This window comes from Hypanus sabinus, chromosome 15 (assembly GCF_030144855.1).
Source record: "Hypanus sabinus isolate sHypSab1 chromosome 15, sHypSab1.hap1, whole genome shotgun sequence".
NCBI classification, from domain to species: domain Eukaryota; kingdom Metazoa; phylum Chordata; class Chondrichthyes; order Myliobatiformes; family Dasyatidae; genus Hypanus; species Hypanus sabinus.
The window spans coordinates 78087763-78216168 of record NC_082720.1 but is presented as its reverse complement, the minus strand read 5'-3'; the positions used below and the strand labels follow the sequence as shown (position 1 = coordinate 78216168).

General features: G+C 39.9%; 2 protein-coding genes across 3 annotated transcripts; one reads left to right on the top strand and one right to left on the bottom strand.

Annotated features, from left to right (window-relative positions):
* Positions 1-29677: 29677 nt before the first annotated feature.
* rnf14 (ring finger protein 14) lies at positions 29678-58353 on the bottom strand. 2 transcript variants are annotated; one of them, XM_059990571.1, is made up of 8 exons: positions 58247-58353; positions 47622-47794; positions 46956-47104; positions 40904-41410; positions 37046-37274; positions 35369-35541; positions 32828-32958; positions 29678-30566 (listed from the first exon to the last, which is right to left on the bottom strand). In XM_059990571.1, exons 2-8 carry the CDS (start codon positions 47785-47787, stop codon positions 30503-30505), a joined length of 1419 nt encoding a protein of 472 aa, XP_059846554.1. In that variant the 5' UTR covers positions 47788-47794; positions 58247-58353; the 3' UTR covers positions 29678-30502. The 2 variants fall into 2 exon arrangements, with proteins under 2 accessions (XP_059846554.1, XP_059846555.1); XM_059990572.1 differs by having other exon boundaries at positions 29680-30566; positions 47634-47794.
* Positions 58354-58445: 92 nt separating this feature from the next.
* Positions 58446-106160, top strand: LOC132405619 (heat shock 70 kDa protein 4-like). The gene is made up of 19 exons (XM_059990570.1): positions 58446-58717; positions 62654-62711; positions 63577-63717; positions 64125-64247; positions 64365-64464; positions 67835-67968; positions 77295-77539; positions 79246-79322; positions 81120-81271; positions 82428-82534; positions 84566-84699; positions 89562-89758; positions 90706-90807; positions 92604-92759; positions 95107-95232; positions 98124-98231; positions 99693-99812; positions 101517-101678; positions 103880-106160. Exons 1-19 carry the CDS (start codon positions 58611-58613, stop codon positions 104081-104083), a joined length of 2553 nt encoding a protein of 850 aa, XP_059846553.1. The 5' UTR covers positions 58446-58610; the 3' UTR covers positions 104084-106160.
* Positions 106161-128406: the final 22246 nt, after the last annotated feature.

The window sequence follows — 128406 nt, the reverse complement described above, 5'->3', positions numbered from 1 at the left end:
CAAATCAGACGGTTTCTCGATTTACCAAATGGACTGAATTGCCAATTCATGATTGGAGGTGTGTTTCATGATGAGCTCTCAGTGGTGCTCCATTATGGCAGTTTTGTCAAACTCATGTTCCCCCGACCTCAAACACCTAATGGTCAAATGTCATCTGTTCGATTTACCTACAGAGTTCTCCATAATCCTGACTGCAGCTTGCATACCACCAGTGGCCAACTATAATCAAGTGCTTAAAATACTGCATAATGTTATCTCCAAACAAGAAATAATTCATCCCGAAATATTTCAAGTCATGGTCAGGGACTTCAATCAGGCTTGTTCGAAGGAAACCCAGTTCAATTACCGCCAGCATTATAACCTGTAGCACCAGAAATCCCAAGACATTTGACCACAGTTATACTAAGATAAAGAATTCCTACTGTTCCATGCCCAGACTACAATTTGGTAAATCAGATCACTTGGCTGTCCTTTCCCTTACTTCATACAGGTGGAGGCTAAAGAGAAAAGCTCCACAGATTGGAACAAGGAGGTGGTTGTAGCAGGCAGAAGGGCAGCTATGGGATTGCTTAGACAGTGGATTGGGCCGTGTTCAAGGGCCCATCTGTGCATCTGAATGAATACACCTTGGTTGTCACAAACTTTATGAAAATTTGAGGTAATATCAGCCTTTTTTTCTTGGCGCGACGAAGGATGAGGTGACCTGATAGAGGTGTATAAGATGATGAGAGGCATTGATTGTGTGGATAGTCAGAGGCTTTTTCCCAGGGTTGAAACAATTGCCACAAGAGGACACAGGTTTAAGGTACTGGGCAGTAGGTTCAGAGGTGATGTCAGGGGTAAGTTTTTTTACACAGAGAGTGGTGAGTGTGTGGAATGGGCTGCCGGTAACAGTGGTGGAGGTGGATATGATAGGGTCTTTTAAGAGACTTTTGAAAAGGTACATGGAGTTTTGAAAAATAGAGGGCTATAAGTAAGCCTAGTAATTTGTAAGGTAGGGACATGGTCAGCTATGTATTTGGCCCCTTGCTCTACTTGCTTTACACTTATGACTGTGTGACTAAGCACAGCTCCAATATCATTTTCAATTTTGCTAACCTCACCTCCTTCTCAAGGGCAACTAGGGCAGGGCAATAAATGCTGGCTTAGCTGCCGGTAGCCCCATCCAATAAATGAATAACTTTTTTAAAAATTTCTCAAAACCATTAAAAGTGAATTTGGCTGTCCCTATGCAACTTAGTCTTGGACTTACCAGATACAATACCACAATAAATCTATGTAACATTGATAAACTTGAGGCACACTGCCAACTTTTAATATTAGTACTTCAGTCCTCTACGTCTTTGCATGTAGGAAATGAAAACTAAGCAGTACTGCAACTGAACCAGTGGTGGGGACAAACATTTAGTTTACACCTATGTTACAATTATAATAGTAGATCATTTAAATCTTGGGATGAAATCAGTTTTAATCTACTATAAGTAGGTAAAACAAAGGACCAAAGAATCAAACTTCATGATAAAGCCCAATCTTCACATTCTTTTATACAAGGAAATTCTGTTTGAAGCACCTCATGCACTCATTCCATAAGAGAGAAAGATTAGCTCTATTTGTCACGTGTATATCAAACAGTGAACTGCTTTGTGTAAATGGCCAACACAGTCTGACATTTGCTGAGGGCAGCCCATCAATGTGAGCATGCTTCCAGTGCCAACATAGCATTCTCACAACTAACCCTAACTTGTACATCTTTGAAATAAACCAGAGCACCCAAAGGAAAGCCACATGGTCTTGTGGAGAATGTACAAACTCCTCACAAACAACGGCAGGAATTGAACTACCGTTATCTTCTGTAGCCATGTTGGAATATGTCGCAACAGTATTATTTCACAGCTGTTTTTTTCACAAAAGAGATCACTTCATGACAAAAACTTTTCTCCAGAAAATGACTTAGTTTCTTTAAAAAAAATCACCAGTCCTGAAATTATTTACATCTGAATTATCCTAGTTGAAACTACATACATACATCAGGAAACAAAATAGCCAGGGGTCAGCCCATTCAGTTCTCCTGTTATGAAATACAGTATACTCTGTGAAAATGAGTGCTACATGAATATTTTAATAGATGGGAAATAAGGCAAGAGCAATTAAAACACAAGTCAAAAGGTCTGGTGCACTCATAAGTCCTGAGATAAATCAGGCTAGTAATATTTGTACATGGTGCATGAGGATGAACTTTATAAGCACATTGGCAAGATAATTTCTATGTAAATCCAGAAAGAGCTTTAAGTCATTGTAAAGGGATTAAAGGAAAAGTGGATCAAATTAGCACATTGCTCCATCAAGCACAGCCCACATGAATTAGAGCTTTTTGCAAGTTGTGTTTTTCCAAAGGGTATCACATGGACTTTGTAAATAAATTACTCCTACTGTTGAAACTCAAAACTGGTAACAGCAGCAACATTCAGTTGTAAAAACATTCAGTGGTTAACCACAGAGATGGCTGCAGGATTTGATTGACAAGAACAAATCAATAAAGAAAATTAGCACACAGCATTTTACATAGCATTAATAAACAACAAAAATTAACAGATGTAAACACAATCGGTGAAAGGAGAAGTAAAACTAGTCAGTGGTTAACCTTAGGCCAGATCTGGTTCTCTGGTCCAATTCATTACAGATCGTCTACATCATGGAACTCACAGTCCCATGGGAGGATTCATTGGCTGAAGCGTATGAAAGCAATAGACTATGCTGTACAGATCTAGCAGCTGAAACTCAGTGACAGGGCTGGAAAACCAAAGTTTGTCCTGTGGAGTGGGATGTAGGGGATTTATAGCCACATCCACCATCAAATTGCTGAAGGAGCAAGAGATCCATGGTCAGACTCTACAGCAAACCATCAGAGCCACACCAGAGGCTTCGGAAAGAAGCAGTCAATGCTTTGGATCAAGTGAAAAGACGTCTCTTGGGCTCCAACATAGCATCAAGAGAGTGGGAAGACACAACGGGGCAGAGGGTGATTCTGGGGTGCCAAAAGTCATCATAGAGCCCTCCACAGATGTAGTGGTCTAATTGATGAAGCGTCAAGGAAGGAGGGTGCCCACTTGAAAAGCTCTATGTGTCAACCCTGTGCCACTCCCAACATCAAGGCAATGTCAAGCAAGTGTTCACAACCCGCTGGCATGAGGGATATTAACATCTTATCCTATGTTTTTTGATCTTGATTAACTCGACCTGTCCAGTGACTGCTGTGAAAGGGCAGTTGATGAGACGGAAAGACCTTGAGACAGCATGGAAAGACAGTTGATAGGAGGGAATAGACCACAATGAGGCTGTCATGGGCTAGCTACCCATAGCAGCAGTCCTCAACGCTGTTTCGACATGTTGGAGACACCCATTAACAGCTATGAGAAGGCAACAAAGGAAGATGAGCATGAGTGGGAGCACAAGATGGCTCAATGACTGATTTTGCAGCTACAGACCTAAGAGTGGAATCTACCAGGAATAAAGAGAGCACTGCACAAGAGGCTACCAAAACACCAGCAGCAATCATGGGACACAAGCATCGGGTGTGCATCTGTGGGTGGGAGAAAGTAACATCAGAAAAGGGGTTGAAGATCCATCAAGGAAGGAAAGGGTGCTTGGGGAGCAGGGACAGAGGCCCTGCATTGACCAAGTACTTATTGTGGTCAATCAACTAAGTCAAGTGAAGCACAGCAACCGGACACAAAGCCAAAGTTCACAGAGCATCAGCACCCCTGTCACTAAGGAGGTTAGCACAGAAATCCTTGCTGAGGGATTTACCCCACCACCAACACCTCCCAAGGAGAGAAAGATCAAAGGGCACAGATTGCTCCTGAAGTGACCCAAAACTGCTGAGAAGAAAGAGTAGGAAACCATCAACAATGACCTGATGAAAATTTTGAAGCAATTAAAAGGAACAGCAGAAAAGGCATTGGATGCTACAAGGAAGAGTGAAAAAACATCATCACCACCAATAAAGTCCAGGAGGCAACAGGAGATTGAGTGACTGGTTGAAGGAAGGAGACAGCTGAGGTAGCAGTGGAAAAAAGCCCCAGACAGTGAGGGGGAAGGCCTCAACCAACTTCAAGCAGCCGTCAAGAGCCAGCTGACAAAGTTGTGAAGAGCTGAGAATATAAGGAATCTAAGAAAAAACAAACAAGAATGTAGTTCAACAAAGAACCTTTTAAGTTCATTAAAGGTCTCTTCACATCAGGAAAAAAAGTGGAACTTTGAAAACATCAAAATAGGAACCGGAAGAGCACCTGGAAGAGATTCACACAGACCTGAAAAGGCAGGAACATTTGATCATTCTATTCAACATCCCAACAATTCAGCCCCCCACCTACCACCCAGCTTCTGACCCTCCAGAATGGAGAGAAGTAGAGAAGGCAGTTCAAAGGACAAGAGCGGCATTTGCTTCTGGGCCTAATGAGGTACCGTATAGGCTTTATAAGAATGCACTGGATGTCTTGCAGTTTCTCTAGAGACTCATGAGGGTAGTGTGGCAGAATAATACCCAAAGTGTGGCAGTGTCCTGATTCCATAAGAAAAGGATGTAGAAAACATCAGTGAGTTTCGACCAATCAGGCTTCTGAACTTCGAGGGGAAAATCCTCTTCACTGTAATAGCACAGAGGCTGGCCAGCTACCTGGAGAGAAACAAGTACATTGATAAGTCTGTACAGAAAGCAGGAATTCCAGGGTTCTCTGGGTGTTTGGAACATACAAGCATGAAATAGCACCAGATCCAAGCAACAAGGAAGGACAAAAGAAATCTCTATGTGACTTACCTGGACCTAACCAAAGTATTTGGCTCAATTCCCCATACACTCCTCTGGGAAGCATGTGACTTCTTCCAGATACCGGAGTCCATCACAGCACGTGTGAAGCTGTACTTTCAAGATCTGCAATTGTGCTTCACAACAGCAGATTTTACCAAACCATGGCAGAGACTGGAAGCACGTATTATGGCAGGTTGCACGATATCACCCCTGTCCTTCACAGTGGCCATGGAGGTCATTATCAGGGCTTCAAGATCGGTGGTAGGCAGTGAAAGAACAAGTGCTGGACTTCCTCTCCCTCCTATTAGGGCGTACATGGATGATACAACAACACTGACCATTCCTGCAGCATGCACTGAGAGATTACATGGAAAGCCGCAGGAAAACATCAAGTAGGCCAGAATGAAAGTCAAACCCAGCAAGGCACGAAACATATCCATAGTCAAGGGAAGGCTGAAAGAGACAAAGTTCTTCATCTGTAATGATCCAATTCCAATAGTGTCTGAACCGCCTGTCAAAAGATTGGGTAGATGGTACAATGCCAGCGTCACAGACTAAAGCAACACATGCAGGTGCATCAACTAAAGCAACACGTCACCAACAGCGATGACAAGACCGTGCTGCCTGGAAAACTGAAGCTCTGCTGCTTACAGTTTGGACTCCTACCCCGGGTGATGTGGCCACTCATTGTCTATGAAGCTCCACTAATGACCATGAGGGAGATCAAGCAAACCCTCACATTGTGTCCCAAAGTACATCAGTAACATCAGCCTCTGTGCAAAAGGAGTCCTTGAACTACCTTTCACTGGCCTTACAGAGGAACTCAAGTGTTCTAAGGTGTGTCTACAGATGACACTCAAAGACTCTTGTGACAAGAGCATCAGTAACTCAGCACGGACCTTATCAACTGGGCAGAAATGGACCACGGCTGATGTGGTGCAGCAAGCAACTGCAGCCCTTAGGCAAAGAGACATTGTGGGGCAAGTCCAACAATGCTAGGTCTGGCAGCAAGGGAACCCACCTGGTATAAGGCCACAATTCCAGAACAAAGTCAGTGGTTAACCTTAGGCCAGACTTGGTTCTCTGGTCCAATTCATTATAGATAGTCTATAACATGGCACTCACAGTCCCATGTGAGGATTCAGTGGCTGAAGCGTGTTAGCACAACAGACTACACTATGCAGATCTAGTTGCTGAAGCTCAAACTTTGTCCTGTGGAGTGGGTTGTAGGTGATTTATAGCCACATCTACCATCAAATTGCTGAAGGAGCAAGAGATCCATGGTCAGACTCTATAGCAAACCATCAGAGCCATACCAGAGGCAGCAGAAAGAAGCAGTCAATGGCTTTGGATCAAGTGATAGAGCGTCTCCTGGACTCCAAGTTAGCATCCAGAGAGTGGGAAGTTACAACGGGCGGTGACTCTGGCACACCAGAAGTCATCGTCGGGGCCCTACAGATATGTAGTGGGTTAGTCAATTAAGCATTGAGAAGGAGCAGGAGCAGTCCAGAAGGAAAAGGAGTGAGAGAGCTATAGTGATAGGGGATTCGATTGTAAGGGGAATAGACAGGCGTTTCTGCGGCCGCAAACGAGATTCCAGGATGGTATGTTACCTCCCTGATACAAGGGTCACGGATGTCTCTGAGCGGCTGCAGGACATTCTGGAATGGGAGGGTGAACAGCCAGTGGTCGTGGTGCACATAGGTACCAACAATATAGGTAGAAAACAGGATGATGTCCTACAAGGTGAATTTAGGGAGTTAGTAGATAAACTAAAAAGTAGGACCACAAAGGTAATAATCTCTGGATTACTACCAGTGCCACATGCTAGTCAGAGTAGAAATAGGAGAATATTTCAGATGAATACGTGGCTTGAAAAATGGTGCAAGGGAGAGGGATTCAAATTTCTGGGGCATTGGAACCAATTCTGGGGGAGGTGGGACCGGTATAAACAGGACGCTCTGCACCTGGGCTGGACTGGAACCAATGTCCTAGGGGGAGCGTTTGCTACTGCTGTTCAGGAGGCCTTAAACTAATGTGGCAGGGGGATGGGAACAAGTGCAGAGAGACAGAGGGGTGTAAAATGAGGGTAGAAGCAAAAAGTAGTAAGGTGAAAAGTAAAAGTGGCAGGCAGGCAAATCCAGGGCAAAAAGCAAAAAGGGCCACTTTTCAACACAATTGTATGAGGGCTAAGAGTGTTGTAAAAACAAGCCTGAAGGCTTTGTGTGTCAATGCGAGGAGCATTCGTAACAAGGTGGATGAATTGAATGTGCAGATAGTTATTAATGAATATGATATAGTTGGGATCACAGAGACATGGCTCCAGGGTGACCAAGGATGGGAGCTCAATATCCAGGGATATTCAATATTCAGGAGGGATAGACAGGAAAGAAAAGGAGGTGGGGTAGCATTGCTGGTTAGAAAGGAGATTAACACAATAGAAAGGAAGGACATTAGCCTGGAAGATGTGAAATCGATATGGGTAGAGCTGCATAACACTAAGGGGCAGAACATGTTGGTAGGAGTTGTGTACAGGCCACCTAACAGTAGTAGTGAGGTTGGGGATGGCATTAAACAGGAAATTAGAAATGCATGCAATAAAGGAACAGTAATTATAATGGGTAACTTCAATCTACATATAGATTGGGTGAACCAAATTGCTAAGGTTGCTGAGGAAGAGGATTTCTTGGAATGTATGCAGGATGGTTTTCTGAACCAGCATGTCGAGGAACCAACTAGAGAGCAGGCCATTCTAGATTGGGTATTGAGCAATGAGGAAGGGTTAGTTAGCAATCTTGTCGTGCGAGGCCCCTTGGGTAAGAGTGACCGTAATATGGTGGAATTCTTCATTAAGATGGAGAGTGACATTGTTAATTCAGAAACAAAGGTTCTGAACTTAAAGAAGGGTAACTTTGAAGGTATGAGACGTGAATTAGCTAAGTTAGACTGGCAAATGATACTTAAAGGGTTGACGGTGGATATGCAATGGCAAGCATTTAAAGATCGCATGGATGAACTACAATAATTGTTCATCCCAGTTTGGCAAAAGAATAAACCAGGGAAGGTAGTGCACCCGTGGCTGACAAGGGAAATTAGGGATAGTATCAAATCCAAAGAAGAAACATATAAAGTAGCAAAAAAAAGCGGCACACCTGAGGACTGGGAGAAATTCAGAGGCCAGCAGAGGAGGACAAAGGGCTTAATTAGGAAAGGGAAAAAAGATTATGAGAGAAAGCTGGCAGGGAACATAAAAACTGACTGTAAAAGCTTTTATAGATACGTGAAAAGAAAAAGATTGGTCAAGACAAATGTAGGTCCCTTACAGTCAGAAACAGGTGAATTGATCATAGGGAACAAAGACATGGCAGACCAATTGAATAACTACTTTGGTTCTGTTTTCACTAAGGAGGACATAAATAATCTTCCGGAAATAGTAAGGGACCAAGGGTCTAGTGAGATGGAGGAACTGAGGGAAATACATGTTAGTAGGGAAGTGGTGTTAGGTAAATTGAAGGGATTAAAGGCAGATAAATCCCCAGGGCCAGATGGTCTTCATCCTAGCGTGCTTAAGGAAGTAGCCCAAGAAATGGTGGATGCATTAGTGATAATTTTTCAAAACTCCTTAGATTCTGGATTAGTTCCTGAGGATTGGTGGGTGGCTAATGTAACCCCACTTATTAAAAAAGGAGGGAGAGAGAAACCGGGGAATTATAGACCGGTTAGTCTGACATCAGTGGTGAGGAAAATGATAGAGTTCGTTATCAAAGATGTGATTACAGCACATTTGGAAAGAGGTGAAATTATCGGACAAAGTCAGCATGGATTTGTGAAAGGAAAATCATGTCTAACGAATCTTATAGAATTTTTTGAAGATGTAACTAGTAGAGTGGATAGGGGAGAGCCAGTGGATGTGGTATATTTAGATTTTCAAAAGGCTTTTGACAAGGTCCCACACTGGAGATTAGTGTGCAACCTTAAAGCACACGGTATTGAGGGTATGGTATTGATGTGGATAGAGAATTGGTTGGGACAGGAAGCAAAGACAGGATCATTTGGGAGGCAGAGACAGAGATAGATAAGAGTTCTTGGGAGGTAGTCACACCGAAAAGACAGGAGGTAGGCAAATGGGTGACAGTCAAGAGAGGCACGGGGAGCAGACAGAGAGAGCAGAGCACCCCTGTGGCCGTTCCCATCAAAAATAAGTATACCGTTTTGGATACTGTTGGTGGGGATGATCTACCCGGAACAAGTTGCAGTGGTCCTGTCTCTGGCACTGAGGTTGGAACCTCGACTAGGAAGGGGAGGAGGGAGGAGGGAAGAGAAGAGAGTGGTAGTGATAAGGAATTCTATAGTCAGGGGGGCAGATAGGAGATTTTGTGGGGAAGATCGGGCATCTCGGATAGTATGTTGCCTCCCTGGTGCTGGGGTCTGGGATATCTCAGATCGGGTGCAGGTTATTCTTGAGAGGGAGGGCAAGAACCCAGATATTGTGATCCATGTAGGGACCAACGACGTGGGTAAGATGAGTGAGGGGGGTCCTGCGTAGTGAGTTCAGGGAGTTAGGTGCAAAGCTGAAGGGCAGGACCTCCAGGGTAACAATCTCAGGATTGCTACCTGTGCCACGTGCGAGTGAGGCAAGGAACAGAAGGATTATACAGTTTAATACGTGGCCGAGAGGATGGTGCAGGAGGGAGGGCTTCAGGTTTTTAGATAATTGGGCTTTGTTCCAGGGAAGGTGGGATCTGTTCCGAAGGGACGGTTTACACCTGAACTGGAGCGGTACTAACATTCTTGCAGGGAAGTTTGCTAGTGCTTCTTGGGGGGGTTTAAACAAAATTTGCAGGGGGCAGGGATCCAGAATGTGAGAGAGGATAGCGAGATGAAAAATAAAGGACAGGTGGACTACACGGTTCCGGAATATTCAGTGTGTAGTAGAGAAAGGTGAGGCGGAACAAGTGATAAGGAGGACACATGTAAAGAGGGATGGTCTGATGGAACATGGAGTTAAATGTGCAGAAAGAATAAGTAAATTTAGGAACGACAACAAAATTCAAGGGGCGTATAGCCCGATGGGAGTTCAGGGAGCTGGGTTAAGCACAATAGGTACTGATTTAAACAGAGAGAGGAGAAATGGGCTAAAAATTCTATATCTGAATGCACGAAGTGTCAGAAATAAGGCGGATGAGCTTGAAGCTCAAGTGCGAAAGGGTAACTATGATGTTGTTGGGATAACGGAGACATGGCTGCAGGGAGATCAGACCTGGGAAATGAATGTACAAGGGTATACATGCTATTGTAGGGACAGAAATGTGGGCAGAGGGGGTGGGGTGGCCCTGATGGTGAGGAATGAGATTCAGTCCTTTGCAAGGGGGGACATAGGGTCAGGAGAAGTAGAGTCTGTGTGGATAGAACTGAGGAACAGTAAGGGCAAAAAGACCCTAATGGGTGTTGTCTACAGGCCCCCAAACAGTAGCATGGATATTGGGTGCAAGTTGAATAGGGAGTTAACATTGGCATGTGGCAAAGGTAATGTCGCAGTAGTTATGGGGGATTTCAACATGCAGGTGAACTGGGAGAATCAGGTTGGTGCTGGACCCCAGGACAGGGAGTTTGTAGAGTGTCTACAGGATGCATTTTTGGAACAGCTTGTACAAGAGCCGACCAGGGACAAGGCTATTCTGGATTTAGTGTTGTGGAATGAACAGGATTTGATAAGCAATCTTGCAGTAAAGGAGCCATTAGGAGGTAGTGACCATAATATGATAAGTTTTTATCTGCAATTTGAGAAGGATAAGGGCATATCGGAGGTGTCAGTGTTGCAGCTGAACAAAGGAGACTATGGAGCCATGAGGGAGGAGCTGGCCAAAGTTGACTGGACGGATAGCCTAGCAGAAAAGACAGTGGAACATCAATGGCAGGTATTCTTGGGAATAATGCACAAGGTGCAAAATCATTTCATCCCCTGGAGAAGGAAGGATTCAAAGGGGGGAAAGGGGCCACAGTGGTTGACAAAGGAAGTCAGAGATTGCATAGCATTAAAAAAAAGAAGTATGAGCTAAGGTGAGTGGGAAGACAGATGATTGGGAAATTTTTAAGGAACAACAGAACTTAACGAAAAAGGCAATACAGGGAGAAAAAATGAGGTACGAACGCAAGCTAGCCAGGAATATAAAGGAGGATAGCAAAAGCTTTTTTAGGTATGTGAAGAGAAAGAAGATAGTTAAGAACAATGTTGGGCCCTTGAAGAATGAATTGGCTGAAATTGTTATGGGAAACAGAGAAATGGCAGAAGAATTTAACAAGATCTGTCTTCTCTAGGGAAGACACAAGCAATCTCCCAGATGTATGGATGGGCCAAGGACATAGGGTAACAGAGGAAATGAAACAGATTGACATTACGTAGGAAACGGTGATGAGTAGACTGATGAGACTGAAGGCTAACAAATCCCCAGGTCCAGATGGTCTGCATCCTAGGGTACTAAAGGAGGTGGCTCTGGAAATTGCGGATGCATTGGTAATCATTTTCCAATGTTCCTTATATTCAGGATCAGTTCCTGAGGATTGGAGAATGGCTAATGTTATCCCATTTTTTAAGAAAGGAGGGAGGGAGAAAACAGAGAACTATCGTCCTGTCAGCCTAACATCAGTAGTGGGGAAGATGCTGGAGTCCATTATTAAAGATGAAATAGTGGCATATCTAGAGAGCAGTGATAGGATTGGGCCGAGCCAGCATGGATTTACCAAGGGCAAATCATGCTTGACTAATCTATCGGAGTTTTTCGAGGATGCAACCAGGAAGTTAGACAAGGGAGATCCAGTGGATGTAGTGTACCTCGATTTTCAGAAGGCATTTGATAAGGTCCCACATAGGAGATTGGTGGGTAAAATCAGAGTTCATGGCATTGGGGGGAAGATATTGACATGGATAGAAAACTGGTTGGCAGATAGAAAGCAAAGGGTAGCGGTGAATGGGTGTTTCTCGGAATGGCAGGTGGTGACTAGAGGGGTGCCACAGGGCTCGGTATTGGGACCACAGCTGATTACGATTTACAACAACGATTTAGATGAAGGCATTGAGAATAACATCAGCAAGTTTGCTGATGATACTACGCTGGGTGGTGGTGTGACATGTGATGAGGATGTTAGGAGAATTCAGGGTGACTTGGGTAGGCTGGGTGAGTGGGCAGATACTTGGCAGATGACGTTTAATGTGAATAAGTGTGAGGTTATCCACTTTGGGAGTAAGAACAGGAAGGCAAATTATTATCTGAAAGGTGTAGAGTTAGGTAAGGGAGAAATACAAAGAGATCTAGGAGTCCTTGTTCATCAGTCACTGAAGGTGAATGAGCAAGTGCAGCAGGCAGTGAAGAATAATGGAATGTTGGCCTTTATTATAAAGGGAATTGAGTACAAGAGCAAGGAAATCCTTTTGCATTTGTACAGGGCCCTGGTGAGACCATACCTGGAGTATTGTATACAGTTTTGGTCTCCAGGGTTAAGGAAGGTCATCCTGGCTGTAGAGGAAGTGCATCATAGATTCACAAGGTTAATTCCTGGGTTGTCCCAACTGTCTTACGCAGAGAGGTTAGAGAGACTGGGCTTGTACACTCTGGAATTAAGGTGATTGAGAGGGGATCTGATTGCAACATAAAAGATTATTAAGGGATTGGACAAGATAGAGGCAGGAAATATGTTCCAGATGCTGGGAGAGTCCAGTACCAGAAGGCATGGTTTGAGAATAAGGGGTAGGTCATTTAGGACAGAGTTAAGGAAAAACTTCTTCTCCCAGAGAGTTGTGGGGGTATGGAATACACTGCCTCAGAAGGCAGTGGAGGCCAATTCTCTGGATGCTTTCAAGAAGGAGCTAGATAGGTATCTTATGGATAGGGGAATCAAGGGATATGGGGACAAGGCAGGAACTGGGTATTGATAGTAGATGATCAGCCATGATCTCAGAATGGCATTGCAGGCTTGAAGGGCCAAATGGTCTACCTCTGCACCTATTGTCTATTGTCTAAAGAGTGGGAGTATATGGGACCTTTTCAGAATGGCAGGCAGTGACTAGTGGGTACCGCAAGGCTCAGTGCTGGGACCCCAGTTGTTTACAATATATATTAATGATTTAGACAAGGGAATTAAATGCAGCATCTCCAAGTTTGCGGATGACACAAAGCTGGGCGGCGGTGTTAGCTGTGAGGAGGATGCTAAAAAGATGCAGGGTGACTTGGATAGGTTAGGTGAGTGGCCAAATTCATGGGAGATGCAATTTAATGTGGATAAATGTGAGGTTATTCACTTTGGTTGCAAGAACAGGAAAACAGATTGTTATCTGAACAGTGGCCAATTAGGAAAATGGGAGGTGCAACGAGCCCTGGGTGTCATTGTACACCAGTCATTGAAGGTGGGCATGTAGGTACAGCAGGCATTGAAAAAGGCAAATGGTATGTTGGCATTCATAGCAAAAGGATTTGAGTACAGGAGCAGGGAGGTTCTACTGCAGTTGTACAAGGCCTTGGTGAGACCGCACCGAGAATATTGTGTGCAGTTTTGGTCCCCTAATCTGAGGAAAGACATTCTTGCCATAGAGGGAGTACAGAGAAAGTTCACCAGATTGATTCCTGGGATGGCAGGACTTTCATATGAAAAAAGACTGGATCGACTAGGCTTATACTCACTGGAATTTAGAAGATTGAGGGGGATCTTATTGAAACGTATAAAATTCTAAAGGGATTGGACAGGCTAGATGCAGGAAGTTTGTTTCCGATGTTGGGGAAGTCCAGAACGAGGGGTCACAGTTTAAGGATAAAGGGGAAGCCTTTTAGGACCGAGATGAGGAAAAACTTCTTCACACAGAGAGTGGTGAATCTGTGGAATTCTCTGCCACAAGAAACAGTTAAGGCCAGTTCATTGGCTATATTTAAGAAGAAGTTAGATATGGCCCTTGTGGCTAAAGGGATCAGGGGGTATGGAGAGAAAGCAGGTACAGGGTTCCTGAGTTGGATGATCAGCCATGATCATACTGAATGGCGGTGCAGACTCGAAGGGCTGAATGGCCTACTCCTGCACCTATTTTCTATTTTTCTATGAGTGTACCCACTTGAAAACCACTGCATGTCAAGCCTGTGCCACTCCGAAATCAAGGCAGTCTCAAGCAGGTGCTCATGGCCCATTGGCCACAAGGGATATTAACATCTTATCCTGTATTTTTTAAATTTTCTCCTATTGGTGAAACTCAAAACTGATAACAGCAACAATATTGTTTCAAAAATAATTCCTTTAATCAAAGAGGTCATTTGGAATTCAATGGGCATATCCTTTATTAGAAAACACTTAAAGGAAATGCCCACAGAGCTCCAATTTCATTTCATGAGTATTCATTTCATTTCCTTGATATTAACTTATCAAATCAATCAAGAAAATTATTACACAGCCTTTTACATAACATTAATAAACAACAAAAATTAACAAATGTAAATACAATCAGTGAAAGAAGAAGTAAAACTATTGAGTGGTTAATTGAAGTAATAATTGCAGGGTTTGATTGTCAAGAACAAATTAAAATAAGGAGAGGTAAGTGGAGAAGCCATCATTAGAGTGGACAAAGTTAGAGTGGCAATTTTGGGACATTAGCTCTTCAAGGCTTTCAGCAAGGAGAGGCTCGAGTGAGAGAAAGCTGCAGGTAAACAACTTACTTACTGTTTATCCTCCTTTATATTTGCTCAGATAGAACAGTATGAATGCTGGGCAGGACGATTGAATGCTCCTCTTACAGGATGTGGGAATGTAGGTAGACCTCCAATGTCCCTGATGACTTCACCTATGAGAAATGCATCCAGCAGAAGTTTCTAACACTCCACCTTAAGGAGTTGAAGCTGGAAATGGATGAACTCCAGATCACTGGGAGGATGAGGGGGTCATAGATTGGGCATATGGGAGACTGCCTCTGTCTGTCGATAGAGTAGCAGTAATTTTCTGCTGCTCTTAGTTTTCTCTCTCTCCCCCCAGCTTAAATTTTGAATTTAAAATTTTTAATTGCTGATGTCTACGAGAAGTGGAAAGAATCTGCATGAACCTACTGACGAAGGTAATGGAAAAGGAAATATGCCAAAGGAAAGATCTGATGAAATGCCATCATGGGCTGAAGATATCGTTCAGACATTGAATTCAACTCAAGATCAGAACAGGTTCAATTAAAGATCAACTGGAAAAGAATAATAATGAAATGAAGTTATTTCTGGGAAAACTTAAAGATGTGGAAAATCAAGTTACTAAACATGAAGAGGAATTGAAGTCAACTAAGCAAAAATTGTCTGAAACTACAACCCGTTTGAAAACATATCAAAATAAGATTATAGACCTGGAAACCAGATCTCACCGAAACAATATACGTATCATTGGATTGCAAGAAGGAACTGAAAATGGAGACTTAACGGTTTACTTTGATAAGCTCTTTCATACTCTATTTCCGACTATTTTATCACAGCCGCCTGCTATTGAAAGAGCACATAGGCTGTCTACTTCGAAATTTAAAGACTCAACCAGACCAAGATTTCTTTTAGTTTGTTTTCATCACTTTAAAATTAAAGATCAAATAATGCAACAGGCAAGAAAACTAAGAGTTTTCAAATTCAATGAGTCTGAGCTCCGTTTTTATGAAGATTATCTGAAAGAAGTAATGGAACAAAGATCAAGATTTGATTTGGTAATGAAACAAGCATATGATAAGAAACTATTTCCCTCTTTGAGTTACCCGACAAGAATGAAAGTTTTTCCTCCTAATTCTTCTCCACGTATTTTCTTCGACCCAAAAGCCGCACTGGATTTTGTTCAGGCTATACCTGTCACCGTCACTGACGATACTACCAAATGAATTATCTGAAAAGCTGTTTGATTATCTGTACATTATTCACATTTTGGAAAGGTATATGAAGGCTATTTGGATATTTCATTGAGAGATTAATAAAAGAAGTTAAGAAAACCTGCTCATCATTACATCCCGACGAAGGGTCTCAGCCCGAAACATTGACAGTGTTTCTCCTTATAGATGCTGCCTGGCCTGCTGTGTTCCACCAGCATTTTGTGTGTGTTGTCATCATTACATCCTATTGGATTTTTTTTTGGAAAGAAGATCTATGGTTCAAGTTTGACTGTTAAAATGGCTAATTAGATATTTGACTGAGAAAAGAGAATAAAAGGATTTGTTTCTTTTATCTAATATTTGGTTTGATGTTTCTCTTTGTTGTTTCTTTACTCACTAATTGGTAGTTTTTTTCCTACTAATAGGGTTTCTTTTATCCATATATATCTGGGAGGGTATAGTTACTTATGATATTACTAATTAACATTTTTGTAAATTTAGTTTGGTTAAATATACTACTAACCTTTTTTATCTGTTTTATTATAGCGTCCTATAACCAAATTTAAAGTTTTCTTAGAGATTTAAAACTAAACTTAAGATGGTGCTGCTTTTTCCCTCTGAGAGATAATATTATTTTGGTTCTTGTTTTGTTTAATATATGATGGAATGTAAACACTCCTTTGTTGAAACGTTACTGTCTTTCTTGCAAAGGTTATTTTATTTTTTGTGTACTGGCTGGGGGGAGGGAGAGACGAGACCGACAGAGCGGCCCATGGCTTTGTAATCTATCTTAGTTCACTTGCCTTTTTTGGGAGGCTTTTGGGAGGGTGGGTGGGTTTAGAGTTAGGAGTTTTTTCCCATTGGGTGGTTCTGGAGCATGCACGTCTTCTGTATGGTTGTATTCTTCATCACCGCCATCTTTGATAATCCCATATTGGTATGTGTTCTGCGCATGTATAGATTAGAATAAAATTATAGTATGGCAGTTAAACGGATTAATGTAATAAGTTGGAATGTACATGGTTGGAATCATCCTAGTAAATGAAAAAAGACTTTTAAAGTTATTAATCGATTCCAACCTGATATAATTTTTGCTCAGGAGACACATATCAGGGCGGGAGATCAAAATAGTTTTTTTGGATGGTGGAATGGATTATACCTCCATGCTACTTCTCAGAGTAAAACTAAAGGCGTATCTATCTTTATTAAATCTAATATATTGACTCAAGAGGATATTGAATCAGATTCTAATGGTAGATTTTTAATTGTTAAAAGAGTGATTTGTAATAGAAAGGTTTTTTTGGTCTATTTGTATGGTCCTAATTTAGATGATCCTTCTTTTTTTAAAAAAAGTATTTGCTTTATTGCCAGAGTTAAATGAATATATGTTGATAATGGGTGGGGATTTTAACTGTTGTTTAAATCCTATGATTGACAAGTGCTCAACTAATCAGCGACTTCCAAATCGTTCTGCATCAGTTATTAACTCCTTTTTGACCGATTTTGGGTTGATCAAATTATGGAGGCATTTGCACCCTGATAACAGAGAATATTCCTTTTTTTTTGCATGTTTATAAAAAATATTTGAGGATTGATTATATTATAATTGATCCCTGCCTTTTGCCTAATGTTAAAAACTGTGAATATGACGCTATTGCTATATCTGATCACGTGCCTTTGAGTTTGTCCTTTGAATTTGACGATGTCATTTTTGCCCGTCCACCATGGCGCATGCCTCAGACTTTATTGCAAACCTCTGATTTTATTAGTTTTATTGAAAGCCAGATAAAAGATTTTTTTCTTTTTAATGATATAGGAGGTATGTCCAAATTAATATATGGGATACATTCAAAGCATTTTTACGTGGTCAGATTATTTCTTATTCAGTTACACTTAAAAAACAGACTAAAGCAGAATTAGAAAATTTCAAAACAAATTAAAGATTTAGATAATATCTATGCGACTTAGCCTAATATTGACATTTAAGAAAAGGGTGGAACTTCAATCACAATATAAACTATTATTAACTCATCCAATTGAAGGTTATCTACTTAAATTAAGAGCCAATTTTATATGGTTGGAGATAAAAATATTAAACTACTTGCATCTCAATTAAAATCAGCTGGAACCAAAAATTTTGAAAATTCAAAGAAAGGATGATGCTCTGACTCAGGATTATGAAGAAATTAATAACATTTTTCAAGATTTTTATACTGAACTTTATAAATCTCAATGTCCAGTAGATTCTTCTGAAGTGAATGCCTTTTTTACGAAAGATTGCTTTTCCTAAAATTTCTGCTGAGGACCAAAAAACTCTTGATGCCCAAATTACTGAATCCGAAATCCATAAAGCTATTTTTTCAATGCCCCAGGATTTGATGGTTATCCTGTAGAATTTAATAAAAAATTTGGAAAATTGTTTTCTCTATATATGTTAGAGATGTTTAAAGGTTCTTTTGTGAAAAGTGATTTACCCTCTACTTTTTATGAGGCTTCTATTTCTTTAATTCTCAAAAAGGATAAAGATCCTACTGATTGTGGCTCATACAGACCTATTTCATTATTGAATGTTGATGCTAAGATTCTCTCAAAGATAATGGCCAATCGGTTGCAGAGTATTTTGGATAAAAACTATTTTTAAAGATCAAACAGGCTTTATAAAGGGTCATTATTCTTTTTCAAATGTTTGGAGACTCTTTAACATTATATATTCACCCTCTTCTAAAACTCCACAATGCGTTGTATCTTTTGATGCTGAAAAAGCATTTGATCGAGTCGAATGGAAATATTTATTTAATGTTTTAGAAAAATTTGGTTTTGGTATTAATTTTAATAATTGGATTAAAATGGTATATAAAGCTCCTACTGTCACTAACAATTGTAGGTCTCCTTTTTTTCAGCTATCACGGGGGACAAGACAAGGTTGTCCATTAAGCCCTTTGTTATTTAACTTAATATTAGAACCCCTGGCTATTGCTCTTCATGAAGCCAAAAATATTCATGGGATTTTTGTGAATGAGACCATGCACAAGATCTCTCTTTATGCTGATGATTTATTGGTATATATATCTAAGCCTGAAGAATCTATTCCTGCTTTGCTAAAATTATTTGACAAATTTGAGATTTTTCAGGATATAAAATAAATTTTAGTAAAAGTGAATTACTCCCTTTAAATGAATCTATCTCTATATATGATAATACTCCTTTTAAAGTTAAGGATTCTTTTAGATATTTAGGTGTAATAATTACTAAAAAATATACGGATCTTTATAAAGCCAATTTTCCTCTTTTTGTGGACTCTATGAAGTACTCATTGAGTACATGGAGCCCACTTACATTTTCACTTGTTGGTCATATTCACGTAGTTAAAATGATGATTTTACCAAATTTTTTATATTTATTTCAGAATATTCCTGTTTTTTTGACTAATAAGTTTTTTGATCGGATTGATTCTATCATTCTACCTTTTATTGGGGATAATAAAAGAACAAGAATTAGTAAATATCACTTACAAAAGTTAAAAAAGGATGGAGGTCTCGCTTTGCCTAATCTAAGAATGTATTATTGGGCTGTTAATTTGCGATGTATGTCCTTTTGGATATATTGAGGTGATAGGAATGATCCGGCCAATTTGGGTAGACCTGGAACTGAGAGCTGTGAAACAGTTTTATTTAACTTTGTTATTAGGAGTTGCTCTACCTATACAATTAGCTAAAGTTGCTAATTTAAACCTATATCTTCACAAATTTGGCTCCAGTTCCACAATTTTTTTAATCTTAAAAATTTCAAACTTTGTAGTATAATTTATCATAATTACTTTTTTAAACCTTCCTGGAGTGATCAAATTTTTTTACTTTGGAAAAATAAAGGTATAAATTCTTTTTTGGATTTATTTAAAGAAGGCTTTTGAACAATTAGTCAATAAATATTCTCTCTCATATTCACACTTTTTACAGTATCTTCAAGTTAGACATTTTTTACAAAAATATTTAAATGATTTTCCTTACATATTGGAGGCTGACTAGTTAGATACTATTATGAATATGAACCCTTCGATAAAAGGTTCTATTGGAAGAATTTATTACAATGGGATAAGCGTCCTTTACTTAAGATTAAACTGGATTGGGAGAAGGAACTCAATTTGACTTTATATGGGAGGATTGGACGCAGAATCTGAAGCTGGTTAACTCTTCTTCGATCTGTGCTAGTCATTCACTGATTCAATTTAAAACTGTACATCGTTACCATTTGATGAAGGAGAGACTTCCTAAAATATTTCCCAAATAAATTGTCTGTGCTTTTTGGAATAATTCCTCAAAATATCCATGGTATTTCTGTGTCTGACCAACATGTTATTGCATTTGTTACATTGATAGCTAGGAGGGCTATCTTGTTGAAATGGAAGGATATATCAGCTCCTACTTTGTCACAATGGTTCTCTCAAGTGATGCTGAGTCTTAGCTTGGAGAAAATTAGAAGTCAAACCTTTGAACCTTTATTTGATTTTGAGAAGAGATGGGGTTCATTTGCTTGTTACTACCATTTCAGTTAACTGATAGATTTCCTCCACGATCAAAGTGTAATTTTTTTTTCTCGATATATCTTTCTTTCTCATTGGTGGCTTGATGTTTATTTTTAGAAGCTTTCTATATGACGCCTGGCTCCAGGGTTGTACCCTCAATGGGTTTCTTTTCTTTTCTCACTTTTCTTGCTTAGTAGGGATTTTCTTTTATTCACAAAAATTTTCAATCTTAAAGATAATTTCTTTTTTTTTTGAGGCATTGTAAGTGTTGTTACTTCGATGTACCTGTGTTATTTTTGAATAATAATAAGATTTGAAAAGAAAGATTGGACATATGGACAGGACGTTACACCCAAGGGACAGGATACAGATAGCTGGGTGACAGTTAGGAATGGGAAAAAGGTTAAATAGCCAATGCAGAGCACAACTATGACCATCCCCCTCAACAACAGATACATGACTTTGGAAGACAGTTGGGAGATGACCTAGAGGAGGAAAGTCACAGTGGTAAGTTCTCTAGCACCGAGTCTAGCTCTGTGACTTAGAAGGGAAGTGGGGGAAGGGGGAGAAGAGGCAATCTGTGGTGTTAGGGGATTCATTAGTTAGGGGAACAGAAAGGAGGTTTTATGGACGAGAATAAGATTCCCAGATAGTCTATTGCCTTCCAGGTGCCAGGGTCCAGGACATCTCGGATCGCAGCATTCTTAAGTGAGAGGGTGAACAGCTGGAGGTTGTGGTCCACCTAGGTACCAAAGTAGGAAAAGTGATGAAGTTCTGCAAAGTCAATTCAGGGAGTTAGGTGCTAAGTTAAAGGGCAGGGCTCCAGTGTTGTGATCTCTGGATTGCTATCCATACCACATACCAGTGAGGCCAGAAATAAGAAGGTTATACAGTTTAATACAAGGCGAACGAGTTGGTGTAGGAGGGAGGGCATCAGATTTTTGGATCATTGGGCTTGCTTCCAAGGAAGGTGAAACCTGCAAAGAAGGGACAGTTTGCACCCAAACTGGAAGGGGACTAATATCCTGGTTTAAACTAGAGTTGCAGGCGATGGAAACCAGAGTGGCAGACTAATAGTGCAGAGAATATGTACACAATGCTGGAAGAACTCAGCAGGTCAGGCAGCATCCGTGAGAAAAGAGTAGCCGACGTTTCGGGCTGAGACCATTTTCGGCCCGAAACGTTGGCGACTATTTTCTCACGGATGCTGCCTGACCTGCTGAGTTCTTCCAGCGTTGTGTACGTATTCTTTGATCCACAGCATCTGCAGCTGTATTTTTGTGTTTTGATAGTGCAGAGGTTGTGGAGGCAGTTGCAGATGTTGTTAAGATCAAGTCAAAAGATTGAACATGGTGTGACTAATATCCTGAGCTGCATTTATTTCCAGTGCAAGATGTAGATGAGTTTGGGGCATAGATCAACACATGGAATTATGATATTAAAGCCGTTAATGAGACTTGGTTGCAGGAAGGGCAGGATTGGCAGCTCAGTACTCTGGGGTTCCATTGTTTTAGATGTGACAAAGTGGGAGGGATTAAAGGAAGAAGGCTGGCATTACTAATTAGGGAAAAAGTCATGGCAATGCTCAGTCTGGATAGACTGGAGAACTCGACCAGTGAGGCATTATGGGTGAAATTAAGAAATAAGAAATGTATGACCATGTTAATGGGGCTATATTATAGACCACCCAACAGTCCTAGGGATTAGAGGAACAAATTTGTAGGGTGAGATTGCATACTGCTGCAAGAAATATGAGGTTGTTATAGAAGATGATTTTAACTTTCCACATGTTGACTGGAACTCTCATACTGTTAAAAGGATTAGATGGGCTAAAGTTTGTCAAATCTGTTCAGGAAGGCTTCCTTAATCAGTACAGAGAAGTCCCAGTGAGAGGGTGTGCAATAATGTATCTGCTATTAGGGAATGAGACAGGGTAGGTGACAGAAGTGTGTGTAGGGGAACATTTGGCATCTAGTGATCATAATGACATTAGTTTCAAAGTAAATATGCAAAAAAATAGGATTGTTCTGTGGTTGTGATTCTAAATTGGAGGAAGGCTAATTTTGGTGGTATTGTACATAACTGGTTAGTGTGAATTTGGACAGGCTGTATTCTGGCAAAGGTGTGTTTGGTAAGTGGGAGGCCTTCAAAAGTGAAATTTTGAGAGGGCAGAATTTGTACGTTCCTGTCAGAATAAAAGGCAAGGATAACAGGTTTATGGAACATTGGTTTTTAAGAGATATTGAGGCTGTGTTTAACTAAAAGATGGAGATACATAGCAGGTATAGCCAGGTAGGAACAAATGAGGTGTTTATGGAGTGTAAGAAATGCAAGAGAACACTTGAGAAAAAAATCAGGAGGGCTAAAAGAAGGCATAAGGTTTTTTATCAGACATGTTGAATGAGAATCTGGGGGATTCTACAGATATGTTCAGAGCAAAAGGATTGCAAAGGACAAAATTGGTCCTCTGAAAGATCAGGATGGTAATCCATCTGGGGGAGATCTTAAATGATTTTTTTGCATCTGTATTTTCTTAGGAGATTAAACCGGAGTCTATAAAAGTGAGGCAAAGTGGCATCAACTTTATGGGCCTGAAACAGATTACAGAAGAGGTATTGGCGCTCTTGAAGCATATTAGGGTGGATAAATCCCCAGGGCCTGACAAAGTCCCCTTGGACCCTATGGGAGGTAAGTGCAGAAATTGCCAGGGCCCTAGCAGTGATAGATCAGTTGTCATTGAGACTACTAAGGGATCAGGTATATTGGATTGGTTGTTAGACCATAAGACATAGAAGCAGAATTAGGGCATTCTGCCCATCGAGTCTGTTCTGCCATTTCATCATGGCAGATGCCAGATCCCATTCAATCCCATACACCTGCCTCTCACCATATCCATTGATGCATCGACCGAACAGGTTCCGTTTTAAATGTACCCACAGACTTGGCTTCCACTGCAGTCTATGACAGACCAGAGCATTGTACAGATTCACCACTCTTTGGCTAAAGAAATTCCCCCTTACCTCTGTTCTAAAAAGTCTCCCCTCAATTTTGAGGCTGTGCCCTCTAGTATCCCCCCACCATAGGAAATATCCTCTCCATACCAACCTTATCTAGTCCTTTCAACATTTGGTAGGATTCAATGAGATTCTAAACTCCAGTGAGTACTGGCCCAATGCGGCAAAATTCTCATTTGTTAACCCCTTCATTCACAGAATCATCCTCATGAACCTCCTCTGGACGCTCTCCAATGACAATACATCCATTCTGGGTTAAGGGATACAAAACTGTTAACAATACTCCAGGTGCGGCCTGACTAGCATCTTGTAAAACTTCAGCATTAGCTCCTTGTCTTTCTATTCTATTCCCTTTGAAATAAATGCCAACATTACATTTGCCTTCTTTACCACAGACTCAACCTTTCAATTAACCTTCTGGGAGTCTTGCATGAGGACTCCCGAGTTCCTTTGCACCTCTGATGTTTGAATTTTCTCCCCATTTGTTCCTTTTACCAAAATGCATTATCATACATTTCTCAACATTGTATTCCATCTGCCACCTTTTTGCCCATTCTTCCAATTTGTCTAATTCCACATTGCTTCCTCAGCACTACATACCTCTCCACCTATCTTTGTACTGTCTGCAAACTTTGCCACAAAGCCATCAGCTCCACTATCTAAATCATTGACAAGCAATGTGAAAAAATAGCAGTCCCAATACTGACCTCTGGGAACCACCACTAGTCACAGGCAGGCAGCGAGAAAAGGCCCCCTTTATTCCCACTGGCTGCCTCCTGCCTGTCAGCCATTCCTCTTTCCTGTAATGCCATAGGATTTTATCTTGTTAAGCAGCTTCATGTGAGACACCTTATCAAATGCCTTCTGAAAATCTAAGTAAATGACATTCATTGCCTCTCCTTTGTACACCCTGCTTATTACTTCTTTGAAGAACTCTAACAGATTTGTCAAGCAAGATTTCCCTTTGCAGAAACGATGCTGACTTTCACTTACTTTATCATTACTCTCCAAGTAACCTGAAAGCTCATCCTTAATAATAGACTCCAACACTTTCCCAAACACTGAGTTTAGGCTAACTGGCTAATAATCTCCTTTCTTTTGTCTTCATCCCTACTTAACGAGCGGACGAACATTTGCAATTTTACAGTCCTCCGGGACCATGCCAAAATCAAGTGATTCTTGAAAGATCATGACTATTACATCTGTTATCTCTTCTGCAACCTCTCTCAGGACTCTGGTCCATTTGTTCCAGGTGACTTATCTACCGTAAGACCTTTGAGTTTGCCCTGCACTTTTTTTCTTTGTACACCCCTGCTCCCTAACACTCATGGACTTCTGGCATACAGCTGGCGTCTTCCACAGTAAATACTGAAGCAAAGTATTTGTTAAGTTCATCTGCCATTTCTTTTTCCCTATTACTAACAGTATCATTTTCCTGTGGTCCAATGTCAACTCTCACCTCCCTTTTATTCTTTATATAACTGAAAAAATACTGCAGTATCCTGGTTTAAATGATCAGCTAGTTTGCCCTCATATTTCATCTTTTCCTTCTTATTGCTTTTTAGTTGTCTTTTGTTGTATTTTAAAAGCATCGGTGGCAGCAGAAGGCAAGTGGTGCACCATCAAATGTGGTGAGTTCTTTTCTCCTTGAGTGAAGGTTTTTCTTCGAAATGGTAGCCAGTGCACAGGCACAGGAAGCATCGGCGATATTAGCAGCAGTGGAAGACAAGTGAAGCACCACCAAATGTGGTGAGATTTTTCTCCCGGCATGGGGTTTTTCTTATTTTGTTAAACCATAACAGAGAGATTGGGTCAAGCGGAGCAGCTATTGTCAGAGTGTGGGCTAGAGTCAGAGTGGGAACTTAGAGGGTTTGACTCAAGAGGCTTCGACAAGAAGAGGCTGAGGCCAAAGAAACAGGTAAGAAGGGTCGGTTTTCCCTTTCGTTATTGCTGATTTGGTCTTGGTTGCCCATAGTACAGTGCAGGCAGGGTGGCAGATACGGCAGTGTTAGCATGTGGGAATTCATGGAACCTGATGGTCTCCCTGATGACTACAAATGCGGGAAGTGCAGGCATCTCCAGCTCCTGAAAGACTGCATTATGGAGCTGGAGCTGGAGCTGGAGATGGATTAAATAAGGATCATCGGGAGGTAGAGCAGTGGATAGATAAGACTTTTGAGCAGGTGCAGAGTGCAGAACTCAGGGAGTAGATGGGTGAACGCTGAGAGAGGTAAAGGGAGAAAGAAGTCAGTACAGGATTTGTGGCCATTCCCTTCAGCAACAGGTATATCCCTTTGGATATTGCTGAGGGGGAATAACCTACCTGGGCAAGGCCGCAGCAGCCTAACCAATGCACTGCGGTTGGCAGGTGGAGTAATAGTCACAGGGGACTCGATAGTTAGGGGAACAGATAGAAGATTCTGCAGCAGCAAAAGAGATGCCTGGATAGCACGTTGCCTCACGGGTGCTAGGATCCAGTATGTCTCTGAGCGGTTGCAGAATATTCTTGCAGGGGAGGGTGAGCAGCCAGAGGTCCTGGTACATACTGGTACTAATGACGTAGGCAGGAGAGGGGCAGAGGTCCTGGGCAGCAAGTTTAGGGAGTTAGGAAGGAGGCTGAAGAGCAGGACCAAGGTGGGAACCTCCGGATTACTTCAGGTGCCATGAGCTAGGGGAAGTCAGAACAGGAAGATAGTGCAGATGAATGAGTGACTGAAGAGATGGTGCAGGGGGCAGGATTTCAAGTTCTTGGATCATTGGAACATTTTCTGGGGAAGGAATGACCTGTACAAGTGGGACGGGTTGCACCTGAAAAATGTAATTCCATCTCTTACCAATACAGCCACACCTCCACCTATGCCTTCCTGCCTGTCCATTTGATACAAAGTATATCCTTTGATGTTAAACTCCCAACTATGACCTCTTTCAGCCATGACACAGTGATGCCCACAATATCATACCAACCAAGCTCTAGTTGCACCATGAGTTCACCCATCTACTCCCCGAGTTCTGCACTCCGCATTCTGGACTTTATTCTGAATGCTATGGTGCATTTAAATACAGTACCTTCAGTCCTGCATTCTTTGCCCTTGAGAATTTTGCCTCTGTGGTACAACTTAAATCTTTGCTCTGTCTGCAGTTGTACCCAATCATTGGTTTGTCCTTTCTTATATTCATATTGCATCATCTACTTGTAAACCTGCTGGCTCATCTTCAGTATCATACTGGTTCCCATCCTCCTACCATATTAGTTTAAACCACTCCCAACAGCTCCAGCAAAGCTGCCTCAGAAGAGGTCCTGATGATACAGAAATCTGAATCCCTGCCCCCTGCTCAAATTCTTCAGCCAAGCATTTATCCATCACCTCATCCTATTCCTATCCTCATGTGGCCTAGGCAGCAATCCTGAGATTACTACCCTTGAGGGTCTGCTTTTCAGTTTCCTTCCTAATTCCCTATATTCTGTTTTCAAGACCACCTCCCTTTTTCTACCTATGTCATTGGTACCAATATGTACCATGACTTCTGGCTGCTCACCCTTCCACCTCAGGATATTGTTTTAAGTAACCAGGACCCACCTTCGCCCCTTCTCCTGTCAGTAGAAACAGCTCCACTGGGCTTAGAGGCTAAGCCACATGAAAAGGCCAGGAATTGGACTTGGTTGTCAGAAGCTATTTGAGTCGCATGCTGTGAGGAGCACTTTTAGGTAGTGGGAACTTGTCCCCACTACCACTCCTCGGCTTGACAACCTTAGGATCCAAATGAAATACAATGTTGGCAAATATAAGGTCATGCACTTGGTGGAAAAAATAAATGCGCAGACTATTTTCTAAATGGGAAGAAAATCAAAAAATCTGAGATGAAAAAGGGTCTTGGGAATCTTTTTGTGCAGAACACCCTAAAGGTTAACTTGCAGGTTGAGTTGGTGGTAAGGAAAGGAAATGCAATTTTAGCATTTATTTCAAGAGGTCTAGAATACAAGACCAGGGATGTGATGCTGAGGCTTTGTAAGTCACTGGTGGGGCCTCACCTTGAGTATTGTGAAGTTTTGGGCTCCTTATCAAAGAAAAGAGGAGTTGGTCTTGGAGAGGGTTCAGAGGAGGTTTACAAGAATGATTCCAGGAATGAAAAGGTTATCATATGAGGAGCATTCGATGGCTCTGGGCCTGTACTTACTGGAATTTAGGATGAGGAGAGAATCTCATTGAAATCTTTTGAATGTTGAACGGCCTAGTCAGAGTAGATGAGAAAAGGATCTTTTCCATGGTTGGGGAGTCTAGGACAGGAGGGCACAGACTCAGGATAGAGGGGTGTCCATTTAAAACAGAGATGTGGAAACATTTCTTTAGCCAAAGGTTGGTGAATTTGTTACCAAAAATCAACTGTGGAGACTAGGCCATTGGTGTATTTAAGGTGGAGAGTGATAAGATCTTGATTGGCCACAAGCTTCTCAGGTTACAGAGAGAAGGCCAAAGAGTGGGGCCGAGGAAGGGGGGGGGGGGGGAGATCTGCCATGATTGAATTGCAGAGCAGACTCAATGGGCCAATGGGCCAAATTCTGCTCCTCTGTCTTACAGACTTATATTTGAATCATCATTAGGGACAGGTGAGGTACCACAGGATTGGAGGGTTGCCGATGTTGCTCTGCTGTTTAAGAAAGGTTCTGAAACTAAACCAAGAAATTATAGGCCAGTGAGCCTGACCCATTATTGGAAGGTAATCTAAGGGACTGGATATATGAGTGTTTGGACAGACATGACCTGATTAGGAATAATCAGTATGGTTTCATGTGTGCTAAGTCATGTCTAACCAATCTTATAGAGTTTTTCAAGGAAGTTACCAGGAAAGCTGATGAAGGCAATACAGTGGAAGTTGTTTGCATGGATTTTAGTAAGGTATTTGACATGCCTTCGCATAGGTGGTATGTCAAGAAGGTTTAGCCGCTCAACATTCAAGATGAGGTAGTAAGCTGGATTAAACATTGGCTTTGCTGGAGAAGCCAAAGAGTGGCAGGACATGGTTGCCTCTCTGACTGGAGGCCTGTGATTGGTGGTGTGCTGCAGCAACTGGTGCTGGGTCCATTATTGTTTGTCATCTATCTCAACAATCTGGATAAGAATATGATTAACTGGATCAGCAAATTTGCACATGACACCAAGATTAGGGGTGTAGTAGACAGTGAGGAAGACTATCATGGCTTGCAGCAGGTTCTGAAACAGCTGGAAAAATGGGCTGAAAAATGGCAGGTGGAATGTAATGCGGAAAAGTTTGCGAGGTGTTGCACCTCAGTAGAACCAACCAGAGTGGTTTAACACAGTGAACGCATTGGCACTGAGGAGTGCTACAGAACAAAGGGATCTGGGAATACAGGTCCATAATTCCTTGAAAGTAATGTCAGAATTAGATAGGGTCATAATGAAAGCTTCTGGCACCTTGTTCTTCATAAATCAAAGCACGAGTGCAGGAGATGGGACGGTATGTTGAGTTGTACAAGGCACTGGTGAGGCCTAATTTGGAGTTTTGTGTGCAGTTTTAGTCACCCTCCTGCAGGAAAGAGATCAATAGGGTTGAAAGAGTACAGAAAACAAATACATGGATGTTGCCGGGACTGGAAGACCCAAGTTATAAGATTGAATTGGATAGGACTTTATTCCTTGGAACAGAGAAGATTGAGGGGAGATTAGACAGAGGTATACAAAATTACAAGGGGGATAGATAGGGTAAATGCAAGCAGACTTTTCCACTGAATTTGGATGGGATTACAATTAGACATCATGGGTTAAGGATGAAAGGCAAAAGCTTAAGGGGAACATGAGGGGAAACATCTTCACTCAGAGGGTCGTGAGAGTATGGAACTAACTGCAAGTGCATGTAATACATGTGAGCTCAGTTTCAACATTTAAGACGTTTGGATAGGTACATGAATGGTAAGGGTATGGAGGGCTATGGTTCCGGTGCAGGTCAGTAAAAGTAGGCAATTTAAATGGTCCGGCACAGACTAGGTGGGCTGAAGAAGCAGTTTCTGTGCTGTACTTTTCTATGATATAAATACAACATATTAAGCATTGCCCAGAAGACAGGTTTAACAGGTCACCAAAATATGTTATTTCATTATTTCTTGAACTTCAGAGATTTATTTTTCATGATATTTGAATACATGTTACTCAAGCCAATTAGCACTGTTGGTTTCAGTGAAAACTTACAGGATAAAGGAGGAATTTGTTCTATAAATGGTGCTGAGATATTCCAAAAGTGAAATGATTTCTCATACTGAAGGAAGAAAGTTCCAACTTTCTTAATGGGGATTGAAAGGGGAAGGAAAATTAACAAAAATATCAGTTTCTTCTTGTTTAACACAGTTATTTGTGGCTCTGGTCAACTTGTAGAAGAGCAGCTTCTAAATAGCTAAAAATTGAGAGTTGCTATGTTTTGCAACAGGTGATAAATATTGGCTCAGGCATTGAAGGAAATAAAGACCAAAGACAATGTTTATTTTTATTATAACTATCAGGCATTTTATTTCAAGGTATAACTTTTATTCGCTGTTTTTTTCCCTCTCAACTCCCTGCAAACCATCATAATAACCTGCAATAAGTGAGACATAAAAACATCAGGACTAGATTAAAATTCTCTGCTGCTCCAAAATCAAAACTGTGTACATATAAATGAAAGGCCACCACAAAATTTATTCGGTAATTTGAACTCCATTTCAAAACCCAATTTCTTAGCCAAGGTTAGCTCACGAAGCCTCATGATTAAACTTCTCTTCAAGATAGTGCTTTTGCGTCAATGTCCCAGTCATAAAACCTAAAGCCACAAGAGCAAGTCTGCAAAAGCTCTGGGTATTGAGGAAAGATTTATGTTTTTCTTAGATTTTGTTTTGAGGAAGTGGCAGGTGCTGTTGGTGCAGTGGAAACCCCAGCTCTTTTCTATTTCAATTTGAATAGTGAACTTGCTATTTTTCAACAGCAAATCATCCCACTGACAATGGTTATCAACTCCATCAACAATTTTCCACATAATGCTGTTCAATGTTAGGTGAAACATGATTTTTGCCTCAAATTTATGTGCCTTTTTCCTTTGGATTTCTGTTTGATAAATACATGTTTGAAAGTTGAAAATAAATCTATTAATAATTTAAACTGTGACCCAGAAGTTTCACTGTATTCTAAGAGCAAATGTTAATATGAGGGATTTTTTTGACCACAACTGGTTAAGATAGATGAAAAGTTTCTTGCCAGTTACAAATGCTTAACATATCAGCTTTGTGTAAATGCTGAATCCTTGCCAACTGCAGAAAACTAAAAAATGTCATCATCTTCATCACTCAGGAATTCATCTTCCAGCTCAATACCTTGGAAAAGCCTACAAAATTTAAAAAAAGTTATTATGTACAAAATGTCCACTCACGAAAACTAACATACATGCTATTAGATAGTGTTAGATAGTTCAGTACGCAATATTCACTCCTGAAGGCTAAAAGGCTGTGAGTGTCATACCACATCAGGGTGCTAAGCAGAAAGTTTGGAATGACACTCCAGAACAGTACCAAAGTAGCTGGCAGAAGCATCATTTAGAAAGAGTCCACTCTGTGTTCTCAGGTAGCTGTAAAAGTTTCTTTCTTGAGGAGAGAGGGAGTATTCTGCTTATCCTTCAACTACCATAATTAGTACCAGTTACCAGGTCATGATCTCATTGCTGTTGTGGTTGTTGGCTCTGTGCAAACTGCCTACTGCATTTCTTATCTTTCAAAAGTAGTTACTCTGCTAAAGTACTATACTGTGGCAATGTATTTTCAGAATCCATAAGTTGGGAAAGATGCTACATAAATAAGTTTTTATTTTAAATACACTGCAGCTCAAACTAGGAATTCTGTATTGTGGCACTGGTTAATATTTTTAGAACACAGCTGGGAGATGTGCTTTGGTGTCATACAGATTATTGCAAGTTACCTGGAAGCAAACAATTTTTAATAATGTTTCATTGTGAAACAAAGTCAGAGGAGGTAATTGAGAATACAAGGCAAGTTGTCTGGATTGTTTTATTCGTGGAGCAATCTATAGAGGATGTTTTGACTCAGTAGTTGGTACAAACTATGACTTATTTCTGGAAAAATTTATCAGCTCAAAATATATCATTTCCAAATACTGTATGTCTGATGGAAAATTTCCAGTTCTTCAGATCCATCCAGTTATAGATCTTCAATCTAGCTTTAGCTCCTATCATTTCTTAGCCACCTAAATGTTCATTATAATCTAGGACTGGGAAGATTTCCTGGTCAATAACTGCTTCTTGTTCTCATCCATATAATATAGTGTGTTAATCCCTCTCCCCAGTGAACATATAAGGCAGTGTTGCTTTTGTTATTAACATTCAAAGATTGTCACTTCTGCTTTCACAACTAAAGGCTGTTTTCTGTTAAAAATTATGTTGAACTTTGACTTAAACCACAAAAAATATCTGGGAAGTTTTTATTATTTTCGTAGCTTCCCTGATCTATATGGTGTCATTTGTTCTGTCCCTCTTGCTGAATGCTTCTGAGTCCACTTCTTTAAGTTGGAAGGTCATAACATATTATTCTACATATGAACATTGCTAAGTATTATTGCTGTCCTTGTCCTTCATAATACATTTTCAATGATAATAGGTTTTCCACTGTCCTGGTTGGTCTACTTTTAGAAGTATCAGTGTCTACAGTACTGCACAAAAGTCTTAGGCACATATATATGGGTAGGGTGCCTAAGACTTTTACATAGTACTGTATTTGTCAACATGGAGTTTGCAAAACTGGTGGGAGCAAAGGATATTGGGAATGGTGAGAGTGCAGCGCCCTGCAAAGGATGTAGGACGGGGCAGAGGGGGATGGGTACAGACAATGATATTTGATTCCAAACAATTGGTTTATTGATCATTACAGAATGCCTCTCTGATGCTTCCTGCTCCCTGCCCTCTCCCTTCCTGTTTTCCCAACCATGATTCCCTTCTCCCGGTCTCCTTCCCAACCACAGTCCATAAAAGAGACCCATATCAAAATCAGGTTTATCATCACTCACTTCATAAAACTTCTTTTTTGCAGCAGTACAGTGTAATATACGAAACTACAATACCATGGAAAAGTCTTCACACCCTATATTATATATGTACAGCACTGTATTTACCTTTCTCTTTGGATGCTCTTTTTGTACATGACTTCCTAAATACCAATGCTGTCAACCACACTCCAATTTCAGATCATTATCTGTGCTCACATCTTCTCCTCATAAAATATTTCCTTTACCTTAGGATATTTACATCCCCACCTAACCCTTTCCCAAAGTGTATCCATGAATTTCCCTTGCTCAGTGCTATACATGTTCCATAATAGAATATACTAAAATTCTCATGGCAAAATGCTGTTATTGAAACATTAACTATATCCAAAGCCAGAGATTTGCTGATACTTTATCGCTGACATTTCTAAATATTTTCATACCAGCACATCTACAGGAGACTTATAGAAACTGAGGTTTGCAGGATTATGCAATCAATACAAATCTAGAGCTTCCAAACAAATCAGCCAATAGTTAACAATGCAACTTATTGGAATACCATGAAAGTCTTATTTGATTAATAAGAAAGAAACTCACGCATTGAAACATGGTGAGGAGGAATCACGGAAATGTCCATATGGATTTACTCTTGATAATGGGCATTGGCAAAGCCAACAGAAGTAATGTTTACAGCCACTGCAAGTCATTTTATTGCATCCATTCATCTTCTGAAAAGACACACAAACCACATTTTACTGTAACATCCAATGACAACCCAAACAATAAAAATACTATAATGCCAATGATGAGTTCTTGGCTGGAGATTTACATTTTAAGCAGATTCTTTTGTAGTTGGATTGGCACAGAGCACCAGTGTCTAATGTCCTGAAGCTCTAATGACATTTATTAAAGCAGCATGCAAATCTTGAGCAAAAAGTTGCTTTTAGTTAGTATCCTAGGATGTCACAAAACTTTAATGGCATTAAAGTATGGTGGATCCCAGTTAATTGAGAGACATTGGGACCAGTACATTTCCATCCACTTAAGTGGCTGCCAATTAGTTGAAGTTTCATGGAAATAGTTAAAAAGACAAGCTATCATTTAACTGAGTAACAAACTATGTATTCAAATGAAATGTAAAATAAATTAGAACACTGCCAATGCTACTACAGTACTTTCAAACTGTATATTAGTTCCTAACAGTCATCAACGGTGGAATTGATCTGGTGTACTTGGGATGTCCAGCGCCTCTGATGAAGGTACTTGTCATGTCCATTCCAGGTCAGCTCACGTGCCTTTGGTCCCCACGGAACACTCAGCTCTCATCTGTGGCTTCAAGTAGCTGTTTACATGTGATAGTGAACATGCTCAGATACACTGCTTTAACAAGCATGGTTAGCCAGGTGAGGATAGCCAGCAGTAGCAATCTCTGGTGAAATACAGACATGCTTCTTCTAGCATATGAAGTCAGCTCCCACGGACTGAGCAGATGAGACCAACAGTGAGATCTAACTGCCAAGAAGGCGGTTCTGCAATGGTTTGTAGAGAGCAAAGGACATGATAAGGCACTGAAGTCATGGTTATCTAATGCAACACAGAAGACCCCAGTTTGTGATGAATACTCATACCACTGGACCCGGACATTCTGTCAACAGAGTGAAACTGTCCCAGTACAACAGCTTTTCTACTTTAAAAACTCTCCTGCATAGGTTTCACTGTCATTGTCAGATATGACAGACAACCAACACATGGCTGAGTTCTTCTGATTGACTATATATTAATGTAAGGTATAAGGTATAACTTGAAATTCTTCTTCTCTGGGTGTACTTTGATAATAGAATTAACCTTGTGAATAAAACTAATGCAGATAATGGTCTGCCTTCATACAATGTTTTTGACGATTGTATCTTCCAAATCTTCACTTTCATTGTAACATTCAAGACAATTGTCAATACCTTCAAATTCTTCGTAGCTCCTAACTTGTTGAAGTAGTGAAATCTTTTAATTTTCCCTCCCAGCTGTTTCTGGCAGCTCCAAGACAGAATGCTTGAAACTTGCAGTGTGCAAAATAATTCTGAACAGTCTCACTGCTTATTTCTCACCATCAGTGACAAAAAAAACACTGCTTTTTGAACACAAACTCATGAAAATTACAGCATTTAAACCTTTTTGCTCTAAGCACGATGTAGTGCCTAATGGCCACACAAGTTCACGTGACTGACGCTAGTTAGAAACCGTTTAGCAACAATATTCTGTTACATAGGATTTCAAGTAAATGAAGAAAACTCGGATATATTCTCAATTAATTTTTGTTCTTTAAGAGTTGTCCCAAAAAAGAGGCCCCCCCCAAATAACCGATGAACCAATTAAGTGGAATCCACTGTACTTCTAAAATGCTTTAAATATTCTTCTAAGTGAACTACTAATGAGTGATGCAAATCATGCTTCACCATATGGCATGTTTCCAACTTTAACTTTACATCAAACAGTTCAAAGGAATGAAAAAAATTCTTGGGATATTCATCATATTTTTGAATAGCTAATGCAAGAATCTTAAAAGGCTTGGCAAGATAATGTATCTCTGGAAAATTCTAAAAATGTATTCCTAACCATGACCAAAAATTGTTCATCTTAAAATAATGAAAATAACTTGATTTGTCAATTTATTTCAGTATTCACTCATTTAAGTTGAAATTAGATTGTCATATATTTTCTCTTCGAAGCAAAATCTGCAAATGGTGGGAATCTAGAATAAAAACAGAAAATACTAGAAATATTCATCGTCAGGCAACATGTCCAGAGAAGTCAACAAAAGCTAATATGCTTTTACATTATTGACCCTTTATTGAAAAATATTTAAAAATTATAAATAAAAAACTACCTTAATTTAAAACAATGAACTCATGAAATAGAAAGTTAAAATTAACCACTGGGTTTTCAGTTGTAAATATGGTACTATTATCAAAAAGACACTGCAAAAATAACCATTAACACACTAATTCTTCAAAAGACTAAAGGTTTGTTTAAGATGCTGAGAAATGCTTTTACAATATAAAGGAAAAATAAAAATCCAGTAAAGTAACTACCTCTGTATGTAACAAGAAACCCCAATATGAGCATTTAGGCTGATCAACCAACCTGTATGTTTGTACCACAGCAGGGACAGGGCTTAGAGTTTTTATCAAGCCATTCCTGGCTACTCAACTCCTCCATTGCTTTTTCAATCACTCGACGGCCATAAGTCTTTTCTAGTAGCTTCTTCCCAGATTCATCTGATTCCAAATACTCATTCCGTAACTCAGTAAGTTTCTCTGAAAAGAATATACCCAAAAAAAAGACTAAATATGAAGAACAAATAAAATTTCTTTCCTTGCATACCTTGATAATCCAACAAATGTGAATGAGAGTGAGATTCAAATTCTAAATTGTTTTAGTCCAATTTTTATTGATCCTGGTGTTGGGATTTAGATGGTGGCATTCAGTGATCCTGTTGTTGATATGATTTTCCTACCTTGGACTTTACTGCATTAAGAGTAGACAGTAGTTGCAAGAAACAGAGTATTAGAGTTTCTGCTTACATGTCAAAAGGAATTTCAAGAGTAAGTTATGCTCTGATGAAAGCTTGCTGATTTGAAACATGCTACGTCAGTCTAACACAGTTCTGCAGTTCAGATTTTCAGCATAGTTTAAAGTTGGACACTCAGCAATGAACTGGACCTTCTTACTGAAAAGCTAATAAATTTTAACCTTCAAAACCACCAGGGTCCTACTCCTAAGGAGATTCAGGAATATTTTCTAATCAAAAATTCAAAAACATCTCATGGAAAATACCAATTATGTAACTGGGTTTTGGTAGAAATTTTAAAAACTTAGGGAAGTTCCAAGCATTATTTGTGAACTGACTACTCTCAAAACCGAAACAATGTCTAATCATTTATCCTCTTGGTAAATGCTTATGTAGAAATGCAAATATTCTTTTTTTCCCAGTGTCACAAATTAACTACCTGCTTTTGTGGTAAATTCTTGTAACTAGAAAGCACAGCTTTGGAAGCATAAAGTTGTATTGTAGGTACAAACTGCAACTAATTTACTGTCAATGGAATATAGATGTATGCACAAATTTTGAAAGGGTTAATTGTCACACTGAATCTGATGTTCCTTAAAACTTCTGATAACAACTCTTCACTCCCAGCTGTTTTTATCTACCCATTATAGCCAATTCAACAAAATATTTGCAAAATGTATATGTATAGGTTCATATGGATTTTCTTAAAAATAGTAACTCCAAATAAAAAAATACATATGGCTTTCAAGAGACCGCAATTTTCACCGACCATACTGAAGACCAGTAAACCGTACTACTTCTGAAATTCGAATAAACTTTTTTCCATATATACCATTATCCATATTTGGCATAAATTCTTCATGTTATAGTTGCAAAACTGGGTAATTGAAGGATGTTATGTAAAGATCTTACATTTCTAGTACTTTTCAGTTATTTTAATTTTAAGTTTAACTTCATTTTCTTATAAAAGGGTCAAGACTTCGTCTTGTAATCTTTTGCACCTACTACAATTAACCTTCTCTTCTGTGACAGTGAGGCAAAGTACAATGGAAACTGGGGGATAAAGAAATAGTATGCAGGAGTGCAAACTCAGGGGCACTTCCTTCTTCTGGCTGACACCAGCCAGAATACACATCAAACCATAACACTACATGCCTATGAAAACGTTTCAAAATTTGTATCTACCTGCATTGAAACCAAGAGTAAATATAACTATTCTTTTAAAAAGCCAAGTGAAAACTTTTTCTTACCTGCTTTTAACTTACAAGGAGAAATTCCATGGTAAGCCATTTCACATAGTGCACAAAAGGCATAACGACATCCTGGACAGAGACCCATGGTATTCCCAGGTTCAAGCAATACGACTGACCTACAAACGCTACGAGGACAATACACCACATCTGCCATGAGGTCTAATGAAGACTTAAGGAGAAGGTGATCATACCGTGCAAACATCTCCTCATCAACAAGGTCTTTGACCTATAAAGATGCAATTTTTTTTATCTTCTTAACAAACATGGATTGTAAATGTAACATGCCAAAAAATAAAATGTAAATTTTAAGGATTCATTTAATATAACTGCTCTCTCCCCCTCTGCGGCCAAGAATGAGGAGGTAGGGGGGTGGGGGGGGTGAAGGGGTGATGAGAGTGGGGGTGGGCACAGGGTGGAAAGGATGCATGACAGACAGCAAGGGTTTGAGAGAGAAATTACACTTGTGTAAAGTTAATTACAGACGTATGAGGGAGAAGCCTGCCAGAGTTGAATGGAAGGGGAACCTAGCCAGGAAGATGGTAGAGCAGCAATGGCAAAGTTTCTGGGAGTAATTCAGGAGACTCAGTCGAATTTCATCCTAAGGAAGCAGCAGCATACTAGGGGGTCAATGAGATAACCATGGTCTTTCAGCTTCACCAACACCTTCTCCTATGAAGTGGCCACTATTCTCACCTCTCTTGAATTTCTGCCAATTAGTGGCTCTTCTACTGAAAACATTGATGAAAGGTCCTTGCTCAGTTCCTCCATTACTCTTGTTCTCTATTGCTACTTCTTCAGCTTCATTTCCAACTGGTCCAATGTCTATACTTGCCTCTCTTACCCTTGGCGCACCTAAAAAGAATTTTGGATCATTGACTGGTTTTCTCTCATATTTCATTTTCTTCTCCCCCCTTATAGTCAGTTGTTCTTTACTGAAGGGGTTTCCAACCTGGGGTCCACGAACCCCTTGCTTAACAGTACTGGTCCATGGCATAAAAAAGGTTGGGAACCCCTGCTTTATTGGCTTTTAAATGGTTCTCAATCATCTTTGCCATATTGCATGCCTTCTCATTTGCTTTTAGAGTGTCCCCAACTTTCCTCATCAGCCATGGGTTGCCTTATTGTATCCTTAGTATGATTCTTCATCCTTGAGATGAAATTCTGCCATGTTTCCCAAATTACTCCCAGAAACTTCTGACATTGCTGTTTTCCCTGGTAGTGTCCCTTCTAATCAACTCTGGCCACCTCCTCCCTCATGCCTCCGTAGTTAGTTTTACTCAGTTATAATACCATTACAACTAACTTCAGCTTCTCTCTCACATTACAGTCACTAAAGATTCCTGCACCTTAAGGTCCCTGATCAAGTTTGCCTCATTTACACACCACCAAATCCAGAATTGCCTGTTCTCTAGTGGGTTTTCCACAAGTTGCTCCAAAGAACAACCTCATAGACATTTTACAAATTCCTTTTCTTACTGTCCTCCTCGACCAACCTGATTTTCCCAGTCTATCTGCATATTAAAGTTTGAAGTTCAAAGCAAATTTATTATCAAACAACATATATGTCACCATGTACTCAGAGATCCATTTTCTTGTAGCCATTCATTGTAAATAGAAAGAACAACAGAATCAATGAAAAACTACACAACAGACAGACAAGCAATGTGTAAAAGACAACAAACTGTGCAAATACAAAAAGTAATAAATAAGCAATAAACATCAAGAACATGAGTTGGAGAGTCCTTAAAAGTTAGTCCACATGATCATAACATAACCTTTCCCTATATGCCTGTCCTATCTCCTGGAGTATTTTATACTGACATCCTGACTACTACTCAAGAGGCCTGTTCATAACTCTCATCAAGAACTTTTTACATTTTAAGTTCCAACTCTCTACACACAAAGATTCTACATCACTTGATCCTATATCGCTCTTTGCTATTGACTTAATTTCTTTTTTTATCAACAGCCACCCATCTCACTGTTGCCTGTCTTTTCAATAGGGTGCATATCATTCCAGGTTTAGTCCCCAGCTTTTATCCTCTTGTGCCACATCTGTGATGCCTGTAACACTGTACCCAACAATTCTGATCTGGGCGATAAACTCACTTTCTTTGCTGTTATGTATACTGCAAGTGGACCCTTCATCTTTCTGAGAAAGCTTTTAGCCTTCTGGTCTCAGAATTGTGTTTAGCAGTTTATGATTAAAAACCACTGTTTCCATTTGCAACTCACAGCATGCATCTTCTGTTTCTGTTTTCCCATTTGCCACCCGCTTTTTGTTTAATATCTCTTTCCTTCCAGTCTCCCTACGTCTTAAAAGTTACATATAGTGAGTGCTGTGGCTTAATCACTGGCAGACCCAGCTGCAGGTCAGCGGGCTCCATATTTAGGCGTGACACTGTAGTTCTGGATTATGAGATGCACCATCTATTGGCTTTGACTTTAAACCAAGGGTCAGTTTGCTGCCTAAGGTGGACATAAAATGAATTTGTTTTCAGTGTAGGATGGGTTTTCCCAGTATTTCTGGCCAACATGTACCCTCTGCCACATCAATAAAATAGGTTCATCGGTCATTATCATGCGGCTATCAAAAAGAGTGCTCAAACTGGCTGCTCTATAGTATTCCCTATATTACTCCGGTACATATTCAAAAGTGATTTATTGACCACAAAATGTTAAGGATTGTAGTGAAAATAATGTTAAAGCATGCATATAAATGCAAGTCTGTCTCCTCCCCCTTCTCTCTTCTTCTATTCCCCATTTGGTCCCCTCTTACCTCTTTCCTTCTCCTCATCTGCCTATCACCTCCCTCTGGTGCCCCTCCTCCTTCCCTTTCACCCATGGTTCACTCCTTTCTCTTATTAGATCCCTCCTTCTTCAGCCTTTTTACCTTTTCCACCTATCAATGCCCAGCTTCTTAATTCATCCCCACCTTCCCCACCAATCTACCTTTCTCTTTGCCTGGCTTCACCCATCACCTTCTAGTTTGTACTCTTTCACCTCTCCCCACTTTACACTGGCTTCTTCGCCATCCTTTTCAAGTCCTGATAAAGGATCTCGACCCAAAACATAGCCTCTATTCCTTTTGATAACTGGAAAATTGTTTTCAATGCCATGGAAAAATTAAGGAGAAAGTAAGCAAGGACAATGAAAGGCTGCAGGAATTATCCTAGGGAAGACTGATATTGTTATGTTTTTGAAAGAAAGCTGTACTTAAATCATTACTAAAGTAAAAAGTTAGATAGCATAAGAAAGGTTTAAACGAATATAGAGAAAGTCAAGAAAAGGTCAAATTAAAAGAAAAGTGATGAATAAGGGGTAAAAGAACACTTAAAATACGAATAATAAATGAAAATGACAACAGAATTCGATGTCATATGCATGTGAATGTAAGGACTGTTAACAAGATCATAATGTTGTTTATCCAAAAGCAGATGCAGCTGGAATTCACTCTGGGAAATCAAATGAAAACAGTTCTCTCAACAGTCGATGTCGACCACCCTATGAGCTCCAGCAGACCCAAGTTGTTCCACACCCCAGCAAGCACCAAACTGTTGCTCTCATGCTTTTAAAGACAGAATTTGAACCAATTATTTGCAAGTGATACATACAAACTGGAATACTAATAGATATTATGAAAAATAATGATGCCTTAAATAAGAAAAGCTGCGTGCATTTGAGATACATACAGTATGTACATTATGAATTTCCTAATGGACTGAGTCTCATTTGGTTTGTTTCTCACTTACGATAAATTCTTTAAATTAAGGGAGTAACAATCAGATCACTTCCATTCTACCGTTGTTAATATGCAAAATAAATATCAAGATATCAATGATCAAAAGCTCTTACTTGGGCTGGTGTAGCAATTGAAGTACATTTTGGTTCCGGACAGTTAAGGCACTGCACGTTCCCATCATGGATCTGAATCTCAAAGTATTCTTTCAAACAGGCTTTACAATACACATGTTGACACTCCTTAAAGTACATGCAGTCAGTGCCAAGTTTTTCAGAAAAACATACACTGCAGGCGAACACCTTGTTATTGAAAACTTGCTGTTGCTGCTTCTGATCAAAATCCAAAATTTCACATAAAACACTAGCCCATGATGCCACATCCTGAATAGCCCTAGGATCAAGGGGAGACTCTGCCTTGTCCAGCAATCCAAGCTCTTTTTTCTTATCAGTTGAGAAAATGCAATCAGATGTTACTTTAATGTTTCTTTGTATTCGTAAAGGTGACTCAATTTGTAAAAAGGAAAGAGTTTCTTCTTTTAAGAATTGCACCCATGAAAATAGCACAACACAATTGCCATTGTTGTTCCAAATTTTATCCAGGGAAGTACAAAGTGCAGAGAGCTGTGTGGAAACGAGAAACCCAGTTATTAAACAACACATGAACTAAAGTACAGAACTATTAGAATTACAATGAAGTACAGCAACATTTGCACCAATGTTGACCACAAAATGCTACAAGGAGAATGGAAATACTTTTAAAGTATTCTGTGACATGTCAGCCTGCTTATGGAATTCTGCAAATTATCTGAAAGCTGTTTAGCCAATGATTTGTACCACATTCTATCTTGTTGATTGTTAGCTCGCAATACAATAATGCTCCCATATCCACATATTGCCCTTTCTTCCGATAATCCAACTTATTCCAGTGAAAAGGTACAACATCTATGTTCCTTATTGTGACTGTAGTGGCAATTTATCTTAACAACTAACTGTTATTTATGACACAGACTGTTCCGATAAGATGGTGGCACACTCGGAAGCAGCAGCCACTCCAGATCCAATCAAAGGTATAATTGTTCACCCTTTATGTTTTCTTTTCTTAATCGCAAGGTACTGCTGGATACCAAGAACATGAAGTACTGCAGTTCTGTCCATCAATGAGATGGAACTGGATTTACTGCATACATTTGTTGTGTTGTTGCCTAGACTTGGTGTGTACTATTGTTGTGCTGAGGCGATGCACAGTGTGAGTGATTGCCTTGGACATTTTTATTGTGATCTCAAGACCCTATTGAACGGTGGTAATGTAGAATAGGACAAGTCCAGTTTGAGGGCTGGGAATCTGCATTACCAGATTTGTGGTGAGGAGTAGGCTCTCATGCCGTGGAGTTGCCTGTTTCAGCCGCCCAGGGGAGGAGATGCTGGAGGCGCTGTGGGAGAGAGCAGAGGCCTCTCTGGGCATGCTGAAATCTGTACTGGATTGGGGGTTGGCCCAATGGTGCTGCCCTCTGGTCAGTAGAAGAACAAGCTGGATCAGGTCCACTTACCATCAATCTACAGGCCATGCTACTCAGGGACTTGGGCTATATTTTTTTTCTTTCTGACTGTATGTTTTTCTGCTATAGTAACCTTATGTTTTATGAGCAGTGTGTTGTCTGTTGTCTGCTGTTGGTAATGTGTTTTGCACTTGGTCCCACAGGAACATTGTAGTATTTGGCTACATTCTTGTATGGTTGAATGATAATTAACTTTGAACTTGATGTAAAAATATTGTTTCCCACTTATTTCTACAACTTTTTTCTCCTTCTGTGCTATTGATTAATAATTGGACTAAATTGAACAGCATTGCCCACTTGTTCCTAATGGAAACAAGAAATTATTAAAGATTGAAAACAATTCCATAATTACTAATGTCTGACAGAAATCACTAAAGACAGTCAGGAGCAAAAACCAATGTTAATATTTCCCTCCATTTCCAGGGATTAAGGTAACAATTGTAACAGATTGAAAAAAAATCATTAAGTTTTAGAAGGTAAATCTTGATCTCCAGGGCTTTAGTGATTAATTAAGAACATGTCCGTAAGAGAACCATCAATTCCCTTACAGCATTCAAAAATAAAGACAATGAAAGTATATTATTGATTTCCTACCAATGGAGTTTCTACAAAAAACACACAGATTTATAGAAAAAAAATTTGTATTGCATCCACTTGCAATTATATTTTTCAGAGTTGTCATAGATTAATTCTCAAGCTCATAGATTACATCAATTTCATAATCCCACAAAACAGAATACTTCATAGAACACATATGATATAAAACACTAAGGCACAAAAAGGCATTATAAAATTTATAACCCGTAAAACAAAAATAAAAATACTGGAAACATTCATCAGCTCAGGGAGCATCTTTAATGAACCTGAAACTTTAACTCTGTTTTTAACTAGAGACCTTGCCTGACCTACTAAGTATTTTTAAAATTTTCTTTTTAATTTTATGTTAATATGCCAAACGTGCAATCCACTGATGACTTAAGATAAGACCTTAAGACCATTCGGCCCATTGAGTCTGTTTCACCATTCAATCATGGGCTGATCCAATTCTTCCAGTCTTCCCCACTCCCCTGCCTTCTCCCATACCCTTTGATGCCCTGACTAATCAAGAACCTATCTTAAATGCACCTAATGACTTAGCCCCCGCAACCGCTCGTAACAACAAATTCCAGATTTACCACCCCCTGACTAAAGCAATTTCTCCGCATCTCTGTTCTAAATGGACATCCCTCAATCCTGAAGTCGTGCCCTTTTGTCCTAGACTCCCCTACCATGCAAGTTAGTTGTATGTGAAAGTCAAACAAAAAAGTAAAAGTTTGAATGTTCAAAGAATTAGGAGCTCATACCTCCACAATTAACATAAGAATTCAGCGGTGCTTTTGTAAATAAGTTATTAACCAAGATCTCTGACCATGAATTTATCTAACAGATAAAATGGAGTTAAATTACATTTGAGTGCTGGATTGGCAAGACCTCTCTAGCAAAGGAGGTGTAAGACACTCCTTCCCTCCACTATCTTGCAGGTCACCCTTGGGCAAGATGAGGCAATTTCTTAGCCACCTGACCAGGTCACGTGAAGCCATGGGAGCAGGTGGTGAATGGTCATACAAGCAGCTGGTGCACATCACAAGTCCTGATTATGTGACCACTAATCTCCGAAGAGTATTGATAATGGCTGAGGTCACTCGTCTTGTAAAGACACTGCCCAGAAGAAGGCAATGGCAAACCAATTATGTAGAAAAATTTGCCAATAACAAATCATGATCATGGAAGGACCATGACCACCCTTGTCATATGATAGGGGTGGCCAAACTTACTTAATGTAAGAGCCACATACGATTAACTTCAGATGTTTGAGAGCCACAAGACATTAACAAAATTTACACACACGTTTTTATTATTACATACACACTTCGTTACAAAAATTTTATATAAATGTTAAGAAATACATTTGTGCAATAATATTTACTCATGCATGTAGTTTTTTAAACTGTTAATTTGTATTAGTTTCAGTAATCATAATGTACATATATACTAAATGTTTTCAAAATCTTGACTGATGATTGTTTTAACTATATTGAGCGTATTTAATACGGCAATGAACTACGGGAACATCTAAGAAAAATATGCAAATTTGCATTTCAGTAACATAAGATTAGACTGCCAAAAATTAAAATAAAAGTGAAAGAAACTGAGTTATTTTTAATGATATTTATTTGTCTAAGTAAATATTTGGTCAAAACATGGAGGAAAATATGTAAAAAAAAAGAACAAACCCATAGAATTAGAAATATTTTAATCAGATACCACCTTACAAAATTAGTCTTATCATAATATTTAGATAATATTTGGCTACTCAGAGATGATTTCAACATAGTTAATTTGTTTTTCTGTAATTCGGATTTACGTGGATAATCAGCCGAAAAGTTTTTGTGATTTGTTTCATAGTGGTGTTTCAAATTACCGGCTTTGGAATGACCGAGTAACACATAGTAGATAGGACACAAAGGTTTCCCTCTAACTGAGAATGCAAAATCTTCCTCCAACTGTGGCTTAAAATGTCTGTTTTCATCTTCATATTTTTGTTTCTTACAATTTGATGATGCCATCTTCCTTCACAAAATTTTCACAGACACTTGTAAACACAATTCAGCATACTGTGTTACACTGCGTTAATGTATATGATGTGAATGAGGTCGGGCCTAGACTCACTAACACTTTGAGCACCAAACAATGTAGATCTACGTCTGCGCTACTTTTGCCTTCAGCGCCCAATGACGTAGATCTATGTCGTGTATTTTGAAACTTATGCCTGTCTTCAAGCTGTCTTCAGCGCCACATAACGATTCTCACCAACTCTTGAGCGATGGAATTAAGTCTCAAGGGATTTCCTGCCGTTCTATTATCGCCAAAATGCTTTCCCATTCATTTCTACACAATGGCAGCACATGGTAAAGAGGAGGTCAACTAACATATTTCCATGAGCCGCACATTGAATGCCAAAGAGCCACATGTGGCTCGCAAGCCACAGTTTGCCCACCCGTCATATGACATGACAAATAACATACAAATAAAGCGGGGCCTATCTGCGGTGTCAACAGAGCTCTACGAAGAAGAGGTGTTACTTGCAGGTTGGCGGTGATTATTTAAAAAGAGAGATTTGTGGGCATTTGTCCATTGCATGGGGCCCATCAGTGGTGTCAACAGAGCTCTGACTACTAAATAAAAGTACAGAGTATTCACTGATTGGTAGGAGGCAGCGAGTGGGAGTAAAAGGATTCTTTTCTGGTTGGCTGCCGGTGACAAGTGGTGTTCCGCAAGGGTTGGTGTTGGGACCACTTCTTTTTCTGCCAAATATAAATGATTTAGATGATGGAATAGATGCCTTTGTTGCCAAGTTTGCAGCTGATATGAAGATTGCTGGAGGGGCAGGTAGTGTTGAGGAAACAGGTAGGATGCAGAAGGACTTAGACAGATCAGGAGAATGGACAAGAAAATGGCAAATGAAATACAATGTTGAAAAATGCATGGTCATGTACTTTGGTAATAGAAATAGATGTGCAAACTATTTTCTAAATGGAGATAAAATCCAAAAATCTGAGGTGCAAAGGGTCTTGAGAGTCCTTGTGCAGAACACCCTGAAAGTTAAATTGCAGTTGGAGAGGAAAGCAAATGCCATGTTAGCATTCATTTCAAGAGATCTAGAATACAAGAGCGGGGATGTGATGCTGAGGCTTTATAAGGCACTGGTGAGGCCTCACCTTGAGTATTGTAACAGTTTTCAGCCTATCATCTTAAAAAAGATGTGCTGGCATTGGAGAGAGTCTGGAGGAGATTCACAAGGATGTTCAGGAATGAAAGGGATGAAAGGGTTATCATACGAGGAATGTTTGATGGCTCTGGGTCTGTATTCACTGGAATTCAAAAGGATGAGGGGGGAAATCCCATTGAAACCTTTCAAATGTTGAAAGGCATAGACAGAGTAGATGTGGTCAGTGGGTGTATTTAAGGCAGAGATTGATAGGTTCTTGATTAGACATAGCATTAAATATTACAGGGAGAAGGACGGTAACTGGGGTTCAGGAGGAGAGAAAAAAAGGATCACCCATGATTGAATGGCGGAGCAGACTCAGTGGGTCAGATGGCCCAATTCTGTTCCTATGTCTTATGGACTTATGGGCTAAAATTACATTACTTTTCACTGTATGTCTTGGAATATTTATTACTGGCACATAATTAAAAAGTAATTTAACCAATTTTTACGGCTTCATAAATTCGAGGTTCCACATAACCAAATGACATTTCAATTATATACTTTTACAACATGTTCAATAATATAACTTGAACATCACTAGAAAATTTTGCCTGAGAAGCTGGTAGAGGCAAGTACTCATACAATTAAAAGGCATCCAAATTGAATTGCACTTAAGCTGCCAAGCGCTGGAAGTGAGATTAGCTGAAGAACCTGTGTTGCTTGACTCTACTAATATCCAACAAAGCATCGGAATAGACATTTTGAGATTTGTTTACAAAAGTTGCACTTCTAACTGTGTTTCACAAAATTAGTGTGAAATAAAAAATACAACATTTGAAAAGAAGAATGAGACACAAACCTGAACTCGGGAAAGCCACTTGCAACTCAAGGTATATTTAGGAGGTGAACACGATGGATAATCTGGTGGAAATTCAAAATTCAACAGGATAGGGGGCAGAAATGAAACAACATATTCAATCTGATCCTTCTTATTCTGCTTCTCATCACCTGGGTAAAGAAATAAAATGTTAGTGGATGACTGATCTTTTAAGATTGATAATCCATCTTTTAAGAGCATAAGAAATTGCAGGAATGGATCAGTCAGACCTTCATGTCTGCTACCAATTCGATGTTAGCTGATCATTTATCTCAGTGCCACTTTCCTATACAAACCCAAAACCCTTGACTCTGATGAAAACTAAATTTGTATTGATCTGTTGTGAATATATTCAGTGTTTGACCCTCTACTGCCCTCAAGTTTCAAAAGATTCACCATCTAACAGATGATAAAATTCCTTCTCAGCTCTGTCCTGTGTAGCTGCTTCCTAGACATCACAGCAAGGCAAAATACTATACTAAGTATTTGACTAATGTGATCACTCTTCTAAACACAAGGGGAGAAAAGGCTCTGTCTGCTTAGTCTTTCCTCATACAACAAACTTGCCATCCCAGGAATAAAGCTGTTTAGCATTTGTTGCATTTTCTCTACTTGTGCAACATATAGATTTTTAAAACATTAACTTACTGTTCAGCTTACCACAAGAAAGTATTTTGAAGTTTTCTGTTAATTCCAAACAGGTGATTATTTCTCCACCCTGAGAAGATTCTGCACGTAGAAATTCATTCTCGCCATAAATGCTGGTGAGAGCCAGCAGCTCATCCTCTTGCTCTTCCTTATCCCTGGAGGACATTTAGATTCTGGGAAATTGGAAAAGTTAAAAGAATCCACTGATATGAAATAGCAAGTCCTGAGCTGGAAGCAGCAATCTTAAATCTGATTTTCTATCCATTCTCACTTTGATTTCAAATAGATTTTTTATGCCATACAATAAGAAGGTTTTTGCCTGGTGAGTTAAATGGAAGATCCCTGGGTTTACACTTAATACTCACATGAGAAACACTACATGTGAAAAACCTTTAAAGTGAAATGACATCACAATGATAATAATTTTTGCCCCTCCCCCAAAAAATCACTAAGGATCAGTGTGTTTTCTTTAAAATAAATCAATATTGAAGGTATGGTTTATTTTGTTGATTTTACTGCAAGTAAAATACACAAGTAGAGTGCTATAGTAACCAAGGGTATTATTATACTGCACTGTAATAAGTTGAACAATGCCTACCACAGCTTTCATTTGAGGGTAACCAAAACAGAGAAACTGAAAATAACCTTACAACAAGGATGAAGAGTTAACAATCAAATTTAATAATTCTATATAAAAATTATTAAAGCTTTGCCTCAGTGGTTTATGATGAACCACTTTAACAATATCCAACTTTAATAATAAATTTTAAAAGTGACTGACTCACTCGGTTATTTTATATCAGCTCCAACTTTGAAATCCATTGTATTAGAAGTCGGATTTTCAAAATATTTGATATGCTGGACTCTCTTCCTTTGTATGTTGATCAGAAAACATATTTTTCGTTTGAAAGAACATGTCGAGCTTTTACTTTTAATTAAGACTGCAATCTCTTATAAATTAATTTCAAATAAGTATTGCAAATTATGGCTAATTCGCAATTCAAGAGATTTTTTTTAAATAAAATAAAGAGTTAAAGATTTTAATAAGGTCCCCTGAAGGAAAAAAATCCAAACAGATATTCTATTCAATGGTAAGGATGAGAAATTATCAAGAACAGCTTGATCAAACCACTGTTCCTTAAGTGATTTAAAGTAATAAGTATAACAGGCTTTAACAATCTCAACTTGGATTCTGGCAGAATTCTATACACATACTAAGAACAATTTTAATTGTACATTTGACATGCAATGCCTGCTCCTAACAATGATCCAAGTTAGGATCTGCTTATCAAAGAGATTGAAACATCTAGTCCTATCAGCTCAAATATAAATCTGATTCATCAGTGACTGCTGTGAAAGAGCAGCTGACAAAGTCCTAGTGACATCTTGGAAAGACAGATGACAGGAGGGAAACACCCCACTGGGGTTGCAATGGACTAGCTACCCATGGCAGCAGATTCCTTTTGCCAAAATAGCATACAGGCATCAACCACTGATGGCTACAAGAACTACAAAAAGAAAGGTACTCCCAGAGTCAGCAAGAGCAGGAGCACAAGATTACTCAAGGATGGATATTTCAGTAACAGAACATGGCATGACTTCGACCGAGAAACATAGGCAGTATAGTAATTGAGTCAGTGACATCAGCAGGAAGCACACTCCAGTGTACTCCAGAGATGTTTCAATCTCTTTGATAAGCAGATCCGAACTTGGATCATTGTTAGGAGCAGGTATTGCATGTCAAATCCACGACTGGTCTAAAGTAACATCAGCTAGGGGTTTGAAGATGCACCAAAGCCGGATGAAGTGCTTGAAGGAGACAAGACTGGGACCTTGCATCGACCAGTACATCTTGAGGGAAAGGACGAGCAAGTCAAATAAAGTTCAGAGGCAGGATGGAACCCAAAGTCCGCAGAGCATCACTAACCCAGGCTCAGTCTCAGAAGAGTATATCAGCACTGAAGACCACTGGTCACAGGAAAGACAAGGCCAGCTAGTCGACAAGAAGCTGCAGGTAAAAAAGCCACGTGTGAAATGGCCGAAAACCTGCAACAAGAAAGAGTGGGCAATGATCAACAAGGATCTGTGCAGACTCCTCAGTGGTCTGAAGGGCACAATTGAGAAGAGAATTGAGAGGATGGGAGACCTCATATGCAACTACAGAGCAGAAAGATTTGGAATGAGGGAAATAATTAAGTCAAAGCTACCTGTACAGCACAAATCAAGAAGACAAGAAGAGATAGAAGGCCTCATTAAGGAGAGATGGCAACTGAAGAAACGGTGAAAACCAACCATGGAAGAAAGAAGAAATCAACATTTTGCAGGTAGACTGTTGATGCTAAGGAGGGCAGAAAACCTCACGCTTTGAAGAAAGAGGAAAGCAGCACACACTCAGACACAATTCTATTAGGACTACTACAAGTTCGTGAAAGGCATTTTCACAAAGCAGAAGAACAGAAATCCTAAGATGTCAAAGGAAGATTTGGGAGATCATCTGAAGCTGAGATACTTAGACAGCCTGAGAGCTGAACACATCTCAATACCTTCAGATATGCCAGCCATCCACCCTCCACATCAGCAGTTTGACATCAGTCCCCCCAGATATAGTGAGATAATAATAGTAAAGCGAGCGAGGGCTATTTCAGTGCCAGGATCAGATGGAGTTCTGTACAAACTTTACAAAAATGCACCAAGGGTCCTGAACTTCTTATGGAAACAGATGAAAATTGTCTGGAAGAACAAACTCATTCATAGAGCTTGGTGGCAGGCAGAAGGAATTCTAATTCCTAAAGAAAAGGATTCCTCAGAGAGTGGGCAGTTTCAGCAAATAAATCTAATAAATGTTGAAGGGAAAATATTTTTTGGTGTCACAGCACAAAGGTTGTCTGCTGACCTGGAGAAAAACAACTTCATCGACACACATTTGCAGAAGGCAGGGATGCTGGGTTTCACTGGCTGCTTGGAACACACAAGTATAATTTGGCATCAAATACAAACTGCTAAAAGGGAAGGAAGAGACAGCATGTCTTGTTTTTCAACCTAGCTAATGACTTTGGGTCAGTCTCACAGAACCTCCTATGCTCTTCATTTGAATTCTCCATGTACCAGAGTGTGTTATGACCCTGGTCAAAGCCTGCTTTCAAGATCTCCAGGTCTCATTGATAACCGCAGAGTATAACACAGCCTGACAGCCTGTGGAGATAGGCATTTTGGCAGATTGCATCATCTCTCCGCAAGCCTTTACCATGGCAATGGAAGTCATCATTAGAGCTTCTAAATGCGTAGTAGAAGTGAAGTCAGGACTATGCCTACCACCAATCCAAGCATTTACTAATGATTTAAACATTCTGACAACTACTATCCCATATACCAAACAATTGCTTGAGAAACTCCATTCAAGCATCAAATGGGCCCGAATGACAATTAAAACAAAGTCGTCTAGGAGCATTTCTATAGTCAAGGGAAGGCTGGTCGACTACAAATTCCATGTGGATGGGAAAGCAATTCCTACTGTGTCAGAAATGCCAGTTAAAAGCTTGGGGTATTGGTATGATGTAAACCTCAGTGATACAAGTCAAGTGAAACTGCTGAGAGAAGAAATCACCAAAGGGCTCAAAGTCATTAATAAGACCTTGCTGCCAGGAAACCTCAAGCTCTGGTGCATTCAGTTTGGATTGCTCCCTCGGGTGTTGTGGCCACTGACTCTGTATGAAGTCCCCATCACTCATGTTGAAAAGCTGGAGAGGACAGTTAGTTCCTTCGTTAAGAAGTGGATGATCTATGAAGATCACTAAGTAACATCTACCTCTACGGCAAAGGAGCTCTGGAATTGCCTGTCATGGGCTGACTGAAGAGTTCAAGTGTCCAAGGTGAGGCATGAGATGACTCTCTCAGAATCTTGTGACAGTATTGTACAGGATACTGCACCCAGGACCTTAACAGGGAGAAAGTGGTGTCCAGCAGAGTCAATACAACAGGCAAAAGCAACACTCAGGTTTGCAGACATGCTGGGCCAGATGCAATCTGGAAGAAGGGACATTGACACAAGATCAAATAGGTCTATTTGGCAAAAGCTGACAACACAAAAGCAAAGGTGAACTACGGTGGTGGAGGAAGTACAGCAACAGGAGGAGCAGATGAGGTACACAACAGCAGTGTCTAAGGCAGGAAAGGGGCAGTGGACAAGATGAGAAAACAATGAGAAAAGAAAATTCAGCTGGAAAGACTTGTGGTAAAAGGAAGGAAGAAAGATTAGCTTCCTTATACGAGCTGTTCATGATGTTCTCCCAACTCCCAAAAAATCTGAACCAGTGGCTCGGTGAAGACCCATCTTGCCCACTCTGTAGAAGAACAGCAAACCTCAAGCACATCCTCTCATCTTGTCAAGTAAGCCTCACTAAGGAAGATACACATGAAGGCTCAACCAGGTCCTCAAATGCTTGTCACCCAATGTGGAGAAGCAAAGGCTGAATAACAACGCTAAGCCCCATATGACTGGAAGAACCACCATCTCCTTCGTCCAGCAAGGGCAAACCATGCCACCCTCAGTGACACAGTTGGTGTCAGGCATACTGGAGACTGCTCATGACTGGAACATGGCTGTCAATCTTGACAAAAGGCTAATATTTCCCCTGGAGATATAGCACACTCAGACCAGATTTGATCTTGTGGTCCGGCAGCCTGAAGGCTGTAGTAATCTCAGAGCTCACAGGGCCCTGTGAAGATGCAGTCTGCGAGGCGTATGAGTGGAAACGTGTGAGATCCACTGAGCTGGCCACAAATGCTAAGCTGTGTGGATGGAAAGCGCAGATTTTCAGTGTAGAGATTGGCTGCAGAAGATTTGTGGCTACTTCCATGGTCAGATTGCTGAAGTTTGAGGCCAGGGCCAGCGGCAATCTATAAGAAAACTCTTGGAGGTAGCCAAGCGAAGCAGCCACTGGGTGTGGATGAAGAAGAGTGACCTCAGCTGGGCCCTAAAATGACCTTTGGGTGGCCAGTTGTGAAGGGGGGTGCACCTGGGACATTGGGTCACACTGTTGAGCCCTCTGGAGATGTAGTGGGCTTACATTGATGAAACATCTAAGGAGAGGGGTGGGGGTACCCACATGATGACCTCTGGGAAGTATCTGCCACCCACCAAGCCCCACCTTAAGATCTCCTGCACATGGATGACATCAAGCTGTATGCCAGATACGAAACAGACACTGACTCACTAATCCACCTGACAAGGGTGTACAATAGAGACGTGAGGACATCACTTGGACCCGAAAAGTCCAGTTGGATGGTAATGAAAAGAGGCAAACTCATCAACACTGAAGGTGTTGAATTACTTGAAAGCCACATACCAGATGTACAGGACAGCTACAAACACTTGGGGATCCTGCAGGGGCATGGAAGCCACAATGAAACTCAAGGAAGGCTGCAACATCCCAGTACTTCCAAAGAATGAGACTGTTCCTAAAAAGCCAACTGAATGGGAGGAACAAGATCGAGTCATCAACACATTCACCCTATCAGTCATCAGATATCTTGCCACAATAGAGTGTCAGCCAAGGAACAAACTGGAAGCTGCTGACATCAAGACCAGAAACTGCTAACGGTACATGAGGAATTCCACCCAAAGTCCAACGTTGAGTGATTGTACACCTGCCAGAATAAAGGAAGACAGGGATTTGGAAGTGTCAAGGCAATAGTGCTGGAAAAAATGCAAAACATCCATGAGTATGTTAGAAAGATGGCCCCTTTCTGCTAGATCTGCTAAGGATGATCTGCTAGAAGAATATCCCAGACTACAGGCAGGGGACATGGAAATGGAAATGGGTGAAGAAGAGCCAGAGGACCAGAGGTCACGGTAGGACAAGTCACTGATGGGATGTACCATTGCCAGATATCAGAGATGGCTGACATAAAGAAAGTCCTACCAATGGCTGGAAAAAGCATGGCTGAGGGACAGCACAGAGGTGCTGCTCATGGCTGCACAAGAACAGGTGTTTGTTACGGATTCAGCAACAATAAATATATGAGTGAGGCAGGGGTTTTTATAACAAATAGAACATTTATTAAACACTGAAAAACAAACCCCCAAAAGTAAACAAACCACTCACGTAACCGGAAATCAGCTGCTGTGCGGCAACTTAAACAGTTCTTAAAGCAATGAAGCTTAAACAGTTCTTAAAGCGATGTTGCAAATACAGTTCTTCAAAGTAGTATTGCAAAAGTTCAAAATGCTTACAGTCCATTTAAGGGAGAGACTTTTTAAGACGATTTAAATTCTCCTTCACGTCATCTTGCTGCAATTCCCAGTCGAACTACTTTTCCCACGAAGACTTTTATGAAGATGAAATGTAACTGCTTAAAGGCACTGACCTTTCCTTTACAAAACTGTACTCAATCCTTTCTGCTATTCACAGGGATTAACACGAGCACAGTCAACGAATTCCTTCCGAATGAGGATCAAACAAGGTCGAACCCGTTTCACTGTTGAAATCGACTTTCCTCGATCTTTTAACTCCCGAACTCCGATTTTCACTCTCCACTGATTCTCAACTAGCAGTATTATAAAGAAACTGCTGGCAATGACCTTTTAAACTTTAGGCATTAAATAAAACTCCATTTTTCAACTAAACTGCGTCCTAATATTAAATCACGCAGTGGCATGAAGTCAACATGGCAAATTCAGCCACGAACTGCCCCTCCTCACAGGGAGGGGGTCCTCCTTTTATACCCAGTAAAAAAAACTGTCACATGACCTCTACTGGTGGGAAAATGACATCACTCCACCATCACAAGACCATTACCTCAAGTCCAGTATAGCTTCAACACCAGTCACGTGACAAGGGTACCACTGTCACGTGTCACAGGTACGTAACATGTTGAATACAAGAGCAATAGAAGCAGGGGTCTATCACACCAGAGAAGATCCAAGATGCAGACTGTGCAAGGAATCCACTGAAACCATCCAGTAAGTAGTAGCAGGGTGCACAATGCAGGAAGGGACAACGTACTCTGAACGGCACAAACAAATTACACGAATTGTGTACAGGAACATCTGCACTGAATATGGATGGAACACCTCCTAGTCCAAATGGGAAACACCTGAGCATCTAAGAACCTGCGAGACTTCCAATACAGACTGATAAGCAACTATTGGACAATCAACCATAGTAAAACTGGACAAGGAATAGAAGAAAGCAATAGTAATAGATGTGGTAATCCCGAATGACAGTAACATCAGGAAGAAAGAATATGAGAAGCTGGAGAAATAACAGGGCTTAAAAGAGCAGATAGAAAGGATGTGGAAGGTTAAAGCCAGAGTAATCCCAGTGGTGACAGGAGAACTTGGGGCTGTGGCACCTGGATTGGGAGAGTGGCTCCAACAAATCCCGGGAACAACATCTGAGATCTTAGTCCATGAGAGTGCACTGCTAGGAATATCAAGCATACTGTGCCAAGCTCTCTCAAGCTTTAGGCCTCTGGTACAGGACCTGAGATTGAGAGGAAAAAAACATACATATACACCACACATAAGAGGTGGGGGGAAAGATTAGATGTTCCAGAAAAGTTGGGATATTTTCCAAAATGCAATAAAAACAAAAATCTCTGATATGTTAATTCATGTGAACCCTTATTTAACTGACAAAAATACAAAGAAAAGATTTTCAATAGTTTTACTGACCAACTTAATTGTATTTTGTAAATACACACAAATTTAGAATTTGATGGCTGCAACACACTCAAGCTTTCAACTATCAACAGATTGCAAAGATATTTGAAATGTCTTTAGGCATGGGTGAGGTGCCAGAGAACTGGACCATAGCTATTGTTCTGTGGTTTAAGAAAGGCTCTAAGAATAAGCTGGGAAATTATAGGCTGGTTAACATCACATCAGTCGTGGGTAAATTAGTGGAGGATATTCTAAGAAATAGGATAATACATCTTCAGATAGACATGGTTGGAGATAGTCAACTTGGTTTTGAGCATTGTAGGTCATGTCTAACCAATCATATAGAGCTTGAAGAATTTATCTAGAAGGCTGATGAAAGAAAGGCAGTGGACATTATCTATATGAACTTTAAAAAGATCTTTGACAATGTTTATCTGGTCAGGAAGGGTGGAGGGGGTTTTGTTCCAGAAGCTTAAGTTGCTTGGAATTCAGGATGAAGTAGGTCCTGAAGCAGGATCTCATCCTGATATGTTGACTATTTATTCATTTCCATTGATCATGACCTGCTGAATTCCTCCAGAATTTTGTGTGTGTTGAATTGGATTCAATGTTGGCTTAGCAAGAGATTCTAGAAAATTATAGTAGATGGTTGTCTCTCTGACTGGAGACCTGTGATTAATGGTATGCTACAGTGATCACTGGGTCAGTTGTTGTTTATCATCTATATTCATGATTTAGATGACAATATGGTAAACTGAATCACCAAACTTGTGGATGACAGCAAGATTGGGGACACAGTGGACAGTGAGGAAGGCCAAAGTTTACATAATGATCAGGACCAGCCAGAAAAATATAACATAATGCAGAGAATTGTGAAGTGTTGTACTTAGGGAGGACAAACTATGCTAAGATCTACACAGTAAAGGGTAGAGCACTGAGTTGAGTGGCAGAACAAAGGGTCCTAGGAATACAGATCCATAATTCATTGCAAGTAGAATTTTTTTAAATTAATGATTATCACAGGTAGATAAGGTAATAAAGAGAGCTTTTGACCACTGACCTTCATAAATCAGGATAGAGTACAGAAGTTGGAATGTTATGTTGAAGATGTAGGAGATGCTGGTGAGATACTGTGTACAGATTGGGTCATCTACCCACAGGAAAGACATTAATAAGCTTATAAGAGAGCAGAGAAAATTTACAAGGATGTTTGGGACCTGAGGAACTGAGTTAAAGGGAAAGGTTGATAGGTTAAGATATTATGCACTGCAGTGCAGGAAAATGAGAGGAGAGTTTTTAGAGCTATACTAAATTATGAGGGTTATAAATAGGGTGGATGCATGCAAGCTTTCTCCCCTCAGGTTGAGTGAGATGAGAATTAGAGGTCACTGAGGGAAAGATGAAATATTTAAGGGGAATGTGAAGGGGAACTTTGTCACTCAGAGTGTGAAACAAGCTGACAGTGGAAGTGGTAGGTGCAGATTCAATTGCAACGTTTAAGAGAAATTTGGATAGGTACATGGATGAAAGAGACATAGATGGCTATTGTCCTGATACAAGTAGATGGGTCTAGGCAGAAAACAGACTGGCATGAACTAGATAGACCAAAAGGCCTGTTTCTGTGCTGTAGGGCTCTATGACACCATCTGCAAATAGTATAAAATACTAAATAAATAACAAATAAATTATATACAAAATTGAGATCTAGAAACATAGATTGTCATAAGGACTAGAAGCTAGAAATTCACATAATTTTAAGGGTACTTAAAATTAAAATCTAGATATTATTTAAGTACATTTTCATATAGTCCTGTATTTACAAGACATGGACTGATGTTGACAGGTCTGAAAACATGAAATGGAAAATATATAAGTATTACAAACAAGGAGAAACTATGTCAGAATAGTTTATTTTATCCAGTTTACATATCTAAATCATTTGTTCAAACATCTAGATTGCAACTCCAGTGGCTTAAGCATCATGCCACAGTTCACAACAGAAAAGCCCCCAAAATATTAAATGAAGCCTATTTAAAACAAATCTTTCCAAAGCCAGTCTCCGGTTTACTTAAAAGGCTTTTAGAAAAACCAAAGAACCTCAAAGTTTGAGAAGACCAGCAAATCTGTGCTTTAACATTTGTTGAGACAGGCAAAGAATTTGTTTTTTTTTCGCATGCAGACAACAGATTGTGAAACATCTCAAAAGTGTAAACGTTTCCAGTACAAGCCAAAAGATTATGACATGAAGATGTCTTGTTAATAAAACTTTAAATTAAATTCAAAACTAAAGTTAATGGTTTGTTTGGCAATTTACTGTGAATATATCAGAATTGATATTTGATTAAAATAATGCTTTCAGTTACTGAACAATAAATTTAATGAACATTGATGCCATCGATAGTTCAAAATTCTTAAAGATTGTTTACAAGAGTAACTTTCATTCAAGTGTTTACAAAGGTTGCCTAACCACTTATGACATAACGATTTAACCCAATCCCTAACAAGCCAAAAGAGATCTGGGCACCTCGACTGAACGCATAACAGAGTAACTGATAGTAGTGGATTTTTAAAAAAATTTGGAAACAAGGTATCTTTGGGGCGATAGATGCAATCGCACAAGTTCAAGGATGTCACGTATGTATTTAAAAGCGGCAAATGGCTGGTATAAATTTGCCCATAAATAGCACGCCTTCACCCTCGCCATAGCAACGTCACCGGAGAACAACCAAGACAAATTTTGGACGCTGGTTTCCGCTTGCCGCGGGTGCATGGAGATTTGGGTATCCTTGAGGCAACCTTTCCAACCCCAGTGAGGTGTCCAAAGGGATTCAGATAAAGCCAAAGGATGAAGTCCGCACCACTGCCCCAAGTCCCCCCTCCCACATGTCACACACCCTCCAACTCAGACAACCTTCAGCTACAATCTCTCACTTTACATTTAGCAATCACAGTATAGTCTTACCGGTAAATCCTCTCCCCTGGCGACTCACTCCCCCCCCCCCGCCCAGCTGCAAACAACAACAATATCCTGGTTCACCGAACGACGTCGGGCGCCGAAATGCCGAGCGGCGGCGGAGCTTCCCGAAATGCGCCGCTGACGTCTGAGGCCGAAGCGACGACAGGTCGGGAGGCGGGAGTTCTCGCGAGATCGGAGCCGGTGGCTGCTGTGGTGCACGAGTGAGCCGAGAGACCCCGGCGGTTCGTGTTCCTCCGATAAAGCCGGAGCAGCGAGCCGAAAGGGGCAGTGCTGGTGTGGGTTAGGTTGGCTCTGAGCTGCTGCAAGCCGTCCGAGAGCATTGGAAAACAAGCAGTAAGACAGACCGGAGATGTCAGTGGTCGGCTTTGATGTCGGTTTCCAGAACTGTTATGTGGCTGTGGCAAGAGGCGGTGGCATCGAGACGGCCGCTAACGAGTGCAGCGAAAGGAGCACCCCGTAGGTATCCGCCTGGGCTCTTCCACCGGTCTGGCAGGAGGCACGAACAGCGAACGTGTAATGCTGCTGGTTGCATTGGGGCCTAGTCACTCCCACCTTGCCCACCGGGCGTGGAGACATTGACTGACTGCGGCACTAAAATTGAGCATCTTACTCACTGTCCCGTGCATTTCGCTTTCTAGATTTTTCCTTTCAACTTAACAGTGGCCTTTTGCCCACCGGCACGTTCCCGTTTTCGTTTTAACTAACACATTTATGTTTCAAGTCAGCAACATTCGCATTTTTGTTTTAACTGGAAGATAAAATCCAGTGTTAAAAGTTATTGTGCTGTCTCCCCTTCATTGCAAGATTCCAAGGGGTTTTGGGAAGATTGGGTATAATTTTTTCGCATAATTTATTTGTTTTTTTTATTAAAAATAGAAATGTGGATATACTGATTGCGATGTCTGCGAGGTAGAAGGGCAAAACAATGATTAAATATCAACAGGATTTCGGTTATACTGTATTGCAATTCTTCAATCCTTTCAGTGGTGCGAGTTGTGATTTGGCGTATTTCCCGTGCCCAGTTTGCACACGCCCGGTCTGATGTACTTTGTGCACACCCGACCGTTTAATTGCTTTGACCACTCCCTGAAAACGCGTGTTAGAACCTAATGAAAACAGGATTAGTGGATGTGGCCCTACTTTCAATAAAATCATAGTTGGATTGGTACTTCACCCACTTTCCAGTCTGTCCTTCACATCCCTCAATTTTTTCAAAAATATAATTAATTCATTTTTTTCACCCTTGAATGTACTTAGTCATATCATGTGCAAAGCCACTACACGTAGACAACTGCAAAGGTTTGCAATCATCTTAGTTTTTTATTCATCTCTAGACAGCATTTGAGCATCTTCGATTTGCACGGTGATAATATTACTAGATTAATAATTCTGACGCCTAGGCCAATAAGCCAGTGATGTAAATTCCAATCTGGCAATGTCAACGGTCTTTTAAAGTTGGATAATTAATAACTGATTGGGGTGGAAAATAATTGTATGACATTATTGATATTAACTTTAAAAAATGAAAGTAAATCCTAGAACTTCAGGTCAGATTACGTCTGTGTGAGGAGAAACAAGAGTTACTGTTTCAGGTTGGAGAAGAATCACCAGAGTCCTTTTTTAAAACTCTTGTTCCACAGAAATGTAGTTTATTAAATGACTAGAGCATGACGTTTTTCCACTACAGGGCTATAAATGTTGGTCTTGTCATGCCCATGTCCTCTAAATGAATGAATTCCTTTTTGAGATGAACCAGATGTTTTGATTGGATTGGTGTCCAGTGTGCTTTGTTTTTAACCTGCAACACAGTAAATTCTTTCCTTAACTATGGATGATTTGACTTTCATGTCACACCTCAAGTTTTATTACTTTTCATGTTAGTAAGCCAGTCCCCTATACTCTTCCTAATTCAAACCTCACATTTTATTTAAAAAGTTCTTTTTAAAAAAAAAACTTAACAATTACAATAAAAGAAAATGCCATAGATCCTCAGTATCTGGAGTGGAAAAATAAGTGTTAGTATTTTGAGTCTCTTTATTCGTAGATGTTGCATGACCTGAGAATTTACAGCTTTTCTGTAAATACTCGAGTCCTGTTTCGAATATATAGTTCTTGTTTTTCAATCATTCTTGTTTCATATACATCGGTGATGAAGTGAGAGTAGTGTGGTGGTTGTAGTCTACCTGTACTAAAGTAATGTGTTGAAGGTATTCCCATAATGAAGATGATTCCAAAACGTAAGAAGCCAAGGCTAGCTGGATCTGAAACTGGCCTGGTGACTGGAGGCAGAAAGTATTAATGTAGGGTTGTTTTTGTAATTGAAGCCTGCTACCAGTGGTGTACCAGAGTGGGCCTCCAATGTTTTTTTTTGCAGAACAAACAAGGAAGTATTGATATCCATGTTCTAGATGTGGATAGCCCTCACGCATAGTTAACCCATAGGTTTGATGGCCAAGGCTGACAGAAAAGCAGCAATGGATTGTCCTCAGCTGTGAATTCACCTGTAGCCAAACACTGTCATAATGATTGCATTACCAACCATTTGAAGGTTGCTATTTTGTCCCTCAGATGATATTCAAATCATGTGTGTATAATTCTATTCTGATAAATTAGGTGCATTAAGTAAACTACTGTGGTTTTATTAAAACCACAAAGAGATTCTGCAGATACTGGAACGCCAGAGCAGCACTCACAAAATGCTGAAGGAGCTCAGCAGGTCAGGTACCAACTCTTGAAAAGAATAAAGAGTCAATGTTTTGGGCCAAAGCATCGACTCTTTATTCCCCTACATAGATGCTGCCTGGCTTGCTGAGTTCCTCCATTATTTTGTGTGTTGCTGTACTTTTATTAAAAGTTTGAAGAAATCCTCAGTGTGTTTTCTCTGTACCACTGTGTTCTTTTGTATCTAGGATATTATTGATGTATGTATATTCAATTACCAACCTAGATCTTTGCACATTACTGCAATCTTTCTAAGCCATGAGAATTTTCACTCTTATCAGTGTGTTGAATTTGGTACTCAACGTCAATTTTTCCCTAAAGGTTGCCATTAGTATATTTTATTTCACCAGTTTCTGAAAATAATAAAATAAAACGTAATAACCTGGAGTACCTCAAAGCTTAAAATTTAAATGCATTTTTCCAATTTCTCAACATGCATCTTGCTTTTAGCTGCATGAATGGGCAGGATAGACAATGAGTCAGTGGGTGTTTAATTGGATTTCCAGAAGGCCTTTGGCAAGGTGTAGCACATGTGATTGCTAAACAAGAGCCCATGGTATTACAGAAAGGTACTAGCATTGTCGTAAGGTTGTCTGACTGTCGAAAGGTGGAGAGTGGATAGAAAGGGGAACTTTTCTGGTTGGCTGTTGGTGAATTGTGGTGTTCTGCAGGGATGGTGTTAGGTCCACTACTTTTCACATTAAAAGTGAACTATCTAAATGACAGAATTGATAGCTATGTGGCCAGATATACTAGATATGTGGAGTGGCAGGTCGTGTTGGGGAAGTAAGGAGTCTGCAGACGGACTTGGACAGATTAGGAAAATGGCTGATGGAATAGGGTGAAGGATATTGTATGGTCATATTGTTCAAGATGGCATCAAGCTGCAGTGTCTGTCACAATTATGGCTTAATCGTAATGATTCTATGATCTTTTCAGTGGACTTTGTCTGCTCATCACATCTTCCTGTGGTCACAGCAATATTAGATTTGAAGTAAAGTTGCTAAAGTTCCCAAAAGCAGCTGCTACAAAAAAGGCTCTGACAAGGATTGTTTTAAATTGATTGGACTGTATGTTTGGACAACTACCAATGATTTTTGGTCATTTAATGTAATCTGGGAAGCAAATTCAATTCCATTCTCAATTTGTTATCTTTTAATAGGGTGTTTATTGACTGGTTTTAAGGCAAAAACTTATCTTGGTTGGGGTTACTATTGATGCTGGGAACATTAGAAGGTTATCACAGCTCAGATTTATTTACTGATTGAATCTGCATAGTTATTATCTCAGGCTTTTCTAGGACCTGGATACTTAGACCCTGAAGTCTTATATGCAGAACTGCAACTTATTTGACTAGTCTTTAATGCAGCATTCATTATGCTGTTAGAAAATCTCCAACTCTATATATAATGGGCCTGCATATCACCTATTGAGATAACAGTCAGGAAAAATACCAATATCTGGCTTGAGAATGTTATTCAACCTATAATCAACACAAGCAATCTCTTTATTAATATAAAAGCAGTCTCTTAACATTTCTGTGACCATTTTTGATCTGTTTATTATCTGACCACTGAAGCCAAATGTTAGATATTTTAATAGAAAATTTATCATGAAAAAGTATAAAATGGGATCTTGGAGCAATTAAATAAAGTTTTTTAAAACTTTCAGGTCTTTTGTGTCCTTGGGACCCAGAAATCGTGCAGTTGGAGCTGCAGCCAAAAATCAGGTAAGAATTCAGTGCTTCCTCCTTTAAAGAATATTCCAGCAACAGATGTTATGAGATAGTGTTGCCAGCATGCAGGCAGTCAGGCCATAGCATACTATTCAGAGGGCAAATGAAATGAAAGCAGAAAACATTGCAAAAGCCCTGCAGATTAAGCAGAATTTGTGGCAAGAGAAACAGCATTAGTACTCAAGCTTAATAACCATTTTATTTAGTAATTCTGATGAAGAGTTGTCAACCTGAAATGCTAATTCTACTGCTGTGCAATATTTTCAGCAATCAGTTTTGTCTTCTGGCATCCAATTATTTATTTTTTGAGCAAACCGATATTGTGTTTTAAGCAAACTTTATGATGTAATATAAGAATTGGATAAGATTTGCAAATTGTATTTTGTGTAAAATAAATAAATAGATAAATAAAAAAAACAAACTTCAAACTTAGGGGAAAAAAATTGGACCAATAATTTTCCTTGGAACTTCAGTCTGTTATCCTTGTGCTTTTGGTAATTTTGATTGGTGGTAAAACCATTGTTTCACCTTCATGTGTCAAAGGTATTCTCTACAGATTTGAGTGAAGGATTTGTTCTGGCTTTCAAATGACACAATTTTGTCATAATAATGCTTTAGCAAATCCAAGGGCTTGCCAGTTAGGTCAAAGGTATTCTTGACCAGTAAAATCTTCAGGGATACACAAAAAAAAAGTTGACCTTCCTTCTTACAAAAGCTGTTTGATGTGTTGAATTCTTCCAGCAGATTGTTTGTTGCTATAAGTTCAACTGATCTATATCTCGGTGATGGTCTTACTCATCAAAATCCCAACACTTGGTGTTTAGATATTGATAATTAAATTTTAACTTTTGGTTTGTAGGTGCTGTCAAATGTCAAAAATACTCTACAGGGATTTAAAAGGCTCCATGGACGGGCTTTTACAGACCCATATGTAAGAAATGAGCAATCCAAACTTGCATACGATCTTGTTCAGATGTCAAATGGTGCAACAGGTGTTAAGGTTGGTGTCACTATACTCCTTGATCAAAATCTACTTAAAAATGCATGCTTTGTCAATAGGATGGAAGTGAGAAGCTAAAGTTACCTAATACATATACAACTTTATGTTGTGCTCATTATTATTGAAATTTGAGAACGTGGATTGGAATTTTAGTTTTATTCTGCCTTGACTTAACGCCCTGGTATAGAATCAAAATGCTTCCAGGTGTTTACTGGATTATTTTTTAAAAGCATTTAACTGGAGTTGGTATATTCACTGTATGTCCAATGACACTACAGGTGGAAGACCTTGCATCCTTGATGTCACTTATCTTTGTCATTATGAAGTTTTAAATGTCTTTGTGATTGACAAATGCTTTGATTCAGGACGTATCTTAATGCAGTGCCTTTGCATACAATTTTTGAAAGGTTTCATACATGGAAGAAGAACGAAATTTTAGTATAGAACAAGTTACAGGAATGTTGCTAACAAAACTGAAAGAGACGGCTGAAGCTGCGCTAAAGAAACCAGTCATGGATTGTGTGATATCAGTAAGTAATTGAAGTATTGCTGATTTTGTGCATTTATGTGTAATTTTAAATTGAGCCTTTTAATCTTATCCTCATTGGCCATGGGATTTCCATTCATTAGTGTACTGTTTTGTACAGGTCCCATGTTTCTACACAGATGCCGAAAGGCGGTCAGTAATGGATGCTGCACAGATTGCAGGACTTAACTGTTTGCGGCTCATTAACGAAACCACTTCAGGTAATTACTTTTTATTGAATGCAATAGTAATTTTCATTGTATGAGCCTATTGTATTCTAGGAACTGATCTTTGGATTAGTATAAATACATTGTTGCAGTGTGAAAGGAAAACTGAAAGTATACTGTTCTGTTTCAGTGCAGATAAGATTTTAGCCTGGTCAGCACAATGAGTATTAACTCATTGTAACTTGCACACATACTAGTGAATATAGAGTAATAATCTGAATTTTGGTAAAACTTTGTAAATGTAGTATTTTAAGCAGAAATAAAATACTTCATGTTCAATTAGTTGCTTTTTGAAATGTGACTACAGGCAGCCCTGCTCTAATTGTGGAGAGAAAGGGTTATGTTCCTCAATAGATTAGATGTGGAGAGGATATTTCCAATGGTGGGATAATCTAAGAAATGAGGACACACCTCAGAAAAGAGCAGCATCCTTTTAGAATGGAGATGAGGAGGAATTTCTTTAGACAGAGGGTGGTGAATCTATGGAATTCTTTGCCACAGGCAGCTGTGGAGACCAAGTGTTAATGTATATTAAAGGCAGAGGTTGATAGATTCTTGATTGGTCAGGGCATGAAGGGATATGGGAGAAGGCAAGAGATTGGGATAGAAAGGAAAATTGGATCAGCCATGATGAAATGCCAGAGCAGACTCGATGGGCTAAATGGCCTAATTCTGCTTCTATATCTTATGGTCTTAAAATGGTTTGTGTCAGAATTTTCCATAATGCAAAGCCATTTCATCTGCGCATGTGTCAAGAAGCAAAATTGGAATATTATATTTTGGTATTCTTTTCAAAATTCTGAGTAAATTTTATGCCTTGTCTTCAATCTTTGTGTAGAGATTTGACTTCCGTAAGGATGCATTTCTGTTACTGAACAGCTGTATTCCAGGGCAGTAATTACTAAGCAGCAGAATTTCATAAAGAATAAGAAATATTTAATGTTCTTGGTTAAAAGGAATGCTTTTCAGAGCTCTTGTATAGCTCTCTTATGAATAGCAGTTTGGAATATTTAATGTAACACACAAAATTCTAGAAGAGCTCAGCAGGTCAGGCAGCATCTATGAAAATGAATAAACAGCTGACACTTCAGGCTGAGATCCTTCAATAGGATTGGAGAGGAAGGAGGAAGAAGCCAGAAAAAGAATTTGGGGGAGGGGAAGGAGTGCAAGTGAGAAGGTGATAGTTGAAGCCAAGTGGGTGGGACAGGAAGTAAAGAAGCAGGGAGGTGATGTGGAAAAGGCCACATGTTTCTCTTCCTCCAGAGAAGAAGGAATTTGATGTGAGGGGAGAATGGACCCTGGGAGAAAGGGAAGGAGCAGGTGCATCAGTGGGAGGTGAAAGACAGGTGAGGAGGTGAGAGGGCAGCCAGGGTAGGGAATGGAAGAAGAGGGAAATGGGAGGAGGGAAATTACTGGAAGAAATTGTTCACTATTATTTTTGTTGTATCATGGCTGTACTTGCACCTCATTCTTCATTCTACTGTTCTTTCATTTCTGTCCTTGTTCGTCTCTTCCATGTCACTCTGCTTAATTTCACATTCTTCATCCTTTTTTGGCTTAAACCATCTCTAGTAACACTCGCAAACATGACTGATCTGGTCCTGGCTGGGTCTAAGCTACTCTGTCTGTAGAAATTATTTGTTCTCCAGTACCATTCCACCGTGCTGGCAATTTAAATTGCACTCTCTTCCACCACTTCTCAATATTCATTCATCTAGCCCTTTTGTCTTTTACCATTAAGTTAGTGCCACAGCTTCCTGGCTTATCCGATACGTCCGGGTATGTCTAGAGAAGTTAGGCACACAGATTAAAATTCACGACAAAAGTACATTCCCGTGTTCTTAGTCACGATGAATGTCAATGGTCTGATCATAGCTCACGTTCTCGATTACCCTATTTAAAAAAAGCCCTAACCCTAACCCAATTCTGCTTCACATCCCCCGTTGTCACTATCCTGCCGACTAAATTAAGATCCTTAGGAGACCTGTTAGTCCTAAGTGAGAAAGACGATTTGCCCACTACACCGGCAAGTGCCCATAACATTGGCATGACCCGTTCCCTTATAGGGGTAGGGAACAATCCATTCATTCTGTGGACATGACACATAAAACCACAAAACGTGCACGTAGCTGGTTTTTGACATTATATTTGCTCACTTTTTCTCTCCATCCCCTCTCTAAGGCATTATGGTTATCTTCATACCGGCCGCCCTTCCTTCCTTCACGAAGATCAGGTCTGGCTTCCATAATGATCCATTTTCTGTCCAAATATGAGGTTCAACATAAGCCTCCCATCTGTTTCTACATACTTTTTCCTTCAACTTGTCCATCACCTTATTGTGTCTCTTTATCCTACTCCTCTTTACCGCTCCACACCTTCCAGATATGTGTGCCAGTGTCTCATTGGCCACACCACATCTCCTGCAGGTTTTGTCATGTGATACAGCATGTAATCCTGCGATTACTGCCTTTTGAGATGCTATTCAATTTATCTCAACTCAGATTCTTTTCTCATCGCTATTTTAGCTGCATTCTGTGGTGAAAGACTAGGAAGGGAATTTGTCACTTGGATATTACTAGGATGTCATTCTTTTGGATCTTTCTATACCCTGATAATGGCAAAAATGTAATGCTGTCCTCAGAAGTTTGTCCAGTATCACCACATTAGTGAAAATGTTGGCTAGTTTAATACCATTTCATATTTTGCTCTTAGGACATGAGTCTCTAGGAACTTTGATACTTCAAGGGTAGTAGTAAATTATTGAATGTAGGATACTCTTGGGAAAAAGGAATGAGGGTCTTAGTTGATGAGTTCCTGGAAATGCTGAATGTAAATTCAGAAAAGAGTGCACAATGGCAAATTTAATTACTTAAAGAGGATGAACTTTGAGAATAAAAGTCAATGTGAATCAAATTTTACAAGAATGATTCCTTTGAGAGCTGTGGGTTCCTGCTGATATACCCATGGTTTTCCATAGTATCCACCTGTCAGTGCTGTTTCTGGAAAGGCCCAGTAATCCATATATCAGGGATTCCCTTTTCTTCCGTAGTCTGGTATTATGCCTCGGGATTGGTGGTCTAAACCCTGGCATTTGACAAAGGGAGAAAATAACAATATCGAAATAAGCTTTTTGGTTCAAACACGAGGAAATCTGCAGATGTTGGAAATTCAAACAACACACAGAAAATGCTGGTAGAACACAGCAGGCCAGGCAGCATCTATAGGGAGAAGCACTGTCGACATTTCAGGCCGAGACTTTTGTACTTTAATTATTTTGTCCAAATTGTGTTTATCTATTCCTACTGTCAACTTAAAATTAGTGCTTTGGAGCATTTTGTAGTTACACCTATTGATTGATTTGCAGTTGCACTCGCATATGGGATATATAAACAAGATCTACCTGCCCCCGAAGAGAAGCCAAGGAATGTTGTTTTTGTTGATTTGGGACATTCGGCATTTCAGGTTTCTGTTTGTGCATTCAATAAAGGTAAACTAAAGGTAAGGGAAAGCAATGTTCATTCAAGTGTAGTCTGACTTCCTGACTCTTTATAGTGATAAATGCTTATAAACCTGATATGGAATTGAATGTTGGTAATGGAGAAATAAATGCTTATTCCTTTTGTGTTTGGTTTCAGAAATATCAACTTTTAGTGAATAAGGCTGAATGTAGTTGTTGGTTTAGATTGCAAATATGTTAATATATCACATTAAACAATTTTTCTAGCATCTACTGTTGCTTCCTGTTCCACTCATTATACCTTAAATGCATTAAACCCTTTTTCAGTTTTAGTTTTTTTTTAAACTGTTGTGATTGACTGAATTAAGCCACGCAGAAGCTGTAATTGGGAAAGAAGAAAAGACTTTATTCTCATCACAGAGAATCTAAGGAAATCTCATTTCCCTTACACAATACTTTCATTCATTTTAAGCACAATAACAATAAATGCTGAACTACAGTTTCAATAGCTATATTCACCTACTTTAGCATTTTAAGTATGATAAGGTAATTTTGCAGAATTGCATCTTGAGAATGGCCACACATTCCCCCAACTAGCCGAACCCTTTTGACTATATAAAAATTACTGGAAGCTCTTGGACCAGTTACTAGCCACAAACTTCAGACACACAAAATATATTGTTTTTGTTAGTGTTAAAGGATGGCACAATAAAACCTTAAGGCATAGGACTAGAATTAGGCTATTCAGCCCATGAAGTCTTCTCTGTCACTCCATCATGGCTGATTTATTATCTCTCTGAACTCCATTCTCCTGCCTTCTTCCTGTACTCTCAACTTCTGCTTTAATGTATCTAATAACTTGGCCTCCAAAGCCATCTATAGGCAGTAAATTCCATAGATTCATCATCCTCTGGCTAAAGAAATTCCTCCTTACCTTTGTTTTAAAGCAGTGGTTCCCAACCTTTATTATACCACAGACACCTACCATGAACTGAGGGGACTATGAACCCCAGGTTGGGAACCCCTGTTCTAAAGAGACTTCCTTGTATTCTGAGAGTATGGCCTCTAGCCCTAGACTCTTCTACTATAGGAAACGTCCTATGTCCACTCTATCTAGGCCTTTCAATATTCAGTAGGTTTCAGTGAGATCTCCCCTCATTCTTCTAAACTCCAGTGAGTACAGGCTCATTGTCTTCAAACGCTCCTTTCATTCCTAGGATTATTCTCATGAATTTATGAATATATAACTGGCCAGAATATTAAATGACAAAACAGACCTGTCCTGAACTGTACACACGGGAGCCTGCAGATGGAAATCTGGACAATACGGATAAAAATGCTGGGGGAGTTCTGTAGGTTGGGCAACATTTTTGCAGAGATCTCTAGAATATGCCTGATTTGAGTTCCTCCACTGTTTCATGTGTGTTAAGTAACAAGTATACACCTTTAACATAGGAGATATCCACTTAGTACCTTTCCTGGTCTCATCCTGAAGTTTTCACTGAACACCAGTTAACATGGATGTCCCTTGCCCAGTGATTGGTTTAACTAGCCTTGAAAGCCGCACAGTGGCATCAGCGCCAGACTTCGGAGGCGAAGGTTCCCAAGTTCGAACCCAGTCGGCCTCCCCCCGGGCACACCTTCCATTCATGCCAGTTTGAGCACCGAGCTAACCACTCGGCTACATAAAAAAAACAAAGGGTCGAGTCAGGAACATTCATACCATGACACGGTTAATCTGAAAGGAGACCAATCCTGACACTACGTGCCAGACAAGAATGGCTGACTGGTGTGACAAGCTATGAAAATGAACTTGCCTTAAAATATCAGTTGAAGTTAAATTTCATTTAACACTTTTTTTTATTTGAATTAATATCTGCTATTTTCATGTAATTCCATAGTCTCTGAATCTCTATAAAGTACTATGGCTATATTTGTATCTGCCCTTTATTCTCCTGTTCATTTTTTTTTGGTTCTGTGCTTGTTTCTCTTTCCTTGGTCACTCATCTTGGGTTCCTGTTCTCTTGCTATTAAAATTAAAACCTTCTTCAGTAAAACTACAAATTCTGCTTTGTCAACATCTCTTCTGGTTCTGCCCTGGTTGCCCTTGTACAGGTTTCATATTCGCTGTTATCCTTAGAGTCTAAATCTGGGGAATGGAAAAATTGTGTTGTTGAAAAATGGCTTGTTTTGTATCTAATGACGATCTGAAATAAGAAAAGGAAGTATACAGCCAGTTAAATTGAAGTAATATTTGAGTTTGAACACCAACTCCACTTTGGCACTCTCCATATACTTCATTTCCCTTGGTTTCTAAATGTATTTCCACCAATCTGTTTTGAATATATTTGGGAGCAGATAAACCCTTGAGAATAGATTGCTAAAAAGTTTACAACCCTCTGAAAGATGGAATTTCCGTATATTTTGTTCTTATAGTGATCTTTTGACCCAAGATGATGGCAAATTACTTCCAGAATTGCATTCAACATACATATGCTCACTGACTATATGAGTCAAATGCCTTTTGTGGCGCAACAATGAATAACTAGTGCTGGTAAAAAGTGTGCAGTATTTGACATCAATCAATGCGTGATGCAGATTTGCCATGATGCTGCCATTTAGGCCCCAGGCTGCAACTTATGCATTCAATTAAACTTTCTCAGCTAAGCAGTTGTTTAGTGGCAAGGAGGAATCCAGTAACTTTCAGGGCAAATGGAGAATGATTTGACTGGCTGTAGATACGATTCTTAGCACAGTGGTACTACTTGTATTTAATAAAAATATTCAGGGTATTGTGGTAAAACCAGTTACACTCTCAAGTCTGTGTTCATATTTGAAGAAATAAATTGCCCTTGGAAAATGAAGTGCATCATGACTAAAGATGGAAAATAGAATAAGGCAGACCACACTTTTAGAAGAAGGAATAGCTCTCTACAGAAAGTTATGTACCTTTATAGTACTGGGAGGACTTCTGTTGCCTGAACCTCGGCAGAAAAATGAATTTTTTTTTGGGTTAAAAAAAAATTGTAGAAATGCTAGCTCCCCCATTCAACGTGATTATGGCTGATCATCTAAAATCATTAACCTGTTCTTTGTTTTTCTGTGTCCCCTTTTTGTGTCAAACTTTTTGATTATATTTAATAGTTTAGCCTCCGCCACTTTCTGTGGTAGAAAATTGAACTTGTATTTTTGTTTGGCTATAGGCAACTCATCTCAGGTTCTTTAAATAGCTTATCCCTTAGCCTATGGCCTCCTTGAACTGTACACACTCCAACATTGGGAACATTTTCTTGCATCTAGTCTGTATAGATCTGTATAAAATTTTTGTTAGATTATACTGTCATCCTTTTCCAAAATTTCAGAAATACAACCAAGTCTCTCTTTGCGCACTGGTGATTTCATCCCAGAAATTTGTCAGGTGAATTTTCATTGCACTACTTCCACAACAAGAACATATTTCCTTTGTTAAGAAAATAAAAATATCACAAATCGCAAGGGTTTGCCATTATATTTTATGTTCGCAATAAGACATCCTTCTGCACTCAATGCCTCTAGCAGTGAAACCCAGCATACCATTTGCTTGAATTGCCTTTTGTGTATTTTCAATAGCTGGTGCACCAGGGCACCTATACATCACTGTTTCCCCTTTTCCTAAACTTTCACCATTCAGATAATATTCTACCTTTTTTAATGGTGCTTTTTTATTTGTCCACAATATGTTGTACCTGCCCTGCAATGCACTTGGTCAACCTGGTAACATTACTCTATATCCTGTCTGCATTCTTTTGTCCATAAGTTCCGTGTAATTTCTTTTAATTTTCTCCTCTAAGTCATTAATATAAGTTGTAACTAGCTGGATCCAAATAATGAATCCCTCAGAAGTGATCTGTCACTTGTCATTTCAAGTTAGTTTTTTGTCATTCAACCATACATAAATGATACTGCCAAATGAAACAATGTTCCTCCAGACCAAGGTGCACAACACAGTGCATTTAACACACACGTAACAAATAAAATGATATTACCACCAGTAAATTAACAAATGATAAGGTGTTTTTGCATTACAAATTAAAGAGTAAACAGTATAATGTTACTGTTACTTCGTGCCTGATGAAACCTGGGTGATGGCAGTAAGATCAGTAGTCTTATGGCCTGAGGGAAGAAGCTGCTTCCCATCCTAACAGACAGACATACTTTATTGATCCCAAGGGAAATTGGGTTTTGTTACAGTCACACCAACCAAGAATAGTGTAGAAATATAGTAATATAAAACCATAAATAAATAATAAGTTAATCATGCCAAGTGGAAATAAATCCAGGACCAGCCTATTGGCTCAGGTTGTCTGACATTCCAAGGGAGGAGTTGTAAAGTTTGATGGCCACTGGTATGAATGACTTCCTAAGATGTTCAGTGTTGCATCTTGGTGGAATGAGCCTCTGGCTGAATGTACTCCTGTGCCTAACCAGTACATTATGGAGTGGATGGGAGTCATTGTCCAAGATGGCATGCAACTTGGACAGCATGCTCTGTTCGTACACCACCGTCAGAGAGTCCAGTTCCAGCCCCACAACATCACTGGCCTTACGAATGAGTTTGTTGATTCTGTTGGTGTCTGCTACCCTCAGCCTGCTGCCCCAGCACACAACAGCAAACATGATAACACTGGCCACCACAGCCTCGTAGAACATCCTCAGCATCATCTGGCAGATGAACCTTGAAATGAACAGTTCTTGTCTTAATGCTGCTGTACGTCCTATTTGATGGTTAGGGGTCAAAGTGAATGTTGAACAAATGGGTGAGATTATTGACAATGCTAAAGACCCTGAGTACACAGCTCTCCTGATGGAAAAGACCCCAGTGATTTTCTCAACAGTATTCTTAATCCTTTGTAGGGACTTGCAGTTAGATGCCTACAATTTCCGTAGCAGATGGTGATGCAGCTTGTCAGGACATTCTTGATGGTGCTCCTGTAATATTGGTTAGAATCGGGAGGGGGAGGGGCCAGGGCCTCACTGTAGTCTCAGGAAGTGGAGATGCTGCTGTACTTTCTTAACCAAAGAATACTGTTAAAGTACCAGGTGAGATCCCTCAGCTTAGTTAATTTTCTGAAGTTCAAATGACTCTGAAACAATTCCAAGTGGTGGCTAAGTTCCTGGTTTCCTGTCTGCCAACCAATTCTCTGTCCATGTCAGTATTTTAACCTCCAATTCCATGTGCTTTAATTTTGCACACTACTCTTTTATGTCAAACCTTACCAAAAATATCTGGAAGTCCAAAATCCTCTGTCACACACACAAAATATCCACAATTTGTGTCTCCATTATTATGCTAGTTACTTCATCAAAATATGTGATTTCCCTTTCATAAGTCTGTGTTGAATTTGTTCAATCATGGTAGATGTTTTCTGTATGGTTTGCTATTATTTTTTTATAATAGACTAATATTTTCCACACTACCAATATCAGACTAACCAATCTTTAGCTCCCTTGATTCTTCAGCTCTTTAAATCACTGGGTTACATTTAGCCACCATTTAATCTTTTGGAACTGTTTCAGTCATTAGAATTTAGGAAAATGAACAAAGAATCATGATATTTCTAGGACCTCTTTGTTAAGGATGTCTTCAATGAAAACTACTTAAGCTGAGAAACTAAATAAATGCTGTTGTCTTGAAAGAGTACTGTAAATTTAAGCTTCTCAACTCCTGACTCCCTGGGGAAAACTATCTCAGCATATTACTGGACTGCTGGTAGATTTTTGTATGTTTTTTGGACACTTATCAGTGTTAGTATTAACATTGAGCTTTCAACATTAATCATTTGGAATTTAGCACTCTCTTTATTGCCTGGTCCACTTTCCATTGTATTGGCTGTCTTTTAATATTTCTTCTGTGTTGTTCCTCACTCATCTGAGTTTTCTGCAGTATTAAATGCAAACTTAATGTATTGTAAACTAGTGCAACGCTACATATTTGCTGTTGGTACTGATTTGTCCTTGATGTCGATTTCTCTCACCTGTCATTTGTATTCAAAATTGCATACTGTTCTATTTTTATATATAAGTTACCAACATTGTCATGTTTACTGCCCTTAATAATAGTGTTAGCATATGATCTAATAGCCAAGTGTAAAATTGTTTGAAGTTTCTTTATAGTAATACAACAAGTATCAAAATACCATGCATCCATTTGCACTAATTCTTCTCTCTGAGTCATAAAGTAATACAGGATAGAAACAGGTCTTTCATCCTAATGATCCATGCTAACCACAGCATCTGCCCTGCAAATCCTTGTTGCCTAAGTTTGGACAATAACCCTTCAGGCCCCTCCATGCACATACTCATCAAAGTTCAATCTTATCTATACTCCTTATGATTATATAAAGTTCACACCTCATTCTTCTGTATTCCAGGGAATAAAGATTCCGTCCAGTAACTTCCCTACAACTGAAGTCAGGGTCACCGTCCTATAGTTCCCTAGCCTGTCCTTATAACCCTTTAATTATGGAACTACATTAGCCACTCTCCAGTCTTCTGGAACTTTGCCAGTGGCTAAAGATAAAGCAAATACTTCTATAAAAGCTAACACATTTTTTTTCCCTGGCCTCCCATAACGTCTGAGAAAGCACTTAGCCTGACCCTGGGGATTTGTCGATCGTAATGTGCTTCAGAGCTGCAAGTACCTCCTTCCTTATACATATGATCCAAGGCCTTACAACTTATTAGCCTCACTTATTTGGCATCCAGGATATTCATTTTATTAAACACAATTAAAAACATTCAACTCCATACATAGGTGGCCCTGATAACCTAGTTTCTCCCTAGTTAACCTTTTCATTGAAATAATTGAAGAACTTCTTGGGATTATTTTTAATTCTACCTGTCAAATCCATCTCATGCCTTTTTGGCCTCCTGATTTACCTCTTAGACCTGGTCTTAATTCTCCAAATGATTCACAATAAATTGTATCTCTCCATTTTCCTCTATCTGAGAGTTGAGAGATGTTTGTTCTGTTTTTGTTTGCTGCTGCTTGTCTATTTGAAGTTTAAAGCTATCAAAGTAAAAGGCCATTGTATTTGGTAAGATTACTGACAATGTCAGTGTTTAAAGCAAAGATATTTTATGGTGGTGACTGAAATGAGCAGCAGAGGATTAGCTATGAGAGTATTGTATTCAATCATCTCAGCCTCATAGCAGGGTTTGACCTTGACAGTACCAAGTCCTGAGTGTGCACACTCTCTCTTCCTGGCAGTAATGTGATGCAATTGTGCTTGTCCTCTACTGCTTAGCTACAACTTCCTTCATCCCATGTCAACTTGCAGTGAAAAGAAGTATTTTGTATATGGGGGATGTCATAGGTCAGTAGTTAGTAGGAAAAAGCCTGGGCAAGAATCAGGAGAATGGAGAAAAGTTGCTTGTCACTTGACAACTGACAAGATCAAGCAACTTTTCTCCATTCTCCTGATGTACTATGAAGTGATACATCTGGTGGATTATGGCATTTGAAGATATTTGCTGAATTTGCCTGTCTCTAAGGTTTATTAGTTTCTTGTGGCATTGTATCCAATTCTTAGGATTATATTTTGAGGACTGAATGCCGTAGCAGTTTGCTTCCTCTCCCTTTTGAGTGCATGTCTGGATGGCCTCTATTCCTAAAGAATGGATTATTCACCAATTCTCATGAACTTCCATCATCAAAATGGAAGGAAATCAATAAAGGCTTTAGATAGCACTATTGTAAACAATATTTCCCCACAACAGAGGTGATCAGCTACTCAAAATCACAATTTGTGCTGGCTGCGTGCAATGGCCATGTAAATATCAAGTTGCTGAAATTGTAAAGACTCCTGAGTCAGTAAATGATAACCACAAATTATTTATGTACCATGATTGTTTTAGGGCAATCTGATGTAGACTGCATAACTTGACTCTTTTCTCCTTTATCTGCATTTCTGTCATACTGAGTACTTCAAGTACATTTTGGTGATATTACCTCTTCATTCTTCTAAACTCCACAATATAAGATCCATTCACTTCTCTTACCGAAGCATAGCCCAGGATGAGATCCTTGTCCCTCCTGGCAACTGTCCTTTATTGGATAAGGAAGCAAAATAATGGGCAGTCGTGTAGACTTCCTTACTTTTACTCTGCAGTATAAACTAACATGTGTGTTTTTTTCTACTTGCTTGCTGCATCTATAGGTTAACTCTGCGATTTCTATAGAGGATACCAAAATTCCTTTGAATATTAACCTTTATGGGTCTTGAATTCAAAATCTGCTTCTCTGTTGCTGCTAAAGTGGGCAACTTCTGATTTCCACATAGTCGATCCACTGTTTTCTTGCCCACTCAACTTAGCTGCTTATTTATTGCTTTGCAGCTCATCCTCCCCAAATTAGTTTGTATAGTTTGCATGCTTAGAAAAATTGTATGGACCCTGAATGTCATTGAATTAAAAATGTGGAGAGCAAAGATCTCCAATACACTGCAGTCTAATTTACAATTTGAACATTAGACTCAAATGGCAGCTAGAGAAAGAAGCAATTACCCCTGAAATAATGATTCTTTATTAACAAAACATTTACTCAGTATCCAAATTTGCTTGATCTGTATTAGGCTTCTTATATTGAGAAGCCTAAATGAGTTAAATTGTGAGGGCCTATTTCCTTGAGCAGGATAGCAAGAAACTTTTTGGCTTAAGTTAAAATGAATATATTTTTTTCCCTAGAGTGTACATAGGACCTGAAATTCTTTCCTTGATAGAGATTTACTAACCTCCATCACATTTAAATAGCATTTAGGAGTGGCAGTGGGTTCTACCAGTGGATACAAGGTAGAATTAAGTGGTGTAGCTCTTAACATTTGGAACAGATGTAATGGGTGAGATAGCTCCCGTTGATGTTAATTGCAGGAGGGAATACCTTTGAGGTGAGGGGGAGAAGTTAAAAGGAGATTTGTGAGGCAAGTTTTTGTTTCAAATCCATTGAATGGTAAATGCCTGGACCTTGCTGCTAGAGAAACTGGATACCATAGCAACATTTAAGAAGTATTTCAATAGGTAGGAAGTAGAAGTATTAATTTCAATAGGCATCATGGTCGGTACAGAATGGGCAGAAGGACCCTTTAATGGAACAAAAATGGTACACTAAAGAATGGCCACAGAGGTAAGGAACTTCATTTGTAGTTGTAGACAAAATAATATGCAGATCTGTCAGTGATCCAAGCATGTTGCTCTACCACTACAACTCTTAACTTTTTAGAATATTCGTATACTGTTGGTTAGAGAGTGTCTGCAAAAATAATGTGCTTTTATTTTGGAATTTGTAGCTTTTGTTCCCTTGCCTTTTAACTGTAGGTTTGTGTTATCCTAGGTCCTTGCTACTGCTTATGACCCCTACTTGGGTGGAAGAAACTTTGATGAGATTTTAGTAAATCACTTCTGTGAAGAATTCAGTAAAAAATACAAACTAGATGTTAAATCAAAGATTCGAGCTGTAATCCGGCTTTCCCAGGAATGCGAAAAGCTGAAGAAACTAATGAGTGCCAATGCATCGGACATACCATTGAATATTGAGTGTTTCATGAATGACATTGATGTTTCTGGAGTATTAAACAGGTACAAAATAATGTTGGTTTCAGGATTCTCATTCTTTAGAGTTTATAACAGCTCCAGTTACTGGAATGAACACTGCAGTAGAGAACACAGTGGACTACAAATAGCTTTTCTGCAAGTTAAAATGTACTAAAAGCAGTAATGCAGTATGATCTAAATACACACTGCTCAGTGTTTCACTGTTCTGGAATCCAGTAAAATTTGAGTTTTATGTGATAAGCAGGACAGAAAGACAGTAAATTTTTCCCCTTCCAGCATTTAGTAGTGCAGCTGAGGTATAGTAACCTAAAACTGCAAATGTTTTACTGGGGGTGGATGGCCCCAAAGATTCTCATATGATCTGACCCAAACGTGAAAGGATAGCACAGATAACTTCGCATTTTTTTTTTATTTTCTATTTTTTTTTCAAAGAACGCTTGTTGAACAAAAGTCTGTGTAAAGTTTTTGTAAAGCCTGGAATTAAGTAGAGAAGAAACTAGTCAGAAATTTTCTTTTCATTGAGTAAAATGTTCTTCATCTTCATGAGTAGATGGATGAAGTGTTTGATATTTAAAATGTTATTGATCCATGCTAAATATGTCTGCTTTCTCCTGACCTACACTCTTCCAAATTGGAGAGCATCGCAAAACCAATCATTATAACTGAGCAGATCATTTCCTGTTTGACAGTGTAGTTAGCAAATTTAATGTTGCAACAAAATTGCGCTTATGTAAATCAGAGTTTTTGGATGTATGTTTGTAGACAGAACTGTATGCAGTGAATACTGTGCACACTTGGAAAACTATGACAGATAATAGTCATGACATCAGCAGCTGTGAAAAACTCAAAATAGGGAGTGAATCAGCAGCTTGGCTTAGCTGGCAGCTGTCCCATACCGCTCTGCTTTTCAAAAGGTACTGCTTCAAAATGTCAGAGTTTCAGCAGAACCTAATGACTCACTTAAAGGCTTTTGGATAGCCTTATGGCCTGATTTGAAGGGTGAATGATCTCTCGATGGATCAAAGTTTCACCACTTTTTAAAATGTACACATTTGTCTGCTTTCCCAAAACTTGTGAAGCTAATCTCATGATTTTTTTATACCATATGGTTGGTGTAAGAAATAGAAGGTGCTTTATTTTCCCCAAAACTGCTAGTAGATTTTTGTAATTGTTTATTGATCTATATTACCATCATAGAAAGGCAAACAGTGTTCTTCACTATTTGCCATAATACTAATGCCAAATCCCAAGGTTTATATCATTCTAGAAATCTGAGGATTTTTGGCATGGCTAATATTTATTATCTATTGCTGATAGCTTATGAAAAGGTGATAATATATCACAGCAATCCATGTGAAAATATTTCCACAATGTTGTGTCCATGACAAACGATTGGGAATGCATTAGAGTATTTGGCAATTGTGACATTGTTGCTCACTTATCCTTTGAATTGAGTGCAATTTCAGAAGAACAAATTTTACATTGAAGGGTCAAGCTGATTTGATATATAATTGGAGATTTATCAGTTTGATACATTCAATTTTTCTACTCATTGTACATAGAATATTGGGGTGTTTCATTAGAAATTTGAAAAATACAATTTTTATGTCTAAGTTTAAAAATCAAAGTATATTGTTGTCCAGTTTGTCTTTTTAAAAGTTCATGGATAGGCATCTTACATTTGGACCAAGGTTTCAAAACACTTCATTTTTACTTTGAAATGTTTAAAGGAACCAGTTTGAAGAGATGAGCAGTTCGCTTTTTTCCCGGGTGGACTCTCCTCTTCGTAGTCTCATGGAGCAGACTAGTGAGTATTATATTTTAATTGATTTATTTTTGTTTGTTCACATTTTAACTTATTTCAAATTATATGGTCAAAGTATCATGACAAATGAACTAAAGGTTGTCTCCTTATTACAGTATTCAAATTTGATCTGAATATTTATCTAATTTAAATTAACCTCTGATTAAATTCCTTCAATTATTATACTGAGGAAGGTGGATTTTTTTCATCTTTTCCGATTTTGTTTCTTGATCACTTTCTGTGGGATCCTTTCATCTTATTATTAGGTAATGAACTCTGACTTAAATAATACACACAAAATGCTGGTAGAACACAGCAGGCCAGGCAGCATCTATAAGGAGAAGCGCTGTCGACGTTTCAGGCCGAGACCCTTTGTCATGACTAACTGAAAGGAAAGATACTAAGAAATTTGAAAGTAGTGGCGGGAGGGGGAAATGCAAAATGATAGGAGAAGACCAGAGGGGGTGGGATGAAGCTAAGAGCTGGAAAGGTGATTGGCGAAAGTAATACAGAGCTGGAGAAGGGAAAGGGACAGGAGGCCTCGGGAGAAAGAAAGGGGGAGTGGGGAGCACCAGAGGGAGATGGGGATGGTGAAGTGTCGCCTCACCTGGAAGGACTGTCTGGTCTCACCAATATATAAAAGGCCGCACCGGACGCAGTATACAGGTGAAGTGTCACCTCACCTGGAAGGACTGAAGGAAATGAGGCGACATTTCACCTGTGAGCTGGCTGGTGTGGTATACTGCATCTGGTGCTCCCAGTGTGGCCTTTTACATATTGGTGAGATACAACACAGACTGGGAGACCATTGCGCTGAACACCTACGCTCGGCCCGCCAGAGAAAGCAGGATCTCCCAGTGGCCACACATTTTAATTCCATGTCCCATTCCCATTCTGATATGTCTATCCATGGCCTCCTCTACTGTCAAAGATGAAGCCACACTCAGGTTGAAGGAACAACACCTTGTATACCGGCTGGGTAGCCTCCAACCTGATGGCAGGAACATTGACTTCTCTAACTTCCGTTAATGCCCTCTCATCCCTGACAATATTTAGTTGTTTTTTCTCTCTCGCTCTCGCTCTCTCTCTCGCTCTCGCTCTCGCTCCCTCCCTCCCTGTTCTCTATCGCCCTCTGGTGCTGCCCCCTCCCCCTTTCTTTCTCCTGAGGCCTCCCGTCCCATGATCCTTTCCCTTCTCCAGCTCTGTGTCACTTTCGCCAATCACCATTCCAGCTCTTGGCTTCATCCCACCCCCTCTGGTCTTCTCCTATCATTTTGCATTTCCCCTTCCTGCCACTACTTTCAAATCTCTTATTATCTTTCCTTTCAGTTCGTCCTGACAAAGGGTCTCGGCCCAAAACGTTGACAGTACTTCTTATAGATGCTGCCTGGCCTGCTGTGTTCTACCAGCATTTTGTGTGTGTTGCTTGAATTTCCAGCATCTGCAGATTTCCTCATGTTTATTCTGACTTAAATACCGTGCTTTGAAGTTATTCACTGAGAATGTTTGCATAATAAAAATGTTCATTTAAATAAAAGGACACTCAAAGTAATAGAGCGCTCTTTCTTTCATGATATTCACAATAATGTGCCTATAATTTTAGATATTACTCTTGAAATGTGAATTCTGGAATTTCATAGTGCTACTTACAACGGATACATCACTTGAGTTTTAGTATTAAGCGATCTGAAACAAATATATTTCATGATGGAACATGCCTTTGTCTCTCACCTCGTGTATTCAATCAGTATAAAGATGCTACCGTAATCCTTCAGTAACAAATATTTCCCCTTCCTGTAGAGCTGAAACGAGAGGATATTTATGCTGTTGAGATTGTGGGTGGAGCAACTCGTATCCCTGCCATCAAAGAGCGCATTACTAAATTCTTTGGGAAAGCCCTCAGTACAACCTTAAATGCAGATGAAGCTGTAGCTCGTGGTTGTGCTTTGCAGGTAAAAAGTTTATTCTGTATGTGTTCTGAAGTACAGTGTGTGGCTCTCCAGTCTCCCTTGATAAAGGTCATCTCATTATATTGCTATGGAAAAATCATCAATTAAATGGTCATGCTCATGCTCTGTTTTGGACTAGAGGACAATGCACCACCACATGATTTTTTTAGTTATAATTAGTGTTCTTTTGGATGTATTGATTGGAAAGAAGGAATTGGAAAGCAAGATTATTTTCTGTTATGCAATAATAAAATTTCTGTAGATTGTACTTAAATACCAGACTTTGTATTAACTGGCAGTGGGATTATTGCTTAAATCTGTGTTGCTCTTTATTTGGTCCTGATCTGTAACACAGTGAAACTCGAAGTTTTTTCTTAACCCTTTCTTTCACCCCCCTCACCCCCACGGCTCCCTATTGCCTTTTGATTGCAAATTGTTAATGAGCTTGCTTTAGTTAGCAGCAAAAAACAATGGAAGTGATGCCCCATTCCAGTTTCTTTAATGGGGGAAGGGTGGTTTATCTTAACCAAAAAGTTTTTGTTTTTTTGAAATGTTCTTTTCCACTTGTTTGTCACCTTCTCAGCTTGTTGAGTGAGATCAACCAAAGGGGAAATAAATTCATTTGTATGACTTGTGGTTTAGCAGAACTACTCAGCTTTGAACTGATTAAATCTGTAAAATTTAAGAAAATTCAGCAAGTTATAAACTGCATGGCAGAGGTTTGACGTTATAAATTTAGTGCCCCAAAGTATCAGCTTTTACATGGGAGTATGTGCAAGAAACCATTCCTAGACCAATAGAAAAAGTCTACAGAGCAAAAGTAACCTTTAAGTTTACTAGTTGTGATTTTAATATACTCTGCATTTTCATAGGCCTGCCTCAGTTTTCATCTTTGTTTAGCCAAATGCCAGTCATGAAACCCCACTTGAGAAATATTAGTGGAGGTCTATGCTTGCTACTCTCTCAATAACGATCCATCCTGTCCTCTGGATACTATTCACCAAGCCCTGAATTTGAACCTACTCTTGGCTTTTGCACCTCAATAACTTTATCATTCAAACTACTGAATGTATCCACTGCTCTTAAGATGACTGGATTATTTCAGTTATTTATCAACATTATCTGAGGTAACATGCTTCACTTTTTTTTATTTTTCCAGTGTGCTATTCTTTCACCTGCTTTTAAAGTGAGGGAATTTTCTATCACTGATTTGGTTCCATTCCCAATATCCGTGAGATGGAATTCACCTGCTGAAGAAGGTCTTGGGTGAGCATTTATTTAAAATTTTTGAACTATAAACAATTTGTATCAATTGGATCACATGAATCGGAGTAGTTGAAGATGGATTCTATTCAATTTCCCTTTGGAATTTTTAAGAATCATGATATATGGCATTCAGATGTTGGAGTGAGAGTAGGTACACAGCAGAACAAGGATTGAGATTGCTTACTTTGAAATAAATGTGCTAGTAACTTGTGGTCAAATGCTAATGCTGCCTTGATTCTTTTATCACCATCTAGATGAAATGCTGTAAGGCTCACCTGTGAAGGCAGCTGAAGCCAACTGGATCGTATTGTAAAAGCCATCATTGATTTTGGAGTCATAGCTTGGCTTTTTATTTCCAGGAGGCATGTAGAGGATGCAGTTCAAATAGTGGCAGAGCAGGAAAAAAACCTGTAGTTGTGCACTATTCTTTTTAAATGGCAGGCTTTTGCTTTTATGGAGTTAAAAGGATTTCTGCATAAACACCATCTGTCCTTCCTCTTGTGCCAAAACAATTTTGCTTTCTAGGATCATTCCAGAATAGTGCTAACTCCCAGCTGTACCTCCACCTATCCTCAATCCTTATAGGAGCTGGTATCATCAAAATTAGGAAGATTTGATCACATGCTTTTATTTTCTCCTATAATACCAGCTTCTCACCGAATGCACATTATCTAGTTCCTCTTCTACTCGCCTTAAAGATGTCTCATGCAAATTCATCTTGTCAATAAGGGCCATAGTATCCTTTGACAATATTCATGGTGAACAGTTGAGTATCTTTGGCTTTCTGCGAGTGTCTTCCAATTGTTGCTTCTCCTCAGATATTGTGGCACTGCCATTCAAAGTCATTATCACCACCCAAATATGCCAAACATCCCATTAGACTCTAATAAATTATAACCTCTCCAAAAGCCCTGCATGTGTTAGTTTCTCAACCCTGTATTCACCTTTCTTATAATTACATGCTTTGAAAGTATCCAGTCAGATTTCTGTCTGCCACAGCAACAATTGGACCATATTCAGAAGTATTAATTTGATGAAACTGATGTATTTACTATCTTTCCTCCACCTCTCTGAAGCCTTAGACATGATCAATTGCATTTCCTCTGTTAATGGACTACCCTGGGCTTGTTTTGCTTTTCTCTAGCCAGTTAAGTTTTTTTTCCGCTCAGCACCATTTTCTCTGGAGCTGTTTAAGTTTTCCTTGTCCAGTTCATCTGCCTCAATTTTCTATCCTGCTCCAGTGTCATTTGAAAATGTGTCAGGTTCCATATATAGGCTATTTTGCTTGTAATCCAACTCTTGCTGTTGCAGCGTTGCATGTTGTAATGTCAGTCTATTTGCTCACTATCCAATTATAGTTTAAGTTGAAGTTCCTTCCAGTTAAATACCAGCAAGCCAAAGGCTATCATCAGAACTGCAACAATTCCCTTTGCCACAGATGCTAATCCTTTTCCTGGTCACTTTCCGAATGAATGAGATTGTTAACTATACTGAATTGCGCTCAGTTTGATCTTTCTTTACCTAACGTGCAAGGAGTAATGAATGAGACAACTAGATTCTCTAGATTTAGAATGCATTTGTTCATGTTGGTATGGTGGCAGATGGTTCTATTGCGGATTTATGTTGAACACCTGAACTAATCATTTTAAATTGTGCCACGACATTTAAATTCAGTTAACGAATTAAACAGACCTAGTATCAATAATGTGACCTTTAAAGCTTATGGGGTGTGGGTTTTGTGGTATGAGAATCTGTGTCTTTGACCATTGTGATATGATTCCAGACCAATGGAGTCATCTGTTCATTGATATAACCATCCAAGTTTACATAAAAGCATGTAGCAGTTTGAAGTAATTAAAGGACACTTAAAGAAACACATTGTTAATGATAATCACAGAAAGAATTTCATATGTTCCTGTATTAGCTACACACAGCTTGAATCCAGTTATTGATATGTGGAGAATGATTTGTGTGATGTTTAATACATTTACAGTAAGATCGTACAGAGATTTTCTTCTAATTTCTTTTTAGCGATTGTGAAGTGTTTCCCAAGAACCATGCAGCACCATTCTCCAAAGTTCTCACATTCTACAGGAAAGAATGCTTTGACCTTGAAGCAGTTTACAGTTGTCCCAAGGACTTGCCTTATCCAGATCCCAAAATTGGTGAGATGCAGTATTTGCCCTGTCTGCTTTTTTATATTGAAAATAACCTTTGTGCCATTTGAATAGACTACTTTCTGTAGCTAATGGGCATCTTCACTATTGAGGATAAAAGGGTTAGTCTACAAAGACTTTTTCTATTGCATTCTTCCGATGGAATTGATTTAGGAATATCTGTACTTGGCAACTGTTACAGGAAATCAGTGTTTTGTAGCCAATGAGGGTAACTGCAAAATTGATGTCACTGTCAAAATATGGGAGCACTAAACAACATGTGCACCCCTATCAGCAGTATTGTAATACTTTGTTTTGTGATGTTGACTGGGCAATAAATGCCTAGAATTCTCCTCTCTTTCTCCAGAATAATGCCATATACTCATTCTCAGGAACAGGAAGGGAGCAGTTACTCTACTGGGGGTATTCTATAGGCCCCCTGGTAGCAGCAGAGATACTGAAGAGCAGATTGGGAGGCAGATTTTGGAAAGGTGCAAAAATAACAGGGTTGTTATCATGGGTGACTTTAACTTCCCTAATATTGATTGGCACTTGATTAGTTCCAAGGGTTTAGATAGGGCAGAGTTTGTTAAGTGTGTCCAGGATGGATTCCTGTCACAGTATGTTGACAGACCAACTAGGGGGAATGCCATACTAGATCTAGTATTAGGTAACGAACTGGGTCAGGTCACAGATCGGTCAGTGGGTGAGCATCAGGGGGACAGTGATCACTGCTCCCTGACCTTTAGCATTATCATGAAAAAGGATAGAATCAGAGGGGATAGGAAATTTTTTAATTGGGGAAGGGCAAATTATGAGGGTATAAGGCTAGAACTTGCAAGTGTGAATTGGGATGTTTTTGCAGGGAAATGTACTATAGATATGTGGTCGATGTTTAAGGATCTCTTACAGGATGTTAGGGATGAATTTGTCCTGGTGAGAAAGATAAAGAATGGTCGAGTGAAGTGTTACGTACCCCGTAACTGGGTGTCTTACCAGCAAAGATAGAAGTATCCATTGGAGTCTGGTACTATTTTCAAACAGTGTTTATTAGTAAAATATACAAATCAATATCAACAATGCAAATATACAGATAATACAAGTTAGCAATACTAAACCTAAAAGTGTGGGTATAATAATAATAAACAAGCTCTATCGTTGTCTGGGGATAATGAATTATCATGGGAAATTATAAAGTTCAGTTCAGTTTATGTAGGCTGAGGTTGTTGTTGGTTCTTTTGTTGTAACCGTTGGAGGGGGAGAGAGAGAGAAAGGGCGAGCAAACAGTAACAGTCAGTCAAACCTTCCTTTATGTTTTTGATCCGTCAATGTGTTGTTGTGGCCATTCAGATATGACCCCTCTGTCCTTTGGCTAGACCGTTCTTCTATGGTGGACTCGTCACCCAGGCAAGGGTGGACATACACACAAGCCCCCACCGGCCTTGCTATAAACACTGAGAGTTAAAATTGACCAATCCTTCATTTGGTCTCCGATGCCCCACACTTTTCTCGTGGGTTCCAACACTTAAACAGTGCTCACCAGTGTGTCTCTTGGTGCGTCTCAGTGGTGTCTGCCCAGACCTCACTTTTATTCCTACTCACAGGGTCTCAGGTGTCAATCAGTTTTGAATGGCTTAGTCCATCAAACCAGCCCACTCCAGCTGTCCACTGAGGAATTTTAATGAACAGAATGGTACTAAGTAAACAGCCCTCTCAGGAGCCATAAGTCTTTCAGGAGTCATAATATGGTGGAACAACAAGTCTCTCTTTCCCGGTGTTCTCTCTCCCTTGTCTGAAGCAAATGTTCCAGTCCCAGTATGTTTTTGTTCCATCTCTTTCTCTCTCATTAGCAGCATGGCAACAGTAACGGTTTGTAATTCTCCCAGGGGAGGAGACATGGGCAACCCTGCACCCTTCTGTCCATCAGAGCTGTTCATCCTTCGTAACTGAATGAACCATGGGTGACAAGTGAAGTGGAAAATCTAGTTGGGCGGAAGAAGACAGCATACATGAGGTTTAGGAAGCAAGGATCAGATGGGTCTATTGAGGAATATAGGGTAGCAAGAAAGGAGCTTAAGAAGGGGCTGAGAAGAGCAAGAAGGGGGCATGAGACGGCCTTGGTGAGTAGGGTAAAGGAAAACCCCAAGGCATTCTTCAATTAAGTGAAGAACAAAAGGATGACAGGAGTGAAGGTAGGACAGATTAGAGAAAAAAGTGGAAAGATGTGCCTGGAGGCTGTGGAAGTGAGCGAGGTCCTCAATGAATACTTCTCTTCAGTACTCACCACTGAGAGGGAACTTGATGACGGTGAGGACAAAATGAGTGAGGTTGATGTTCTGGAGCATCTTAATATTAAGAGAGAGGAGGTGTTGGAGTTGTTAAGATACATTAGGACGGATAAGTCCCTGGGGCCTGATAGAATATTCCCCAGGCTGCTCCACGGGGCAAGGGAAGAGATTGCTGAACCTCTGGCTCGGATCTTTATGTTCTTGTTGTCCACGGGAATGGTACCAGAGGATTGGAGGGAGGCGAATGTTGTCTCCTTGTTCAAAAAAGTTAGTAGGGATAGTCCAGGTAATTATAGACCAGTGAGCCTTACGTCTGTGGTGGGAAAGCTGTTGGAAAAGATTCTTAGAGATAGGATCTATGGGCATTTAGAGAATCATGGTCTGATCAGGGACAGTCAGCATGGTTTTGTGAAGAGCAGGTCATGCCTAACAAGCCTGATAGAGTTCTTTGAGGAGGTGACCAGGCATATAGATGAGTGTAGTGCAGTGGATGTGAACTACATGGACTTTAGTAAGGCATTTGACAAGGTTCCACAAGGTAGGCTTATTCAGAAAGTCAGAAGGCATGGGATCCAGGGAAGTTTGGCCTGGCGGGTCCAGAATTGGCTTGCCTGTAGAAGGTAGAGGGTCGTACTGGAGGGAGTACATTCAGATTGGAGGGTTGTGACTGGTGGTGTCCCACAAGGATCTGTTCTGGGACCTCTACTTTTTGTGATTTTTATTAACGACCTGGATGTGGGGTTAGAAGGGTGGGTTGGCAAGTTAGCAGTTGACACAAAGGTTAGTGGTGTTATAGATAGCGTAGAGGATTGTCAAAGATTGCAAAGAGACATTGATGGGATACAGAAGTGGGCTGAGAAGTGTCAGGTGGAGTTCAACCTGGAGAAGTGTGAGGTGGTACACTTTAGAAGGACAAACTCCAAGGCAGAGTATAAAGTAAATGGCAGGATACTTGGTAGTGTGGAGGAGCAGAGGGATCTGGGGGTACATGTCCACAGATCCCTGAAAGTTGCCTCACAGGTAAATAGGGTAGTTAAGAAAGCTTAATGGGGTGTTAGCTTTCATAAGTCAAGGGATAGAGTTTAAGAGACGCAATGTAATGATGCAGCTCTATAAAACTCTAGTTAGGCCACATTTGGAGTACTGTGTCCAGTTCTGGTCGCCTCAGTATAGGAAGGATGTGGAAGCATTGGAAAGGGTACAGAGGAGATTTACCAGGATGCTGCCTGGTTTAGAGAGTATGGATTATGATCAGAGATTAAGGGAGCTAGGGCTTTACTCTTTGGAGAGGAGGATGAGAGGAGACATGATAGAGGTGTACAAGATATTAAGAGGAATAGACAGAGTGGACAGCCAGCACCTCTTCCCCAGAGCACCACTGCTCAGTACAAGAGGACATGGCTTTAAGGTAAGGGGAGGGAAGTTCAAGGGGGATATTAGAGGAAGGTTTTTCACTCAGAGAGTGGTTGGTGCGTGGAATGCACTGCCTGAGTCAATGGTGAAGTTTAAGAGACTACTAGACAGGTATATGGAGGAATTTAAGATAGGGGGTTATATGGGAGGCAGGGTTTGAGAGTCGGCACAACATTGTGGGCCGAAGGGCCTGTACTGTGCTGTACTGTTCTGTGTTCTATGTTCTCACCTGAGAGAACTGACCATCTTGGTTTAAACCCACAATGGAGAATCTGCACTGTTTAGCTCTTAAGTAATGCAGTTTATTTTTGAGCTAGAATCTCTGAGATGGGATTTGAATCTTGTCTTCAGACACAGGTGAAATGCTATTAACTGAGCTTATACACTTGGATCAGTGGGTATGTCTCTGCATTGTAGGGGTTGGATGTCCAGAAGAAACTGGAGGGTAGCTAGTTACAGCAGGCCTAATGACTGCTTCACGGGTCAATTCCTCGAGAATAAATCTACTTATTGAATGCGTGGGCCTTAAGAATGATGAGGCACATGACTGAAATTTTTAATGTCTAATGTTTGCTGAAAGACCAGCGAACCTTGAGCCATTGCACCTTTCATCTGTTTTCAAGATCCAGAATAATCTGATTTTGGGAGCTATTCAAAACAATGTTTTATGCTACTATTATTTGTTAGAAGGTTTAGCATTTACATCGACTGAAGTCAGAATTCCTATAACAGTACTGAATTATTTGCCTTTCTCAAAAAATATGGTTTTGGTTTCGACTTGCATAAACTGCTCACCAGTCCATCCTAAAAACTGAATTGCATGCAAAGACAACTGGAAATTGCAGCAACACACACAAAACGCTGGTGGAACACAGCAGGCCAGGCAGCATATATAGGGAGAAGCACTGTCAATGTTTCGGGCCGAGACCCTAGCGTTAGTCCTGACGTTGAAAATGTTGAAAACACCTAAATGTTGAAAATAAACCTGAGTGTGAGGGAGATGCATACTAGAAAATGGTTATTCAAACCAGAGAAAATATTGAATGCTGATCTGAAATTTGTACACCCTGGATTAAAAATCAAGTATCCAGGAAATTTCATATCTGAAGTTTTGAATAATGAATGATGTTCACATTTCTAGAGACCGTTTTCATTTGCTATACTACTTAGGTCGCTTTACAATTCAGAAAGTGGTCCCTCAAACTGATGGGTCCAGTTCTAGAGTGAGGGTGAAGGTGCGAGTTAGCATTCATGGAACCTTCAGTGTATCCAGTGCCGCATTGGTGGAAGTACAGAAGTGTGAAGAAACAGATGACGTACCAATGGAAACAGATCAGCAATCCCAGGCAAATCTAAAAGAGGAAGAGGTATTTTTTTTTTGCGTTGTCTTGCTCTTAATGAGTTTTTATTATGTGATACTTGTGATACTAAAATTAATGACTCGTGCTTCCTTGGGTTCTTGGGTGCCACTGGCAAATAAAGCCAGTTAGCAAACTATTCTCCATTATGGTGTGGCTTTATTATTACCTGTTCTTTATACAGCAAAGATTAAAAGGTATAAGAAAACATTGTTTTTATGATTCTCATCTCTTGAGTGTTGATCTGTTGTTAATTCGAGAGATTTAAATGATGCACTGCAGAGGGGAGGTAGGATATGACTTCGAGTTTTCAATATTAAAATGTGCGTTCACTTCTGCAGTTGTCTCCATTGACCAAGTTTTTATGCCCAAATTACAAGAGGCGATGTTTTGACACAGTTAGCATAGCCCAAGCCTTGCAGCGTCAACAATCCTGACCTGTTGTGCTATGTGAAGCTTGAATGTTACCACTGTGACCTTGTGGGTTTCCTCACATGACCCTAAGATGCGTAGGTTGTAGGTTAATTGGCCACTCAAAAATCTCCACTATGGTAGACAATTCAGAATGGATTACAAGTTTGAAAGCCAGCTGCAGTACACTATCAAAATGGTGTCCTCTGTCATGCAACATGAAAATTCTCTTCTCACAGAACAGATGTGACACAAGAGACTGCATATACTAGAATCTGGAGTAGCAAGCTATCTGCCTGAGGAACTCAGCAGGTTGCGCGCCATCTGTAGGGGTTGGATAAGGGCTGGAGTTGTCAACATTTTAAGTAGAGACCCATTGCAGGGTTTCAACTAAAAACTTCAACAATTCACCTCTTTTCTGCCCCCGCACTATCCCCTAAAAGCTGCTTGACCTGAACTGTTTCTCTGGTGAATTAATTGTTATTCCAAATTTGTGGTTTTTGCATCCAATAAATGGATCAGTGAACAGATGTTGTTCATTTCAGAGTAAAATGCAAGTTGATCAGCAGGAAGAACCATCACATGGAGATGGCAGTTATCCCCAAGGATCAGCAGAAAATCAGAAAAATGAACTAGATGAAATGGAGGTAATTTTTATGATTAAGCTTTAATTTTTTTTTATTAACAAAAGGTTGGATCTGAGGGTCTTCCTAGAGAGCGCCGAAGATATCGAGGCACAAGGTCACCAAGGTACAGTAGCGGTTATTGTGACATCAGTACAGCTCAGGGCATTAGAGTTCAAAGTTCAATATCGGAGTGCTTTGTAAGAAAGTTGGTATATGCTTCCCATGTGCACATGGGTTTCCTCTGAGTGCTCAGGTTTCCTCATGCATTCCAAAGACATTGATTCGTAGGTTTATTGGTCACTGTAAATTATCCTGTGATTAGGCCAGGGTTAAATACATGGATTGCTGAGTGGTGTGGCTCATTGGACCGGAAGGGACTGTTCCATGCTGTATCGCTAAATAAAGAGTCTGCAGGTACTGAAATCTAGAGCAGTACTCTGCTGGAGGAGTTCAGCGGGTTTAGCAGCATTGGCAGTGTGGGGGGCAGGGGGTTAAAGGAAATGTCAGCATTTCATTTGGCTATTTTTTTTTTTGCATTTTCCCATAATTTTCTTTCCAAAAAAAGTCATCCCATAATTTACCATTTTAAAATGCCCACTTTCCAATGGTAATATCTAGTGCTTATTGGTATCCTTAATATAGTAACATGCTCCAAGGTTTTTGATAGATTGTGAAGCAGCACCTTGTTAGGCAGTATACGTAGAATCTGCTTTAAAAAGAATGAGTTGGTGATTGTCTAGAAAGGTTTATGAATTCCATATCTTGGAGAAAAGGCATCTGCACAAGAATCAGTGTATCTGATTTGTGCATGACAAGTGGGGGTGTGCTAACTGTTTGGTTCTGGGGCAAAATTAGAAAATGCAAAGGTTTGGTATTTGAATATGAGGGATTAGATTTTCAGGTATTACTAGTCCAGTGCCTTTTCCTTGTCCTTGCAATACTTCCTGTTCTTGATTAGTAAAATGTCAAAAGTTAGAGGGAAGACAAAATAGGGTTCAGAAGGAAAATTAGGCATGATTGAATAGTGGAGCAGGCTCAGTGGACCAAACGGCCTAATTCTATTCCTGTGTCTTCTAGTGAACAAGCTCTCTACTGGAATATAGTTAATTTGAAAGACTCTTTGTTTCTCTATTTGAATAGAAATAAGGTTGCAATTCGTGGACAATGCTTGCAAATGCTTATACACTCTGAGTTTGAAGGATGTGGATATTTATTGAAGCATCACAGTGGCTGAGCCATTTGCAGAGGTGGTTCACCATCTAGCCTCTGCTGCACAGCATCTCCTTGATAATCAATACCTGTGACAAAATCCAGTTAACTTTGATTTCCATAAAACATTGGGACAGAATTAGGCTATTCGGCTCATTGACTCTGGTCAACCATTTTATCATGACTGATGTATTTTCCCTCCCAACCCCATTCTTCGCTTAACCTTTGATACCCTTACTAATCAAGAACCTATCAACCCCATTGATTTGACCTCCACAGCCGCCTGTGGCAATGAATTCCACAGATCAATCGCCATCTGGCTAAAGAAATTCATGCTCATCTCTATTCTAAAGGGAAAGCCTTGTATTCTGGAGCTGTGTTCTTCTGATCCTAGACTCTACCACTGTTTGAAATATCCTGTCCACATCCACTTATCTAGGCCTGTCAATTACTACCCATATTTGTGCAATTTATTTCATTTGGTTGTTTATATGCACAGTCAGATGACAATAAACATGAATTTGAATTGTTTGTTGATGTGTTGAAAGATTACATTTTTAATCCTTGCATTTCAGTAGGTACTTTAATTGCTTTATTAATGTTTCTAGACTGGTGAACTGGGCTCAAAGGAGGATAAAAATAGAGATCAGCCTCCACAAGCAAAGAAGGCAAAGGTCAAAACAAAGACAGTGGACCTACCTATAGAGAACCATCTGCAATGGCAATTGGGTCAGCAACTAATGAATGTATTCATTGAAACTGAGGTAAGAGAAACAGACTTTTCTCAAAGATATGTAATAAGGATAATAAGAAACAAAAACAGATAAAATACTTTTTTTTCCATGGTAGTCTTGTGTTAAAGATCTAAATGAGCTTCAGGAAAATAGCCAGAAAAAACAGAGAATGCAGAGGGCTTACCGAGGTGGGGAGTGATGTACAAGTCATTGCCAGATTTATTTTTAGCATGTATGTTAATAATTAGGAATGTTACTTGAAAATACAATTTTAAACTTTTGAGTGCGGCACTTAATTGGGTGTATTAAAATAACAAGGACATTTTGACAATATACGGGAAGACATTAATATATTTCTAGGAAGGATAAAATAAATGCGAATTGCTGCATTGTGGTGATGAATTGCTTGGATTCTCTGAATGGCAAAGCTATCTCAAAGCATCAATATGCAAATCTCCAAATATAAACTAATCCTTTTTTAAACAAAGTAAATTAACTGCTTATTTATTTCCTAAGAGTCTGAATTTAAATTTACTTTAAATTGCCCTTGATTATCACTCAAAGTACTGGTCACAAACACACCACTTGCCATTCCTCACTTCCTAAAATAAAGAGAAGAACAGCTAACACCTCTTCTCACCCAGTGGGACTGTCTACGTACATACAGCTCTTTTTAAAAAAAAAACACCTTTAAAAATTCCACCCCATCTTGATTCCTTGCACTAAGGCAACCCCAGTCAATATGGGGAAAGTTTAAATCACCCACAACGCTAACCCTTTTGGTTTTACATCCTACTGCTATTTGAATGGAAAAGTAGTGGGTATGGTCCAGTACATCACAGGTAAAGTCCTCCCCGTCATTGAGCACATCCACACAGAGCATTGTCATAGGAAAGCAGTATCCAGCCCCAGGGACTCCCACTAACCAAGGCATGCTTTCTTCTCACTTGCCATCAGAAAGAAGCTACAGGAGTCTAAGGACTGTCACCACCAGGTTCAGAAACAGTTATTAACTTTCAACCATAAGGCTCCAGAACCAGAGGGGATAAATTCACTTTGCCCCATCACTAACCTGTTCCCACAACCTACTGGCTTGCTTTCAAGTACTCTTCATCTCATGTTCTTGATATTTTTCTTTTTTGTATTTGTGAGTTTCCATGCTTGTATTTCCCAAACCTGCTGACTATTTGCTGACTTATAATGTAACCCTATAAAGTAATTGCCCCTTTCTAATTTCTAAACTCAACCCACATTGCTTCATTAGCCAATCCCTCCAGGATAAACTCCTTAAGTGCTGTCATAATGTCCTCCCTGATCAGCAGTGCAATACTACCTCTCCTTTTGAAGAAACTCCACTGCCATGCCCAAGAATATTGAGGTGCCATTCCTCCCCTCTGCTCATCATTTTGTCTGCAGTAAGCCTGTCAGCCCTTTTGTGCTTTCCCCACTTGCCTGCTCCATTTACTACCTATTCTTCGCTTTCCCCTCCTGTTGCACTGCCCCACCCTTTGAGTCACTGGTTTAAACCATCCCAGATAATACTGGCATATCTTCCAAAACGTTAATGCAGAAGGGATTTGATACTGAGTGTCTATTAGTAAAAACATTTGCATTTACCTGAGTGAAACAGTTTGCTCTTTACTAAATGAACCATTGTTCTAGCCATATTATGTTAACCATGCTGCAGTTAAAGCCAATATAACATTTGAGTTCAGTGCACTTCTACTTTGCTTCTCATGAAGACTTTCACACAGTGCCTAACTGCATTTTTCCATCGTCCTCTCCAAGAATACAAGCTGCCCTTTTATTTTTCATACTTCATTTCTACTTAACGACTTTCAAATGTATCTTGTATAGGACTATCCATTGTATATTTGATTTGTTAATCGATTTGTACATTCAGCGCCATATAGCATGGAAGCGGCCTCTTCGGCCCATATTCCTTTACACTGCTCCTATCCATCTACCTGTCAAATATACCTGTATCTCTAGATTTCTCTATCCTACAATGTTGCCTGGGATACCATTGTTCAGTGCACATGTCCTGTTCTGGTTTAACTTCCTAAAATGCATTACTCTGCTTTTACTGATGTTAAATTCCATCTGTCATTCCTTTGATCACTTTTCTAGTTATTCAATATCTGCTGCAGCCTTTTTCACTACCCACTACACAACTAATTTTGGTATCATCTGCAAACTTGCTAATTATGCCGGCTACGTTCTCATCCAAATCATAAATATGACAAACACCAGCACTGAACTCTGCGGCAAGTCACTGGACACGGGCTGAGAAACAACTTACAAATTCAATTGAAGTTTTGATTAATGTTAGCGCTTTTAAATTATTGATGTATTTCATTGTTTTACATTTGTTCAGGGTAAAATGATCATGCAGGATAAACTTGAAAAGGAGAGAAATGATGCAAAGAATGCTTTGGAAGAATATGTCTATGAAAGTAGAGAAAAACTATGTGGAATCTATGAAAAGTTTGTCAATAATGATGTAAGTATTTGATTCAGTGCAGTTTGTGTATTTAATGAGAACAATTTTAATATGGAAGGCTTCAGGCTATACCTGGACTTTTATATTACTTCTGCTTTGAAGCCAGGACCATAGCAAAGAGAAGTTGTATTAAAAACATGGAAGCAATGATGAACTTGAACCATAGCATTGAAGCCAGGACCATAGCAAAGAGAAGTTGTATTAAAAACATGGAAGCAATGATGAACTTGAACCATACTTGAACTTTTTTGTCTGATGCTCTGAAATCTATTATTCTTTATTTTAAAGAGAATATAAAATATTAATATTTTCTATGTCAGGATTTTCTTTGCCAATTTAAGTTTTATTTTTTAAAAACCAAAAGCATGTTCAGAAAAAAACATTATTTTAATATACTTCTGAGATTTCACTCTTCATTCCCTCTTTTGTTGACTTAGTTGAGCTATCTTAGTTGAAGGTATTTGCACTTCATTGAAGTTTACCTTTAGAGTAAGCAGTAAGATGATAGCCAGGTACACTCGTATTGTATCTTTGAGTTAGTTGCTTGACTAGAAGTTGGATGAGGTTGAGTGCATTCACTAGACAGGCAAAATAGTGACCATATCATTGTTTGGTACGTCAAGAATTGGTACTGGACCATCAACTGCTCTCAGTTCTTGTTAATAAAAATTAATTTCTTGTTGGAAAAATTAAATTGTATGCTTGATGCATAGCAAAGTGTTCACCAAACAATATAGATCAATAGTTAAAAATATAGCATTGATATTCATTGGAGAAGTTCATAATTACGCACTATGCAGGAAGAATGGAGAAAAAACCTTGGTTTTCATGAGAGGCAAAACAAAATACATCGATGAGAACTAGTATGTTAGCCTTTACTTTGAGGAGGTTAATACAGCATTGATACACCACATTTATTTCTGAAACGGGGTTGACTTCTGACAGTTCTGACTGAGACTGGCCTATGCTTCCTCCAGTTTGGAAGAGTAAGAGATGGGTTATCTTATTCGCATCTATAAAATACTAATAGATTAGCAGCATAAGTTGAAAATCGCCAACTAAGAAAGTGAAGCAAACATTTTGAGTCTCTAGATGAGTCAACCTTTTCAGATGGATTGATTAATCATAGAGACTAAGCGAATAAAAAGATTTGGTATTTGAATAAGACAGGACTTGAAATACAGGATCAGCCATGATCTTGCTCGCAATATGCAATAAATGTAGGAGTAGGTCTACATTTCGTCTCTTAAACATGTTTCACCATACAATAAAATCATGACTAATTTGATTGTAACTTGAGCTTTACCTCTTACTCCCTTGTTTAATAATATTTAGGTAGCCTTCCCTTAACATTTAAAGGCTTCTAGCACCCTGTGTCAAAGGCTCAGTCCTCAGAAAGCTTTGCCTCATCTGCTTCAAATGGACAACTCCATTTTTTAAACAATGACCTACAGTTCTAAATTCTCCCACATGAAAAATCATCCCGTCCCCAGCCATCCAACGTTCTCTTCTAAACTGCAAGGGATACAGGCTTAGTCTGTCCAACCTTTCTTCATCAGATAACCTAGCCATTTCAGATCTTCATATCATAAACCATCTCTGAATTGTTTCCACAGTTTAAAGTGCTTAAATAAAGGGACAACTACTGTACAGAGTACTCCAGGTGAGACCCTTATTAATGCCGTGTAAAAACAAAAGCATCAAATATTACTGATAGAGCAGTCTAGAAGGACCACATAGCCTATTTTTTAAGGTTCATAACTATTGCTAGGAAATCTTAGTTCCTATACAGATCATAATAAACCAGTTTTTAATGATCATTTCCAAAGTCATTTGAAAGAATATGTGCTATCTTTTTTTCCTAAAAATTTTAATACTTGGACTGTGCTCTGTTTGGACAATCAAGTAGAAGTCCTGTGTTCTTCTCTTGATTAGAAGTTCCTGTTCAGGGTTTCATGAAACATGAGCTTGCCAGGCTGAAGGGCTGTCAAGAAAGGATCATGTTCTCAAATGTGTCTGTTGATTGGTTAACCAAGGGTCTAAAACCAACCAAATGCAATAAGTATGGTAACCTTTTCGAATAAAGTGGGTGTGATCTCTTGGGATACAACAGATTTGTCATTTATAATTAAATACAGTTGACATATTATTTTTCTGGGCAGGAGGACATGCACGTAATTAAAACTTGAATGATTTTTCAGTTTATGTTGGTGATGCTAACAATTGTATTTGGTTAGAAAAAAAGCAATTTTTATTTTGTAAAGATTTTTATTGATTCTCAAGCATTAATCTAGAATCAGCAATATCATTGTAATATTGGGCATTTGGTACATTGCAGGAGCTTTTATATTTGTGGAATATATAATTGGTTCTGGGGCCACTTTGTAAGAGTGCTTAGCAATGTGTTTTTGTTGAAATAGTCAATTTACTTTTCCACTGGCATCAGGTAGTCTCTAATGGCGACATGTATAAACTAAGGAGACACTGCACTTCAGTAAATATAAATCCTATGTTTGACTACCTATGTGTTAGTGTCTTTCACATTTATCAGATAACTTTCAAAGCATGAGTTCTTGAAATCTCATTTGTAAAAACTTGGGGAAAAATTTAGAAGAGATTACTGCTGAAAAGAGAATTCCGCAGATGTTGGAAATCTGAGCTACACATATAAAATGCTAGAGAAACTCAGCAGGCCAGACAGCATCTATGGAAAATAGCACAGTTGATGTTTTGGCCACAAATGTCAATAGTGCTTTTTTCTATAGATGTTGCCTGGCCTGCTGAGTTCCTCCAGCATTTTGTATGTAATACTGCTGATATGCTGAACTAGAAGTAAAATGCATATCTTTATGCTTGTAATTCAAATCAACATGAATGTTCATTACTTCTAGGAACGAAGCAAATTAAGCCTTCTATTAGAAGACACAGAAAACTGGTTGTATGAAGAAGGGGAGGATCAGGGAAAGCAAGTGTATATAGATAAATTAACTGAACTAAAGGTAAATATGTGCAATTTTTTGAGACTTCATATGAGCCACATTTATAAAATGTATATATTTTGATATATTATGGAATAAAATTTACCATTTCTTAATTTGAAACTAATGTTATTGGTATTTCTGTGATTTTTTTTTAAACCTGCAATTCATGGTGGTTGATAATCCATATTACTAAAGTGTACTTGGAAAAAGAATGCTATCATTTTGTTGTATTAATGTTAAGTTGTTTAGGCTTTGTCCACTATAGATATGGAGCACCTATCTATTTACCAGATCCCTCTATTCTTCCTATTGCTTTAAATAGTTTGACCATGAGTGAAATATCATAAATGCATCTTTGCTCAAAAATATTTATTGTCATTTATGAATAGTTAAGGGAATAGGTGTGCATGAGCTTGCTACGGCTATTGATGAAGTTTTCAAATAAGGAGTTTGGCAACCAATGTAGGGAGACAGGAAAGGGAAATTTTGAAGGGTAAAATCAAAAGGTGGTAAAATGTATGCAAAACTAATACTAAAGTTTAAAAATTTTCAAGCTTGCATGTTATCTTGATCACATTTGCATTCGTAATGAGATAGATACAAGAAGTGCATCTATTTGTGCAATTAACTGGGTAAGAGGATATGAGGTAAGCTATTGTAGATTTGAGATGAGTTTTTTTTTCTCTTCTAAAGAGTGAACCAGTGGAATTCTCTAGTGCAGAAACAGTTGAGGGTGACTCAGTACATGTATTCAAGAAAAGTTCATTTAAGAGATCAGTGGATGCAGAGATAAAGCAGGAACTATATACTATACATGAATGATCAACCAAAATCATAATTGATTCGGACAACTTCAAAGTGCCAAGTGGCTCTCAACTCCATGAGCTGCAGACATAAATTGTATTTGAAGTAAGGCCATTTATAAACTAAATAAATGGTGGTGTTTTGTCATTGTTGAACTTAGAGGGAGTTGATCTCATCTTTATTTACATGTCTATCCCTTTCCTGCATTAGCGAAAGGCCAGAGTCTACTACTACACCATCTCTCTTGTCTCAGTTGTTGGAAGCACTTCCTTTCAGAGTAAACGGGATAACCAAAACCATTTCAAGAGCAGTACAAAAATTCTTGACTTTTCATTTCCCATTTTCAATCCCTGAAAATGAGAGTGCACTCTGTAAACTTAAATTTGAATTCATGTTGTATTTTGGAAAAATCGGTTTTAATTTTGGGACTCAATAACTAATGGAAACAAATTTTCACTGCAGAATTTATGGGGTGGCTGCAAACTTTATAGAATTTGGAACAGACATGGAGTTATGAATATCATAACGTCTCTCACACATAGTTTATTCTGCTGGTATAAATTCAGGGCAAATTGACTAGTTTTTGCATCGTGCTCTTTTTCTCTTTATGTTGCAAACATGCAGGTTTCAAAGTAATATGCAGTCAGGTTTATATTGGCTTTTGCTACTTTCTAGAAACTTGGTCAACCAATTCGGGACCGCTATCAGGAGTTTGAGGATTGTCCTAGAGCCTTCGATGAGTTGGGGAGGCAAGTGCAGCAGTACATGAAGATTATAAGCTCTTTCAGAAACAAAGTATGTAAAAACAAAAATAAATATGTTGTCATAAGTAAACAATGAAATGTAATAAATAGTCTGCTCAATTGTATTAATGTTTGATCTGTTAAATTTAGCTGTATAGTACATAATACTGGGCAAAATGTATTAATTATAACTTGGGATTAAAAAGGATGAAATGATGGTGGAACTTGAAGGTCATCCAATAGCATCATAGTTTTAAAATAAATATGATGTAACTTTCTATTGTTCAAGAGAAGTTGTTTGAAACAGTCAACCAATCTAATGTGCTTCTACATTGGCAGCAGTTGCCCACTTATCCTATGTTGTTGATGATTCAGGCATCTTTGAAATTTGTCAAGTTCACTTTTCCAGTGACTAGGAAGTAATGCTTTTCATACTCTAGATTGTAGCAGTAACTCAATAGCTAGGTGAGGAAACTTTTTTTGAGAAGTGAATCCTTGTATGTTAAGGTGTAATAAAATGTAACAAATCTCCTACTATTAGATACTAAGCATTTGTTTATGCTCTTGCCTGCAGAACTTGCATTAATTAATCTTAAATTGCCAACCCCCTTGAGAAGGAATTTGACAATTTAAGGGAAATGGTTAGAAGCATTTATTCTGTACCTTAATCCAAAGATGTTAGCAATTAACTTTTTTTTAAACTGATCATGTGTTTCAGTTATAGAGGGTTCATGTTCCACACTAAAAAGCTTGTAAGTCTTTTTCTCCCCCAAATAAGAACAGATTATAAGAAAACAGGCACAATTGTTAATTAGAATTCTTAAAAGCTTACTTTACACACTTTAAATTATTTCTTGCTGTGCAGTTGTATTAGCATTAATGGCATAATATAATAATTTTAAATCTCCAAGACCTTTTTGTTCTTCAAGAGTCCACAAATGTAAATCTTACAACCTGGTTAATTTTTGAGTTAGTGTTTTGTTTTATGAGCCTTCTGTTAATATAAAATATAACTGGGAATTCTTAAAATTGGCACTTCAGAAGTTGATGTACCTCACTATGGATGTTTGAATCACATGCTTCACTAGAGGACCAAATAAATCCTTTTTATGCTAAATTTAGTCATCTAATATATGCATGAGATGGTCTTGCAGTATTCCAGCACACTATTGAAGTTAACCAAGACCCTAGTCCAGAAGCTGAAGTAATTAATTATAAATATTTTAATAGTAAAGATTGTAAGCGGGCTCCAGATGAAGCTGAGCTAAGAAAAAACAAAGCCTTGTTTTTCTGAAAGAGAATAGAATGGTACAGAGGTCAACAATAACAAATTACAAGTTAACCCCAGCTCACAAACTCCCCATATGTATACACCCTGTATATACATACCAACATTTGAAATACCACCAACATGGATTTGCTGGCTGCCACTGGGCTATAGGCATCGTCTGTCATGTGGAACTCTGTTCACACCGGATTTCTGATGTGAATGGTATGGATGACAAGCAATCCACTGGAATTGAACCCTGCCATAATCCAGGCAGGATCACAGTGCAAGAGTTAATTATCAGGACCAGAACTAGTTTTTGTAGTCCAGACTAAACTCAGAGGTGTGTCTATATATATATATATATATATATATCTGTCATAAAACTGAAATTGATCTATCATTGTAATAATCATGTATGGCTGGTTCAGAAGAACTTCTTGGCATTTTGGGAATTTCTGATTTTGTAGTTTGCTTGTTCTGTGCTAGGAAGAGCAATATGATCACTTGGATCCAGCAGAGATGGAGAAAGTGGACAAATATGTTCAAGAAGCAATGGGGTGGATGAACAGTAAAATGAATTTACAGAGTAAACAGTCCCTAACACAAGATCCACTTGTGAAATGTACAGATGTTCGAGCCAAAGTTAAGGTATGTTAAATTAATTTGTCATGAATTTAACTGTCATCTCTCTAGTTAGACTTCTAAAAATTAATTTGCTTTATTAGAACTACTGTTATGCTAAGTAAAGAATCCATTAGAAATTATCTTAGTTGATTTGTATAGTTGAACATATTGCAGTCTCCAGCCAAAAGCACTTTGAATGATTTGCACTAATTATACAGATTTTCCTGGAATTTACTTTAAAAATATGTGCAAAGAACCCAAAATATTGCAGATTTGGAACATTTTTGAAGAAAGAATTGGATATTTACAGACAAATTAATAAACTTGAAAAATAGAATGAAGAAAATCTTGTCACCTTATGACTTCAACACAGTAAAATAGCCTAGGTTTCTTCGTAAGAAATTTGACAATTGCACAATGAGGCATAAGACTAGAGGAGTGATTCAAAGAACAAAAAAGTTTTGAAGAAAAATACAAATAATGTGAACGTGACAGACTGATAGTAATCCAGCAGTGGAAGCCAGGAATCCATTTTTTTAAAAAAATGCCAGTTTTGTTTTTGCATCAGTACTTTATTATAATGAATCAAGTGAATGTTTCTTTGCTAAAATTGGTAGTTGCCTTTCCTGGATGTGGTTTCCCCATTTCTCCCTACTCCTGCCCTCTTTTTCACCCCCCCCCCCCACACCACCATTCAAGTTGGTATAATCGACAGCTGCATTGGTGCTGCTTCCTGCACCCATATGGAGCTCATCGACTTCATCAACTTTGCCTCCAACTTCATCAATTTTGACTCCCAACTTCCACCCTGCCTCCAGATTTACCTGGTCCATGTCTGACACCTCTCTTCCCCTTTCTCAGTCTCTCTGTCTCTATCTCTGATGACAGCTTATCTTCTGATATCTATGATAAACCCACTGATTTCTCATGGCTACCTGGGCAATACTTCTTCCCACCATGTTACTTGTAAAAATGCCATCCCCTTCTCTCAATTCCTCCACCTCTGCTGCATATCAGGATGGGGCTTTACATTCCAGAACAAAGGAGATGTCCTCCTCCAAAGAAAGGGGCTTCCCTTTCCCCATCATCAACACTGCCCTTGACTGCATCTCTTCCATTTCACGTCTGCCCTCACCCCATTTTCCTGCCACCCCACTAGCCTCTGCATCCAGCACATACATAATGCTCAGTAACTTCTGCCATCTCCAACGCAATTCCACCACCAAGCCATTCTTCCCACCCCAAACTTCCTGCTTTCCACAGGGTTTGCTTGTATGCAACTTCCTTGTCCCTCCCCACTGTTCTCCCTCCTGGCATTTGTACTTGCAAGTGAAGCAGGTGCTACACTTGACCCCAGAACCACCTCCATCACTGCTATTCAGGGCCACAAACAATCCTTCAAGGTGAGGTGACACTTCACCTGTGAGTCTGTTGGGGTCATCTACTGTACCTGGTGCTCCCGGTATAGCCTCCTGTATATCAGAGAGACCCAACGTAAATTAGGAGATGGCTTTACTGAGTGCCTACTCTCCATCTGCCAGAAAAAGAGGAATCTCCCGGTGGCCACCCATTTTAATTCCACTTCCCATTCCTATTCTAACATGTCAGTCCATGACTGTCTCTACTATCGTAATGAGGCCATACTCAGGTTGGAGGAGCAACACCTTGTATTCCATTTGGGTAGCCTCCAACCTGATGGCATGAACATTGATTTCTCTAATTTCTGGTAATGCCCCAATCCCTTCATTCCCCATTCGCGTTTCCCTCTCTCATCTCCTTATCTGACAATCACCTCCCTCTGGTGCTCCTCTCCCTTTTCTTTCTTCCATGGCTTTCTGTCCTCCCCTATCAGATTCCCCCTTTTCTAGTCCTGTATCTCTTTCACCAATGTCCAAGTTCTTTACTTTATCCCTTCCCCCTCCATCTTCAGTTTTACCTATCACCTTGTGTTTCTTCTCTCCCCACCCCCACACCTTCTAACTCTGGCATTTTTTCTCCTGTCCTGATGAAGGGTCAGCCGGAAATGTCAACTATGCTTTTACGCAGATGCTGCCTGGAGTGCTGGGTTCCTCCAGCTTTTTGTGTGTTTGGCTTGGATTTCAGTATCTGCAGATTTTCTCTTTGTGTGTGTGCACATTTGTGTTGCTTGGTATTATCATTATTTTATCTTTCTTGATTTTGTAATGTTGCTGTCAGTTTTTAATAGCTTCTACTTTGCTTCCCAGGAATTAGTCAACCTTTGTAACCCCATTGTTAGCAAGCCAAAGCCTAAGGTAGAGCCTCCAAAAGAAGAAAAGGGAGGAGAACAGAATGGACCAGTTAACGGAGAACAAAATACTAACTCAGAGGGCTCCACACCTGCTGCCACTGAGAGTGCCCAGAAGAATGCAGAGCATCAACAAAATCTACCAGAAATGGACATTGAGTAAATGTGCAGTTGTCAGTCACACACATTTGGTGAAGTTTCAAGTCATGAATCCCACAAGGCGTCTTTTATTTCCTTTTTTTGGTTAATGGTAAAACCTGAAACTGATATTCTTCAGCCCCCGTCAAATTTTAGTAGTGTTTATTTTTACCCTTCCCTATCTTTGCAATGGAACAGGAAATAATTCTTATAACTGGGGCTTGACTATTGATTTTGTTATGAAAACTAGTTCTGATTTTGCTTGTGGCTTTCACAAAAAGAATGTTTGCTGTTTAGACCTCTCCTTGCCGCCACCCCTCATTGCAGATGTTGCAGGATTGTTATGAATTTTCCAGGCAAGCTTTCTGCTACTAATTGGTATGCTGGATTGAAGTATCTAACAGCAGTTCAGTAAGTCATTCATATTTTGCTTCAGTGTTTTTTTTTTTGGTTGGCCTGTTTTGTTAGTTATCGATATCTATTAGAAACAAAGCTATGTTGCCTGCCTTTTTAAAAATTTCCAGTCTTCAACAATTCCACCCTGTATGTTTTCTTTTGAATGCTACTGCCATCTACTGTCATTCACCACCTAGACACATGTTGCAACACTGTTGTATTGACGTCAACATTAGTTTGATCACATCAAAGGAATGTTTTCTGTTCAGTTTTTCTAAAAATTCATTGTCCAAATATTTGACACCTAATACTTCAACCATAAATATGTATCAGAGAGGGATACTTGCACAGTAAAGTTCTAGTTAATGCTGCTGTACAGACTTTGCGCGCTCAACTGTGCTACTTTGATCTGTGATTTCGGCTTCTTTAAAATTTCCATATTATTTAAAATGAGTAGACTTGTAGGGAAATGTTCTTATGGTGGTACTAATTCAAAATTCAAGTTTTAGGAGCAGCAAATACATTGATACAATCATTCAGTGCAATACACTATTGACTTGCAAAGAATAGATACCACTTTTATGCTTTGAACTATTGCTATAAGTGGTGCATTAAAAAAAATTGTACAGTCAACCTGAGTTCATTGAAGGGAATGCATTCTAAATAATTTGATCTGTTACCTGGTAATGTAAATTCACGGTAAACAAATTGTGTTATAATTTCTGTTTGACTCACTTAAAGGATAATGGATATGTTTTGTCCAAAAAAGATAAATAATCTGTATTCAAAGAACCTAATAGCAATGGTAGTGGTTGACTTCGCCTGGGGAACATTAGTTAATATTTTCCAAGGTGCTTTCTTTTTGGGAAAAGATGATGGGTTGGTGACCAATTTTCGAACTCTAGTAGTTGACTGGTAAATTTTGAGTATTAAACTCTTAAGCGTGTCCCTTGTTCTGTATTTGCTAACGAAAGGTTTCTCTCTGAAATGAAGTACCCTTTACATTTACGCAATGCCCCCAGAACACAAGGCTTTGTTCTAGCAAAATCCCAAAACAGTAAATTGTTGCAGCTGTAAATATTGAAGGTGGCACCGAATTAAAAATAAATCAGTTAGTTATTTGTTCCCACTATTTTTCCTGTGTGGAATGAAGATTGTTGTTTGCTATAAGTGTCATTAAACTGTAAATTCGTAGAGGTGTAACTGGGTATAATCAATTTTATATAGAAAAGAATGGTCATGGCAGAGGAAGGAATGTAGCGACAGTTATCCTGTGCATATTGAACTGTTAAGAATATGCCAGTCTTTTAAATATGCCCTTTCTCCTATGTACTATTTGCATTTCATCCTGCAAGAGACTTGTATGTCACATCCAGGTTACTTATAATTATTTGTTAATAGCTCCATGTAAAGTACTGTCTTTGTATGATACTTAAAAGACCATTTGAAATATCCCAATTTGCTGAAAAATTAGTCAGTTCTATCCATTATTCAGTTCTTATTGCATAATTATTACATACAGGTGGTAATCAATCATAATCTTCAGGATGTACAGTTTCAAGGACGAAATCTTGCAAAACTGTCAGCTAGCATCCCATGTTACATGGCTTGAGAGTTGCTATTCTCGCTGTATATTTACACTCACTATTTCACTGAAAGGAGTGTGAAATGCAATAAAAAGTTGAATGAAAATTGTGTATTTTTTAAACTATGTTGGTGAATTACTTTGTTTTTCATCCTATTCACCCCCCACCTTCTTACACTGACCTCTCGTCTTTTTTTCTCCGGCCCTGATGAAAGATCTCGGCCTGAAATATCAACTGTTTACTCTTTACCATAGATGCTGCCCAACCTGCTGAGTTCCTTCGGCAATTTGTGTGTGTTACTTTGGTGTTTGGCTAGTTTCAAATAGAGGGTGATTATCAAGGGAAATGTTTGCTCTTTCCATCTAGATTGTCCTTTGAGCTCAAGGGAAGAAAGTTAATTTTTTTCACCCCATTCATTTCTTTGGCCTCATTTGCCAGTGGTTACACATATGATCATTGCTGCAAAGGAATTTGCGTCAATGTTTTTGTCCTTTTTTACTTGGACCATTGGGGATATTATCAGCAATCACCAAGAGGGGTAAAGCACTGACTCCGAAAGCTGCATGTCTTTTGAAATGTAGGCAGGCAAGCAGTCTTTGGCTTCAAAATTGAATATTTAAGACTTTTTTTTGTTTGTTTTTAAGTCCCTTTCCTCAAACATGGCCTTTTCATCTATTCATATATTGGCAACTGAGGCAAATGCTGAATTTTTTTTATTAGAAGATGCAAGTTAAGTTTTAGGTAACTGAATACTGGATTAAATAATGATGCATCTATAAAAATGAATTGGTTTTGGGAAGCCTAGCTGTGTCGTGCCTCAGTAATGCAAAATACGTGAACAACAAGTTTGGCATAGTTCACTATTTGGCAACTAAGCACTTGAACAAAAGTTCCTCAAGATGATGATTCTTACAAATTTTGTGAAATTTGCTACTCCAGGTGTATTAACTTTTGAATGGCCTTATCAGGTTCATCAGAAAGTATGGGGAATTCTTAAGCTTAAGTCTGAAGGTCTAGTCATTGGTATCACAAGTATGGAAGTCACCAAGATTATGGAGACTTGTGGGGGAGAAGGACTACCTTAAAATGTGTATGCTAAGCCATTATTGGAACAGTTTCTTTAAGGGTGGCTGACTAGATAATTATCTGAAATGTGGCTCTCCCTCATCTCAGAGTTCCAATGGCAGCAAATTAGGTGTAATTGTGGCTAGTGAAGGTGGGGAACAGGAGCATGTGTTGAAGTGAAAAACCTGACTGCTTCAGCCAATGTATACATGCAACCCCTTGTAGATGATTGCCAGTAACTCATTTAATGCTTTGAGGAGGATCTATGTATAATCATAAAACTGGGCCACAAGTTGCTTGACAGAATGGGGGAATAGTTTACAGTGTTAGTAATTCATTGCTGCTTGATTACAGACTCTTCTCAGTATCCCCTACCCCTCCCAGTTATCCATCCATTTTGAAGAGTCCTTCTCCAAGAATTCACGATGGCATTTTTTTTTTTAAGGAAGTTTTCACAATGCCTGTAAAGTCTTTCTCTTGTCTGATCTATTCCTGTCATGGGGCTTCATGATCACTTTAGGAATTTACTGTTGGGTGTGTAGAAGTTGTAGATGGGTGAGTTTGATCAGAGCCTCAACACTTGGGGATGTTGCTCTAAGAGATGAAACTGATGGGCAGAAAAATCCAAACCCACAATTTTGTTTTTTGCATTAGTACCTTTAAGTAGTACTTTTATGCCAGGACCATCAGACATTTACTTCTCCCAAACCATCAAACTGATCAACACCTCCACTCCTCCCAGTCACCACTACATACACATCACCTAGCATCACTTCATGTACCTACATACACTGTGTCTATCTACCAGTTACTCCTACATCCTATTTTATAGGATTGCTTTTATACTTTGTGGATTTTAAGTGTTCGTTGTGCTTACCATGTTTTTTTTATTACCTAAGAAAAAAGTCTTATGGTAAGTCACCAGTATTTAAAATCAGAACTTGGAGGGGTAGCTGAAGAGGTGGTGGAGGCATTTGCAATGATCTTTTAAGAATTATTAGGGTGAGGAATGGTTCCAGAGGGCCAGAAAATTACATATTTTACTCCACTCTTAAAGGAGGGAGGCAAAAAACATAATAGGCCAGTTAGCTTGACTTCAAGCATCAATAAACTTACTGATTCCCAGCCTGTCTCCTGTATATACTTTTTTTTTTAAAAAAGCTATTCCGTTCTTCTCATTTCCTTCGTTTCAGCCACATTTGTTCACAGGATGAGGCTTTCCTTTCCAGAGATGTCGTTATCCTTCAAAGAATGGGATTTCCCTTCCTCACCCACATCTCCATTTCCTGGACATCCACACTCATCCCATCTTCCTGCCACCTTAAAGATAGTTCTTCTCACTGCCCACCATGAGCCTCTGCATTCAACATGACATTCTCTTCTGCCATCTTCAGTGAGATCCTAACATCAAACACATCTTTACCTCCCCTCCCCACTCTCCACTGGGATTATTCCCTTGTCCATTTGTCCCTCCCCACTGCTCTCCCTCCTGGCACTTAACCCTGCAAGCAGCCAAAATTCTACACCTGCCCATTCACCACCACCTTCACCTCCATTCAGGGACCCAAACAGTCCTTCAAGGTGAGGCAACACTTCACCTGCAAATCTATTGAGGTCATCTACTGTATCCGGTGCTCCCAATGCAGTTTCTACATCGATGAGACCCGAGGTAAGATTGGGGACCACTTTATTGAGCACCTCTGGAGTGGGGAATTGAAGAAGAGGAGATCCACCAAAAGCAGAATTTTCCAATGGCCAATCATTTTAATTCCTATCATTCCCATCCTGACATTTTATCCACTGCCTCCTCTTGCCACAATGAAGCCACTCTCAGGGTGGAGTGGGGCAACACCTAATATTCCATCTAGGTAGCCTCCAACCTGATGACATGACCATTAATTTCTGGTAATTTTCCCCCTCTCCATCCCCTCTTCAATTCCTTATTTTGGTCCCCTTTTTAACTCCTGCTTGCTTGCTTATCACTTCTCCCCTGGTGCTCTTCCATGGTCTGCTCTCCTCTCAGATTTCTTCTTCAGCTTTTACCTTTCCCACCCACCTGGCTTCAGCTTGCCCTCGCCTCACCTTTTTATCATGGTACCCTTCCCATTCCTTTCCGATCCTAAAGAATGGTCTCGGTCTGAAATGGCGGCTGTTTATTCATTTCCATAGTTGCTACATGACCTGTGGATTTCCTTTAGCATTTTGTGTGTTGCTCTGGATTTTGTGTTTAATTCTGCTACTTTTCATGTTATGTCAATGATTTGGATAATGAAATTGATGGCTTTGTGGTTAAGTTTGCAGATGTAAAGATGCATGGACAGCCAGGTAGTACTATGGAAGCAGGGAATCTGCAGAAGGGCTTGAGCATGTTGGGAAAATGGGTGGAAAAAGTGATGGCTAGAATAGTGTATGGTCATGCACTTTGGTAGAGGGGGGAACATACATGTAGGCTATTTTCTAACGGGAGAGACAATTCTAAATCAAACTTCAAAAGGGATTCCCGACAGGTTAACGTGCAGGTTGTCAGTAGTAGGGAAGGCAAATATAATTTCAAGACTGAAATACATAATAAGACTTTAATGCATTGGTCCGACCATACATGGAGTGTTTTGAGCCAATGCAACTGACTGTTCGATCAGGTTAAAGTCAGAACTGACTAGGCCACTCAAGGTTGTCAATTTTCTTCATTTGAAGCCACTCCATGATTGCTCTGGCAATGTGCTTTGGGGTCATTGTCCAGCTAAAGGATTAACCCCCTCCCCAGTTTAAACTTTCTGGGAGAGGCTAGCAGGTTTCTACCTAGGATCCCTCTGTATTTAGCAGCATTCATCTTCCCATCAATCCTGACCAGATTTCTAGTACGTACAGCTGAAAAGCATCCCCACAGCATGATGCTGCCTCCACTATACTGTAGGTACGGTGTTAATTAGCTGAAGTACAATATTAGATTTACATCACACAAGTGTTGTGGCCAAAAATTACTACTACAGACTTACCTGACTACAAGATCTTCTTCCACATCTTTACAAGACTCAAAGCAAAATTTATTATCAGAGTACTGTACATGCAACACTGAGGTTCTTTTTCTGTGGGCATCCTTAGCAAATTTATAGCTGAGTAACTAAATTGTAAACTGGAACTGCTAACTGTAAACAAACTGCAAATGGTTATATAAATAGGTAACAATATATCACTCCTTAAATAACAGTAGCTATCCCCTTTTGTTCATGAGCCTAATCGCCTAATTCTTGAACCTAATGGTGTGAGTCCTGAGGTACTTCTGTTACATACCCCATGGGTATCTTGTGACTGTCTTATGACCATGATGTAATTGTCTTGTGATGGTGGAGTGATGTAATTTTCCTGCAAGTGTGAGGTCACATGATGTAATTTTCCTGCTGGTGTGTGGTCACATGATGTAATGTTCCAACAGGTATATAAGGGGAAACCCCTGTTGTGACGCAGGAGTTAGTTCGATAGTCAGTTTGTTAGTTTTGCTGCGTATTCATCTCATAACACAGTTTCGTTTTTAAAGTGGAGTTCTTACTTTCTATTGTAAGGAGCAAATACCGTTGTGCCGGCGGTTTCACCAATTGCTGCCGGTTCTGGTTTGTTGCATCTTTGATTTACCTTTACAGTCTAGTTGGAGACTGAAGACTTTACTGAAGTACGGGAACCTGAAAGACTGAGTAAAATTGGTGTCGTTCGGCGGTTTTGTTAAGGATCAACCTTACTGAATCTTTGTTCAGGAATAGCGGCCTGCATCTGAGATGACCCCTGCAAGATCAGGAAGGTTTGTGCAGTGTTCACCCTCCAGCAAACAGGTCAGTTCCTTTAAGTCATTTTATTTCCTTCGTCGTGAATCCTGTGGACAAGGCATCGTCCGGCTGTAGGTTCGGCAGATCATTCTTACTTCGAATAAATCCGTTTTCAGGGAAGTCTCTCCTTACTGACTGTATAAATCACTTGGACTTTTGAATTTACCACTTTAAGAACTATTCCAGAGTTTGTTAAATTGCTGTATAGCAGTTAACTTCCAGTTAAGTTGGTTGTTTGTTTACTTTTCACTTCATTGAGCAGAGTTTAATAAATGTTTGTTTATAAAACCTGACTCAATTTTATATTCATTGTTGCTGGCCACATAACTCTTGTACCTTCTGCCTGATGGCAGCAATGAGAAAAGAGCATGTCCTGGGTGGTGAGGAACTTTGATGGATGCTGTTTTTCTACAGTAACTTTTCATGTAGATGTGCTCAATGGTTAGGAGGGTTTTACCCATGATGTACTGGGCTGAATCCAATACATTTTGTAGGATTTTCTGCTCATATGCATTGGTGTTCCCATTCTCGGTCGCAATGCAGCCAGTCAGCGCTCTTTCAACCGCACATCTACAGAGTTCGCCAAGGTTTTCAATGACATGATTTTCAATTTCAATGACAAACCTCTACACACTCCTGAGAAAGTAGAGGTGTTGTCGTATTTTCTTTGCAATAATATTTATATGATGAGTCCAGGACAGGTTCTTTAAGATAGTGATGCCCAGGAATTTTAAAATTACTGACACTATGGTATATGGAAGAATTTAAGGTGGGGGGGTTACATGGGAGGCAGGGTTTGAGGGTCGGCATAACATTGTGGGCAGAAGGGCCTGTAATGTGTTGTACTATTCTACGTTCTATGTTCTACGCCTCTGATGCTCCAATTGATTACTGGTTCATGGACCTCTGGTTTCCCTCTGCGAAAGTCTATATTCGGTGCCCTGGCCTTATTGAGTAAGAGGTTCTTCTTATTACACCACTCAGCCAAATTTTCAATCTGTCCTGTATGCTGATTCATCACCACCTTTGATACAGCCCAGAACAGTGGTGTCATTAGCAATCTTGTATATGGTGTAAAGGAAGTAGAGCAGAGGGCTAAGTAAACTTTCCTGTGGTGCTCCTGTGCTGATGAAGATTGTGTGGAAGATGTTTTTGCCAATCTGAACTGACCGGGGTTTACAAGTAAGGAAATGCAGGCTCCCACTACACAAGGGGGCATTGAGGCCCAGGTCTTGAGCATTTACTCATTATACAGAGCATTCTGATGTATGCATCATTCCTGATGTTCCAGGATTGTGTGAACAGCCAATGAGATGGTATCTGCTGTAGACCTGTTGCTTCAAGTTGGAGCACATCTAAGTCAACATTCAAGCAGGAGCTGATATGTTTCAACAGCAGCCTCTCAAAACACTTCATTACTGATGTGCTTTATTTTTAAAAAGGCCCAGGCTTCATCCTTGCCACTCTTTCATAAATACCCTCTTTGTGCAAGATCTAGAAATTGTGGAGCTATGAATTTCATCCCCACTTGCAGCCACTGATGGCTACAGCTCACTCAGTGTGTCTGTTGGTGTTTCAGTAGCCCCTCTTACAAGTGTGATTATTCTCTGGTGACCAAGTTTACGGGAGCACCCTGATCTAGGCAGTATGGTTGTGGTTTCATATCTTTCCAGTGGTCTGCACTGAGCCTGGATCTATGTTCAGTTGCTTTGAGATGGTCTTGTACCTTGCCCCAGATTTGTTTTTTTCTATTATCATTTCCCTGACTTGTCTTGAATGTTTTCTGTCTATACTCAGGTACTATTTAATAAGATACACCTGCTTGTTAATGTACGTATCTTAAGAGCATGCAGACATAGTCAAGAGCTTCAGTTATTCCAACTAAACTTCAGAATGTGGAAGAAATCTTGGAATTTTGGAATCTCATGTGGGTAGGGTGGTGAAGAAAGCTTTTAGTATGCTAGCCTTTATAAATCGGAGCATTGAGTATAGGAGTTGGGATGTAATGTTAAAATTGTACAAGGCATTGGTAAGGCCGAATTTGGAGTATTGCGTACAGTTCTGGTCACTGAATTGTTGGAAAGATATCAGCAAAATAGAGTACAGAAAAGATTTACTAGAATGTTACTTGGGTTTCAGCACCTAAGTTACAGGGAAAGGTTGAACAAGTTAGGTCTTTATTCTTTGGAGCGTAGAAGGTTGAGGAGGGACTTGATAGAGGTATTTAAAATAATGAGGGGATAGATCGAGTTAATGTGGATAGGCTTTTTCCATTGAGAGTAGGGGAGATTCAAACAAGAGGACATGATTTGAGAGTTGGGGGGCAAAAGTTTAAGGGTAACACGAGGGGGCATTTCCTTACTCGGAGTGGTAGCTGTGTGGAACGAGCTTCCAGTAGAAGTGGTAGAGGCAGGTTCGGTAATGTAATTTAAAGTAAACTTGGATAGGTATATGGACAGGAAAGGAATGGAGGGTTATGGGCTGAGTGCGGGTCAGTGAGATTAGGTGAGTGTAAGCGTCGGCTCGGACTAGAAGGGCCGAGGTGGCCTGTTTCCATGCTGTAATTGTTATATATGGTTATATGTTATACGGAAATGTGATCTAAGTAACGTTGACCATGGAATGATTGTTAGTGCCAGATGAAGTAGTTTGATTCTCAAAAAATGAAACTAAAACACACAAGTAGCTAGAATTTACAGGAAATATGATTAATAAAAATGAACATCTAATGAGTGGCATTTCTGTAGGTGAAGACATCTTGTAAATGAGGGAGGTCAGCAGACTGGCCAGACTAGTTCAAGCTGACAGCAAGGCAACAGTAACTCCAATAAGCAGTGTTGCAATAGTGGAGTGCAGAACATTTCCAAATGCACAACATATTAATCCTTGAAGTCGATGGGCTATAGCAGCAGAGGATCACACTGGGTTTTAGTCCTGTACCTAATAAAGAAACCACTGAGTATTCTTTATTCCATTTCTGAAGTTTTCCACTTGCCAGCCAGATTATTTTGTTTTCATAATATATATCCCTATTCTGCATGGGAATTAATTTGGAGAGAGGTTTGTCAATTTTCTAAATTTTTTTCCATTTTTATGACTTATCTTCTATTTATCATCCAGATAGTTGATATAGATGACAATGTGATAGATAATATGGTAAACCTGATCAGCAAATTTGTTTTTGACCAAGATTGGGAGATAAGGAACAGCAAGGAAGGCTATCAAAGCTTGCAGCAAGAGCTGGACCAGCTGGAAAAGTGGGCTGAAAAATAGTAGATGGAGTTTGTTTGAGGTGTGCACGTTGATTTTTAAATATATGCAAAAACAAATACTGTATACTTTAAAAAAGTGAGGTTGTGTCCAAAGATTCAATGTCCACTTAGGAATCAGATGGTAGAGGGGAAGAAGCTGTTCCTGAATCACTGGGTGTGTGACTTCAGGCCACAGAGTCATCAGGTGCATCAGGTACCTCCTACCTGATGGTCCTTAATAATGGACGCTGCCTTTCTGAGACACCACTTTCTAAATATGTCTTGGGTACTTTGTAGGCTGGTACTCAAGATGGAGCTGACTAGATTTACAACCTTCTGAAGCTTCTTTGGGTCCTGTGCAGTAGCCCCTCTGTACCAGACAGTGATGCAGCCTTTCAGAATGCTCTCCACAGTACAACTATGGACATTTTTAAGTATTTGTGAACATGTCAAATCTCTTCAAGCTCTAATGAAGTATAGCTACTGTCTTGCCTTCGTTTATAACTACATCAATATGTTGGGACCAGGTTAGATCCTCAGATCTTGGCACCCTGGAACTTAAAGCTGCTCACTCTCTCCACTTCTGATCCCTCTGAGGATTGATATGTGTTTCTTTGTCTTGCCATTCCTGAAGTCCACTATCAGCTCTTTCATCTTACTGACTTTGAATGGCAGGCTGTGCTACGGCTCCACTCCACTGGTTGGCATATCTCACTCCTGTACGCCCTCTTGTCACCACCTGAGATTCTACCAACAATGGTTGTATCGTCAGCAAATTTATAGATGGTATTTGAGCTATGCCTAGCCACACAGTCATCTGTATATAGAGAGAGGAGCAGTGGGCTAAGCACACACCACTGAGGTGCGCCAGTGAGGAGGAGATGTTATTAGCAGTCCACACAAATTGTGGTCTTCCAGTTAGGAATTCGAGGATCCAATTGCAGAGGGAGGTACAGAGGCCCAGGTTCTGCAACTTCCCAATCAGGATTGTGGGAATGATGGTATTAAATGCTGAGCTATAGTCAATAAACAGCATCCTGACATAGGTGTTTGTGTTGTCCAGGTGGTCTAAAGCCATGTGAAGAACCATTGAGATTGCATCTGCTGTTGACCTATTGTGGTGGTAGGCAAATTATAATGGGTCCAGGTCCTTGCTGAGGCAAGAGTTCAGTCTAGTCATGACCAACCTCTCAAAGCATTTTATCACATTTCATCACATTTCATCAGTAGCCCAGTGCTACCAGGTGATAGTCAGTAAGGCAGCCCACATTATTCTTCTTAGGCACTGGTATAATTGTTGCCTTTTTGAAGCAAGTGGGAACTTCCACCCATAGCAGTGAGGGGTTAAAAACGTCCTTGAATACTCCAGCCAGTTGGTGGGCACAAGTTTTCAGACCCTTACCAGGTACCATCGGGACCTTCTGCCTTGAAGATTCACTCTCTTTAAAGACAGTTTAACATTGGCTTCTGAGACAGAGATCAGAGTCATCAGGTGCAGCAGGGATCTTCACAGCTGTAGTTGTGTTCTCCCTTTCAGATCAGGCATAGAAGGCATTGAGTTCATCTGGTAGTGAAGCATCGTTGCCATTCATGCTATTGAGTTTCACTTTGTAGGAAGTAATGTCTTGCAGACTCAGCAGAATTGCCATGCATCTGATGTCACCCCCCATCATTGTTTGAAATCGTCTCTTTGCTCTTGAAATAGCCCTCTGCAAATCATACCTGGTTTTCTGGTACAGGCCTGTGTTGTCAGACTTGAATGCCACAGATCTAGCCTTCAGAAGACAACGTACCTCCTGGTTCATCCACAAGTTTTGGTTTGAGAATGTACAGTAACTCTTTATAGGCACACACTTATCCACACAGGTTTTAATAAAGTTGGTAACAGCTGCAGTATACTCATTCAGGTTTGATGACAAATCCCTGAATACAGTCCAGACCACCGATTCAAAGCAGTCCTGTAGGTGCTCCTGTGCTTCCCTTGTCCATATCTTCCTGGTCCTTACTACTGGTGCTGCAGTCTTCAGTCTCCTCCTATACTTGGAGTTGAAGTACACCAGGGTGATGTGTTACGTACCCCGTAACTGGGTGTCTTACCAGCAAAGATAGAAGTATCCATTGGAGTCTGGTTCTATTTTCAAAAGTGTTTATTAGTAAACTATACAAATCAAATATACAAATGAATATCAACAATGCAAATATACAGATAATACATGTTAGCAATACTAAACCTAAAAGTGTGGGTATAATAATAATCAATAATAAACAAGCTCTAGCGATGTCTAGGGGATAATGAATTGTCATATGTGAATATAAAGTTCAGTTCATACAGTTCATTCAGTTGTTGGTCGATGTGTTGTAATTGTTGGGGAGAGAGAGACTTCAAACAGTCACAGCCAGTCAAACCTTCCTTTACGATCTTGATCTGTCGATGTGTTGTTGTGGCCATTCAGGTATGACCCCTCTGTCCTTTAGCTAGACCGTTCTTCTATGGTGGACTCGTCACCCAGGCAAGGGTGGACACACACACAAGCCCCCACCGGCCTCGCTATAAAATTGACCGATCCTTCGTTTGGTCTCCGATGCCCCACACTTTTCTCGTGGGTTCCAACACTTAAGCAGTGCTCACTAGTGTGTCTCTTGGTGCGTCTGAGGGGTGTCTCCCCAGACCTCACTTTTATCCCTACTCACGGGGTCTCACGTGTCAATCAGTTTTGAATGGCTTAGCCCATCAAACCAGCCCACTCCGGCTGTCCACTGAGGAATTTTAATGAACAGAATGGTACCAAGTAAACGGCCCTCTCCAGAGCCGTGAGTCATAATATGGTCTCTCTCCCCCGGTGTTATCTCTCCCTTATCTGAAGCAAATGTTCCAGTCCAAGTATGTTTTGTTCCATCTCTTTCTCTCTCATTAGCAGCCTGGCAACAGTAACAGTTTGTAATTCTCCCAGGGGAGGGGACACGGGCAACCCTGCACCCTTCTGCCCATCAGAGCTGTTCATCCTTCATAACACCCCCATCCTTCTAGGAATTTTCACCAAAGAGATCAGAGGATCAGCCGTTTTAGGTAGGCCGAGACCCTCGGACCTACCTGGAGAATACCTGAGGAGGAAGGTAAAGCTGTGCAAGTGCGGGTGATGTCAATTGCGAGTGCGGACTTTAAAAAGCGACCCAGTTTCAGGAGCGGGCAGCGGAGTGCACAGGAGCAGAGTGCTGGGCTTTGGCTCAGCGGGCTTCGGCGCAAGAGGACTTCAACAAGAAGCCTGTTTTTCATTTATTCTGACTAATCTATGATCAGGTAATGGGGGAGGCAGTTAGAGCAGTGGGGTGCTCCGTATGCAGCATGTGGGAGGTCAGGGTCAACACAGTTGTTCCTGATGTCCACACCTGCGATAGGTGCATCCAGCTGCAGCTCCTATCAGACCGGGTTAGGGAATTGGAGCAGGAGCTGGATGAACAACGGATCATTCGGGAGGCAGAGGCAGAGATAGGTAAGAGTTATCGGGAGGCCGTCACACCGAAAAGACAGGAGGTAGGCAGATGGATGACAGTCAAGAGAGGCAGGGGGAGCAGACAGAGAAAGAAGAGCACCCCTGTAGCCATTCCCATCAAAAATAAGTATACTGTTTTGGATACTGTTGGTGGGGATGACCTATCAGGAACAAGCTACAGTGGTCCTGTCTCTGGCACTGAGGTTGGACCCTTGACTAGGAAGGGGAGGAGGAGAGAGAAGAGAGCGGTAGTGATAGGGGATTCTATAGTCAGGGGGGCGGATAGGAGATTTTGTGGGGAAGATCGGGAGTCTCGGATGGTATGTTGCTTCCCTGGTGCTGGGGTCCGAGACATCTCAGATCGGGTGCAGGTTATTCTCGAGAGGGAGGGCAAGAATCCAGATGTTGTGGTCCATGTTGGGACCAATGACGTGGGTAGGATGAGTGAGGGGGTCCTGCATAGGGAGTTCAGGGAGTTAGGTGCGAAGCTGAAGAGCAGGACCTCCAGGGTAACAATCTCAGGATTGCTACCTGTGCCACGTGCGAGTGAGGCAAGGAACAGAAGGATTATAAAGATTAATATGTGGCTGAGAGGATGGTGCAGGAGGGAGGGCTTCTGGTTTTTAGATAATTGGGCTTTGTTCCAGTGAAGGTGGGATCTGTTCCGAAGGGACGGTTTACACCTGAACTGGAGCGGTACTAACATTCTTGCAGGGAAGTTTGCTAGTGCTTCTTGGAGGGGTTTAAACTAAATTTGCAGGGGGCGGGGATCCAGAATGTGAGGGAGGATAGCGAGAGGAAGAATAAAGGACAGGTGGCGACTACACGGTTCCGGAATATTCAGTGTGTAGTTGAGGAAGGTGGGGCGGAACAAGTGATAAGGAGGACTCATGTACAGAGGGATGGTCTGATGGAACATGGAGTTAAATGTGTTGAAAAAATAAGTAAATTTAGGAAGGACAACAAAATTCTAGGGGCATATAGCCCGATGGGAGTTTGGGGAGCTGGGTTAAGCACAATAGGCAGCGATTCAAACAGAGGAGAAATGGGTTAAAAATTCTATATCTGAATGCACGGTGTCAGAAATAAGGCAGATGTGCTTGAAGCCCAGGTGCGAATGGGTAACTATGATGTTGTTGGGATAACGGAGACATGGCTGCAGGGAGATCAGACCTGGGAAATGAATGTACAAGGGTATACGTGCTATTGTAGGGACAGAAATGTGGGCAGAGGGAGTGGGGTGGCCCTGTTGGTGAGGAATGAGATTCAGTCCTTTGCAAGGGGGGACATAGGGTCAGGAGAAGTAGAGTCTGTGTGGATAGAACTGAGGAACAGTAAGGGCAAAAGGACCCAAATGGGTGTTGTCTACAGGCCACCAAACAGTAGCATGGATATTGGGTGCAAGTTGAATAGGGAGTTAACATTGGCATGTGGCAAAGGTAATGTCGCAGTAGTTATGAGGGATTTCAACATGCAGGTGAACTGGGAGAATTAGGTTGTTGCTGGACCACAGGATAGGGAGTTTGTAGAGTGCCTACGGGATGCTGGACCACAGGATAGGGAGTTTGTAGAGTGCCTACGGGATGCATTCTTGGAACAGCTTATACGAGAGCCAACCAGGGACAAGACTATTCTGGATTTAGTGTTATGTCATGAACAGGATTTGACAAGCTATCTTGCAATAAAGGAGCCATTAGGAGGTAGTGATCATAATATGATAAGCTTTTATCTGCAATTTGAAAAGGACAAGGGCAGATTGGAGGTGTCAGTGTTGCAGATGAACAGGGGAAACTATGGAGCAATGAGGGAGGAGCTGGCCAAAGTTGACTGGACGGATAGCCTAGCAGAAAAGACAGTGGAACAGCAATGGCAGGTATTCTTGGGAATAATGCACAAGGTGCAAAATCAGTTCATCCCCCGGAGAAGGAAGGATTCAAAGGGGGGAAAGGGGCCACAGTGGTTGACAAAGGAAGTCAGAGATTGCATAGCATTAAAAAAAAGGAAATATGACAGAGCTAAGGTGAGTGGGAGGACAGATGATTGGGAAGTTTTTAAGGAACAACAGAACTTAACTAAAAAGACAATACGGGGAGAAAAAATGAGGTACGAACGCAAGCTAGCCAGGAATATAAAGGAAGATAGCAAAAGCTTTTTTTTAGGTATGTGAAGAGAAGGGAGATAGTTAAGAACAATGTTGGGCCCTTGAAGAATGAATTGGGTGAAGTTGTTATGGGAAACAGAAATGGCAGAAGAATTTAATGAGTACTTTAGATCTGTTTTCACTAAGGAAGACACAAGCAATCTCCTAGATGTATGGATGGGCCAAGGACATAGGGTAACAGAGGAAATAAAACAGATTGACATTCGGAAGGAAACGGTGATGAGAAAACTGATGGGACTGAAGGGTGACCAATCCCCAGGTCCAGATGGTCTGCATCCTAGGGTACTAAAGGAGGTGGCCCTGGAAATTGCGGATGCCTTGGTAATCATTTTCCAATGTTCCTTAGATTCAGGATCAGTTCCTGAGGATTGGAGAATGTCTAATGTTATCCCACTTTTTAAGAAAGTAGGGAGGGAGAAAACAGAGAACTATCGACCTGTCAGCCTGACATCGGTGGTGGGAAAGATGCTGGAGTCCATTATTAAGGATGAAATGGTGGCATATCTAGATAACAGTGATAGGATTGGGCCGAGCCAGCAAGGATTTACCAAGGGTAAATCATGCTTGACTGATCTGTTGGAGTTTTTCGAGGATGTAACCAGGAAGTAGATGGGGGAGATCCAGTGGATGTAGTGTACCTCGATTTTTAGAAGGCATTTGATAAGGTCCCACATAGAAGATTGGTGGGTAAAATCAAAGCTCAGGGCATTGGGGGGGGAAGGCATTGACATGGGTAGAAAATTGGTTGGCAGATAGAAAGCAAAGGGTAGCGGTGAATGGGTGTTTCTCGGAATGGCAGGTGGTGACTAGTGGGGTGCCACAGGGTTGGTATTAGGACCACAGCTGTTTACCATTTACATTAATGATTTGAATGAAGGCATAGAAAATAACATCAGCAAATTTGCTGATGATAATAAGCTGGGTGGCAGTGTGACATGTGATGAGGATGTTAGGAGAATTCAGGGTGACTTGGATAGGCTGGGTGAGTGGGCAGATACTTGGCAGATGGCGTTTAATGTGAATAAGTGTGAGGTTATCCACTTTGGGAGTAAGAACAGGAAGGCAGATTATTATCTGAACGGTGTAGGGTTGGGTAAGGGAGAAATACAAAGAGATCTCGGAGTCCTTGTTCATCAGTCACTGAAGGTGAATGAGCAAGTGCAGCAGGCAGTGAAGAAGGCTAATGGAATGTTGGCCTTTATTACAAAGGGAATTGAGCACAAAAGCAAGGAAATCCTCTTACATTTGTACAGAGCCCTGGTGAGATCACACCTGGAGTAATGTGTACAGTTTTGGTCTCCAGGGTTAAGGAAGGACATCCTGGCTGTAGAGGAAGTGCAGCGTAGATTCACGAGGTTAATTCCTGGGATGTCCGGACTGTCTTCCGCAGAGAGGTTAGAGAGACTGGGCTTGTACACGCTGGAATTAAGGAGATTGAGAGGGGATCTGATTGAAACATATAAGATTATTAAGGAATTGGACAAGATAGAGGCAGGAAATATGTTCCAGATGCTGGGAGAGTCCAGTACCAGAGGGCATGGTTTGAGAATGAGGGGTAGGTCATTTAGGACAGAGTTAAGGAAAAACTTCTTCTCCCAGAGAGTTGTGGGGGTCTGGAATGCACTGCCTTGGAAGGTAGTGGAGGCCAATTCTCTGGATGCTTTCAAGAAGGAACTAAATAGGTATCTTATGGATAGGGGAATCAAGGGATATGGGGACAAGGCAGGAACCGGGTATTGATGGTAATTGATCAGCCATGATCTCAAAATGGCAGTGCAGGCTCGAGGGGCCAAATGGTCTACTTCTGCACCTATTGTCTATTGTCTACAGCATTTTACAGGATTACAGAGTTTAGCAAAAAAAGTACAGAAGTGTTCTTAACCTTAAAGCAATAAAGATATACCTTCAACTTAGAAACTAGATAACCAGTTAGCGATTACATTGTCAGTTCCTTTAATATATTGTATCTAAATATCTTAATAAATTCCTGTAGCATCAGACTCCAAGTTAATAACCACCTATTTTTATTCCTTTTGTCAGCAAAAAAAAGCTAAAGGGTTGTGATCTTAGCTTGTGTATATTACAAAATGTGAACCAATACATGTGGTTATACTGTAGTACATTACAAAAGTTTGTGCAAATACATTTTACTTTTAAACTTAACAGTCAATCTTCCATGGTGTTGTCTTTATTATTTACATGCTGTGTCAAATTCCCTCAACACCAGATCCTATTATTCAAAGTGGCATTTTGTTAACCTTTGCCCCTTTTCCATTTAGCTCTCACATGGTTAGCTTGCTCACCAGTGTGGAATAGGCTTTTGCATACTCCTTTCATAGGAGTTACCTTATCAACAATGTTTTCCAAACTTAGCCTATTTTCTGAACTTCTACACAATTCTTTATTTTTGAGCAAGTCATTAATTCTATTAATTCTATTGAAGGACCCTTCATTCTATTGAAGGACCCTTCATCCTATTAATTTTCAGTTTAACATCTACAAGTGATCCCTCTCTGTCAAAACAACACTTTTGATTCTGTCCCTCCAAATCACATCCCTGAATAACATCAGCAAGTTGTTTACCTTTAAGTTCCAAAACAAACTGTAATTGATTCACAGGCTTGTTAACAAGCCATTGTTCCTTCAGTATGGTTACTGCTTCTAAAACCAATTCAGACTTTAAATTTTCTTTATTCAATTCAGGAATAACACTTTTCCCTTCTCCTTCAATAGTATTCACATCACCACCTTTCATCTCCTCACTAACTTTTAACACACCTTCTAACACAAACAACTGAGAATTCTCACTCTCCACTGGTACCAAGGTTAACCCTTTCTTCACAGAACCAAGTCCATCTGACCCAAAAGGACTGCATTCCTTTTCAACTAAATCAGATACCTCAGACTTTTCCTGAGTTTCATTACTAGGTTCAGTACCATGTGCATCCACATCTTGAACACACTCAATCGGGACATCTACCTCTTCCAGGCTTTCCATACCTGTCCCTTTTTCAAATTCTAAGTTCCCCTGATCCTCCCAGTTGCTCTCTGGGCAACTCCCATCCGGAGTAAACTCAACCCTGCGGGTTAAAGCAACTTCATCTGCCAACCCAGCAGACTCCTTCAAGGTAATGGCATCCTTTTCATCTCAGACTGCCCTTATATCATTATCGGGAACACATTTAAATTTTTCAACTTCAAGCTGCTCTGTCAAGCCAGACAGATCATCCATGTCCAATCCTGGACCTTCTAACTGCCTTATCTGTTTCTCATCTTTACTCTGTGCCTCTATACATTCTCTTTTGGCTAAGGGTAGGTTTACCTCCTCTCCTTTACTCTTTCACCTCCCTATTCTCCGCTTTACCATCCCCTAACCCCTCCTGGTACAGGGTCGGTAAAAACGTCTCAGCCAATTCGATACTGGACTCATTTAAACTGGTCTCTTTCTCAGCTGCCATTCTAGACATGCTGCGAGTGATTGCGCATGCGGGATAGATCTTAGAATCCAGGGGTGGGTCCTCAGCACTCTCAGGCTTGCTCGTTAATTTCACTGCTGAACACGTCACCACCTGTTAAATCATTACCAAGAAGGACGTCCACGCCGTCTCTCGGTAATTCTGACCGCATCCCTTTCAACTGGTCCAGATACCAGGTCACATTTTAAAATGATCCCATGCAAAGGCGCAGCTTCTGTCCCTTTTCCTATACCTCTTAAAACTACCTCTCCAGAATCCGGACCAAAATCTAGCACCTTACTTAGGATCAATGACTGATCATCCCCAGTATCTCTCCAGATTCTCACTGGAACTGGGGTCTCTCCTTCTTTCACAGACACTGTCCCTTCTGAAATAAATTTCTCACGCCCTTCTCATACTCTATCTACCTTTGCCTTCCTCGTTGATTTATTGATCGACTCAATACACCCTGTAGGGACTGCTGTTTTCCCTTTTCCTGTCTCCTTCTTCGGAGCAAAGCACTTAGATGCATTATGACCAACCTTTCCACAATTATAACAGGTCAAGCCAGGAACTTTCCTGCCAGCCTGCTTGTCCTCCTCCTCACCTTTACCACTAGCTCCCGGCTTATTCTCTACCTTAGCCGGTGGACTTTCTTTACCATCCCTACTGCCTTTCTGGTAACTGTTATTTGAGGAAAACTTTCTCCTGTGGGTTAGGGCATATTCATCTGCAAACCTGGCAAATTCCAATATAGACTTATTCGGCTTCTCATTCAGATACATCCAGATATTATCCAAAACACAACCTTTAAATTCCTCAATCAGAATTAACTCTCTGAAATGATGGAAATCCTCCTCCACCTTTTCTGCAGCACACCAACGACCCAAGAGCACACCCTTTTCATAGGCAAACTCTGCGTACGTCTGATTCCACAGTTTCTTTAAATCTCTGAACGTTTGTCTATATGCCTCAGGTACCAACTCATAGGCCCGAAGGATAGCCTGCTTTATTTCCTCATGATCCTCAGACTTGTCCATGGACAATGCCGCAAATGCCCATTGAGCCTTCCCTTTTAATGCACTTTGTAACAACGCCACCCACTGATCTCTGGGCCACTTCTGATTTACTGCCACCTTTTCAAAATGCAAGAAGTAACTATCAACATCCATCTCCTCGAACGGAGGTACTAACCTAAACTCTCTACTATCATTAAACTTCTCCTCTCTTGAGCCTTCCTCTGTCTTTTCCCTGTTGCTTTACCCTCTCTATTTCCAGCTCATGTTGCCTCTCTTTCTCCCTTTCCTTCATCTGCCTTTCAGCTTTCTTTTCTTCCTCCTCTGCTTCCAGCTGTTTTAACCTAAGTTCATGCTCTAACTCAGCTTTTTCCTTCTCCCTTTTTGCCTCTAACTCCTTTAGCTAGAGGTCATACTCCCTTTTCTTCTGTTCCGCATCCAACCTTAATTTTTCCAACTCTAACTGATCCACCCCAACAACTGGTTTCTTTTCAGGGAACAGAACCAATGCATCAGGTATGAACACATCCTTGGATATATAATACTGGGCCATGGCCCTCTGTATCTCCCACTTTTTCATTGACGACTTCACATTCATCAATTCAGCCTTCCTGGCAACCTCTAATGCCCCCGCAGTCGGGTCTTTTAAAAATTTGACAATGTCCATCTCTGCTGGTTTCCCATCTGGTTACCCACGCAACCAGATCAAATATTGGACTTATAGCCCGATTCACTGGCCCCACAATTTGGTAGGGCATCCTGGACGAGCCCCCAATTTGTTACGTACCCCGTAACTGGGTGTCTTACCAGCAAAGATAGAAGTGTCCGTTGGAGTCTGGTACTATTTTCAAAACAGTGCTTATTAGTAAAATATACAAATGAATATCAACAATGCAAATATACAGATAATACACGTTAGCAATACTAAACCTAAAAGTGTGGGTATAATAATAATCATTAATAAACAAGCTCTAGCGATGTCTAGGGGATAATGAATAGTCATATGTGAATATAAAGTTCAGTTCAGTTCATACAGGCTGAGGTAGTTGTTGGTCGATGTGTTGTAATTGTTGGGGAGAGAGAGAGAGAGAGAGAGAGAGAGATCAAACAGTGACAGCCAGTCAAATCTTCCTTTACGATCTTGATCTGTTGATGTGTTGTTGTGGCCATTCAGGTATGACCCCTCTGTCCTTTAGCTAGACCGTTCTTCTGTGGTGGACTCGTTACCCAGGCAAAGGTGGACATACACACAAGCCCCCACCGGCCTCGCTATAAACACTGAGAGTTAAAATTGACCAATCCTTCATTTGGTCTCCAATGCCCCACACTTTTCTCGTGGGTTCTGTTATGTACCCCGTAACTGGGTCACTTACCAGCAAAGATAGAGTGGTCCGTTGAAGTCTGATGGTACTATTTTAATGGTATTTATTGATAAAAATACACAAAAATAATATCAATGCAAACATACATATAATATACGTCGTCAATACTAAATCTAAAAGCGCGGGTATAATAATAATTGATAAGAAATAGCTCTATCATTGCCTAAGGGATAATGTATTGTCCGATGGAAATATAAAAGTCACTCAAGTTCATTCAAGAGGCAGCTTTTGGTTGGAGAGAGAGACGGATTAAAACTTGCCCATTCCTTTTAAGATGTCGATCCTTCGAGAGTCGTTGGGGCTGATTTATCCTTTGTTGTTAGCTAAAACCGTTCTTCTGTGGCAGGGCCCACCAATTCCGAGGCAAATAGAAAAGGACACACGTGGCTTTCCACCGGCTTTCACTATTACACTGTTACAGGATGTCTAGCGTTTCTTCTGGTGCGTCTGAGGGGCTGTTCCCACAGACCCTCTTTTATCCCCACTCACGGGGTCTCAGATATCAATCAGGTTGGGGAGGATGCCATCCCCCAACCAGCCCACGTTGCCTGATTCCTTGAGGGCATCGATGAATAGCACACAGCTCAATACACAATTCCGTCTCCAAGAGACAATAGCCATTATCAATGGTTCCGCCTTTCGGAGGCCAGGACACATTCCAAACTCTTTGTGGATTCTGCATGTCTTTCTCTCATTTCCTGGGTCTCCTGACCTGAATTAATAGCGATCTTGTGATTCTCAAAAAGGAGGGGGGGGGGAGCACAGGCGTAACAGTTCCAAAACTTAAACAGTGCTCCCTAGTGTGTCTCTTGGTGCGTCTGAGGGGTGTCTCCTCAGACCTCACTTTTATCCCTACTCACGGGGTCTCAGGTGTCAATCAGTTTTGAATGGCTTAGCCCAGGCATAGGCAAACTACGGCCCGGGGGCCATATGCAGCCTGTTAAGCTTTTTAATCCGGCCCGCAGAACTTGATGAAATTATATTAATAAACCTTGTTAACGTTTTTTCCCCGCAATTCTGGCGTTTTCCCAATAGATGACGCACTCTATATACATTGACCTTTGTTGAGGTGCAGCGTATTACTCCACATTTGCGCTTTACTCTTTGTTTGGCTCGACCTATTTGTGTGAACAGGCGTTCAGCGTCATGAACATCAACAAAGCCAGCCACAGATCCAAGTTAACTGACCAACACCTCAGATCCATCCTGAGAATCGCCACAACAAAACTAAATCCAGACTTTGATGCGCTGGCTAAAAAGGGAGACCAACAACACTGTTCCCACTGAAATTAAAAATAAGTTTCTTTGTTGTGTTATGTAAAAAATGCATTTGAAAATATTTTTTTCAATAAGCCTTACATGTTACATGTCATTTCTGTTAAGTGATGGACATGAGTAGTGCGCAGGTGCACGTACGTTCTCAAAATAAAAAATGCGCTCCAGATCAAATAATGCGCTCCGCATACTGGCGCGCTGTCACTGTTCTGTCCTTGTGCTGGTCGTTGTTGAGTTTTGGCACAGGGGACAATTGAATAAGAAGGAGCAGGACAAGTAGACCTGCATCTCCTACCGTTTTTGAAATAAAGGCAGTCAGGAGGAGAGTGATGATGATAATATCTTGAAGGATAACAGAATTTTCAGTGCTTTAAAATAATAACTGTTACTATTAAAAAAAAGCTATTTTATTCATTTAATTTTCAGTGTTTTAAAAGTCATTTCAATAAATAGCTGAATACCATGGGACTTCAAAGACAGATATTTTGTTGTAATGCATTTGTTCATTTTCAATTGAAATTAAAGCACACGTTTTCTACATATCCCATGATATTTTATTTTCTCTTATGAGGTGTATTACCAAAACACTCTGTCCATCTGCTCCTGGTCCAGCCCCCCTGTCAAATTTTAGAACCCTTTGTGGCCCACAAGTCAAAAAGTTTGCCCACCCCTGGCTTAGCCCATCAAACCAGCCCACTCCAGCTGTCCACTGAGGAATTTTAAAGAACAGAATAGTACCAAGTAAACAGCCCTCTCCAGAGCCGTGAGTCTTACAGGAGTCATAATCTGGTCTCTCTCCCTTGTCTGAAGCAAATGTTCCAGTCCAAGTATGTTCTGTTCTATCTCTTTCTCTCTCATTAACAGCCTGGCAACAGTAACGGTTTGTAATTCTCCCAGAGGAGGGGGACATGGGCAACCTTGCACCCATCAGAGCTGTTCATCCCTTATAACAGATGAGACTTCCTAAAGTTGAGGGTATGGAATAGCATGGTAGGCGTTCTTGATGGACCAGTGTGTTATTTCCTCTGGCATTGCAAGTTGATGGTAGTTGCTTAGTGATTTTCTTTTCCAGACTGGCCTGGTTAAAATCTCCCAAAAACGATGGTGAAGGCTTTAGAGTGTGCTGTTTTGTGCATGTTGATCCCATTGCTCAAATCATCTAAAGCCTGCTTGACATTGGCCTGAGGTGGAATGTAAACTGCTACCAAAATGACCCCGTTGAATTCCCATAGAAGGTAAAAAGGACGACACTTTACTGCTAGATATTCCTCGTCTGGTGAGCAGAATTGGGACAGCACTGATATATTTGTGCGCCAAGAGTAGATCGTGAGGCATATTCCTCCACCTCTGCTTTTGAGAGATTCTAAATCTTGACCGTGTGTAGTAAACCCAATCTGGATCGCTGCATCTGGTATGAAAAGGGTTAACCAAGGTTCCATGAAACGAAGGCCA

What these genes read in the sequence shown, in the direction of transcription:
- rnf14 (XM_059990571.1), bottom strand. Translation starts at nt 47,787, where the DNA reads ATGTCCTCCAGGGATAAGGAAGAGCAAGAGGATGAGCTGCTGGCTCTC. An exon ending in AGTGGCTTTCCCGAGTTCAG is followed by an intron (nt 41,411 to 46,955) that starts GTTTGTGTCTCA and finishes GTTTCCACACAG; the next exon opens with CTCTCTGCACTTTGTACTTC. An exon ending in GCTGTGGTACAAACATACAG is followed by an intron (nt 32,959 to 35,368) that starts GTTGGTTGATCA and finishes GTGTCTTTTCAG; the next exon opens with AAGATGAATGGATGCAATAA.
- LOC132405619 (XM_059990570.1), top strand. Translation starts at nt 58,611, where the DNA reads ATGTCAGTGGTCGGCTTTGATGTCGGTTTCCAGAACTGTTATGTGGCT. An exon ending in ATGGTGCAACAGGTGTTAAG is followed by an intron (nt 63,718 to 64,124) that starts GTTGGTGTCACT and finishes AATTTTTGAAAG; the next exon opens with GTTTCATACATGGAAGAAGA. An exon ending in CCTGCTGAAGAAGGTCTTGG is followed by an intron (nt 82,535 to 84,565) that starts GTGAGCATTTAT and finishes ATTTCTTTTTAG; the next exon opens with CGATTGTGAAGTGTTTCCCA.